The sequence below is a fragment of the Clinocottus analis genome, unplaced genomic scaffold (assembly GCF_023055335.1).
Source record: "Clinocottus analis isolate CAN_PGR_092001 unplaced genomic scaffold, fCliAna1.0.p SCAF_21, whole genome shotgun sequence".
In the NCBI taxonomy this organism is placed as follows: Eukaryota; Metazoa; Chordata; class Actinopteri; order Perciformes; family Cottidae; genus Clinocottus; species Clinocottus analis.
In genome coordinates this window covers 1,991,455-2,106,996 of record NW_027175943.1, presented here as the reverse complement: position 1 = coordinate 2,106,996, position 115,542 = coordinate 1,991,455, and the positions used below count along the sequence as shown (strand labels likewise).

The 115,542-nt window shown below is 42.5% G+C and overlaps 6 protein-coding genes across 19 annotated transcripts; 5 read left to right on the top strand and 1 right to left on the bottom strand.

Annotated features, from left to right (window-relative positions):
- Positions 1 to 6,690: 6,690 nt before the first annotated feature.
- LOC137792369 (programmed cell death 1 ligand 1-like) lies at positions 6,691 to 11,691 on the top strand. Of its 4 annotated transcripts, none has more exons than XM_068588026.1 (5): positions 6,691 to 6,859; positions 7,339 to 7,378; positions 10,660 to 10,675; positions 10,800 to 11,159; positions 11,245 to 11,691. In XM_068588026.1, exons 2-5 carry the CDS (start codon positions 7,346 to 7,348, stop codon positions 11,394 to 11,396), a joined length of 561 nt encoding a protein of 186 aa, XP_068444127.1. In that variant the 5' UTR covers positions 6,691 to 6,859; positions 7,339 to 7,345; the 3' UTR covers positions 11,397 to 11,691. The 4 variants fall into 4 exon arrangements, 2 of the variants coding, with proteins under 2 accessions (XP_068444127.1, XP_068444126.1); XM_068588025.1 differs by having other exon boundaries at positions 10,797 to 11,159; XR_011078096.1 differs by lacking the exons at positions 10,660 to 10,675; positions 10,800 to 11,159; positions 11,245 to 11,691 and adding exons at positions 7,528 to 7,887; positions 7,973 to 8,435 and having other exon boundaries at positions 7,339 to 7,403.
- Positions 11,692 to 16,543: 4,852 nt separating this feature from the next.
- vbp1 (von Hippel-Lindau binding protein 1) lies at positions 16,544 to 20,229 on the top strand. Its single transcript, XM_068587917.1, has 6 exons — positions 16,544 to 16,672; positions 17,615 to 17,739; positions 17,850 to 17,916; positions 18,563 to 18,661; positions 18,768 to 18,906; positions 19,597 to 20,229. The coding sequence occupies exons 1-6, from the start codon at positions 16,592 to 16,594 to the stop codon at positions 19,671 to 19,673; spliced, it is 588 nt and encodes a 195-aa protein (XP_068444018.1). The 5' UTR covers positions 16,544 to 16,591; the 3' UTR covers positions 19,674 to 20,229.
- Positions 20,230 to 21,280: 1,051 nt separating this feature from the next.
- Positions 21,281 to 31,604, bottom strand: rab39bb (RAB39B, member RAS oncogene family b). Of its 2 annotated transcripts, none has more exons than XM_068587412.1 (4): positions 31,132 to 31,604; positions 29,523 to 29,830; positions 27,145 to 27,325; positions 21,281 to 26,454 (listed from the first exon to the last, which is right to left on the bottom strand). In XM_068587412.1, exons 2-4 carry the CDS (start codon positions 29,735 to 29,737, stop codon positions 26,209 to 26,211), a joined length of 642 nt encoding a protein of 213 aa, XP_068443513.1. In that variant the 5' UTR covers positions 29,738 to 29,830; positions 31,132 to 31,604; the 3' UTR covers positions 21,281 to 26,208. The 2 variants fall into 2 exon arrangements, with proteins under 2 accessions (XP_068443513.1, XP_068443514.1); XM_068587413.1 differs by having other exon boundaries at positions 29,523 to 29,826.
- zgc:162171 (uncharacterized protein LOC565931 homolog) lies at positions 30,932 to 37,095 on the top strand. Of its 2 annotated transcripts, none has more exons than XM_068587409.1 (4): positions 30,932 to 31,350; positions 34,425 to 34,555; positions 35,326 to 35,475; positions 36,090 to 37,095. In XM_068587409.1, exons 1-4 carry the CDS (start codon positions 31,146 to 31,148, stop codon positions 36,306 to 36,308), a joined length of 705 nt encoding a protein of 234 aa, XP_068443510.1. In that variant the 5' UTR covers positions 30,932 to 31,145; the 3' UTR covers positions 36,309 to 37,095. The 2 variants fall into 2 exon arrangements, with proteins under 2 accessions (XP_068443510.1, XP_068443511.1); XM_068587410.1 differs by lacking the exon at positions 30,932 to 31,350 and adding an exon at positions 32,481 to 33,284.
- Positions 37,096 to 40,039: 2,944 nt separating this feature from the next.
- Positions 40,040 to 90,915, top strand: si:ch211-200p22.4 (phosphatidylinositol-binding clathrin assembly protein). Of its 9 annotated transcripts, none has more exons than XM_068587402.1 (20): positions 40,040 to 41,417; positions 55,905 to 56,047; positions 68,725 to 68,800; positions 69,089 to 69,191; positions 69,467 to 69,560; positions 70,332 to 70,443; positions 70,530 to 70,636; positions 73,863 to 73,883; positions 75,386 to 75,471; positions 75,593 to 75,716; positions 77,062 to 77,198; positions 77,811 to 77,911; positions 79,249 to 79,362; positions 83,707 to 83,847; positions 84,220 to 84,250; positions 84,923 to 85,070; positions 86,416 to 86,439; positions 88,391 to 88,447; positions 89,105 to 89,281; positions 89,745 to 90,915. In XM_068587402.1, exons 1-20 carry the CDS (start codon positions 41,288 to 41,290, stop codon positions 89,757 to 89,759), a joined length of 1,941 nt encoding a protein of 646 aa, XP_068443503.1. In that variant the 5' UTR covers positions 40,040 to 41,287; the 3' UTR covers positions 89,760 to 90,915. The 9 variants fall into 9 exon arrangements, with proteins under 9 accessions (XP_068443503.1, XP_068443502.1, XP_068443507.1 ...); XM_068587401.1 differs by lacking the exon at positions 73,863 to 73,883 and adding an exon at positions 72,132 to 72,173 and having other exon boundaries at positions 84,938 to 85,070; XM_068587406.1 differs by lacking the exon at positions 73,863 to 73,883 and adding an exon at positions 72,132 to 72,173 and having other exon boundaries at positions 89,105 to 89,221.
- Positions 90,916 to 95,740: 4,825 nt separating this feature from the next.
- On the top strand, positions 95,741 to 101,973 carry zgc:92429 (uncharacterized protein LOC445063 homolog). Its single transcript, XM_068587170.1, has 11 exons — positions 95,741 to 95,955; positions 96,536 to 96,585; positions 96,718 to 96,774; positions 97,091 to 97,245; positions 97,516 to 97,619; positions 99,081 to 99,133; positions 99,810 to 99,880; positions 100,041 to 100,143; positions 100,920 to 101,039; positions 101,115 to 101,177; positions 101,285 to 101,973. The coding sequence occupies exons 1-11, from the start codon at positions 95,892 to 95,894 to the stop codon at positions 101,708 to 101,710; spliced, it is 1,266 nt and encodes a 421-aa protein (XP_068443271.1). The 5' UTR covers positions 95,741 to 95,891; the 3' UTR covers positions 101,711 to 101,973.
- Positions 101,974 to 115,542: the final 13,569 nt, after the last annotated feature.

The window sequence follows — 115,542 nt, the reverse complement described above, 5'->3', positions numbered from 1 at the left end:
GGACGTCCCAGCGGCGACGCTGCTCCAGAAAGTCTCCTGGCTCCCGGTCCGTGAGCGCACAGGGATGAAGATGAACCCTCCTCTTCGCTTCCTCAAAGTGCCCGAGAACTTCTGCCGACATCAGACCGCCGTCCTCCCGTACGGCGAGCCGGAGGAACCAAACGGCCCGCTCCTACTTCCACAATCACGGCATCACGATGAGACAAATGTTGAGTTTGAAAACAAATTTTGTAATAGTTTTTTGTATGTTTACATTCATATATATATTTTTTTCTATATGCACAATGCCCATAAACTGTATGATTGGTACAGCAGTTTAACAAGAATGAACCTACAATGTAATGTGGAAAGAAAAAGAATAAAACTCATGTGAGGAAGGACACACATAAGATGATTGACAGGCTCATGAGACCTTCACTGACCTCCTGAACCCAGTAATTACAACAACTCATAACTCATCTTGAAGAACTTCTTCTTGTGTCCACACTAACAAGACACAGCTATCATCAGTGTCAGAGTCGAGATGTTTTCTCTGTGGTCTGTTACCTGTTAAACAAACTGCATTGAGTATTTATATACTGAGTTGTGTTCAGGGTCCTGCTTAAACGCGGGATCGATTATCATTAATAATTTACGTCGGTATGTTTTTAAATTCTGACTGAGACAGTATATAAAATAACTAGACATGTTGTAAAACGTGTTTCCTCTCGCCAGCTCTCCTACATCATAAAAGTTATTGAGGGAAACAACAGATCAAATCTTTGCAGAAAATAGTTTGAGGTCCGTTTTTCGCTCAGACCTACAATGAATGAACACATATTTTAACCAGATGGTAAATAAGAAAACACTAAAATATATAACTTGAGTTTATTCTGTGATCGTCTTCACTCTGGTATGAAACTCCAGAGATCAGTCCGCTCAGCGTCCAATCAAATAACAGATAAACGCGACGAAGGGGGCGTGGCTTATCTCCGGAAAAAGAGTTCCGGCAATCTGGTGCACTTCCTCCAACCAGAGGATCATGTGGAAAACGTGACGTCTTCTCTCCACATGGACATGAACTGATGAGACTTCAGAGCTTTAGACTTCTGAACCAGGTGAGTTATGCATGTCTTCATAACGTCATTATAGACAGATCGATACTTTATTAATCCACATTATATTATTATTCTATAATATGATGTGAGGATTCGTCTATTAGACACAATGTTTACGGGTAATAACGAGAACGGTTTGTTCAGTAAAGAGACAATTAAACAGGTAAAAGATAAGATTCATTTAAGACTAATAAGATAATGATCCATTAGAAACAGCTTCATTATTTAGTAAAGAGCAACTTTCAACAATAACATGAGGTTGTGTGTTCACTGTGGTGTTAGTTATGAATGCTGGTTTGAAATGTTCATTGTGTTCTTGATTTATGACAATGAGAAACTTTAAGTGTGAGAGGAAGAACAGGTCAGAGGCCTGTCTTACGAAGCTGGATGTCGGTTTGGCGAAGTAATTTCTGGATTAACTTCTGGATTAATTTCTGGATGGTTTCCTGTCTCACGAAGCTGGTTCACTTTTTAGCGGGGTACGTTGCCCCGGTAACTACGGTGAACGCCTAACCTGCTCCGTTGCAGGTTAAGTTCCCGGATAACGTCTCAGCGGGGACGTAAGACGCCTCCTGCTGCTGCAGCAGTGTTGCAGTAACCCCGGATATGTTAACCCAGCTTCGCGAGACAAGCCGAACCATGTTTTCTGTTTAAAGCTCTGGCGCCATCTTGTGACACAAATAAGTTATTTCACCCTAAAGGTTCTGGTGTGTGTGTGTGTGTGTGTGTGTGTGTGTGTGTGTGTGTGACTCTTCTCCTCTGTCTCCTCTCACAGGCACGAGATGACCTGCAGGATGCTGCTGCTCTTCATCTTCTTCATCCTCACCTCCGGTGTCTGTGGTGAGTTCACTTGTGTGTTTGTAAATCCCTGCAGCTCTGAAGCGTCCCTGAACACTCCACAGAGACCTGTAGAGGAGTTTAAAGGCTGCATGTTCCAGTCTCTCCCTCTCTGTCTCCTCAGCGGAACCATTTATAGTGAATGTGACACAGCGCTTCTATCAGGCAAAGGAGAACCACAACATCATGCTGGAATGGAGCTTCCCCATCAACAGTGAATTCTCCATCTACTCCCTGAGTGTCTTCTGTCAGCTGTTAACTCCTGTCAACTCCTTCATCCTGCTTGATTTGCATAAAGGATTCGAGGACCGAGATTCTCAGGATGCACACTTTGCAGGACGAGTCGATTTGGACGAAGACTTCCTCGAAGACGGACGAATCAGACTTTATTTGTACGGACTCAGGGCAACTGACACGGGTCTGTACACGTGTGACGTGCTCACGACTTACGGGACGGACTCTGAGGAATGTCAGCTCTTTGTCTACAGTAGGTTGATCCTGTAGAACTCGTTCAGTCCAGCGAAAGTTGTTTCTCTTCACAGGGTTCGTACAGTCATGAAAAACCTGGAAAAGTCATGGGATTTTAAAATGCTAATTTTTAGGCCTGGAAAAGTCATGGAAACAATAAAATCCCAAAAGTCTTGGAAAAGTCATGGACATTTGTTATATTCATATGTTCATGTTGTTCATTTACGCTGACTTTTAAATAATTTAATATGCTTTTAAAAGAAGATATAAGCAGGCATACACGCTCTCATGCTCGCAGTGAGAATTATTCGCGCTGCGGGTGAACGCACCTTAACACGTGACATGCCGTCCGCTTCCGTGAGCTAACGTTACCTACTGTAGCAACAGTAGCTCTGTTCGTGTGCGTTATAATTCACTATGCCAGGAAAGTGTCGCTTCAACATTGTCTGGCTACATATGGATTAGGGCTGCAACAACGAATCGATAAAATAGAGGTCCAGGAGGTTCTGGTGCGGCCCTGTATCGTCACTGTATAGTCGCGTTGCGTGTACAATAACTTAGCAGCTAGGCTAACCCTTGTCGTTAGCTCGCTAGCTAGTCGTTCATTCCTCGTGTTGAGCCGCGCTGTTGGGTTAGATAACGTCTTCGTTTTAAAATACCGCGGAGGCTTCGAGAGAAGCAACGAGTAAACGTCTCCTCTGAGGTTCAACAGTCCGATATAAAGTGGCTTCATGCAGAGGAAGTGTTGCTGGGATTTGTAGTTCGATATCTAATGAACAACCTTTGTTTAGGTAAAGTGCAGTCTGTAAGTTATCCGTTGTTACATTGAGTGTTTACTTCTGGAATATCCTCTCTTGCTCTCTTGTGCGTGTGTAGAAAACAAGTTCTGACAAATCCTGTTAAGTTTTTATAAATTATTTATTAAGATTTCTTGCACTGTGTGCATTGTCAGTTCTGTTTATGTAATAAAAATTTGCAAATTATTGCTTTAACGTTATTTTTTTATCCGATTAATCGAGAAAATAATCGATCGATTAATAAAATAATCGTTAGTTGCGGTCCTAATATGGATAAATACAAAGCATGCGTTACAACTGACGAAGAGCAAAATGCAGCTTGTGTGGAGGCAAATCGTTTGAAATTTCCAACATGGGGCAGGCGGCATTAACTAGCCATGCAAAGGGGAGCTGCTGACCCCAGTGACCCCTAACCCCGGCCTTTACGGCAACTGCTACGCCGAGCGCGCTGCTTGCTTCGGCCAACAAGCAGACGGCGTTAACCGGTGGCGCTGTGACGAAAAATTATGTTCTCACTGCGTAGGTAATGTGGGCACTGAAGGTTGCCAATTCGCATTTTTCTTTTAAATCATCCGAAGATGCCAGTCTGCTCTTTTGCCGGATGTTCCCCGATAGCCAGATCGCGGCACAATTTGCTTGTGGCGAAAGCAAATGCTCGAATCTCTGCTCGTTCGGGCTCGCACCCCACTTCAAGAGTCTCACGTTGTCCCAACGAGTTGACGCAAAGGGCCTGTGTAATTTTATATGTATGTCTATCATTCATTTGTGTCATTTATGCTAAACTGTATGCTTTGTAATTCTCATTGTTAGTTTAAATACTACATTTTCTCAATTTTTCATGCGTATTTACCAAGATTTCACTATATGTTTGGTCATGAAATTTGGTTTAAAGTCATGGAAAAGTCATGGAAATACATTGCTCAAAATGTGTAAGAACCCTGTCTTACCCTGTTTGGTCTCTCTGCAACAGCGAAGGATCGATCAAAACCTCAGAGGATACCTTCACCGACAAGACGTCCACAGCAGGTTGAGGAATCGATCGTCTCCTACCGTGCACTGAAAGTGATGGTAGCTCTTCTGGCTTTTTCACTATTTACACTGATAACAACATATACTCATAGAAGAAGATAAGAAACCTCATTGGTGCCTGGTAGGTGATGAATTTCCCAGAGAAACAACCCATCAGGACTAACGGTCTCTGTTGAACAAGTCATCACAGCTCTGATAAGACCTCATGAAACAAGACTCTTCAACATCTGGTTTAATGTATGAAATGTATGGAGGAAGAGTCTGGGATGAAGACTCAGCTGCTGATCCAGTTGTTCTGGTGTTAATCTTCTGTCCTCTGCCTACTGACAGATATTGTTACAATGCACTTTTTTAAACTTATTGATTGTGAATAAATCTCTATTTATATGAGAAGTTGTTATGACACTTTTGTTTAGCATAAACATTGCAGTTACTTAATGCTTTGAACTTCTGAACTTCTGCTGTCAATAACTAACAGATTCTACTGAGCGGTCAGGATAGTTGCTGCTCCATCAAAGCTGAACTTGCACTAAAACCCAAAATAATCCAACATCAGGACGGACGAGTGGAGCTTTCGTCTTCATCGGGCAAAAACACCGTAAAGCACATTTTGCGACATGACCAATTATATTTAATCTAGTGTATGTTAAACATGTTTAAAGCTTATATCACATTGTTGCATTAAAGTGGATTAAAAACAAGTGGAATCAATGGATTCATTGAAGTTCATAGAAGCTCTTGCCCAGTAGGAGTCAATCAGCTCCCTGTATGTACGCTATAAAAGGCTAGTACAGTTGTTTCTCCAGGTACTGACAAAAACGTCGCAAAAAAAGATGACGTTTCCTCCTGAACATGCAATCAACTCTTGCAACAATCACCCTTTCAGTTTGGACTTTATGTCATGACAGTATTATAAAAAAAATCTTTAAAACACATTTCCTCTCCGCTCCTACAGTCACACAACACGTTTACATTTACACAAACAAAATAACATTTTCACATAATATCAACAATTGTAATAATTTAATGTTTCAAACTACTTTATGAAATGCTTCAGAGTCAATGCTCCATGATCTAAACTTAGATAAAAGTGTTTAAAAGACACACAGAGGCCAATTTAAATGTTCAGAAACAGTCGAGATTTGAAATGTTAAACGTTCAATTTGATCTTTAATAGAAATAAAAAGTCTTTTCTGGAGCTTCACGCGCTCTTTCATACAGAAACATCAAAGTCAGGTGATCCTCCAAAGAGTTTCATGGCTGACTCCTAATTATTATTCTCTAATCTCATGCGCCTGCTGAACTAATAATAATATTAATAATTCATAAAGCGCTTATAAGACACACAAAGACGCTTGAACTGCTAACTCGTCATGTTTAACTTTCCTCAACAAACAAACAGAAGTGTTCCACAATGAGGAAGTAGATAATACAACGTTAACCTCAACTTCAAGCAAACCGGAGACTTGTCATAAACTAAAGGATGTAAAGGAGGCCGGGCCTGAAATAAAATCACACATACAATTCGCTGAGTCCTGCAAAGTGTTCATTCCCTGCTGCTCTGTGCGAGCAGATGGTATAAAAACTCTGGAAGTTCCTCAAACCACAGAAGCTGCATCAAGAGCATCTTGTGGATGACGTGACGTCATCTCTCTTCAGTTGTTCTCTCCACGTGGACATGAAGACTTTCAGGAGTTTAACTGGTGAGACTTCAGAGCTTTAGACTTCTGAACCAGGTGAGTTTTATAAAGACGCAACAAGGACACGAAGCAAAATTAACTGATAATAAATTAACTGATTAATTGCATGATTTTTCTGTGATTAATCTCATTATGCGTCAAATTCAATAATGAAGTAATAACTATTATATTGCCTCTTTAATTTTAAAGTAATGTTATCAGAACAATATAACAGCACTCTGGAATAACAACAAGTTAACATACATATATAGTTTATAAATCTGTTTTCTTTGTTATTTCTGAACAGGTACTATTCAGCAGTAAGGGTCCCTGTGAGGGACAAACCCCTCATTCTTTTGTCCATGTTCAGTCTGTTGCTTAGCTTAAAGACGTTAACCGCTTATCCTCATTAGGGTCGCGGGGCGCTGGAGCCGATCCCAGCTGTCAAGGGCAGGGTACACCCTGGACCAGTCGCCAGTCCATCACAGGGCAGACATAGAGACAAACAACCATTCACACCTTCGGGCAATTTAGAGTCCAATTAACCTATGCAGCATGTCCTTGGGAGGAAGCCGGAGAACCCGGAGAGAACCCACGCTGCCACGGGGAGAACATGCAAACTCCACACAGAAGGACCTGCCAGACCAGTATCCGAACCCCGCCCCACCCGGGATCCGAACTTAGAAAGGGGAACTCCACCGGCTGGACCAATGGGAAATCAACTGGCTGGACCAATAGGAAGCGAGGGGGGCGTGGCTACTCTGTGTTTCAAATTACAGCGGCATCCTGATACTGCGTGATGCAGGTTGTCGAACTACAAGCAGAAAAACTTCAACAAAGGGATCTTATGGATAACTTAAAGGTCTTTTTCTCTTTAGTTAGTCCTCTCACGCTCCACACGGACATGAGGACTGAGTGAGAAGTCTTCTGAGGTTTAGATTTCTGCGCAAAGGTGAGTTATGAACGTCTTCATGGTGCCGTAATGTTAATATTATTCTACATGTTTATTATGTGAGGATTAGTGTATTATACACGATGTTTACGGGTAAAAATGTGGACGGTTTGTTCAGTTATGAACGTTATAGTTCATAGTGAGCGGCAGTTGGTTGACAGGACACCTTGCGCGCGCAAAGCCGTTTGTGGCCGTTTGTTTTGCGACACTTGTTGACTGTTTCCTGCAGTGTTGAACCTACGCAGCTGTATGGAAACATCTGACTGCAGTTTATACTCATTTAATCTGACTATGAATGAAACGTCTTCAGGAAAAACAAGTTGCTGTGGTTGTAGTTCACGTTGTTGCTGCATCAGCATCAAGGCTTTGTGTTATCAGTTGTGTTGATGAGCAGAATGATGAACACTATCAGGAGGATTGTGAGCGCTGGAGACTGAAGATGTAAACCTCTCCAACACCTCCTCTGTCTCCTCTCACAGGGACGAGATGACCTGCAGGATCCTGCTGCTCTTCATCCTCTTCATCCTCAGCTCCGGTGTCTGTGGTGAGTTCACTTGTGTGTTTGTAAATCCCTGCAGCTCTGAAGCGTCCCTGAACGCTCCACAGAGACCTGTAGAGGAGTTTAAAGGCTGCATGTTCCAGTCTCTCCCTCTCTGTCTCCTCAGCAGGATCCTTTGTAGTGAATGTGACACAGAGCTTCTATCAGGCAAAGGAGAACCAAAGCATCACGCTGGAATGGAGCTTCACCATCAACAGTGAATTCTCCCTCAACTCCCTGCTTGTCTTCTGTGAGAAGTCTACTGGCGTCAAGGCCTTCATCCTGCTTCAAGTGCACCAAGGAGTCGAGGTCCCAGAGTCTCAGGATGAACACTTTGCAGGACGAGTTCAGTTGGACAAAGACGTCCTCGGAGAAGGACGAATCAGACTTCAGGTGTCCAGACTCAGGACCGCTGACTCGGGTCTGTACGTATGTAAAGTGGTCACGAGTTACGGGAAAAACTCTGGGGAATGTCGGCTCCTTGTCTCTGGTAGGTTGATCCAGTAGAACTCGTTCAGTCCAGTGAAAGTTGTTTCTCTTCACTTGAGTGAAACAGATTTGTTTGGTCTCTGCAGGAGCGGGTGATCGACCAGAACCTGAGACGACATCTTCACCGACAGGAAGTCTACAGCCATACAGTCGGGCACGGATCGTCTACTACTATATACTGGGACTGCTGGCTGCAGCTCTTCTGGCTTTTTCACTATTTACACTAATAACAACATATACTCATAGAAGAACATAAGAAACCTCATTGGTTCCTCGTAGGTGATGAATTTCCCAGAGAAACAACCCATCAGGACTAACGGTCTCTGTTGAACAAGTCATCACAGCTCTGATAAGACCTCATGAAACAAGAGACTCTTCAACATCTGGTTTAATGTATGAAATGTATGGAGGAAGAGTCTGGGATGAAGACTCAGCTGCTGATCCAGTTGTTCTGGTGTTAATCTTCTGTCCTCTGCCTACTGACAGATATTGTTACCATGCACTTTTTTAAACTTATTGATTGTGAATAAATCTCTATTTATATGAGAAGTTGTTATGACACTTTTGTTTAGCATAAACATTACAGTTACTTAATGCTTTGATGGGATGCTCTTGCAGCCCTCTATGCAATGATGGACTATAAGAAACTGAGCTTCTGCTGGCAATAACTAACAGATTCTACTGAGCGGTCAGGATAGTTGCTGCTCCATCAAAGCTGAACTTGCACTAAAACCCAAAATAATCCAACATCAGGACGCACGAGAGGAGCTTTCGTCTTCATCGGGCAAAAACAACCTTTGTAGTAAATATATTTAAGTACAACTTGAAGTATGTTAAGTAATTGGAACAACTTGAAGTATACTTGGTACATGTTAAGTATATTACTGTGTATGTGCTAATATACATGCAGATAGCTCACTTAATTGTGTTTTAAGTATATTTTAAATATATTAATAATAATATACTATTAGCACGTTATAAATATAATATTGCAGCTGTACCTGCAGAAAGCGGCAGGTGTGATGCGTTCAAGTGCTGCTCGGATGTTCCCCTTTCCGGAGTTCGGAAGTTGTTTTGTTTCTCCTGCGTGTTCATGAGCTTTAATTCATAATGTGTGAAACAACATGGACGCTACAAAGAAGATGTTTTGGATTGTTCTGCTTTTTGAGTCGTTGTTGTTGTTGTTCCGACTTTAAGGGCCGTTCGATGAACTTTTGCATTTGGGAACTCTTTTTTACGATTATACTGAACACAACATTAACAAGGCGGAGCAACACCGTGAAAAACTCTCAGTTCTCAAACGATAGAAACTACAACGACATCACCACGAGGTGAACTTAACGCCATCTTTCTTCAGTAGTTCCTCCTCGTGGACATGAAGACTTTCAGGAGTTTAACTGGTGAGACTTCAGAGCTTTAGACTTCTGAACCAGGTGAGTTATGAATCTCAGAGTTTTATAAAGACGCAACAAGGACACGCAGAGAAATTGTGTTAAAAATGCAAAATGTTTTATTTGTTGTAAAGATTCTTCCTCCATATAAATGTATTATTATTATCATCGTGTTGCTTGTCCTCTTTGAGGAAGTCAGAGTTTTATATACAACAAGAAAATGCAACATACACTCTTGCATCTACAACTGTGTGGTGTTGCTGTCATGATTATTCTATTGTTATAATAGAATAGAATAATCATTATTGCCACCGTTTCAACACGATCATGAAACCAAGAACCAACGCTTCTCCATGTTTACTGCAGTGAAGACAATGAAATGGAAAATAGCTTCTCTATAAATGATCTTGTTGTGTGAACACAGTCATTCAGGAGGGATGTGATATGCAGCAAAATAGAGACCAGTTTAAACAAGTTCCTCCCTCTTGACAGTGCAGCGTGATCGGAGATCTTGCCGGGGGAAGAGGAGAGTAGGAGGGCAAGACCTCTTAGCCTAACACGGTGGTTACTCCTTTTGACTATTATAACAGTGATCCCGGAAGAAATAACAATCTTCATCCAATATGAGTATAATGTCTTAGGTCTTTTATCTCGCCCCGCGTTAAATCGTTAGGACTTTTGAAATTTCGAGTTAAGTTATAGGTTTTGTTGAGGGTGTTTTACAGCTCTATGCTGTCAGGTCCCCACAGTCTCAACCCGTATAGCGAGTGCGTGCATCGTCTACACCTTCTCTCTGCCTGTTTGACACCATCTCATCATTATACTAACACTGCACAGTTTTCACCCAGAGATACTTACATTAAGTCTCTTCGGTAGATTCAGTCGTCACTTTTGTATCTCACGGTTGGTGGACAGGGAAAGAGGGTTAAATTGTTCTAAAGAACCAGAACTTTGTTTGGTGTCAGTCACTTACCCCATGGTAAGGCTGAGATTTTTTATTTGACCTCAAAGAACCTACAATAATTTCAACTCATTGAAACAGTGGTCAGTGTCTAAAGTAAAAAGAAACAAAATTTAAAAAAAACTAAGTTCAGATCAAAAAAACAAACTCTTTCTCTCTTCTGTGGTCCTGCTCTAAACTGCCAGGCTCTCTTCTCCTGATAGCAGAAGTTTTCTCCAGACTAAAGCTGGGTTCCCTGTCCCAACCCCTAAGGGCTGGGACAGGGTGAGATTTTCCTCCTGTTTTAGTAAAGTTGCATATTAAGTCTAGTTTTCTAAGAATCTGGTGAAAATGTGTGTGTGTGTGTGTGTGTGTGTGTGTGTGTTTTCACAGGGATGAGGTGACCTGCAGGATGCTGCTGCTCTTCATCCTCTTCATCCTCAGCTCCGGTGTCTGTGGTGAGTTCACTTGTGTGTTGGTAAATCCCTGCAGCTCTGAAGCGTCCCTGAACGCTCCACAGAGACCTGTAGAGGAGTTTAAAGGCTGCATGTTCCAGTCTCTCCCTCTCTGTCTCCTCAGCAGGATCCTTTGTAGTGAATGTGACACAGAGCTTCTATCAGGCAAAGGAGAACCACAACATCATGCTGGAATGGAGCTTCACCACCAACACTGGACTCTCCCTCAACTCCCTGAGTGTCTTCTGTCGACTGTTTACTGACGTCAAGGACTTCTTCCTGCTTCATGTGCACCAAGGAGTCGAGGTCCCAGAGTCTCAGGATCAACACTTTGCAGGACGAGTCCAGTTGGACAAAGACGTCCTCGGAGAAGGACGAGTCAGACTTCAGGTGTCCAGACTCAGGACCGCTGACTCGGGTGTGTACGTGTGTGACGTGCTCACGAGTTACGGGACGGACTTTGGGGAATGTCAGCTCCTTGTCTCTGGTAGGTTGATCCAGTAGAACTCGTTCAGTCCAGTGAAAGTTGTTTCTCTTCACTTGAGTGAAACAGATTTGTTTGGTCTCTGCAGCAGCGAGGGATCGACCAGAACCTGAGACGACGAACGGAACAAGTCTGAGAAAAGATTCACAGCCAGAGAGTCGTGGACGGATCGGCCTCCACTGTGCTCTGGGACTCACGACGGCTGCACTGGTTTTGTCTTTATTGGTTTCTGCCTTTTAAATGTAGAGAATCTGCCCCAAAACATGTCGGTGATATTGAGCCTTCAATCAACCGGAGACACTGCAGCATCTGTGTCTGACTCGTGATGATAAACAGCAGCAAGAAGGAAAGAACCAGGACCAGAACCTGAGACAACGAGCGGAACAAGTCTGAGAAAAGATTCTTCAGCGACAGGAAGACCTCAGCCAGAGAGCCGGGGACGGATCATCTTCTACTGTTTACTGACAGCAGCTCTTCTGGCTATTTCACTATTGATATTGATAAAATGTTAGGGCTGGACAAAGTTGCATGATTTTTCTACGATAAATCTCATTATGCACCAAATTTATGAATGAAACTAGTGCATTGCACGATTTTATTTTTAAAGTAATTTTATCATAACAATATAACAGCACTCTGTAGCAACAGCAAGTTAACATAAATATAGTTTATAAATCTGTTTTCTTTCTTTATGAACAGGTACTGTTCAGCAGTAAGGGTCCCTGTGAGGGACAAACCACTCCTTCTTTTGTCCATGTTCAGTCTGTTGCTTAGCTTAAAGATGTTAAAGACCAGCCATTGATTCACTTTATACAAAAGCATTACGTGTTTTTTATATTTTCCTGTTCAGTTTTTAAGCTAAATGTAATGTAAAAGTTCAGTTTGTGTTGGTTTCAACAACTGAAGTGAGGTACAGGTGTGAAGGACAGGTATGTTTGTTGTTACAGTTTTACTGTTGCACAATACACTTGTTTAAAGTTACGGATGTGTTCACTACAAATTGGATTATTTATTTAAAATTGTATTATTTAAAGCTACTGATGTGTTCATATATGAATCCCTATTGACATGAGAACATTTCACAATAAATTTACTGCTCTTATTCTGTGTTTCTGAGCCTCAGATTATTTATAAACTAATGTTTCTGACAGTCTGCTCCTCTCAGTCCTGATCAATAAAACATACCATTGTATCAGCAAATCACACGTTCACCATATGGAAGCAGAGACCATTCAATAAATACATATTTTACAAAATAAAAAATCCTCCTTGCCTACAAATGTTTTGGGCTGGTGTTTATCAACTAATATTAATAAACGAGCTTAATGATTTCAAACCCCTCCAGTGTAAACTAGCAGCAGCTGCAGCGTGTCGCCACTAGGGGGCAGCCGCTCTCTGCTGTTTCTCTACACTACATATTCCACTGCATTAATATTCAAAAAGGTGCCCATAAAACCTGCAATGAAAGGCAACGTGACACATAAATAACAACGTGAAGGAATCAAGAACAAAACCATAACAATAGTAATAATACATTGTAACAGAAATAATGTACACAATAAAATGTATAACAAAAACATGAAGAAATCAAGAACACAAAAACAACAACACAATGATACAGTAATAATGTATTAAAATAAACACAACAACTTACTCGTCCACTTTGCATCCTCGGCAGCCTTTCATCACTTCATACACACGCAGACACACAGACACACACACACAGACACACACACACACACACACACACACACACACACACACACACTGAACAGCTTGATTGGATGTCTGTTGGTACATTTCTTGCACTCGTTCAAAGGTTCATGTTCCGCTGAACTCTGTTTTTGTGACGATGACTTCGTGTTGGCGCGCTGATCAACATTGTGGTGTGGAACAGGAACGTGTTGCAGAGCAAGGAAACACTTTGAGATTAAAGTCTGCATGTGACCAAAGACAAAAGATGTAACTCTCTTACAGCCTCTTGTGTCTTTTCCAATCACTCAGAGCTGCGTCATGTTTTGTGGCTCTGCGTGACGTGACTGATGTCCGGCTGCAGAAACATAAGCTTTGTTGCAACATGCAGCACTCAGTTCTCCTCTTCCCTCTCCTCTCAGGGACGTCTGAGCCTCACGGGGCTCCGAGGTTTCGGCCGAGGAGGGCGGCAACGTCACGGTGGCATTCAACCTGCATCCATATTGCACACTGTTGCACATTTAATTTCCTTAATTTACTGCAGTGTTTTCTATTTATTGTGTACATATATTTTTTAAAATATATATTTCATTTTATTCATATATTTTGTGTGTTTAATTTATTCCATTTGGTGTCTGTAAAGTGTGTGGCGCTGCTACTTTGATGACACATTTTCCCTTGGGGATTAATAAAGTATATATATAATGTAAAGTGAGCAGGTTCTCTCTGACTTTTGGAAGAATATTTCCAGAGACTCCTGATATGCGAAGTCAGAAACTTCTGTTCAAGGAGCTCCAGGCTGCAGCCTGTTGATGTTTGTCTTGACCTGCACATACAAGAACTGTTAAGGTGACTTTGCACCAAACACGTCGAGACGTTTCAAACCAAAAGCAGCGTGACAAAGCGCGCCGCGAAGGGGGCGTGGCTTAACTCCGGGAAAAGAGCGCGGCAGGTATAAAAACTCTGGAAGTTTGTAAAACCCCAGAAACTACATCAAGAGCATCTTGTGGATAACGTGACGTCTTCTCTCTTCAGTTGTTCCTCCACGTGGACATGAAGACTTTCAGGAGTTTAACTGGTGAGACTTCAGAGCTTTAGACTTCTGAACCAGGTGAGTTATGAACGTTTGTTTCAGTTTGTGTAGATTTAGATCATCTATTCAGAATAATTCCTGAAACCACAGAAACTAATTAGCCGCATCTAAATGCGGAAGATAAAGTGCTTTCAAAATAAAATGTTCGATTTGTGTTATGTTGTCTTCCTCCATACTAGTTTATTATTATTATTATTATTATTATTATTATTATTATTATTATTATTATTATTATTATTATTATCATGTTGCTTCTCCTCTCTGAGGAAGAGGAAGTCAGAGTTTATAAGCAACAAGAAAATGCAGCAAATTATACAGATAATCATTTAAATGATTATTCTATAGTTTCTGTGTTTCAACACTGAATACTAAAGTGTTCATGGATCATGAAACCAAGAACCAACACTTCTCCATGGTTACTGCAGTGAAGACAAAGACATGGAAAATAACTTATCTATAAATGATCTTATTGTGTGAACACAGTCATTCAGGCGGGATGTGATATGCAGATAAACAGAGTTCAGTTAAACAAGCTCCTCCCTCTTGATAGTAAAAGAGTAAAACACGGTAATAAACGTTCTTGATCTTGAAAACTCTCTCTGTCTGTCTCTGTCTCTCTCTCTCTCTCTCTCTCTCTCTCTCTCTCTCTCTCTCTCTCTCTCTCTCTCTCTCTCTCTCTCTCTTTCTCTTTCTCTCTCTCTTTCTGTGCAGGACGCTACTGGAGACGTTCAAGGTGACCTGAATATTCATCTTCATGCTCTCATTAGTGAATCATGTTGTTAAAAAGCTTCTGTATTGGTCAATGATTCTTTACGTCTTGATCTCTTTTCTTCAGACTGAGTTTATATTTCCATCTTTTACTGAAACATCATGTTTACAACCAGAAACCCAGTTTTATTCTCTAAAGAGAAAAGAAACTCTCTGAATGAAGCAGATGAACATTGTGTTGTTCCAGAAGCAACGTGAGGAAGTTATGAACCAGACTGTTGCTTCACTGATGCTGTTTGTTGCATGAAATACATATTAAATATATATTTTAGTCGGTTCAGCTGAAGGAGGTCAGCATGTTGCAACACTTTTGTCTATAAGAGTGAAACTGGAGCTTCATAAATATTTGTTGACCTGTTAGGGAGCAGGAGAGAGAAAGTGAATTCATAACTCATGTAGATAGTTTCATCTGCACTGTGGGTCCTTTGATGGGCTGCAGGTTGCTTCTTGATGAGTTGACCTCTGACCTCTGACCAGAGGTCTTGACCAGAGGACCCTGCAGCCCAGAAAAGAAAAGAGTTTCTTCAACAGTGTTTCCTGTTTGTTTCAGAGTTTGAGCTGTGGCGCCATCTAGTGACACAAATGAGTTACTTGAGCCTAAAGGTTCTGATTGTGTGTGTGTGTGTGTGTGTGTGTGTGTGTGTCTCCTCTCACAGGGACGGGATGACCTGCAGGATCCTGCTGCTCTTCATCCTCTTCATCCTCACCTCCGGTGTCTGTGGTGAGTTCACTTGTGTGTTTGTAAATCCCTGCAGCTCTGAAGCGTCCCTGAACGCTCCACAGAGACCTGTAGAGGAGTTTAAAGGCTGCATGTTCCAGTCTCTCCCTCTCTGTCTCCTCAGCGGAACCATTTATAGTGAATGTGACACAGAGCTTCTATCAGGCAAAGGAGAACCAAAGCATCACGCTGGAATGGAGCTTCACCACCATCACTGGACACTCCCTCAACTCCCTGAGTGTCTTCTGTCAGCTGTTAACTGACGTCAAGGCCTTCTTCCTGCTTCATGTGCACCAAGGAGTCGAGGTCCCAGAGTCTCAGGATCAACACTTTGCAGGACGAGTCCAGTTGGACAAAGACGTCCTCGGAGAAGGACGAGTCAGACTTCAGGTGTCCAGACTCAGGACCGCTGACTCGGGTCTGTACACGTGTGACGTGCTCACGAGTTACGGGACGGACTCTGGGGAATGTCGGCTCCTTGTCTCTGGTAGGTTGATCCAGTAGAACTCGTTCAGTCCAGTGAAAGTTGTTTCTCTTCACTTGAGTGAAACAGATTTGTTTGGTCTCTGCAGCAGCGAGGGATCGACCAGAACCTGAGACGACATCTTCAGCGACAGGAAGTCCACAGCCAGGGATTCTGAACGGGATCATCATCTTCTATGTACTGACAGCAGCTTTTTCGGCTCCTTTACTAATTGTGTGGAGCATAAATTGTACTATTCAGAGAGGAAACTACACTCAGAAGAAAAGAATCCTCATTGGTGCCTCGTAGGTGATGAACGGTCTCTGTTGAACAAGTCATCACAGCTCTGATAAGACCTCATGAAACAAGAGACTCTTCAACATCTGGTTTAATGTATGCATGTATCAGCAAATCACACGTTCACCATATGGTAGCAGAGACCATTAAATAAATAAATAAATATTTTTAAATAATCTTTCTTGCCTACAAATGTTTTGGGCTCGTGTTTAACGACTAATATTAATAAAAAAGGAAATAATTATTTCATTTTTTTACTGCCAGCAAGCAGTTACAGCCTTCTGCCACTAGAGGGCGGCGCTGCTCCAGTGACGGTTGACGCACAGGCTTGTACGTAAAGGAACGTAAAAACGTAAGGAACGTAAGACGTAAAGAAGGAAGGAAGGCGTTAGCTTCTCTCCAAGATGGCGGCGACCATAGACACCAGCAATGCCGTACAGGCGACAAAGAGAAAGCACCTCGGGATCCCCGAAGCGGTGTTTGTGGTGCGTAAAGGATAACACTTGTATGTTTTATGCGAACGAGTCTACGATGAGGTTGGACCGTTGAAAACCAACGTCTATGCTACTTGTAGCCGGGTGTGTGTGGGCGCGTCATGCTGGCTACCAGCTAGTTAGCTCAGTTAGCATGAGAGCTAATCCTGCTGTGTGTGCCGGCGGGGCGGCTCCTCGCCTCCATCTATGGACAGAACTGTCTGTGTGAGAGCTGCTTTTATTCTGTGCTGTGTTTCTTCTTTGGGCTTTGAAGCATTTTAGTCGCGTTCAAAGTTAGCATGCTATGCTAATGCGTCTGTTTCAAGAGTAGCTTTAGCTGCCTCCACTATTCTTTACTCACTGTTAATATTAATACAGTAGAAGATACTCAACTTAAATATAAATACTTAACTACTAGTGAAAGTAAAGCCTTGACTAAAAGTACGAAGTTAAGTATATCAGTAAAATGTACAAAAACATTATCTTTTATTCACTTTCATTTAGATCCGGTTATGTTGCTTCCATAAGATGACATCTTTAATACTACAACAAATAATAATAAAAAATAAACATGTCTGTTAATTTGTCTAAATTGCCTATTTGCATACCCGTACATCAGATTTCAGAAAACTTGTAATAAAGAACACATGTCTTTAATTCCTATCTACATTTATAGCTTCATTTAAACACATATGTCTAAAAACATGGCGATTTAAAGAATATGTACAAGTATGGCTATTCACAACATTTCTGATTTACGAGTAAAAACCTTTAACTTTAATGTGTCAACAGCATTTACTTATATCATTTTAATTTTTTTCAGTTCTTTGAAAGCAGATTTTAGGGATTATTATCAAAAGGTATCAAACAAATGAACAATGCTCAGCAGAGATATTGTTATTGAATTTGACTTTGAAGTCTTCGCTCTGCTGATATTTTATTTTCTCCCTCCAGGAGGACGTCGACTCTTTCCTGAAGCAGCCGGGCAACGAGACGGCCGACTCGGCTCTGAGGAAGCTGGACGAACAGTACCAGAAGTATAAATACATGGAGCTCAACCTGTCGCAGAAGAAACTCAGGTAACGCCGACTGAAGCGCTCGCAGTCCTCTAGCGTTAAAGTAAAACTGATTACAGCGGTCGGAGAGTTAGTTACATAGGATCTAATATTGTTTCTTCTCCCGTCTGCAGGTTGAAAAGTCAGATCCCACAAATCACACAGACGCTAGAAATCCTCCGACACATGCAGAAGAAGAAGGTGTGTATCGTAAAGCTCTTATTCAAGCGCGCTTCCTCCTTCAGGATTTATCTTTACTGATGGTATTTTATCTTGTTTTGCATCTTATATTTTGGATTTTTACTCTTTTTGTTGTTTTTCTGACTGCACAGAGCTTTGTTTTGGTGCCATGAGTTTTATATTATATTAAAAACTGCATATTGTCCGTGTGCATCAGCTGAAGTGTGTTCTAGTTAAATCAAGACGGCTCAACTTTTGAAAGCTATGTCACAAAATCAAGTCGTTTGAACACTTTATTGCCGTTTATTAAACATTTAATTTGCACAGAAAAAGCTCGTAATGGGATTCAGATGGAGAAACACATCGAAGTATGAATTCATATCTTCTATCAGCTTGCATAAATATTTAAATTTCAGTCCATAGGGATGAACGTCACAACAAAATCTAATTATATGAATATTTCGAGACTCTTTTTAGCTTAAAAAACTCCAAAGTAGTTCCAAACAAAATCTACTTGAATAGTTGAATTAATCAGATACATGAAAGAAAGCAGTTAGTTATTGACAGTTATCCTTCATTTCTTCAGCTGGAACTGAATATAAAATGTCAGGTTATGTTGTGCTTCGTAAAGATAAAGAATGTGTTGTTGTTGTTGTTGTTTACCCAGGGGACCACGGCGCCCATGGAGACGCACTTCATGCTGGCCGACAACGTTTACTGCAAGGCCTCGGTGCCGCCCACCGACAAGGTCTGCCTCTGGCTGGGGGTGAGTACAGCTCAGACTATCAGCATCGCGGGGGTGTTTGAAGCAGTGGCTTCTGGGTAAAGTCCCCCCCCCCCATCTACATCTCGCTCCTTCCCCCCCCCTGAAGGCGAACGTCATGCTGGAGTACGACATCGACGAGGCCCAGGCGCTGCTGGAGAAGAACCTGTCCACGGCGTCCCGCAACCTGGAGACGCTGGAGGACGACCTGGACTTCCTGCGAGACCAGTTCACCACCACGGAAGTCAGTATCCTTCCTCTGGGGCCGGAGCGCTGCCTGCTGCAGGTTTTATTGTTGTTGTTGTTGTTGTTTGTTCTCCGCGGTGATAGGAAGCTTTGTTGAAGCGCTCCGTCACTGTGAAGACAAGGGAGGATTAAATCTGGAGAGACGTAGAGGCGTCGCTGCAGGAGGTCACATGACTTGTTGCTGGGCGGAACTATTTCTTTGGTCGTTTCTGTCCAACAATAAAAACGGCAGCAAAAATAATATAAAGATTTATTTTTACCACAATGTTTTTATGTTCATGAAGTTACTTTTATGGTAACTTAAAGTAAATATGAACGTTTAGATTTTGCAACTTGAGTGAAGCGGCCACTTTAAAGCAGTAAATATTTAAATATTTTATTTGCATCGTTTAATAATTCTGGATTATTATTCAGAATGGATGGATAGGTGGGTGGGTGGAATTTTTTTTGACAAGTCGCTGCTTTTTCCCACGCTCTGCTAGGACCTTTAACGCACCGTTTTTTCATCTTTTAAAAGCAGTCAAAAGCATTGTTTTTAATGAGTTTTCCTTTTTGCTGCTAAGCCCCGCCTCCTGTGTGGCACAGCCAGTCAGCTTCAAAGTGTTTGCAGCAACTTTGTATACATCTCTGAATGCATTGTTGTGTTGCTGCTCCTCTGTTGTTGTTGTTCCTTCACTCCCCGCTCCCCTCAGACATGGCACGAGTCTACAACTGGGACGTGAAGAGACGGAGCAAAGAGAGCATCCTCAAATTAGCAGACAAGTCTTAATATCAGCAACACACAACACACAACACACACACACACACACACACACACACACACACACACACACACACACACACACCCCTTCCTACTCGCTGTCGTCTCCTTCATCCGATAAAAAACAAACCTGCGTGTTTGACCTGCAGCTCTGCAGGCGCTCGTTGTGATTTAACCCCTCGAGGTGAATGAATCCAACGCGTGAAGTCGAGCTTCACCTCTTTGTTTTTCTGTTAAAAGTATTTTTTCAAGTAAAAAAAGAACAAAAACCTAAAACAACGAGAACGTTTGTTTGTTTTATTCTTATTTCTTTTTTTTTTTAATAAATTCAGTAAGTTGCCGTCGTGAGCGAGCTTTTCTTTCTTCTTCTTACCGGCTGAACTCGTTTGTTCTCAACCACAACGTCCACACACACGAGTCTTCCTCTTCCTCCTCTTCCTCCTCCTCCTCCTCCTCCTCGTCCTCCTCGCTGACCTGTCTGTATTTATTTGTCTCTCACTGTTTTCATTAAACAATGAATGAAGTAAACAAAGAACATTTGGGCAAAGAGACGAGACCTTGACGTGGTGCCGTGTGTTTTATTCTTCTGGTGACGAAAAGTCATTTAATTTAAACATTTTCTTTATTAATAGTGACTGTTGAGGATAAACTACATAATTATTAATTATAATATTTAAAGGAACTACATTTGAAGATGTATGAGGGACTACAAGTGTCATGCAAATAATTAGGAAGCATTAATTACAAAATAGAATATATATATATATATATATATATATATATATATATTCTTATGACAAATTATTCCATAAAAAGTGGAGTAAAAGCCTGACAATTGACTTATTGATTGCTCATAATGTATTCTCTCATTAAACATCAGTTATTACAATACTTTATATTTATTTCTGCTGCCACCTGGTGGCGACGTGAGGAACTGCAGCAAAGACTCCACGTCGCAGTGATGGAAAGAAAACGAGCTTTAAAGGCATTTTGTTGGTGATTATATGTATATATCGGTTTTGGGAACACATTGCTATCTTAAATATGTAATAAGTTCTCTGATTTTTCAACGAAATATGTTCAGTTAAGATCAGAAAAGACATTTTAATTAAAAAAGTTGCACAGAGAACTCTGAACAAGCTGATTAAATTACATAAACATGAAAGCTAAGTGCACGATAACTCATGTAGGGAAGTCTTTTGTCCACGATGGGACCGTGAGGACGCCTCCTGCAGCGGCTTCATGAGACGTGTGATCAAACCAAGAGGAGCAGATCTTTCCAGCAGCGGCTGCAACGTTGATCTGCAAAGACCGGACGAAGGCTCCATCGTCCTCCTGGCTGCTTCCAGGTTGGTCCACGGTCACCTGAGGGAGCTTTCCCTTTCTCTGGGAGTGTCTCTGGTTATATATATATATATATATATATATATATATATATATATATATATATATATATATATATTTAGAGCGTCCGTTTTGGACGTGTCGGTGACGAGTAAAGGTCTTTTACATGCATAGTTTATGTTCAAAATAACACTTTGAGGTTGCAAAGACATTTCTCGGTATATTCTTTCCTCTCGACTTTTTCCCAGCAACGTGTCAAAAAAACTAAACAATGAGAGTGAGAATATGTTTATTTTTCCAGTCACGTTTTGTTTATTTTTTAGTACATTTCAGTTTGTTTAGAGATAACTAGAGCAGAGGGAGAGAGACTGAACCCAGCAGGATTAAAGACGGTGAAACACAGTTTTGTCTGTACAGCTCAGAGGGTTGAAAAGAAGTGAAACGTCGTTGTTGTTGTTGTTGTTGTTGTACCACAGCTCCTGTGAGGGCGGGAAATAACAGATGCATGCTTCTGACGGCTGACACATTGCAGACGTGTTACCGGGTAGAAAACATGGATTACAGGTCAAAATGTCATCCCATAGAAACAATAGTCTGTGTGCAAAATCAAAGATGGAGTCATGAGGTCATTTTCCTTCAATATATTCAAACTGATCATTTCTGTTGTTACTCAATTGGGGCTCCAAATTATTTTTTGGTTATTAGCTTAGCATAAAGACTCGCTAGCTTGTAGCTGTAGTAAGAGTAAAACTACTTTTTTTTGGTTATGTGCTGGATATTTTTGAACTTAAATAGTGAGTTTTAGAGATGCTTGTTAATGGATTTTGTTGTCTTTTGATGGACCAGGCTAGGTGTTTCCCTCTTTTTTCAGTCTTTATGCTAAGCTAAAATAAGCAACGAATGTTGCTGCATATAGCTTATTAGCTTATTTATGGTGCAGATTAGCCCGCGTTTGTCTTTTGTGTGGAAGCAGTGGCGTTATATTCACGCCACAGGGCTTCAAATGCTGAAAAATACTCTTCCATTCTTGAAGATAAACAAAATGTTTATCCTGCTAGCTCGCCCCTGTAGCCATCTAGTGCTGCTGCTAGCTTCCTGCTGTAGCCAGCTAGCACTGCTGCTAGCTGGCTACAGCAAAACAGTAAGTCAAAACATGAGCTGGCGCTCCCTCGTTCGAGTGCGTCCCTTCCTTGATCCCTTCAGGTGACTCTACCAGCCACTTTGAACGTTCACATCTTTTTTGTTTGTTTGCACCAAACCAAAAAAAAACCATCAGGTGGATAAAAGTGTGAAGCAGCTCAGGTCGGACAGAAACGCTGCTGCTTTCAAGTCCAGGAGTGACGTCGTCATGTGACTTACTGGAAGGAAAACAAATCGGCTTTGAGGCTGCAGCGTCCAGCGAGGCCGGAAAAAAACATTAGCAGCCGCTTGCGGATCGTTAGCAGCTGATTGCGGACTTTCAAATGAAGGAGGTCTTTAGCGTTTAATTGCTGGCTGCTTATTCCACACACTGATCCAATTGTGTTTTACTGGACTCACATGACGGGAGCTTCTGGATTAGACCGGACCTTTTGGTCCCTGCTGAATGCAGTCAACACATGACACATTTATGGTCTTTATCATACAATATATTGCCTTTTCTAACCAGAAAACAATACAAATCTGGAATTTTAAGATGTGATCGACACGTTTTTAGATCGGACAATCTTTCTGTTTGTTTCAAGTTAATTATCAAATATAAACATACAATCCTGGACTCTTTTTTTTTGCAGATTTGAGTTAGAAATAAGAAACGGATGAAGAGAAATGTCTCAATCTAGCATTTCTCCACTAAAGCACCATGATGGGATGGTGTTGTTTGAAAATATATTGTGCCTTCCGTAAAAATTTGCCTCGCAGCAATGCTAAAGTTTAATAATTAACACATCTTTTTGTGTTTTATCTTAAACCCCCCGGCCAAAAAATGGTTTAATGTTTAATTAAAAAAAGGTTGTGTCATGCAAACAATATGTAAAATGGTTAATTAGTGAGCTTTAGAGGAACTGGAAGGTGGATTTTTGTTTCCAGTCTTTATGCTAAGCTACGCTAACCAGCTGTAGCAAACAGAGAAAAGGAAACCACTTGTCATCTGAAAGCGTTTCCTCTTATTTCCAAATAAGGAAACAATGCATCTTAAAAACTGAGGAATTGGACTATAACTTGATCAATCTTCCAGTCGTCTCATCTGAATCCCCTTTTTTCCATCAGAGTGTTTCTTTCACTCATTTACACGTTTCTTATAAGACAAATCTCCCCTTTCGCCCCTCTGCTGATACATTCATGTGAAAATAAGACAACACAAGCAGAACTCTTTGGAGACAAAGAAGGCATACCGTGTCGAAAAAATGAAGCACTTGCAGGTTTCTCACTAATTATGGACTGCAGGGTGAAAGGCATCGGATGAATTGATTAAAAAAGAAATATAGCAAGAGATTGCAGCAAGGATTGAGCATTCATGGAGGAGTCTGCATCAGATTAAGGACCCAAAAGTGTTAAAGAATAAAATGCTAATCCAATCGTGTGAAAAGAAAACATTTAGGCAAAACAAAAGGTATAGAAATTCAAATCCACACCAAACCATCCAGGTGCTTAAGGAAGATAAGGTACATTTAATTGCTTACAATGCTAAAAGCCTCAGTTCGTTGTCAGTGTCTAAACTTTAAATGATAATTATGGAGTAATAAAGTACTGCCAAGTCTGTAGGTTGATGTGATCCATAAAGACATGAAACACATGATTATATTTGGTCCAGTGCTAATCTCATGTATGTAATTTGAATGGGAATCTAGATTACTGCTGTCATCAGTACAGCAGATGAATCATCTGCCAACGCACATGAAGTTTGAAGCCTCTTGAACACCTTTCATATCACATTTTTTAACAGTGTGATTCACTGAGTTTCCTTGACATGGAAAGAAACGTCAGCAACTGGCCCGGACACCTCGAGTGAAGAATGTATCGGTAGAATAAAAAAAAACCTACTGAAAAGATGAATTCACAACCACAAAGGACAGAAAAGGGGAGTTTGAAACCTTGATACGGTTTAGTTTGCTCTCAGTCACAAACGTGCATCTCTGAAAGTGTCGCTCGTCTTCGTCTCGTTTAGTTTGGGAGTCGTTTTAATCGAGGAGGTGTTGCTTGGCTGCAGTTTGTGGTGCTGGGCAATGATGTTGCATCACACTGAGAGGTGTTTCTAACGTTGTGTCCAAACCATTTACATCAATGAAGGCAAACTCTGAGACATAAAGGTACCTAGAAACACGAAGGGCACAGAATTACCCCTTTCTGTTGCTTAATGTTGGGTTCAACATCGATCTACCATCTATGAAAGGTTACGAACTTATCAAACTGTAAGCACAACCCTTTTTAAGGGTGCTGTCAAGATTGAGGGTTTTATCTTGAACCCACCCAGGAGGTTATACCCTTTCATATTCCAGATTTAATCTAGAACCCAGGGGATTGTGCCAAGGACACTTTTATCATCTAAGGGTTTTATCTTGAATCCACTACCAGGAACATCTAAAAAGTTCTCATGGGGTTCTACCAAGTTCTCCTCTATAATCAAAGAGCTTCATCCAGATTAAAAAAGGACCGCGGTTGATGCAGTGCAACCCACAACAATCAGGGTTCATAAATCCACAAAAAAAGGGTTCTTAATCGAACCCTTAGTCACACGAAGAACCCTTGAAAACCACTTTCTTTAAGAAAGGCTTCCACCCTAATTTCTCTTTCTAAGAGTATAGAAACAGAAACACCTCACAGTAGGATGTAACACAACTTGAAAGCAACACAAAATACATCTTTAAAGTCATCATACAGTTGAAGCTTTGACTTTGACCTCGTGGACCTAGTAACTCAGAAACTGAGTGTATGTCACTCCAAGACACACATTTACACATATTGGGCGAGGATGAATCCAAAACGGCTTTCCAATTCATATTTTGTTGCGTCTTAGTTACATTTGGCTTTATTTTGTATCAGGAAGCTACCCGATCCATTCAAAATGCGTACTTTTATAGTGGTTTGATGAGATATTGCACACACAAATAAATAAAAGGCATGTAAACCACTTGCTCAGGACACAATTGAACCCCCGTGCCTGTATCTGTGTTGGGTTGGTTTGATTCCTGCCAATTGGACTTTGTTTGCATGATTATATATCGTCCGTGCATTGTGGATAATAATAGTATTAATAGTTCTTTCGTGGAGTCCGTGGTGGTGTGGTCCCTCTTTGTTTGCTTTGCTTTCAAGAACCTCCACTGTGTTTATCTTCAAAAGTCCCAAAATGAGGCTCCACGGTTAAGGTGGACTTGGCTATTAAGGTGCTTTCTGGCTCCAACCCTCCCTGTTAGTCCACCTTAACAAGTCCTCAGGTGAAGGCAGACTGTGAGGTGTTGTTAAGCTAGTCCAACAAGTCCACCTCTGTCAGTTAAGCTGTACACGTTGTCTCTTCCTGCTTAGAGAGTCTATGAGGAACTGGATGAGTGACGATGTTTTGTTATCATGTGGCATCTCGAGGATTTAACCATGTTTGTCAATTTCATTGAAATCTTCCCTCATTAAACTTAAACTTAGGACCTCCAGGACTCCTCCGTTGACCTCTCTTGCTATCGAGGATGCCGACTTAACTTTATGCAAATGGTATGTGCTCGGAAGATGTTGGACGCCAACGTAAAAAGTGATCGTTTTGCTATGTGATCATGTAATTGCATATTGGAGGAGGAGATTGAGAAGTGGTGGGAGGCGAGGTGAAGAAAGACGGATTAGTCTCGAGTTTCATTGTTTTTTGGCAACCCAAAAAAAATGATTGGCGAGAAACCAAAATGGATCGTCTTTCTAAGGCCTTTTTCTGAGACGTCGAGGGAGGGATTTCCAAGCAGGAAGCCAAAAACTATCATGGGAGCCCTCGCAAGTGGACGAGCATCTGTGGCTCTTCCTCTCCAAGAAATAAAACGTGTACAGACGTTGGCACAACCCTTCAGCTCTCAAGGTGTTCTTCCCCCATCTTCTTCCATCAGTGAAAGTCTGCGTGCATACCCTTCTGTATCCAGTCCGAGCAAAGGACAACCGAGGGAGCAGCAGTTTCAATCAGAGGGCCGACACCGGCGGTCCGTCAGCTCCTCGCCTCTGAATCCTTTTCAATCCCAAACCTCTTCCCAGATCAACACAGACAGCGGCGGTCACTCTTGGTCACTTCCTCCGAGGAGTGGACGACGTTGGGGACGAAGCCGCTCTTCACGCCCTCCCAGCCCTCCTGGATGGTGATGTCGCCGGTGCGCACCAGGGCGAAGATGTCCCTGGTCAGCTCGGTGAAGGCGTGCTCCACGTTGATGGCGTCGCGGGCCGACGTCTCCACGTAGCGCATCCCGTAAGCCACCGCCAGCTTCTCCGCCTCCTGGCGGGTCACCTAGGAAGATCAAAAAACGAGATGTGAACTTTCCCGTCGTGGGAGCCGGAAGGTCTAGAGTTCTGTAGATGACATCGGCTTCTCGAGGCAGAACTGGAGGCTGCCGCCGGGTCGGACCTGATTAATTCTCCGCCTCGTGAACCTGAACTTACTCAAACTTGCCGCAAACAAACTGCACCCCGCAATGAATTTGAGACTGAACCAATTTCCCTTTCAGGATCAGAGCAAAGAGGCTAAAGCCTCGGTCAAATACTTATAAGCGAGGACGGTTTGCAAGGGCGTGAGCCGACTTGAAATCATGACGAGGAGACGTTTGGATCTTTCATACTCTGTTTGTTCTTGCAGCAAACCGACTCAAAGCTTTTAAAGATTCACCTTTTTCGACACCCAACGGGCATAATTTCCTGGTTAATTTGATTTGAATCCTGCTCCTACGGCTTTCGGACACACTAGATTCTGCATTTTCGATAGCGATGTTTTTGCTTCCTGTCTGCCGGCTCGCCTCACGAGAATTGAACAAACAGTGACGCCTCGCCTCTGATCCAAGGTGTTCTGATCTAAATGCGAACACAAGGTTATTTTTAAAGCCGCAGACTTTGTTAAGTGAAACCCCACGGCAGCACATTTACACTCGACAAACCCTGATTGTTAACGTTGTTGTGTTCACGTTTTTTCCTCTGCTTTACACACCTGGCGCTGGGCCTCCAGGTCACACTTGTGGCCCACCAGTAGGAAGACGATGCTGTGGGGCTGGACGTGACTGCGAGCCTCCTCCAGCCAGTCGTGGACGTTCTGGAAGGAGCGACGGTTGGTGATGTCGAACAGGAGGAGCCCGCCCACGGAGTTGCGGTAGTAAGCCCTGGTGATGGACCTGCGGAGGGGGAGGTCGTGATCGGACCCAGGTGAAATGAATTCGTCAAGGGAGTAGACCGTTAAACCCTCGCCCCTAATCCAATTATTGTTTGAGTTGTGTTTAGAGGTTGTACATGGGGATTATATATTACTGTAGCCCTGATTTTTACGTTTAATTTGATACCTAACATGTTTTTTTTGTGGGATTTATACCATAAATAATCCCAAATATGAAACAAAACATATCGGCACTAATAACAACACGCCACGTCTTCACTGTGCAAAACAACCAGTGTCATTATCAGCCTTTAAAAGCTAAAACTGTGTTGTTTTGATTTGACAAAACAAATGCTGACTGCAGCCTCAACTGGGAGGAGGACGCTGCGACAGATTGTGACAAAATGTGACACCCTGCGCGCACACAAACGCACACAGACACACACCAGCCGCCCCTTTGATGCGCCTTGTCTTCCCACGGTGTCCTCGCACAGAGACAACGTCAACATGGAGGTACAACGAGGAGGAGAAACATTACAGAAGAGGGGAAGATTAAGATGCAGCGAGAGATGAGGAAGTATCCATTTGATGAGAAACCAACACATGTTTATGTTTGTATTTATGGAAGCAAGGATGACACAGACAAAAATACAATGACTCAGAGGAGATCAGCGTTTCCATCGAGGAAGAGGAGGCGGTTTGAAGGAGCGCAGTCCCAAAATATATGTACAAATGTCAGCACTGGTGGATCTTAAATACTTTCCCAAAATGGCTCCAGAACATGAGTCAAAATGGTTGAATCATGAGAGGTACTGTGTGGGAGATTATCACGACATTAAGATAGAATCCTTGTGTGTGCTTGTGTGGGAGATTTCTATTTTTTTGTCCACAAATCCCACGAAAAAGATCAAAAAAGCTCTTTCTTCTCAATACTTTCCGACTTTGTCTGTAGGCTCATGAATCTTTTTGTTGTGTTGAATTGTAGTTTGATGTATTAAATATTATTTAAGCCCCGTTGTAAAGCTGTCACAGCGGTGGAGCCCACACTGCCACTAACTGCACAAGCGAGAATGAATATTATCTTGTTTTTGGAAAGAAAATGTCACAACGTTTAATCCACTAAACCAGCATGAAAGTGAAGAAAATCTGGAACGATCACATGAGAGTCGACAGCTGTTGGAACCGACGCAGCGCTACGATTGGCCAGTCAGTGTTCGAGGGGCGGGACTTAGAGAAGAGCTTAATCTGTGTTTTTTTCGTAGTTGCTATGGGAAATTGTATGGAAGCCCATTTTTGACGCAAAAAAGAAAATTAGGACCAAAAAAAAATTAGGACAAAAAAAAAAAAAATAATGATTTTTTTCCCCTCTTTTTAAAATTTTTTTTTATTATGAATTTTTTTTTTTGTTTGTTTCCTTGTTTGTAGACTTCTTTTTTTGGACAAAAAAAATGTGGACAAAAAAAATGTCAACAAAACGAAAAATAAAAAAAATAAAAAAACTCAATTCATTTTTTTTTCATTGACTTTTTTTTATCAACAAAAAAAAAAGTCTACAAAAAAAAAAAATATAGTTTTTTGGTCCTAATTTTATTTTATTTTTTGGTCCTAATTTTTTTTTTGTGGCGTAAACGGGCTTCCATAAAATTGAGCATACATTTCCAGACTCCCAACAAATAGTTGAGAGTCGTTTTCCTGTCGGCTCAGTCGACCTCAAACCTCATTTAAATAACCGCTCTGCCTTTTCCTGCAGGCAAACAAGTTAGTCACAGGCAGCAAATCCAGTTGTGAGAGCTTCAGGCTGCGTCGGTAAACTGAAGCGTTTCCCTGACATGAACTACTCATCCTCCTTTTACTGTTATGCCCTGAATTCAGGACAAACAACACAAATATACATTAAAATGTTGAAACAGATAGGCATAAACTTCCATACCTAATAATACATAAACAATAGTAAATGAATAATAATTTGTCTTTATCTTTCTGTAGAAGTGAGACAACACATGACACATGAATGAGTCAGCGGTGGAATGTAACTAAATACTTTGAGGTACTTTTCTTATACTTCATACTTGCAAACCAGAGGAAAATATTGGAGGTCGTGCTCCACTATATTCATAGTCTCATTAAATATGAGACATTTATATGGAATAAACTACCTAACAATGTGTAAACTAGTTTGCTCCCATGACACCTCGTACCTCCAGCATGACGCTGCTCACCTGAAGCGCTCCTGGCCCGCCGTGTCCCAGATCTGCAGCTTGATCCTCTTTCCCGGCTCGATCTCCACCAGCCGGGAGAAGAAGTCCACGCCCACGGTGGGGTCGGACACCTGGGCGAAGCGGCCCTCGGTGAAGCGCCGGATCAGACAGGACTTCCCCACCGTGGAGTCACCGATCACGATGAGCCGGAACTGATACAGCCAGATGGCCTCCATGACCAGGACGGCCCTCACTGTCGCGCTCACCTGTGTGTGTGTGTGTGTGTGTGTGTCTGTGTGTGTGTGTGTGACGCTCTCACGTCTGTCTGACTGTGGAGGCGGGACCGTGCGTATGCATGTGTGTGCATAAGAGAGAAAGAGGGAGGGAGAGAGAGAGAGAAAGGGAGATAAGAGTGAGTCTCTATCTCTAAAGTGTTTGCTGGCATCATGTTTTTAATCCTTGAAGAACTCAAAGTGTCTCTGGAGGAAACACGTTCTCCACAGAACCCTTCAGTTCCACAAAGACCTTTCAAAAGGTTCTGTGTGGAACCTCGGTTCTCCAGGAGAACCTCCTCTGGAGACGTGAATAAAAACCTTTTCTTCATCTTCTGTTTGGATTCTTTATAATAACTTCAACCTCTCTCTCTCTCTCTCTCTCTCTCTCTCTCTCTCTCATGACTTCATTGTCGTGAAACCACGAGTCTGAGAGGAAATCCTCTTACGTTTTCCTCCTCAATAGAAGTTTTAGTTACTCAGCTTTTGGATTATTGTCTTCATTTAAATGTGACCTCACACGTCACCAGACAGCTGGTTGTGTCTTTTTATATGATTTTTATCTATAAATGTTTGACTGAAACGTACTTTTTCTTGACTTGATTGTTAATTTCATCAACAGATCCGTCACTTCATTCCAGAAGGAAGTCGTCACTTTTACTTTTGCTCTATTTACAAAACGTTTCAAATGATTATGACAGAAAATAATGCTTTTGTACTTTTATTTAAAGAAAAAAAGGCTCTAAATATTCCACACAAAGCTCTAAAATAAGTTATCTTTACACCTGAAGGTCAGACAGAGTGAGCAACATTTTTTCCTACTTAATTGGATGAAATGCATAATTTGCAGTGATTATTGCTATGTCATCATAGGATGATGACATGCATGTGTTGCATCACTCCGCACGTGACCAGGCCATCATCCGGGCGTGCAGGGAGCCAGACACATGCACCCGTGGGGGCATCGGGTTGCAGCTCGGTCTGCATAAAGATGCAAAACACGAGTGTCCGAATCCCGTGTCAACAGCAGCCTTGTGTGTGTGTGTGTGTGTGTGTGTGTGTGTGTGTGTGAGAGCGTGTGTGTGTGTGTGTGTGTGTGTGTGTGCATTTAAACACATACACACATCTTACGTGAGGCTTCATGAGCCGTGGCGTTCCTACATGTTTATTTTTAGTTTGCAAATCTGATGCTTGGTCTAAATCAAGATGGACTCCGGAATATTTCGACTTCTAAAACATCTTCTAGATTGTTTTTGCACGCTATTATTAGACCAGAGCACACAGCATGACGGGTAAAAAAAAGGCCCTTTTGGGCTTCGTGACATGATGCATTCTGGTTAAAAAGGAAAGCAGCCTACTTGCAGCAGGAGGAATGGTCGCTCTCGTTTTCACGCTGCGCTCCTCGCGCCGCTCAGGCCCGGGCCGGCGCGGGCTCCATCATGGCCGCTGGCTCGATCCCCCCCGGTGTTCGCCTTCAGGAAGCCCGGAGACGGACGCTGCTGCGCGGCGGGTCCTGCAGTCCGGAAGAGGGAGGAGGGCTGCTGCCAGGGCCCCGAAGCAAAGCGCATCCAGAGCAGGTGCAATCACATGGAAAAGAAACCCGGATCTTGCGCGTTTCCCCCCCTCCCTCCCTCCACAGCCACGACTAGAAAGCACGTCTCGAGTGTGTGTGTGTGTGTGTGTGTGTGTGTGTGTGTGTGTGTGTGTGTGTGTGTGTGTGTGTGTGTGTGCTGTCTTTCTGCGGGCAGGTGGGAGGGGGATCCCGCCACTCGTGTGTTTCGCGGGGTGTTTGGAGGGTTTCGCTGCTAGTGGAATGGCAGCAGCAGCAGCAGCAGCAGCAGCAGCAGCATCACTGACTCATCCCGCATCAGTACCACTGCCGTAAAGCACCGCGGAGAGTCGCAACACTGAGGGAAAACCACCACGTTTACCTCTCGGTGAGATAGTGGAGACAAGAGCAGACATCACTCTAAAGAAATAATAATAATACTTTTATTAATATTAGATTCAGTTGATGGGTTGTTTGTTTGTTTATTCAGAGCGAGAGGAAGCTGCACGTTCACTGCGCCAGTGCGCTGTTCTTGTGCGCACTCGTCACTGCGCAGACACGGAAATGGACGCGCTGCTACACGTGGGAAGTGTAGTTCTGTGCACGCAGCGCTGAACTTTGTGTGTTTGTTGTGTTTTCTACACTCGTGAAGGGACAGACGTCTTAATGCCGAGGAGAACGACTCTCTTACACAGTTTCATTGAACACAACCTTTTTGAAATTCATATTATAGCGTAAGATATACTTAGTTGTTAATTAAACTCATACACGAAACAATAACACACAAAGTTATCCTTTTAGTCACTTGTATCACATTTATGCAATTGTATAATGTTTAAATTAATGAAAGAAAGAAAAAATAAAATAAACTGAGCTAAGAATGATAATATTACACGAATAAATCAATAAAATAAATGTATAGCATTTAATACTCTTTTTTCCAACAAAATATGTATTTGGGATAATAATATTAAACAAATAAATCAATACAATACATATATTACATGTAATACAGTTTATTTTAAAACAAAATAGGTATTTTTGATAATATTATTACCCAAATAAATCAATAACATACATTTATTACATTTAATACAGTATATTTTATAACAAAATAGTGATTTTCGATAATAATATTACACAAATAAATACATAAAATACATGTATTACATGTAATAAAGTTTATTCTAAATCCATCTTCTCCGCTTCTCACGTACACATAACAAAAGACACAAACAAGTTGTAAAACATGTAAACAAAACACAGACACATTCAAAAGCAGGTGTACCTAATAAAGTGGCCGCACGCGCGCACAGCCGGCAGGGGGGCGTGTCCATCAGGCTGATGACGCGTCTCTCCCCGCAGCGTCAAGAGGAGACGTTGTGCACACACACAGCGCCTGCTGAACACACAACAACTCAACAAGTGTCCCTCAACTTGGACACGACGGCGCGTAACATCCCGCAAGTTAGTTTTTTTTATTGTTAGACACTTTTCTTTTGCCGTTGACGCAGACTAAATATCCCATGAACACTTGCGGGGACGGTAACGATGACACAACGACGACCTGAGCTACAACACTTTTACAGGCTTTCCCCCGAAGAGCTGTTCGCAGAGCTTTCTAGTTTATTTAAGTGTCAAATAGGACAAGTACTCGGTGTTTCAGCCTCTTTGCACAAGGACCCAAAGCGGAACCCATAATTGGAGACCTCACCCCGCGCGCGCCACCCCTCCGTGCCGCGCGCGCTCTCGACCCGGAGCGTTCGAAAATGCAGCGCGAGCGGCTGCTCAAAGTCTTGGTCATCGGCGATCTCGGAGTCGGCAAAACGTCCGTGATAAAGCGCTACGTGCACCAGGTCTTCTCCCAGCACTACCGCGCCACCATCGGGGTGGACTTCGCCCTCAAGGTGCTCAACTGGGACCAGAGCACCGTGGTGCGGCTGCAGCTGTGGGACATCGCTGGTGAGTAAAGGACATGAGAATGGACTCCTCTGGTTGTATAGAAGTCTATGCTTCATGTGTTGAAGCTGCATTCTCTCTCCTGACCACCAGGGGGCGACTCCTCTGGTTGTATAGAAGTCTATGCTTCATGTGTTAAAGCTGCATTCTCTCTCCTGACCACCAGGGGGCGACTCCTCTGGTTGTATAGAAGTCTATGCTTCATGTGTTGAAGCTGCATTCTCTCTCCTGACCTCCAGGGGTCGACTCCTCTGGTTGTATAGAAGTCTATGCTTCATGTGTTAAAGATGCATTCTCTCTCCTGACCACCAGGGGGCGACTCCTCTGGTTGTATAGAAGTCTATGCTTCATGTGTTAAAGCTGCATTCTCTCTCCTGACCACCAGGGGGCGACTCCTCTGGTTGTATAGAAGTCTATGCTTCATGTGTTAAAGCTGCATTCTCTCTCCTGACCACCAGGGGTCGACTCCTCTGGTTGTATAGAAGTCTATGCTTCATGTGTTGAAGCTGCATTCTCTCTCCTGACCTCCAGGGGTCGACTCCTCTGGTTGTATAGAAGTCTATGCTTCATGTGTTGAAGCTGCATTCTCTCTCCTGACCTCCAGGGGTCGACTCCTCTGGTTGTATAGAAGTCTATGCTTCATGTGTTGAAGCTGCATTCTCTCCCGTGACCACCAGGGGGCCTCTGGTTGTATATGCTTCATGTGAAATGTTGGTTTCACCCTCCATCGCCTGCCAGATTATGCATTTCAAAAAGAAACGAGTCTGTTGACCTCATGAAACCCTTCATGGCTCTATTGCTGCGTGCAACGCCGATGTTCTCTGGCACAGTCGCTGATAAGAGCCGTCGTTTGCATGGAGTGTTTGCTGCTAGCCCTGCTGCATAGTTCATTAGCTGTGTGTGTGTGTTTGTGTGTGTGTGTGTTCTCACTGCTCGCTTGCTGATTCTCGACTACATGAGGATCATGTGGAGAAAGTTAGCGTCCTAGTAAAGACACTTATTCATTCACACACATGGTCACACACTTGCAATGCACACAGGAGATGCATTCTTCTTCTCCTTCTTCTTCCTCTTCTTCTTCTTCTTCTTCTTCTTCTTCTTCTTCTTCTTCTTCTTCTTCTTCTTCTTCTTCTTCTATAAAAGGGCAGGAGCGCTACGGCAACATGACCCGCGTGTACTACAGGGAGGCGGTGGGGGCGCTGGTGGTCTTCGACATGACCCGGCTGTCCACGTTCCAGGCCGTCCTCAAGTGGAAAGGAGACCTGGACTCCAAGGTGAATGCGATGATGTCAGAGGGCCGTGCGGGTTGAAGGAAGGCCCCGAGGTCAGCGATGTGTGTCTGCCATTGTGTCTAGTTTAACGTCAGGACAACGCACCCTCTGGGATGCTGTGAGACGCCATTCAGCATTCGATAGAGCTCCTGTAGTCGACACAAACGCACTTTGTTTCTGAGAAATGTTGAATTAGTTCTTTTATCAGCACTTCTGCTTCCATCATGACGAGCCACGTTAGCCAGAAAGTCTTTTAATAACCTCGACGGAGTGAGTATTTAAAAGTTGCTTCACTTCAACTCACAAGACTTTATTGTCTCTTTCATAAAATAAACCATCCTCCTAAAAAATGCAACAGGAGAAACGTCCACGACGTAAATAAACGTGTCGAAATAAACAACATAGAACTTATTACTTCATTTAAAAAGTGCAGCTTCACAAAGACCAACGCTGATGGTGCATTCAGGGACTCTGCAAGCAACTCGTCCATAAATACTCTGTTACAGGTAGAAGTAGCAATACTACAGTAAATACATAAGTACTCTGTTTAAAGTAAAAGTAGCAATATCACAATAAATACATAAATACTCTGTTACAGGTTCAAGTAGCAATAACACAGTAAACACATCAACAGTGTGTAGTTACCATGAAGTGTTACATATTATATAAATCAAACTTCCGGTCATTGTGTGTGTGTGTGTGTGTGTGTGTGTGTGTGTGTGTGTGTGTGTGTGTGAGTCAGCATTTGATTGACAGCTGTCCGCCTCTCTCAGGTTGCCCTTAACAACGGGACGCCGGTTCCAGCCGTTCTATTGGCCAACAAGTGCGACCAGCGGAGTCGCGGCTTGTGCCCCAAGCTGCCCAAGCTGGAGAACTTCTCCAGACAGTCCGGCTTCGTGGGCTGGTACGAAACCTCCGCCAAGGTAGGGCGCGGGTGAATCTGAAAACATCTGGCCGCCGTCTGAGCTCTTTTGTGTTCACAGAAATCAGTTGTTGCCGCTACGTTACTGGACCGACGTTATTCGTGCTATATTATTCGCGTCATTGGCGCTAGGTTATTGCTGCTACATCATTCGCGCAACATTATTCGAGTCATTCGTGTTATTTGCGCTACGTTATTCATGCTACATTATTCATGCTACATTATTCGCGCTAGTTTATTAGTGTCATTTTTGGCGCTATGTTATTTGGGCTAGGTTATCAACGTCATTTATGCTACGTTATTAGCGCTACGTTATTTATGCTATGTTATTGGCGCTACGTTATTGGCGCTACGTTATTTACGCTACGTTATTCGCACTATGCTATTTGCGCTACGTTATCCGCATCATTCACGCCGCCCAGTGGAATTTTGCCTTGTCATTCGCGTCTGTGCATTGACTTTGCATGCAATCTATTCGCAGCAAAAGTTTGCAACGCTTTTAGTTGTGAACGCAGCATAACCCTTTACCCTCGCCCTCCTTCCCTCCCTCTCTCTCTCTCTCTCTCTCTCTCTCTCTCTCTCTGTCTCTCTCTCTCTCTCCCTCCCTCGCTCCAGGACGACACCAACATCGATGCCGCCATCACGTGCTTGGTGAAGAGCATCATGACCGCGGAGGACGAGAGAGCCTCGAGCGACGCCGCGTCCTCCGCCGCCGCCAAACCCAAAGCGGACGGCGGTGTTCTGGTCCTGCCGCGCTTCGACTACGGCGCCAAGGAGAAGGGCCCCGCCGGGTGCTCAGGGTGCCCCTCGCTGCAGCGCCGGGACGACGACTGAAGGAGGCGGGACGGGCGGGTCTGGACCAGAAGACCTGCAGGAGCTTATGGAAAGTTATTTGGTATCTTTTACTTCTTCAAAGATGTCTGAGGATAATATTTCAGTTCATGGTTATCCTGAAAAAGTCTTAAAATTATAATGTAGTTATTTCTTCATTTTTTTTTAACAAAAATGGAGTCAAAACATTTTTAACTTAACGTTTTATGCAATTGAAAGAAAACAGAAGATATTTAAACATTTTGTTTCCAGCAATTTCTTTTTCGTTTTTCTTTTGGGGGGTTGTTCATGCTTTTGTGGTACAAAATACATGTTTTTTGTGTTTTTATTTGCTTTATTTAATAAAGCTAAATGAATATATAAATATATATAAATGAAATGCATTACACAGTTCCATCCACAACTGTTTTCAACATGTTTAGTATGTTGTCTATCTGTTTGGCACAGTGCTATTAACACAGCTATGTGATCTGTGGTTTAAACTCACTTATACTGCCCCCTAGTGGCTCCTTTACTCTGCGCCTCATATGCATAATATCATATATGCATATGCAGAGTTAACGCACAGTCACTCTGCAGGTCCTCCTTCCTCATGGAATTACAATAACTTAACAAACTTAAGGCTTAAAGGTACAAATTTAAAATTAACATTTAAAAAACACTTTAATCACTCCAACTGGAGCCATATAAATACTTTTTTAAATACATTGTATTCTGTCTGTATATATATAATACTGCTATTGTGCATTATTTACTGTTTATTTACATGAATATTACTTGTATATTTACATTCTTTGGGACTAATAAAGGAGTGTCATATTAAGTGTAGCTTGGAGGTCAGAGAGACGTCATTGCATCGCTCCCCTCGGCTGCTGTCGGCCTCCATCGATTAGCTGCAGCTAATTTAAAGATCGCGGACAAACGGCGGGCACCCGCGGGTGCTCTTTGTCTTTGACCCTGTGCATTGTGTGGCGATGGATTTATTCCTATATCTCTCCCAGCACATTGGCTTCGGGCAGCGGCCGCTCATCCCGTGATTGACAGCTGCTAATATGACTCCCGTCCAGGTCGAAGGGAGCCTGTTGCCACGGGCTACAGGGATGGAGGGGTACCCCCCGCCAACCCTCCCTCCACACACACACCCTCCCACACCTGCATCCACGCAGTTGCCATGGAAATAGGGGAGTGCTGCCTTTTTTCTGGCCTGCAGGTGGAGACACAGCGCTCCGAGCGGCGAGAGGAGGGATGTGTGGAGGGATCAGTGTTTGGAGCTGATGCCTCGTGAAGAGCAAGATGTCGGTGATGTCACGCCTCGCGCTCACCCAGAGTTCACCGTGGAGCACCTCTGGGTGCCGCACTTCCTCTCAGAGAGTCTGCCAAGACCATCTTCTTCTTTTTTTTGAGGGTGGGAGCGCTGCTGCGTTTCAATTCTTCATGTGCAGCGAAGATTTATCGTTTTGTTGCAAGAGCTGGTCGTGTGTTTTTGTTGGATGATTCCATCATGAGAGTTAACAACATGTGAGACACATAACTGCATTTTTTTTCCTTATTTTTTTGTTTGTTTTGCACGTTGGCGTGCAGCTTCAGCTGTGACACACAGAGAGGAAGCTTTCTGGGAACTGAACTCTCTCATGTGCACGGCCCCATTTACACCCTCTGTGGTTGCATTTCTTGCTTCCTTTTTTTCTGCTGCATGCATGTTTTCTCACACACACACACACACACACACACACACACACACACACACACACACACACACACACACACACACACACTAAAACCTGCATGTGCACATCCCAACACTTAAAAATGAAAAGATGAATAAATGTCAATATGCTGGAGTGCCTCTTGATACATCTTCACACACACACAATTACACGCACACACACGCACACACTCCCCAACGCCCTCACGGCAGGTCGTCATATCCATCCCCGCCGCTAGAGGAGGTCATTGGAGGTCGGAAGAAGCGGTCTAGCTTCCAGGAAGTCTGCTGCTGCTGCTGGAGGCAGTCTGCAGTATTTCTCACCCGGGTGGGAAATACTGCAGACTGCCTGCTCTGAAACTGAGACACACACACACACACACACACACACACACACACACACACACACACACACACACACACACACACACACACACACAGGATGGAGTAAAGCGCCTATATGACACATCTCTTTCTTTCTGTCATAACTCAAACAGCTCTTGTCCTCGCGCACAGCATCAGATGTGACGTGTGGTTTATTGCGTCATCAAAGTAATCAATGCAAAGCGCTTTATCTTCTGTACGGGAGCCGCGGCGTTCTCTCTAATTACGTGTTCATCACCTGCACAGTGTGAAACACACGGTACACACACACACACACACACACACACACACACACACTTGATGTACGGTGCGGCGCGAGCGGTTCCCCCCCCTTTGATGTGTCGGCACACCGTGTTCCATACAGTCTGGAGTCAAACGAGGACACGCCGTCTGAGGAACCCGGGAATACGACCTTAAGTCTGGGTCGGAGCAGCGCGAGAGGCGCTCTCGTGAACGAGAGAAGGCGTAGGAGGGTTTAAACATGACACTTTGATGTTGCGTTTTTTTGTCGTTGTTGTTGCAGAAAACGTTTTTTATGATGTGAAAAAAATGTGAAATTTGAGACGTTTTTTTTCTTTATAAATTCCGCTACTATTTAACCGTGGCACCTTAAAGGCAACACTCACTCCTCAGGTCTCGCCCAATAGACTGAGGAGGCGTTCAGGAGCTGTCAGATATATGGGTATTCAGCAGGAAGACCACATGAACAACGTAAAGAAGTTGTACAAACACTGGATTTGTCGTTTCATTTTGTTCTTTTTGTGTCGAGAGTTCTTAGAGTACTTCTATATTTTGTATTAAGTGTATTAACACATTTTACTTTGACTTTAGCCACCATTTGATATGTTTTATTCATATTGTACACTGCTTTATCCTCTCTTTGGTTACAGTTTTGCTGATAAATCAATTTAACATGCCAGCTGTGGCTGATGCAGGATGATAACAATGTTAACAAGGTTTGCTGATTGTCACATTTTCCAAGTTCATAGAAAACACACAACACACTACTGAGATTATTTTCAATATTTATTACGTTTGTGGAAAATGATAGATCAGCTATTTTCTGTATGACAAGTCAGAAAAATAGTATACAAAGTATTGAAATTTCCCAGAGGACATTGTGTTGTCTTCAAAGTGCTTGTTGTCATTGAACTAACAGCCCAAGACCCAAAAGTATTACATGTTTAAAGCAATGTGTGTGCAGTGTAAATTACCACAATATATATTTACACGTATAGTGGATTTGACTGTTATAGGGTTACTATAGGGGTATTGTCACTGACACCTTGTGATGATGTGTAAAGTTGTGAAATAGCAAAAAGAAAACTACAAAAAGACACAATCAAAAAACAAAAAAAAACATATTTCCAGGGTTGTTATATGGGTTTGCTTTCTGACAGGTGGCGATGTGTTTAATTGCAAAGTTGTTAAATAAAAAATAAGTACCAAAAAATATATAATAACATAAAAAAATTACAAAAAAAAATATGTTAGTTTTTTCCTGACATTGCGTGATAATAAACCCCCCAAAATACATACAAGCAAACAAACAAAAAACCCAGAAGAATCCACGTAGAATTCCAGCAGTCTAGATTCCCAGCCAAGCAGAGCCCCCCTGAACGCAGCACATTTGTGAGATCAGCTGATTTTTTACGCTGCCATTTTGTCCGGCAGAGGAGCAGCAGCCAGTCAGTCCGTAAAGAGAAACCACTGGCGAGACTTTTCAGACAGCAGCACAGGGACAGAAGAAAAAACAACCTTTCTTTAAAAAAACACCCCCTCCCCCTTAAAACGAGCCGGTGAGGTGGACTCGGCAGCCGAAGGACCGTAAAAACGGAAACCAACCGTCCTTTTTTTGGGTTTGTTTGCTTGTTGTTGAACTTAACGGCTCTTCGCCCCGCCGGCTCCGGCGCTCTCTCCGGGGCGCAGACACCCGGGTTAGCTAACCGCCGCTAGCCGCGTCCCCACACCGGGACGGGAGGAGGAAAAGGAGGGCACCTGTCCCCGGCTGTCAGCGATACGGTACCCTACCACCACCCTCCACCCCCACCCCCCGGCTTGTAAGCTCAAGACGATGTGCCGCTCGACCCCGGGGGACTTTTTCACGCCCGAGGGGTGTTTTAACGCAACACTTCGCCGAGCGACCAGCTAACCGAAGCGGGCTCCGAGCGAACAAGTTGACGTGGAGGACGAACTCCAGATTTTTTTCGTCTTCTTCTACTCCTTTTTTTTTGGTTGTTGAGGTTTTTTCCAAACTGTGATTTCACACGGATTACTTTTTTGTTTGTTTGTGTGTGTGTGTCAGCGTGTGTGTATTGCCTCGCACCCTCGTCCCAGGTTACAAAAACCAGCCAGTTAATTATGTTTATTTGCGGCCAAAAAGTAATTCACAGTGTTTACAACTTCCACGGTGTCGGGACTCTTTCCTGGTTCGAGTACTGCGACGGGAACATTAGCTAACACAGACTAGCTCGGATTAGTGTCGTCGTGTTGTGTTCACTTAGCTAGATAGATAGTCGGAATTAACTGTTGCCAAACATTTTTAACAGAGAAAAAACATTGCGAAACAGCTATTGATTGTGGGTTTCAAAGTTAAACCAACCTACATATATACACACACGTATATATAAATATATATATATATATATATATATATACTCCCCCGCTCCTCCACCACCAGTGATCTGACGTTACTGCAGGCTGCACAGGTTTTTCCACGCACCTGAACACACCAGCGGGGTGTCTGATAGCGAACCCTTTTACCTCCACTTGACAGTGAAGTCACGTTGAGTTGTGTTGGTCCATTTGATCGGATCGTTATTGTGCTGTTTAAGCTGATTGTGGGAAAAAGAGAAAAAATAACATATATATAAATAAATAAAAAAACCCAGAGATGTCGGGACAATCCATCACGGATCGGATCGCCGCGGCGCAGCACAGCATGACCGGGTCTGCCATCAGCAAGGCGGTGTGCAAAGCCACCACGCACGAAGTCAGCGGACCCAAGAAAAAACACCTGGACTGTGAGTACATCCTCCTTCCTTTTCTTTTTTTTAAGAGGCTGTCAAATGCAGACAGAGCAGCAGCAACACACTGCACTTGAAACTCTGCCACACACACATGCACACACTATACTAACATACTCTACAGGCTGTGTGTAGTAGAGTAATGAGTTTTAACCTTGAAGTGCATACTGTTATTGTAATGTAAGTAGTGACATGACAGCAGCAGTAGCTGTGATGGTGATGGAGTCCATTTCTTGTGCATGTGTTTGCTCCATCCTTGAGGATTCAAGTGCCCAAAAATGTCTTTGACCAATGTCAATGTCCGGTTTAAAAGTTCCACCTGACGGTTGCCTTTTGTAATCATACTTTAAATAAAATGTTAGGACATTGAATGTTCCAGAGCTGAAGGCCGTAGTCGAAACAAAAAGGCTGCAACGAAACGATTTTTCACTTTTCATTAGCCAATTGAAATAAACGGTTTCATCTATAAGACGTCAGAAATACGCTCAATGTGGCTCCTTCCAATCGCTTTAATTTAAGTGACTTTCAATCCAAAATGCTTGATTTACAATCATATAAATACTGTAGTGAAGGAAAAGTTGGATTATTTGTGGCAAATGGTTTCAGCTCAACTTCAAATCTGCTTATTTTTGCAGGGGAAACTGTCCAAAACCTAAATATTATACTATTTTTAACTTTGTAAGACCGCGAAAAGCAAAATCAGAGGATCTGGGATTCGCAAATGTTGCAAATATTGAACTCTCCTACTTTTTTCCGAATAGTTTTTTGGTCGCCTGAAGTCAGCTCTGTGGTTAGTTTGCTTCTACGATGTGAAATCTGTTGGTACAAACAGGGAAAAAACAAACATCTTGTGTCTCGGTGAGAGAGAGAAGCTCTGGCGGGTTATCGCCGGGCGGACGTCACACGCAGAGAGATAACACCCGTGACAGAAGCAACAGGACGTAGGTTTCATCAGGACAGACTGACTGACGAGGAAACATCATATTTACTCTCCTGGTGGGCGCCATGTTTCTTTGGGAGTAGGCCTCTCTCACATACCGCAAATACCTCTCAGTTGTTGACTTTTTTGTGTTCAAAGACTCCCAGTTTGTGGAGTCACTTGAAGGTGGCGGTTGATGGGAGCGGGGACGAAGAGGAATGAATGAATGAATGAATGCAGGAGAAAGACGTGTATTACACACACGAGTGAGTCATGAGCGCCATGTTTGGAGCTTTGGGGTTTCGACACGATCGCTGCGGCGCAATGTGCTGAAGTTCTGCTTTTTTCCGGGAACCAGCTTGTGTTTGATCGATGCTCAGCTGCCTCGCATCCGTCAACTCCTCCTCCTCCTCCTCCTCCTCCACTCGGCTGCTGACGTTGAGCTAAAGTCATGCATTGTCTCTGCTCCCTTTAGTGAACTTGGCCAGACCGCCGCGTCGAGCTTTAATCATTGTAGGATATTGATTTCTCTGCGGGAGCGACGACCTCTGTGCCGCGGGGGGGTTGAGGATCGGTGGGTGAGCGGCGTGCGCCCGTCCTGCTTGTCATGTTGTTTGTGCGGTTGATGATTTCCCTGTAAAGGTAACATCGGGCTGTCAGGTTCAATGTGCTGCGAGGACGGGGCGGCCGTGGCGGCGGGTTATCGTCGAGGTCGTCATTCACTCGGGCGGCGGGTCAATGCGGGGAGTCGGTGTAGCGAGGCCGGCGGGCGGGAGGTGTGTTTTCCATCATTACTCAGTCGACTGGCCATGGCAGCTGATCAGGTGACCGCCGGCGGCCAGGTGTGTCACTCAGTCGGGGGGGCGGGGCGTGACCGGGCAGGAAGTTGCATCGTTGAGTTATTAGAGACGTGAGCGTCTCGAATCGATCGAGGTTCACGGCGTCAACGATGTCACACACTCAATTTACTGTATTACTGCACATGGTTACTACTTCATTCATGGAGAAGGAGACAGGAGAAGAAGAACAAGGAGACGGGAGAAGAAGAACAAGGAGACGGGAGAAGAAGAACAAGGAGACGGGAGAAGGCAGAAGAAGAACAAGGAGACGGGAGAAGAAGAACAAGGAGACGGGAGAAGAAGAACAAGGAGACAGGAGAAGAAGAACAAGGAGACAGGAGAAGAACGGTGCACACTGAACCAAACAACCTCAGCTAGGTTAGCTTGAGTTGTTGCTAACTCTACCGTTCACACAGTCGGAGACCCCCTCCACTCTTCCTAACACACACACACACACACTTTTTCCTCACCAGCAGCTGTGACCGTCTGACAGCGAGCTGTGAATGATCTCGCCGGCATATTTGCATCTAGACTCGATAACCAAATAACGCCGCAGAACGCCTTTCAGCGCCGCCGGCCAGCGGTTCGTGTATGTATGTGTGTGTGTCTGTGTTCAGTCGTCAGCCGGAGCAGCCGTGACTTTCACGCACCGCTGGCGGGAAATAAACTGTCTCTTTTTAAAGCCGTTTAGTGTCACGACTCGGGACCGTCCGCCTCAATTAACCCCATCGGCTCGTGAGCGGCCGCTAACGACGCACCGCCCCTCCCCCATCAGCTGTTCCTTATTTTTTTTTATCATCATGAACAATGAAGGGGTTCAACTGTGTTGGAATGCGTCCATCAGGTTGTCCAGGTGAGAGTTACAGTTTGTTTAATCCAGGCCTTTTACACTCACACACACTCTCTTTAGGAGGTCACTTCGTTCCACTTTAGCATCATTGAAACGTCGATTGTTTCTCCCTCTTACGGCTGTTCGGGGAGAAGTTGTGGCCTTTAAGCTGAAGTGTAGTTTCCCCCCTTTTGTGGTCGGTCCTCTGTTGTCATGGCAGCAAACCAGCCAACTGGCGGTTGTTAATGGACTTTGGCCGGTGGAGGGAAGCCTGGCGGCGATGGCGGCGCGTGTGTTTTTTTTTTTTTTAACAAGCCTTGTTTACGCCGACTGAGCCGGCCGCTAGCGGAGCTTTTCTTTTGGAGTAATGAAGCTCCAGATAATGAAGCGTCTAATCATCCCAAAGGGGGAGCGTAGCGTGTTCAGAGGGTTAGCGGTTGCTATTTAAAGATGGTAGTACGTCTATCCGAGCAGTCACGCTCTCATCTTCCTGTTTGTTGTCGTCGTGGGGCAATAAAAATGCTCCCAATTTCTCATTTTGGATTTAGCGCCGATAAAGATTTGGGCCCGTCCTCTCGCCGCTAATCTGTTTCTCCTGAAGGACCGGTGGGAGAAACCTCTGAGAGCGTTTCACACCTCGACATCACATGAGAGGCGCTCGCTAGTCATGATGTGAGTCACTGCAGCGCCACAGACACACACTCTTGGTGTGAACAAAGTGATGTGAACGGCTCGTAAAATGATGCTGCAGTTAAACCCCGGCTGTTCAGCGGTGGCTGGCGTCCATTCAGGCAGAACTCTTTGAGTAATTGCCTGTTAATTGTAATGATATTTGCGTCGGATGATGGTTGATGTGTATCAATCTGCCGCTGCGGCGATGAAGACCACACGGCCCTCCTCCTCCTCCTCCTCCACGACCCATCTCCAGTTGAGCCATCCCTGCCCAGCAGCTCACGTCTCTGCGTAGCCGGAATAAAAGCTAGAAACACTTGTTCGTGTCGAGCACCCGGCCTGACCTTCAGCCCCCCGGAGCTTTGGAGCTTTGCAGGAAGTGAGCTAAACGGCGGCGCTACATAGCGAGAGCTTCTTCGGCCTTTTGACCTCGACAGAAGGCAGCGACTGCCCCGGCGACGCACGTTCACTGTCTCTCTCGTGGGTCTCTTTTTAGAAGTGAAATGTTTCGCTGCCAGGAAACGTTTGACATGTTTTTGAACCGTCATCCGCTGCACGCTGAACTCTTTATCCCACTCGCAGCGCTGATCTGATGACAGGCTGTGCAGGACACGGGTAGCGGATGTGCACATGGTTGAGTTTATGCTACGTTAGCCGGCTGCATACCTGCGTTTCCTCACGTGACCAAATGTAATCCATCCAGGAAGTTTGTTTAAAAAGCCCTGTGAAGGATTCGGTGGAAACTCCTGGGATACTTTAGTTTTTCATACTAGAACGGGATCTCTGAAAGCTGCTGATGACTTGCAGTCTGCCAGCCGGAGTCAGAACGAGCATTTGTCTGCCGCCCCGCCCTCGGTCAGGCGGTTTTCTACCAACCTGCATGCTATTCTGAACGGGAACCGCGGCCACAGCTTTAAAGCTCAGCAGTTCGTCGCAGCTAAAACCACCTCGGGTCCGTTTGTCCGGTCCGTGTGGTTCTTTTCGGCCCGTTTGGGCCTTTTTCAGATGTGTTCCCTTCCAATCGGACTCTGGTGTGTTTCTGTTTGTGGCGTGAAAGCAGAGAAAAGCAACCCCCAGGATTTTAAAGCACTCATTTCAAAGCTTACCACGAAAGAAATCCATCTGCCGATCGAGAACTCTGTTCAGGAAAACTCGTAATCATCATCTCGTCTGGCGTGTTTTCCCCTGATTAACAGGTCAAAGGCTGTTTTTAAAAAGTGCTGCGCTTGTATCCGACTTTGTCAGTTCATTAAGTCCATTAAGAAGATCCCGCAGCAATAATAAGCCTTTTGAATGTGCGCAGGACGCCTTCGTAAGCGCGTCTGAGCATCAGGGAGCGAGGGGGCTTCCCCACCGCCCGTCTCCAGCTGCTCGTCATCATTCAAAAGCAACATGCAGTCTCTTACTGCTGATAATGCTTACAATGACTTATTTCTTAATAAACACACATTGGACGCGTTCAGGTGCTGCGTAAGCTTCTTGTCTGTCACCAGGAATTGGGTTACGCTCGCATGACAAAGTGATGCGTTCTGCTGGAGTACTCTGGCCGCCTTGCAGTGGGTCTCTGGGTTAGTTCAGAGGAGACTGAGCTCCCATAATGCCTCACTGCTCTGTGTCAAACTGAGGCTTGTGGCTCTCCTGCGAAGACATACCATACTGTGCAATATTTAACACCATTTTAACAGTAATGCTGAGTTTATACAGTCACCTGTTGGCTTGGATGCAATCAATAGGAAGTAAGAAGCTAATGTTTAGCCTCGTGTTCCCAACCGCCTTCTTTAAGAACACCCAACAGGGTTGTTTTTCCCATGTAAATTATACTTTAAAATCTCTTAAGCTTGTGTTAATCACAGGCTTTACTTTGGGCTTCTAACAAAACCCCTTCGTGGACTGAGAGTCGAGGGAAGTGCGGTGCTGACTGCTTTCAGGACTCTCTCCTGCAGCTGTCTGAGGTTCTGCATGTCCGTCTGGTACTCATCATCGCTGCAGCTGGACCCATGAAGCCATGAAGCTCCACTCTTTCCCTGTAACGTCACATGACACAAACCAGAAATGTCCAAATAAAAAAGAAAAGTCCTGCAGGGAGTCACTGCGAACTAAATGTCAATCGAACAAAAATAAACTACAATTTAAAAAAAAGACGTTTTAGACACTTTCCACAATATTTTCTTTTGAAAAACTGAAAATATAATGTATACATTTTAGTGTCTTTTCTCTTTTCCATCCTGTCCTCTTCATCACACACGAGTAGTTTACTGTCATGCACTAAAAAAACACACACATACACAAACATTCAAGAGGCTCAATGTGATTACAGGACATTAAAGAATACAAATAGTGCTGCTTATTTCCTGCTCTTTGTGCTGCATTGATCCCAGCCCTGATAGGCCGGCAGCAGGGTGTAGCTGGGCGCTAACCCGGCGGGGACGCCCCTGTCTCCAGCGATTGTTGCTGTGGTTGGAGGGGCGTCTAATGCAATCTAAACGGAGCGGGGCAGCCCCTCCCCGGCTGCACAGCGGAGATAGGCCCAGTTTAGACTAGCAGGCAGGAAGAAGGAGAAGAAAGAAAAAAAGCTGACTGTCTGGATCCGTCTGTTTCAAGTGAAGCCCAAGGGATTGCCCCTGAAGTGTGTGTGAGAGACTGTGTGTGTTTGTGCGATGATGGATGAATTACAGCGCCTCCCGGGAGAGAGCGCTTCGCCGTCTCAGAGTGTGTACGGGATCAACCCGCAAAAAACGCGCTACACAAGTCGGCGAATATGTAACGCTTACCGCGATCGATTTGAACGAATACTCACGAGGACGGCGGCGACGCAGAGGAGCCGTTATCCTTCGCTTTGCTTCTGGAGCCGTTTCAAACCACATTGTTGCCCCACTCCCCCAGTATTGAAACCACGTTTCCCCGCATATCTTCTAACTCGTTGATTCAGTTTTCTGGTGCAGAAACTCTCCCGTTGGCTCTCGGTGAAACCTTGAATGAACGCTGCAGGCGTGGATTTATTTTTGCAGTTATTTACTCATAACAACTTCCGCGAAGGTCACAATGAAAGTAAAGGTTGATTTGAATAATATAGTAATCGCCAATATGTCGTCTTTGTAGCCATTTCTCTGAGAAATCCCTAATCATTATATGCGTTACTTTTAATTGGTCGACATTATCCGAATAACAGCGCGAATAAAACAAGCTAGCGCTTCGCTAATTGTGTTGCGTGAATCAACCCAAGCGTCGCTCAGAAGCCAGTGTACCCGTAGGACCGCTTATCATCATCATCATCATCCGCCAGGAGGACCATAAGATCGACCATGGTTGTGAATGAGTGTGCTTCTCTCTGTCCGTCCGCGACTAATCTAAGCTACCGGAGCTAGCAACTACGACGCCGCCACTCGCCCGCTGCTACGCGGGTTAGACGACTTGGTAATTTACAGTGTGTGTGTGTGTGTGTGTGTGTCTACTTGGCTACAATGCCCTGCATACTTCGCCATCTGTTTGTCCGAGGTCTCAAAGTGCAGGAAGCATGAACTCAATTTAAAATGTACGACTACATCCTCATTTTTCATTGAGTACTGGTAGTATTCGGCTTTGTGTGTGTGTGTGTGTGTGTGTGTGTGTGTGTGTGTTTGGGAACATTCAGTACTTCTGTTCCCATTCTGACGTCTGGTTATTTTTAGCCGTGTTCTCTCAGGAGCCTTTGGCTGAGTTCACTGCTTGTTTTCATTCCCATAGTCTACCTGTGTGCCTGTCTCTGTCTGCGTCACTCTCCTCCTCCGCCTCTTTTCATTTTATTTATTTATTTATTCTTCCTGACAGAAACCGATAGACGTTCCCTCGAGACATTTGTGCAGAGATGTACGCGCAGAGATTTCCATCCTATTCATTTGACAAGATCTTCCGAATCCCCCCGTTGAAAACATGGCAGCTGGAGACGAGAGAGTTAGTCTGTCCTCAAATCTCTCTCTCTCTCCCTCTCTCCTTCTCTCCCTCTATATATATATATCTCTCTGTGTGAGAGAGACGTATGAGAATTGCTCTTATTTAAGACCTCAAGGGGAGAATTAAAGCTCGAGTCCATTAGCCGACCAACTTCTTGTGACATTTAATCGTTGCCGCCTCTCCCCGATCGCTAATTTTGTCTTTCACCACGGCTGAAAACACAATCTCTCAGTTGTCGTTTGATGTATTTTGGTTTCTGATATCAAACGACTGCAGGAGAATGAAATAATCATCTGTTTTTTTTGGCTTGTTGAGCTGTGCGGCTGCCCTACTGTCAGTTTTGTTCTCTGGAAGTTGAACATATTGGCAGCGAGGTGCGAAGAGGACTACAAAACAAGAATTATCTTATTCATAACCCCTTACAAAAAAAGCACCATTATTCAGGATTTACCGTGATTGTAGAAGCCGTAAAAGAAAAGATGCCTTTTTCAAATGCAGCAGGCTTACAGTTCTTCATAGCTCTCTGTCCCTCCCTCTCCACCTCCTATCAGAAAGATTTGAGAGGGGGAGAAAGAGGGAGGGAGGGGGAATCCTCTTTAGAGGCGAACCCGGTCTGCGGTCCCGAACACGGAAACAGACAGAGAAGGAGATTACTGGTACACGCCAGACAAGGTGCTGATACTGCGGGGCGTTAATCTTTAACAGATTGGGGCTGCGCTCCCAGCGTCTGGCTTTTCATCTGTGTGGTGTCTCTGCTGGCAGAGCGTCCTCCCGACGCTCAAGGCTCTGAAGTGAAGGTCAGTCGCCTCGCCGGCGGCCACGCGTTCCTCGCCGAGCGACGCTATTAAACCTCCGCGAGCCTCGATTCGATAGGCGGCGAGCGGGTTTGGAGACGCCGTCCTGCAACGTTCAAGCCCTCGCTCTCGTTGGCGAGCGTCCATCCATCGAATCCTTACGAGAGGCCCGTTGACCCCTGACCTCCGTGGAGATGATATCAGCAAAGAACTGAATTGTTTTTTTTTTAGTTCAGTGGAAGAGCTGCGGTCGTGTCGGGATCCTGCAAAGTGCTTTTCAGCTCTGGGAAGGTTGAGTAATAGAACGAAAGAAAGTAAATCAAATGAAATCTGTCCGGTGGCAGTACACCAAATATATGACCTCATATTTCCTGATATAAGCTGTAGAGTTGTTGGACCTGTAGCTAACGGAACCTGTAGCTAACGGGGCCTGTAGCTAACGGAACCTGTAGCTAACGGGGCCCACAGCTGCAGGGCTAACGGGGCCAATAGCTGCAGGGCTAACAGGGCCTACATCTAACGGGGCCTATATCTGCAGGGTTAATGGGACCTGAAGCTAACGGGGCCAATAGCTAAAGGGGACTTTAGCTAACAGACGTTCCCAGTCTGCATAGGCTCTCCACAAATATTCAAATTCAGCCAAGTGTAAAAATATCCTTTTCTAAAACAAACAATAAGCCAGAAATATGTTTTTACTGCTCCAGATGTGGTATTCATTTGCCTAGTTTGATGACTGTGTGAAGTGTGCTCGTCTGAGACTCACTGCAGTGGTATTCTGCGCGGCCGTTAGTGGTGAAATCACCGTTTCTTTTGGGGCAATGCGGTGGTGCAATGGAGAAAGCAACGGGCCGCGTTGGGGCAGCAGGAAGGCCACGAGCTCCAGCGATTGCATCGACAGCGTCCCTTCAAAGTGTGTCGACAGAACTGTGTCAACATACCGTCTTCCCTCCCCGTGAAGAACACGTCTCATTTCAACGCATGAAGTCTTTGAGATTGGACCAGATTATGTCCTTTGGCACAGACCCGTCTCTTTTAGGAATTCCAGCTATGTGAGCCTGAACTTCCTTTGGTGGTCTCTGGAGAGGCCCAAACACAAAGCAAAGCACTGATGCCCCGTCAGGCCCAGACTGTTTTTTTGTGTTTTAAAGATGCCGAGATAGGATTGAGACGCTGATCGCAGGTCTGGTCACAAGGGTTAATCCACCTCAGCCTAAATCCCCCTCTAGGCCCCCCCTAAAGAAGGCCTGTGGAATGGTCCAGATCCCACTTTTCCAAAATCCCGGCGTTGAGACTGAATGTGAAGTTCACCGCAACGTCTGAGTTTATACTTTTTTTGTTACCGATGCCAGCTTTTCAAAAAGGTGTATTAACGCCAGGCCGGTTTCTAGGCTTTTCTTAGGCTTTCTGCTTTGAGAGGGGATTTATTTTGGCACGCAGCGCTTGCCATACGATACCTGGTTTTCCTGGGAAAAAGTCCATCCAGACGTGTGTCTTTTCAAAATAAACTTCCATCTTTACAGGAAACAACCCAGTTAGAGTTTTGGCCACCGGCCCGTCTGGGTTTTTTAGCGGCTTTGCCACTTCCTGCTGTCATGAGCACATATGAGTGTAATGAGTGGGTGTGTCTACGTATTCATTGTCGTAAGTGTAGCTGCGAATCTATGAATTAATATGCAGATTGTGACGAATAATAAGGGTTACCTGATGATATTTTGAACAAGCGTGCAACATTAAAACGGGTCATTCTAGTTTATTTTGTTTCTGGGCTGCAGCATGCAGTTTTTTTTCATGGTGAATAAGCTCTAAATACATTTCGTGACTGGGTTTAGCAGAGCGTTTAGCAGCTCCAGAGACCGATAATCTCCTCGGATGTCGAGAGAGCGACTATCAGACCCACATCTGAGAGGAACACGCCTCTGCTGCGTGGCAACCCATCGCTAACAAGTCATCTGCATTTAAAAGTTCATCATATTGTCGCTGTTAACAGCTTTTTCCCCACGCGGACTCCAAACGGCCATGATGTCAGATATTTAAGGTTTGAATTTAATCAAGTTTCTCAATTGACCGGGAGTCTCGTTGATCAATTAATGAATGAAATGAAACATTTCAAATGAGAAAAAGATGCTTCTATCAAACAATGGATGTGCTTTTCACAATGCAATCCAATTAGTTTCACACATGGTGCAGCTCTTTTCTATTAAAACCTCTTTAATCAGCAGATAATCAGCCGTTCTGATTAGTTTTGTTGCTTTTTGTTAATACTTTTCTTCCACTATGTTTGTTTTGATGCACCCTAGATGACGATTTCAAGGTGAAGTCCTTGTATGTGGAAACCTTTCTAACCTAACCGGCGCATTATTCTGCAAATAGCTGAATCTTTGTAGTTCTGCACCAGATGCAACTTATTTTTGTGGACATAAATTCTACGAGAACAAACATTAAACTACAAATAGAAGTTTAATTAATCCCGATCGCGCCTAATCCAACTGTAGACTCCGTCTGATTGGCTGCACAATGAATATTTAAAGGCGGTGATATTTCTCAGGGACATAAATCAGTTTAGAGGCTGTGAAAACTCATTTTTGTGGATTTTGTCCTGATCTTTGTGGATTCTTTAGTGCTTTTCGGCACCTTTTTTTTTATCATCATCCAGCACGACGGTTGTTCCCATGTGGAGGAAATGTATGAAGCAAAAGAGGAAGGACGTGTGTTTGTGTGTGTGGACACGAGGGATTTAAAGGTGGAGGAAGAGACCAGAGCAGGGCAGGTAGCCAGCTGACAGATGTGATCTTCCTCCTCGTCTTCCTCCTCTGCTTGATCTGACCACCTGCTTTCTCTCTCAAGCCCACTACTCACACAGGAACGAGCAGTTTGACACTACACACCCACACACACACACACACTACACACACACTACTGATCGACTGCTCTGGTTTATTGCATCACACGCTCACTCACTCACACAATCACTCAATCACACACTTTCTCACACTCTCACTGTCTCACCCCCCCACCCCCTCCATCCTGCTCTCCCCTCCTCTCATTGGTTCCCTCAGTACCAGGAAGTCTTTGCTCTCTTGTGGTTCAGAGGTCAACAGATGAGCAGCAACAAAGCAGCTCAGATCAGAAGAACAGAGGAGCTCCTGTTGGGAGTGACATCACATTTACTCAGCAGCCATTCCTACCCACAAGCGTGTGTGTGTGTGTGTGTGTGTGTGTGTGTGTGTGTGTGTGTGTGTGTGTGTGTGTGTGTGTGTGTGTGTGTGTGTGTGTGTGTGTGTGTGTGTGTGTGTGTGAGTGTCAGTGTGTGTGAGTGTCAGTGTGTGTGAGTGTCAGTGTGTGTGTCACGATGCTAATTTCTTGTACCAGGCGACAACAATGGACTCAGATTAACGGATGAGGACAAAGTTGTGTCAGAGAGAGAAAAGGACGACGGATGAAATGTAATTCATTAATTTCTAGATGAATCAATCATGTTGTCTGTAATGTGTCATAAAATAGTGCAAAGGGCCCAAAACCATGTGGCGGATGTAGAAATGCACCAAATGTGAGACGCTGAATCAAGGGGATGGATATCAATAAATCACGCTGCTGTCAAAATTCTGCTTTTTTTATTTAAATTAATTGACATCTTGGCATGAAAACTGGAAGCGCTTTTTACATTTTTATTAAATTTTTTAGAAAACGGAATGAGATAAAAACCTTTTTAATCAGCAGCGCTAAAATAAGAGAATCATCTCGCTCGCGGCAAGAAAAGTAAAAAGTGTTTTTCCTTCATATGAGCTCTGCTGCTAACCATAAACACATTATATTTAAGAACATATGAAATGTGGGGATCATAATCCAGAATGTATGAGCTTTAAAACATAAAAAAAAGAAAGTAAATGATATGCAACGTAGTAATTGCACCTAATAAATAGTATTTTTGGGAGAGTTTATTCACCTGATGTTGTGTTCACAACCACCACACAGCTGATTGTTTCCTTGTTGAGGACCAATTACGTCCTCTCAGCTCCTTGATCGATGAGGACTGGACCTCGTGTGTTCCCCGGTCAGAATAACGTGTCGGGGGTTGTTTTTGTTAACTTGAGAGGGAGAACAGACGCACACTTCCCTCCGACGGGTTTCTGCTGCGATGAAGCGAGACGAGGCCGAGTGGATTCCTGCAAATTGACCCGATGAAGAGGCGCTCATGTCTCTCATGTCTCGTTATCTTTTTTTCTTCTTTCTTTCCCTCTAGTCTTACTCGTCCGGTGGTTTTCTCTCTTTCTCCCCCCTCATTTCGCTCCCCCCCCTTCTTTTGTGTGTGTGTGTGTGTGTGTTTGTGTCATATGTTTGCCTTCGTCGCCTCGCCTTCCTCGTTTTTTCTCCCCCTGGTCTGGGATCAGTGGCATCTAATGCTTTCCACTCTGCCTGATTAAGTCAGCACATGTACCCTCTTTACATTCTCTCACACACACACACACTCGCACACACACACACACACTTGCACAACACCGTCCCCACAGACCTAATCAGTCCTCCTCTTCGTTCGTTCTCTCGCTCCACTTCTCCAGACCTAATGAAAAAACATGAGCTTTGTTTTTTTAAAAAGCCGGCTGGATGGACGGCCGAGGTCGCCGCAGAAATAAAAAGGGACCAGTTGAAAGCGAAGCCGCCGGTCGCTCTGAAAGTCTGTTTCCAGGTGGTTAGCGGTGGGGAGGATCAGATAGTTAGCTAGTCAGCTAATTAGCTGTCCCGCTAACCTTAACGGAGCTTGCATGGAGTTACGTTGTGATGCGTTCAAGTTCTATTTTTTCGTCAATTTGAACACTATCGTGATGTGTTCAAATGCACACAAAAAAGGCCATAAATTTGATATTATAGAAGAAATTATGACCTCACGCGCTACATATTTAATCAAGCATTTAGTCTTATTTGAGGTGTGTGTGTGTGTGTGTGTGTGTGTGTGTGTGTGTGTGTGTGTGTGTGTGTGTGTGTGTGTGTGTGTGGAGGATATTGGCGTTGGGGCTTTTCTCTTGGCGGAAGACGTCCGGAGCGTTTACTGAAAAGACTCGTTCAACATCCTGATGCGTTCATGTTCACACGGCTGGATCGTCTCCACGAAGCCGTGAAATCCTTCCAGTCTGTCGTTCACGCCGCTAAACGCCGCTCAGCGGACGCATTGTGCTGTAATGCTCTTTGTGCATGACACTCATTTGTATTGAATACGTGTGTGTGTGTGTGTGTGTGTGTGTGTGTGTGTGTGTGTGAGTGTGTGTGAGACACTGTAGAAGTCCGCTGTGTGTGTTCTTACTCTGTGTGAGCAAGCGCTCGGGGGAGTCGACGCCTGCGGCGGGTTGAGAGACGTTGTTATTATTGAATGAACGCTCGTGTACGCGCGCCCCTGATGATGATGATGATGATGTTGATGATGATGAAGATTCCAGTAGTCTGATAAGAGGCCTGTTTCTCGAGCCGGTGGCTCACGATGTCCCGTGGTGAGGAACAAAGGATGGGAGTGGAGGTGGGGAAGTAAAGGCGGAGGAATGAAAGGGGGCGGAGGAGAGCGCCGTGGGGAATGAAACAACAACAACAACAACAACCGAGATGTGGTGTGAAGGATCAATTCTAGCCGCGTGTGTCCGTATTGATGCTTCAGAGTGGTGTGTGTGTGTGTGTGTGTGTGTGTCACATGTTGTGCACCAAGACGCTGAATCTTTCTAATAAGCCGGAAGAGCTGAACAGGAATCAGTTCAGATCGATCACCTCAAGATGAACGAGAGCGAGGAGGCGGAGCCAAGCCGTTAGCTTCCTGGTCAGATCGCATCGAGCGAGCTCTCGAGTAAATAAAAATGCATCGATAACATCTCGGGACTCAAACGTCAGTAAATGTGAGGTTTTGTGAACATGGAAATGGAAAAAAGTTTGTATATATTGTACATATATATATACATATAAATGTATATTTTGGTCACTTACACGACATACTAATACTTTAATATACTTTAAACAGGTGCGATATTATCTTTCAGCAGATAATAATATAGAGTAGTAGTTGCCAGAAAGCACTGATGGAAGTTAAAATATATATATTTAAAAAATGTCAGGTCCATTTTGTGATATTTTGTTATATAATATACATTTTGTCAAACGTAGCAGTCATTCAGTTGTCCAAAACGCCTTCACATTTAGTTTTATTATCCTGTACGTCAAAAGAAAACCAGAATCTTCTCACAAACAGACACCTGAACCTGCGCTGACACATTTTCATTTTTTTTAAGAACAAGAAAAGCGAGAGTGCGACTCAGCCGAGGAGCAAAGGAGGTTAGGAAAGGTTCAGCAGCACCTGTCCGTCACACTTTAGGAATTCAGCAGAAGTGCGTCACGTTCCTGCGCCCTTGATCAGCGTTATCAAACCTTTTTATTTGTATATTTCATCTTGTCCTGTTACCGCTGTTGTCTGAGCGTCTTTTATAGTTTGTTACATATATTTAGATGTATTTTTTTTATTCCTCCCAGATCTGATCCACTGCACCAACGAGATGAACGTGAGCATTCCCCAGCTGGCGGACACGCTGTTTGAGCGCACGGCCAACTCCAGCTGGGTGGTGGTGTTCAAGTCCCTGATCACCACCCACCACCTCATGATGTACGGCAACGAGGTAAGAGCACATTTCATTTACATCGTAAGAGCGTGAAATGAAATGCGGGTCGTGAGGGTTACCTACGCAACACAAGCCGCGGGGGTGCATAAGCCGCTGATGCTACTGATGCTACTGCCGCTGCCCGAGTCGGGTGTCTGGTCTGGTCCCGCTACCTTTTGGTGGTTGTCGGGGAGCTAGCTGCCGTAGCTAGCTCTGACGAGAGCTCAAGTAAACGTCTGTGTTGTCAGTGTTAGCTGCCGCAGATAGCTGCAGCAGCTCCCTGCTTGCTAGCTAGCGCTGGCTGGCTGCTGCAGCTAGCACTAGCTAGCTGCTGCTGCTGCTGCTCACGAAGGGGATTTGAGAATATTTCACGTGAATATGTACCGCATGTATCTGCAGCTGCCGCTAAATTTAGAATCGGGAAAATCCACAAATTAGCGACACCGATACTTAAGCCGCACGGGTCAACGTTGAGAAGAAAAAGACTAAAGTAGCGGCTTATAACTTTAATTTTATGGTAGTCAGGTCTATACCAGTCATAAATATCAACGTACATGCTCATTTGGATCATTTAGGACCAACAGGAGTTGGGGGAGTTGGACACAAACGACGTGTGCAGCCACTGAGAACGTACACATTGGACGCCCGGAGTGAATAATAGAAATATCCGTGGAGTGCTCAGAAAATTAATTAGCTCAGTGTGAGCTGGAAGCGAGATGAGGGACGCGGATAAAAGCAAATGAATAATCAAATGAATAAACTTTATTAAAAAAAGAAGAAGAAAAAACCCCACAGTTGAAAGCTGGAAGAATAACACAGTCCCTCCACGGATTCACATACTTTCAGACACAATAATTGGGAATTAAAAATCAACCAATCCCCGCTATGTTTGGGAGAACTTTGAGTTTGTTTTGTTCTTTCTTTCTTTTGTGCTGTTTTTGCACGAAGAGGCCGGATCAAACCCCAAGTCAATAACACGTCTCAATTCATATGCAACAGTGCAGCTTTTGAAAGGGAGAGGAGAGATTAGTTCTACAGCGAGAGTTGTGGTTTTATTCATTTCTAACAAGATAGAAAATGGAGTGTTTTGTTCTTCAAATACACTGTTGTAGCTCACACATGCACTAATCCTCCAGCGGGCAGACTGTTAATAATTCAGAGTTCACTTTGATATTCAGATGGACTGCTGCCCTTTTGGAGCTCCCTACACTGGGGTGTTGTTTAATGTATATTTCATGAAAACAGGAGGCCAAAGTTGCTTTGTTGTGATACATTTCTATTGATCGCAAAATAAAGTGTGTGATCCATAGATAATGTGCTGTCACATACCTACTTTTATGTATTTCCACGTCACTTTTTTGGTCCCTTTTGTTCTCTATTCAATGCCACATTTCTGTTTAAAGCTGTTTTTTTTGCCATTTCTTGTTGAGAAATACTTCAACATTGCGTAACTATTGACGCTTAGCTTAGCAAAAGGTGTCGCTTTTATTTCTGTTTTTGTGCAAAGGTTTTTTTTTACTGCCTTTGCGTAGAGCCAGATTAGTCGTTTTCCCGTCTTTGCGTTAAGCTATCCTATGCTAACTTGCTTCATATTCAGCCTTTTTTCAGTTTGTGCGAAGCATTTTTGGTCGAAAAAAATCTGTAATATACATCTCTTAAATATTCACTAAAGAACTATTTTAAAGGATTTTGAAATATATATATATATATATATATATATATATATATATATATATATATATATATATATATATATATAAACTGCTCTAACCTACTAACTGTTGCTGAAAAATAAGTGTATTTCCCAAAGTGTCCAACTATTCCTTTAAAAAAGAGACTCCTATTCTGCAGACTGTATCCATATTTGATAAACGTCTTTGTAGAACTAAGCTTTTCTGGCCCCCTGTAACCAAAAGGGGGTAATTACGCTGTAATGTGCACGCTATACATATTTAATACTCACATCTTAATGCGCCGTACACCTCGTTGTGCACACGCAGACACACCCTGCACCACATTCCTTTCAGTTTCCAGCCAAACGGGGAAGCGCTGCTTCCTTGTTTAGTGAAGTTACGCAACGCTTCCTTCTGTGGGTCCCGTGTTTATTACATCAATCTAAACTTCCTCTGAAAAGGGGAAGAAGGGAGGTGGGGGTGGGGGGTTAGATCTTTGTGTGTCGCTGCACGAAACCAGTTTCTGAACTCCCAGCAGCCTCGCTGGTTCCCGCCACCGCTGTAAAGGATCTCTCGGGGTCGGCGGCCTCGACGCGAAGCCGAGACCTCGCGCGTTCTCTTTGGCGAGCGGCCGCTAAAATGTTTGCTTAAGATGTGGAAATACCCGCCGCAACGTTTCTTCCAAAATCATAAGTAGGTCACTGCAGAGCAGCAGGAAGTGGTTGAGAGGTATTCCCAAGCTGTCGGCTGATTTATCTCTGAGCTGTCACTTTCATATTGAACCTTTTTGATGTTCACGTCTCAGCACAAACAGTGCGACGCCGTGCTAATCCCTGATGTCTGCACAACACTGTGGCGTCACTCCATTAATCTGATGCTGGTCAACAATAACTAAGTTAAGAGACAGAGGGGACTTCTTTTGAGAATATTAATACAGCTTTATGTTTTCATGTAGTATCGTCTCCAATCCATTGCGAAGCGATATTTGAATAATAAAAAGCATCATTTGGTTGTAGTTCATCTATTTAATCTCCTTCAAACTACTAGATTCATTCAAGCTTCTCACCAAAACCTATATTTTAGGAGATTATATTTGCACACGGTACAATGTCAATGTAATTGACCTTCGTCCACTCTTTCTTATTTTACCAAACAGAGGCTGAACGCACCTTAATGTGGACGCGAGCCGTTAGCGGTGCCGCTAACGTCACTAGCGCGAGAGCTTCTAACGCTACTAGAGCTTCTAAAAGTTACTGGCGCTGCTAACGTTACTAGCTCCTCTAACGTTACTGGCCCTGCTAACATTACTAGCGCCTCTTTAGTTACTAGGGCTGCTAACCTTACTAGCTCCTCTAATGTTGCTCGCGCTCCTGCTGATTTCAACACCCATTTGTTGCTCAGTGAAACATTATCGTGGCTTCACACTGCGTCGTGATCCACAGTTCACGGATCCCAGATCATCTGCGTTCTGTTCCACCACCACCACCATACCTGCAGCACATCACACTGCTGTAGCCCCGCAGGGCGAGGCGCCCAGCTGCAGCCGAACAGACAGAGAGAGAGAGAGTGTGTGTGTGTGTGTGCGTGTGTGTGCGCTCATCAGGCTGCATTCATCAGGCCTGTCAGGCAGCGGTGCTGACGGAGGCTCGGTGGCCAGGTGGCCCCCGCTCCCTCGTGGCCGAGCCGTCCGTTCCCGTCAGCGCCGGGAGGAATCTGGCCGTAAAATTAGAACGCACAGCCCGACAGCATCGGGGTCAACAGACTGTTCGTTCCTCTCCAGATCAACACTCGGCTCGGCCTCGTCCGACAGCGAAGACCGTTCACAGGGAAGAAAAGACGTGTAGAAGGTTGAGAAGGAATAAAAGAGGAAGTGGGAGGAGGAACGAATAGGAAGCATAGATGTGAAGGAGTTGCAGAAGTTAAGGATGAGGTCATCCATCCATCCTGAGGAGAGAGAAATCAAAATGTATAACATATTATTTACTAACACAGAAAGTATTCAAGAAAAAGACGACAAAACGACGACGCAGCATGTTAGACGAGAAGGACTCAAAGAAAGACGAGTCACCGAAGGAAATGAAGCGAGTGAACGGCGTCTGTATGCAGACGACGACAGCTTGTGATCAAAAGCCGAATGGGAGTCCACAGATTATAATATCTCATATTTACGTTGAGTAAATTCGTCTCAGTCGTCGTCTGGATGTCAGAAGCTCATTTCACTGTAATGTATTCAAACCCAGCGAGACGCCGCTCCGCTCAGAGCAAACAGGCCGAGACTTAAGTTTCAATATCTCGACAGGCTTGGGCGGGTGATTAGAGGAATAGTTCTGTGTGTGTGTGTGTGTGTGACGGGACTGTATTGATACGCATTCAATTCTTCACCTCCCAGTTTTCTCTTCTCCTCCTCCTTTCTGCCAAGAAGCAGTCCTGGCTCCCTCCCCCGGCGGCACTCTGAATCTTTTGAGCGATCGGGGAGTCGGTCGATATCTTTGTGATCACGACTTCACTTTTTTTTCGGGGCGCTGGCGCGACGCCACGTCTCCACGTCTCCAAAGAAAACCACCGAACCTCGACTGATGAACAAATGCGTATGAAGTTTCCCATTTGGCAGCGATGTGGCGAGCGCTTTTTATCCCGCCTCGCTCGTGTGTGTGTGTGTGTGTGTGTGTGTGTGTGTGTGTGTGTGTGTCTGTGTGTCGTCGGCCGATACGCACCAGAAACAATCCTACAAGTTATTAGGGGCCCTTTTCGTGGGGGTTCTTGTCGTCAGTTTGTTGGTTCTGGAGAAAAGAACCGGCCGAGCGCTCCTCCCGAATAGACGTTCTTTGAAAGTTTTTTTGAAGAACTCTTTATTGCTTTTGCCGCTCGACCGCAGCAGAAACCCAAACACCCGCGACCGAACGACTGCTGTTTATTTTTTATGATGAATGGTCTTTTTATTCTTTTTAAACAGCCCTCATCGTTTTCCCTCCGTGACTCCGAGGAATGTCACAGCTCAAAGATTGTCCAGAGGTACGATATCTCACAACGCTGCGAGAAAACACCCCCTTTTTTTTTGTTGGGGATTTTGTTTTCAAGGACGTCAAGACCTCAGAAATACCACCAATCATGCTTTAGTCTTCAGGACGAGATGTAGAAGTGTCAGCGGGGAGGAAATTACAGCCTGATTGATTGCACCGAAGTGCATCGGGAGTCAGGACGGAGAGCTGTGACTCTGTACATGAACACCGCATGCAGGCGTAGGATGGAGCGCTTTGAAGGAGGGATGGAAAGGTGGTAGGAAGGAGAGAGGAGACACAGTGTGAGAGTCATTAAGGACACGAGAGGAGACGGGGACGGTCTGCCGAGGACAGCGGTGAAAGTGCTGATGGTGGCAGGACACTGTGTGTGTGTGTGTGTGTGTGTGTGTGTGTGTGTGAGTGTGTGAGAGAGAGAGAGAGAAAGTGAAGGAGGGAGGGTACAGTAAGGTGTGTACGTGAGATGATGTGTATGTGTTTTTTAATTTACAGCAGTGTAACACACACACACACACACACACACACACAGTGACGTCAGCTAAAGCACTCTCATCTCTACGCTCCCTCTGCGAGAGCCAGGACGCAGACAGAAGCAAGAGATTTATGCAAAGATTCGGCTGTGTGAGATGTTATGGACGACAGATTTTGAACCTGGCGAAGGAAGGAAGGAAGCAAGCAAGCAAGGAAGGAAGGATGGATGGAAGACAGTTAGTGGGGGAGGAAAGGAAAAGATGAATAAAAAGGCAAACGGAGAAAAGAGTGTCGAGATCTGCTGACTCAAGCACTGAGTCAAAGGGAGCAGATACAGAGGATGTTATTTGTGTGTGTGAGAGGTCACGCTGACTCTAATAGGGGTCACTTGTGATAATCTGAGGGGTTGGAACACACACACACACACACACACACACACACACACACACACACACACATAGAGACAAACGCACACAGAGACACGCACACAGAGAGACACACACAAGGTCACCACACTCGTGCTTCCCGTCAGCTGCTTGTGGCGGACATAAAGATGATTAGTGTAAAGGCAGATTTCTGTGTGTGTGTGTGTGTGCGTGTGCGTGTGTGTGCGCCAGACGGATCCAAACAACCTATCACTAAAAAGTAGAAAGCCCCCGGGTGACACCCTCACCACATACTTCCTTATGCTGCTTCAGGCAGATAAACAAGTTTCCCCAACTCCAGTAAATTGGCTGCATCTGTGTGATCAATAGATGAAAGTGTGTGTGTTTATTTGTGTGTGTGTGTGTGTTTGTGGCCGTGCTGCCTGGCTCAGTAGACTCAGCCAACCAGAAACCTGCAGGGTAAAACTAGCGCACTGGAGATTCTCCCACTTCACTGATCTAGTTTTTTTTCTTCTTAAATCCAAACTCAGGTTATTGATTTTTATTTTTTTTAGTTTCTGCGAAATGTTATTGATCTGATTCGCACTTAAACCCCTCCTCCAGAGCAGCGATCGTCCAATCGCAGCTCAGCAACCTTCCCTCGGCCACACCAGTGAGAAGACGGGGATCCGACCACCATGGGCGACTCCTGTGGTTGTATAGAAGTCTATGTGCAGCTCCTAATGCTCCATGAAATGGAGGGAAAGCCCTCTCTCTCTCTCTCCAGCCTCGAGTAATACTTCGGCTATTTTCAGTTTTGCCGTCATGAGGTAATCTAGTTTTTCCCTCCTTACCGTCGGCTCAGCAGTAGCACACTTCTCCCTCGAGAGAAGTCTTCCTCCTTCCTTCCACGAGTCGCTCTTCGAGTGCCAAGTTTAATCAGTAGTCCTGTAATTAGCCCCTCCATACAATTGCTTTTTAAAACACTGTAATTAGCTGATTCTCTGCATTTGACCTCCAGTTAAAAGTGGTTTAGTACTCTGAAAGTAATTTATTTCCAGACTACAAAGACAACTAAATACAAAGAAATAAGTAGAGGCAAGAAGAGGCACAGCATAGACTTCTATACAACCAGATGGGTCCCCCCCCCGGTGGTCAGGAGAGAAAATGCAGCTTTAACACGTGAAGCATAGACTTCTATACAACCCGAGGAGTTGCCCCTGGTGGTCAGGAGAGAGAATGCAGCTTTAACACATGAAGCATAGACTTCTATACAACCAGAGGAGTTGCCCCTGGTGGTCAGGAGACTTTTAACACGACTAAATACATATAAATGATGACTAATAGAATAATGTAAAAAAGCACCAAAGTTTCTCCTCTTGTGCGTGTGTGTGTGTGTGTGTGTGTGTGTGTGTGTGTGCGTGTGCGTGTGCGTGTGTTTGCTCGTGGCTCTTTATCAGGTAGCCTTGTGACACGCCCACGTGTGCACAAGACGACGTTCACTCTTCAGGAATGTGCTGTGTGATCGGCCCGAGAGGTAAATATAGACCCGGTGGATTAGAACAAAGCAAACTGGGAGGATCCGGTTACTCCTCGGGTCTGGTTTTTGTTATGTTTACCAGGGTAAGTCACCGCGTCGCTCAACATGGACGCACATTAATAATATCAGAGCTTTATGTTCTGGCCACTCGTTTGATACACACACACACACACACACACACACACACTGCACCGGAGTCGCTGAATTTATGCAAAATTGACTCAATTCAAAAATGTTTTCATGTTTTTTTTAATCATTTCTACAAAATGTTGATCTTGAGCTTTAATGGTTGTAGCCATTAAGTTTAAAAAAAGTTTTGTCTTTTTAACTTTGTAACAAATATAAATACAGTTTCAGAACTTCAGAATAACCAAAATGACTCGTACTTTGCAACTATTTACCTCCTATGGCGTTATGGAACAGCGGTGCATGCACCACCTGACCTGCACGTCGTGTTCCTTTTAATAGTGTACATGTCAGGAGAAAAACTGCTCTAATACCCTGTGTGTGTGTGTGTGTGTGTGTGTGTGTGTGTTTGTGTGTGTGTGTGTATGTGTGTTTGTGCGTGCATTAGTGTTTTAAATGATGACTCATGTTGCTTTAGCAGCCTCATTGACCTCACACTCATCCACCAGCAAGACACAACTGCTCCCGTGAGAGCCGGAGCCCACACACTATCAGCCCTGTCACCTTGTAGGCGAAGACACACACACACACACGCATATATGCACGCACACACGAGCACAAAATGTTTAAACATAGACGTCTCTTTAATGCCGTCACTCTCAGTCACCCACTTAGCTTCTCTTTGTGGCTTTCACACTTAGATTGGATTCCGAGGCTAAATGGTTGATTGCGTAAGAGAGGAGGAGAAATACTTCGCAGGAGGAGGAGAAAGAGGAGGAGGAGGAGAAAGAAGGGTGGCAAAAGAGAAAAGATGAAGGGAGAGAATCCCAGGCGTGTGTGCGTGAACATGTGTGTGTCGGCCCGGTCCTTCCTCCTCTTGCGTAAGAGCCGCTCTCCATTCAACGCGGCTCCATCACGACTCATTCTCCGGGCGTGAGTCATCCCTCGCTGCGGTCGGTTCTGTGCAATGTTCTGCGCGTGTGAAGTGAAGTCGAGATTACCCGTCTGTATTCCCTGTGAACAGTAGTTCGGATACTTTTTTAAAATACACACTTTGAGCTCTTATTTCTCCTCCCCGCCGTGTTTTTTTCATTGGTGCCGAAAGGGAGGAGAGATGAAAAGGATCTGTGAGTCAGTGAGTTCAGCCTCCTCTGGGTGGAGTACGCACTCCTGCGTCGGCCTTGAGTTGCCATTCATTTCCTCCTTTAGCGAGACGAACGAGACGCCTTGGCATTATCGCGTCGCCATTTCTAGTAAATGGCAGTAGCTACGGCAACCGACGGCATCTAACTAGCCAATCAACTGGGATTAGGTTTGTTGCCATCGTGGCTTTTTTTGCAACCAAGTCAACAGAAGTGAGCATATTTGAAACGCACGGTGGTGACTCTGAGGCGCAGTATACGGCTCTGGGAGCGACCTGTCAATCACAGCAAGCCCCGCCCCTAAAGAGCCCCCCGCTCTATGGTCTGTTTGACTCTAAAAGACAATAAGAGATTGAACATAAACTCATGTTTACAATGTTTACTGAGAGAATACATCAATATAGACTTCTATACAACCGGAGGAGTCTCCCCTGGTGGTCAGGAGAGAGAATGCAGCTTCAACACATGAAGCATAGACTTCTATACAACCAGAGGAGTCTCCCCTGGTGGTCAGGAGAGAGAATGCAGCTTCAACACATGAAGCATAGACTTAGACACGTCATATTGGTCATATCATGGAACTTAACCCTATTTTAGTATTTCTGTCCTAATGTAATAAACACACGTCGCCCATTTTAAACGTTTTAGTTTTTGATTTAATCAGATCTTCATCCAGACACAATTTGTCTCACAAATGCAGCGATGCTCCGCAGAGCTCCAACCTTGGCGTCTCCTCAACATAACGTGACTCTGCGATGCAAAAGAAGCAAAGAAAGAAAGAAAAGAAAGAAAAGAAAGAAAAGAAACCCACTTCAGGTCAGCGCTGAGGCCGCGGTGTTCGGTTACTAGGGAAACCACCAACTTGTGTGCACTTTTGAGAGAAAGACGTGGAAGAAGAGAGAGAGAGAGAGGGAGAGAGAGGAGGTGGAGAGACAGCGGGTAAGAGAGGGAGTACGCTATGTATAGCTATGTCGAGGTTGAAAGAGGCCGTGAGTAGCCAGGATCTACATGCATCAATAAAACATGAGGTTGTTCTCCGATATGCTAACATGAATTATTTGACAAGCTGCTTCTCCGTCTCCCCCCTTCCTCCCCTATTCCTGTTCGCTCTCATCTCTATTATTACAACTATTCTCAAAATCTCAGTCCCCCCTCTCCCCCCCGTCAGATCGGCATCTCTTTTCTTTCCTCGGAGTCGTCTTCTCCGGATAATCTGGAGCTCGACGGGTTTCTGAGTCTCCCTCTGTGCCGAGTGCTTTCTGCCCCTTTATAGATTTCCTCCTTTTTAACTATACCCATGCGTTTTGTGTGGGTTCTCTCAGCCGCCGCCTTTGTATCCGAGTGAGGCAGCGACGCAGGCAGACGGGCTTTTGATGAGGAAGAGAGCAGTCGGCACACAAGATGAAGCAGAGAAAGAGCTTATGGAGTCTATGAGCTGCTCTTTTCTCTCTCTCTATCCGTGATCATCTCTAAGTTTCTCCGTCTTAGTCTGGGTTTATTGCTAAAGTCATCACGTAGTTCTCGATCTGTAAAGCTTCCTCTTTTTCACCCTCAAACTTGAACTCTTAGTCATCAAGGCGGCATCTCAACTGACCTCTTGCGCTGTCTGAGTGCCTTTTCATTGAAAGAATCAGGGGAGAAAAAATAGTTCAATGCTGTTCGATGAAGGGCAGGCACACGTGGCAGGCGATTGGACGAACCATCCGTCAATCAAACTCTCGCAGAGGCCGGTTGGTTTTCTGGCCTTCAACCGACCCCCGTCGGTTGTTGGAATGCAACATTCTGAACCTCGTCTTGGATGAAACGGTAAAGTCCTGCACTTGCTGCATGAACTTCTCGTCCTATCGGGTACTGCGACGCGGTGGGAGTGTCGATCAAAATGCCCATTTGTGTGACGCAGCGCCGCGAGTGGTTTCCCCCGTTCAAACCTGGCATTAACGCGCATCTCAGGCGGCTGGATCCCAAGTGGACGTCTATAAATAGAAGTGTAAACAGCCACCAAGAAGCCATTCAGTCACTTGAACAACCTGTCGAGGTGGTTTGGGACGCGTTGGGCCACATTTTTCTGAAGTGTAAATGCGTCCCAGGAAGGACGTAACAGGACTAATGCGTAAGGTGGCTTTGTCCACAACGTCTACATTTTCTTTCCCCCTCCATCTTGCTTTGGTCGTTCATGACGATCCACTTCCCGCGGTCTGGGTTGCCGGTTACGTTATTTGCCGACGCAGCGTGACGTTGGGTGGTCTTTCCACCAAAATTGTTTCTTGGACTTCCCACCGCCGAAAAGCCCAAATGCTTGACGCACCCTCTAATCCATGGGAGCTCGGCCATCTTCTCTGATTTGGTCGTACCGCAGCCTTTTTTTATCACCTGGACCACAACTTTATTAAGACAAAATGTCTTGGTTGTAAAAAGTCTTGCCTTTTTGGGGCATTTCTGTCTACAGATGGGAGGGGGAGTCCCCACATGTGACGACACGGTCAAAGTTTTGTTCCCACAGCGAGAGCATACACACACAGACACACACACACACACATACACACACAAAGGACAAGAACCAAATTAAATTCTTTATGCCTTTTTAAACAGTCCCAGAGCCCTTGGAAACGTGTCAGTGCCGCTGAGTCCAACACACACATGCCCGCAGGCATATTTGTGTTCATAAATGCACACACACACATTCTCAGAAGCTGCAACCAGCCAGCGAGGGCTGGTCCTCTGCCAGATCGCAGCGGGAATTGGCAAACCGGCAAGTCTCAGATCATTTTAAGCCAGTCGGACCGGAGACGGCCTTTAAGGTTAAGATGCTTTTGGGCGGCCTGAGGGCTCGAGTTCCCAAAACTATGACGGTGGTCAAGACTTATTCCACTGCACTGGACACGAGGGACACAAAGCAAGTTTGAGGCTCGTCTTAAGAGAAAGAGACTCGGTTAAAAGTCCTGGTTTGGTTTGGCTTCTGGAAATATTATTTCCTATTCCGTAATTGGTAAGCAAAATGTAGAAAGCCAGTTACACCTCATGGTACTTTCAGGTTTTAAATATATTTCTCTGTCTTGCATTCTTTGCACCTGCAGATGAATATATTAACCATAAAGAAGATATAGTAACTGAAAGAGAATCGAGGCAAGCAAAGATCCAGAGGCCAAACATATTAGCTGGAGTGTGTATGGCTGTAATTACTGCCAGATGCAGAATTACAGTACTGCCACTTACAGATTTAGGATGATACTTAGCTTCTTCCATCTCGATTATATATAACGGCTATTAAATTGGAATTACTAATGGCCAGCATTGTGATAAATATACACAACTCCATTTCCATACGTTGAATGCAGCAAGGGAAAGCAGGGTAGCATCATTTCACTCTGGTTGTATAGAAGTCTATGCTTCATGTGTTGAAGCTGCATTCTCTCTCCTGACCACCAGGGTGCAAGTCCTTCGGTTGTATAGAAGTCTCTACAAAAGGACTCTACTTCTATTTATGAGTGAAGTCTCCTCTGATATCTCCTCGTTGAGCTTCTCTGGAACAAAAGCAGGCAGAAAGTGAAGCCGAGGTGTTGTTGGAAAAAGAGCAACCCTTCCCTGGAAAGTGGGAAGCGGAGAGCGTCCAGCAGCTGCTCGACACGAACAAGCGAGCAGTGTTGAGTTTGTCTGGGGAAGCAAGAGGACAGAGTGGAAAAAACTGTTAAAACATGAAGAAGAGGTGTCAAAAAGTCTGAAGGACAAGACCGACAGCTTCAGATATGATCTCATTAACATTTCCAAAGGCTACGTAATCATTTATTGTATTGTGCCGCCAAAAGGTTAATTAATTTAATTCCTCGCCGCTGCCTTTGGCCGGCTCTGTGCGCTACTCGACAGGGGTCCTAATGAATGACAGGAAAAGGGGGCGGGGCTTAGACGGCCCAGCCTGAGGTGAAGCCGTCTATCGCGGCAGTAGCAGGAGGAAGACGCGGGTTAGCTCTTCCTCTTGACCTCTGACCTCTCCGACGACAAGAGGAGACCTTCTCGGAACCTACATTTATTATTTAATCGTCACCAAAAAAAACGTAAGCGCTTGAGTGGAAGACGTGCGCTGCGTTTTTAATAGACGGCCGTCTCGGTGATGAATCGTATCGTTCCTCCTCGCTATTAGCCGTCGGCTAATGAGCGCGAGCTATTAGCATCCGTCAGAGAGCGCCAGTGTGTTTCAGTTCATCGGTTCCTCGCAATTACCGCCGTGCCATCCGGGACGAGAGGAGACGGACTCAAAAAGTATTTCATGATCCAGAATAAAGGTTTTTTAATTTGGTCGAACTCGATCTGCTCACGTTCATATATTTACTGTCGTTAACGCCTTCCCTTTGTCTTCCTCTCCTCAGCGTCTGATCCAGTACCTGGCCTCCAGAAACACTCTGTTCAACCTCAACAACTTCCTGGATAAGGGAGCGCTGCAAGGTAACGCACACGCACACACATACACACACACACACACACACACACACACACACACACACACACACACACACACACACACACACACACACACACACACACACACTGTGAGCTCCATTAGTGTGTTTTTAATTAGATTTTAATGAAGCTGACGGCCAGCGTTTGCCTTAAAGACTAAACTAAAGGATGGTTTAAAGGACAAATGGAATCTCTTGTTTCACATTACACACTCGCTGTGTTTCCCTCCTCCTCCTCCTCTTCCTCCCCTTCCTCCTCCTCTTCCTTTTCCAGGTTACGACATGTCGACCTTCATCAGACGATACAGCCGCTATCTGAACGAGAAGGCCATGTCCTACAGGCTGGTGGCGGTGGACTTCACCAAGATGAAGAGGGGGTAGGCACACACAGACACGCACGCACACAGATAAACAGACACACATAGAAACAAACACACACACAGACAGACTCACACACAGACACACACATCGCCGGTAGTGGCTGTTTTACATTACTGAGAAAAACGTTCTTCCTTGTCCCGTTTTCCACCCTCATCACTTCATCGCTCCCTTTTTGTTAACGCGTTCGTCCTCATTTGCACAATATTGTCGCTCAACAAGGTGCCCGCTGCAACTGTGTGTGTGCGTTTGTGTTGTTTTTGTGCTCCCCCAGGATTGACGGCGTGATGCGCACCATGAACACGGAGAAGCTGATCAAGACGCTGCCCATCATCCAGAACCAGCTGGATGCGCTGCTGGATTTCCAGGTACTAATTGTGTGTGTGTATGTGTGTGTGTACTTTGCATACTTGTGTGTTTGTGTGCGCTTGTCAAAGTTGTGGTCGATTCACTTTCCAATCAAAATGTAAATTGAAACGGTTGGCAAAGTGTGAAACCTCTTTATTGACGGAGTATAAGAAGCAGATCATGGCGGCACTGTGTGTGTGTGTGTGTGTGTGTGTGTGTGTGTGTGTGTGTGTGTGTGTGTGTGTGTGTGTGTGTGTCAGAAGTTGGTGGGTGCATTGTGGTTTGTGCCAGCGAGCTTCAAAGAGAGATGCAGATGATCGTTTCTCCTCCTAAACTAAATTGACAGCTGCTCTGTGAGAGGAGATGTTGTTCCCTTCATAGCAGAGAAAGAGAAGAAGAAAAAGGGAGGAAGAGAGAGAGAGAGAGAGGTGGTATTCAGGGAGAAAAGATGTCTGAATGTAAAGTTTTCCTTTTTCTAAAATGCTTTAGAGAGAGGGAGGGAGAGAGAGAGAGAGAGAGAGAGAGAGAGAGAGAGATGGTATTCAGGGAGAAAAGATGTCTGAATGCAAAGTTTTTCTGAAATTCTTTAGAAAAATGTGATGGAGACGTCTCTTTGACCTGCTCTGTCTCTGTCTCTCTCTCTCTCTCTCTCTCTCTCTCTCTGTCTCTGTCTCTCTCTCTCTCTGTCTCTGTCTCTGTCTCTGTCTCTGTCTCTGTCTCCTCTCTCTCTCTCTCTCTCTCTCTCTCTCTCTCTCTCTCTCTCTCTCTCTCTCTCTCTCTCTCTCTCTCAGGCTAACCCTAACGAGTTGACCAACGGCGTGATAAACTCGGCCTTCATGCTTCTCTTCAAAGACTCCATCAGGCTGTTTGCTGCTTACAATGAAGGGGTCATCAACCTATTGGGTAACACACACACACACACACACACACACACACACACACACAGAGTAGGTGTTATAAATCTAAACGCCTCTTCTCTGTTCCTGTAGAGAAATACTTTGACATGAAGAAGACTCAGTGTAAAGACGCTCTGGACATCTACAAGAAGTTTCTTTGCAGGATGACGAAGCTGTCAGAGTTCCTCAAAGTGGCAGAGGTACACACACACACACACAGACACACACACACACACACACACATCAGGAATACATATGCCGAGCAGCTCTCGTCCCTTAAACACGTCTCCGTACCCACGACCTCTTCAGAAAGCTGCGTCTCCGCTCTGCTGCAGCTTCAGCACCGTGTGCAGACTTCCCCTCACTGCCCCACATTTTCTGTGCACACACACACACTTACACACACACATACGTGTGTATATGTATACACCCAGAATAACCACAAGATGGAGGATGTGGTTTGGCGCTCCGTTAGCTCTGCTCCTCCGTCTAATCCCCCTCTCCTCCTGACAAAGATGGATCCTCGTGCGGCTCTCCTTCGCCCAGCGCCCACAGATCATCCCTCTCTCTCTCTCTCTCTCCTCTCTCTCCCTCTTTCTTCCCTCCCTCCTTTTGTTTCAGCAGACTTGAAACTGGGGAGAATCAGCTACTGGTCACATACATTGGCGGTTCACATTTTCAAGTAAACGGCCCCAAAAAAACCTCCTTTTTGTCTTGATTAGATTTTTAAAAGGAGCGATTCCCCTCAGACGAAACAATGGAGCTTAATTAAACAAATTGAATAAAATGCACACATTTTTCTAAACGCTTAACTCTGACATGTTTTTTTTTTTGCACAGTGATGCACGTTAACGGGCCGCTGCTCTCGGCCTTTTAGTTTCTCCGCCGCCCACAAGACGCTAGCACGACGCGCCGCACACAGAAGAGTCAAAAGAAACACACAAATGAATGCTCATTGTCTCACAATGTGACACAAATCACCCATTTTGTTTAAATTTAGATGGACCCCGCCCCCTTAAAACCAGCGCGTAGACCATGTGTCATGCTCCAGAGATGCAACACAACAACACCTTGTGGCAGATTTGATTAAACACGTGAATAAAATAGGAAAAAAATACAAAAATATTGCTGCGTCAGCATCATAATGTGCCATAAACGCCGGCTGTCGAGTGCTTCTGTGCTGCGGCAATCGGAAATTTATCAGAATTCTCCGTTGAGCAACTTTGAACCTGTTGCAGCAGCTTTTAACGGCTATGTCGGAGCAGAGCGACGCGCTAACGACACACACCTCAATGTTCTGCATCCGAGAGACACACACACACACACACACACACACGTTACCCGTCTTGAGTTGTTGCCGTCTGTCAAATGAACGTGTGTCCGGTGTCGTCGCCATCGCCCCGCCTCATTGGTCGGACACATTTACCCCCTCGTCCAATCACAATCACCTTCACCATCACCTCCGTCATTCACTGTGAGGATCGGCCGGCCAAAACATTTTCCTTGTTTATTTCTGTTGTCGTTTATGTTGACACTGCCACTGCATGAAGTAACGATTCCCCTGTTTTTTTTTTCTTTTTCTCATCTTTTTGTTATTTTATTTTTTTACAAATGGATCCTGCTCTCCTCCATTTTATCCCACCTACCTTTCTCCCTTTTTATTTTTTGTTGATTTGTTTGTTTTTTTGACGACAGCAAGTTGGAATAGATCAGGGTGACATCCCAGATCTCTCTCAGGTCAGTATACATCTCACCTTCCACTTCCTCTCCACCTCCTGCTTCTGATTCTCCTGTTCTGCCCTTTTTTTTGTTTCTTCTTCTACTTCTTCTTCTACGTGTGGTTTCTCTCACCTTCCGTCAGTCAACCCTACGTATGCGTGTGTTAACAAGTGTTCACTCGCTTCACTCCACACACACACACACACACACACACACACACACACACAAACACACACACACACACTCCATTTGTGATCTCTCGTCGGAGGCGACTGACTCCTCCCCTTTTGGTTTGATTCCTTCTTTCACTTCTCCTCGACGGGCCGAGGCGTGTTAAGTCGGCCTGGTCATGTGGGTTTGAAACAGTGAGACCTTGGATCTACAAAAAAAAAACACACACAAAAATAATGATTGAAACAACAAAGGGGCTGGAATAACAACACCAGGGAATAAACTACAGTTCTGTTTTTAAGCCTCAAGGATAAATTTGCCTTCTTGTGAATTCAAAGGAATCGACTTTCAAAGCTCCGTGTTCCTCCTGATGGAGCGGAGACTCGCTGCAGATTGTATATTTTAATAATCACACGTTTACAATTCAGCTCCTCGCAATACTTCACCCGCAAAATGACAACCTGTGTATCAGCCGCTCTCGTGCTGCTGCCCGGGCTGCTTTGAGGAAACGCCGACACATTGTGTGTGTGAAGCATTACGACGACAACGTGTCTGGTTATGTGTTGTAACTAACGGTTATTAGCATTTCCTCTGGCAAAAAAAACACCTGTAACATGTCAGAAATGCTAAAAAACGTTGCTCACAGTGTCCTGAAGAGAGGCGACAAATAGTTCAGTGCTGAGATATTCAGATTACGATGATTTATAACAGGAAACGCACATTAACGTTCAGACGTTCGGGGTCACCCAGACACATGCTTAATGGGTTTTAGGATTTTTGAAAGGTTTTTAATGTTTTTAAGGGGTTTTCAAGGGTTTTCTACTCATCCTTTAGTCGTCTAAGGCGATCATTAAACACAATGTTCCATCAGAACACTGGAGTGAGAGCTCGATACACCTGTGTAGATATTTCATTAAAAACCAGACGTTTCCACCTGCAATAGTCTTTTACCACATGAACAATGTGCAGAGTGTATTTCTGACTCATTTCATGTTATCTTCATTGAAAATCAGTGCTTTTCTTTTGAGAAATAAGGACTTTTTTAAGTGACCCCAAACTTTTGACCGGTAGTGTACAAACCTCTCATGGTGGAGTGAACGATTTGAGTTGTATGGACCAGATGCAGACTTTTAAAACTGTAGTTAAGCTTCATACAAAGCCGTACATGCAGTTTCTTCATCGTCTCTACTGTTCTTCACTGGAAATTTGGTTAAGTCATAAAATTTGGTTTAAAGTCATGAAAATGTGGACTTCATCCCGAGCGTTTAGAGTTTAGTGTGTAAAGCAAATCATCCTAAAGCGCCGTCCTGGTTTCCTAAACTGCGACCGCTTGTGCACACGCTGTAGCTGTTAGCTGTTAGCCGTAGCGCCGCTCTGCTAAAGGAGTCGCGGCGGCGCTTGAAGCGTGAAGCTAACGGCATGAGGAATGTGGACCGACTGTGTGGAGGCTGAACTCATGACGTAAGACTGCAAAGTTAAACGGACGTTTCTCCTCTTCCTCCTCTTCCTCCTCTTCCTCCCGTCTGCCTGTCGCAGAAAACTAAAGGATCATACCTTGTAGGTGGTGGGTTGCATCCTGTACTGCTCACCCTGCCTCCCTGCATGAACACCCTGTGTGTGTGTGTGTGTGTGTGTGTGTGTGTGTGTGTGTGTGTGTGTGTGTGTGTGTGTGTGCAAACATGCACACGTTTACGCCTCACACACTCGCAGGCATGCGCTTGTTTTGGTGCCGAGGACAATGTGTGTGTGTCGGCCTCAGGTGGTTTGCTTGTCGCACACACACACACACACACACTAACTCTTCTCTCGCACACACACACACACAAGCAAAAGGCTGTGAAACCTCATGAATATAAAAGAGGCTTCCCGTCTCCTCCCGTCCTTCTACACCCGCATGAGAGAATCCCTTCTCTTCTTTTCTTCTCACTCTCTCATTTTGAGTCCCCCCTCCTCCCCGCTCAGGTGTTTTTTGTCTCACGACGTCGTCGTTGCGTCGCTCGTGCACGGAGACGCTTGGACGGAGAGCGTTGAGGAGGGGGCGGGGCTTATCTCTACGTCTCCCTGCTTTAAAACGTCTCCAGCTGAAAGTCCCAATACGTCAAAAGAGAAATGGATGAGGAGACCCTGGTGTGTGTGTGTGTGTGTGTGTGTGTCTGTGTCTGTGTCTGTGTCTGTGTCTCAGGGCTAATATTGACCAAACACACACACGGTCCTCTTCACCCGTTCAGACCTCGCTGAAGGCTTCAGAAGTTTCTTTCTTTCTCTCCTGCGAGTCGCTGTTTCTTTTGCAGCCAGGCAACAGCTGCCGAGGAGCCGCCCTGTAGAAGTGTGTGTGTGTGTGTGTGTGTGTGTGTGTGTGTGTGTGTGTGTGTGTGTGTGTGTGTGTGTGTGTGTGTGTGTGTGTGTGTGTGTGTGTGTGTGTGTGTACACTTCACATTCTTGCGGATGGAGAGCAGACGTGACGTCGTCATATTTTCTCAGCTGAACTATTTCTTCTCCCGCGTCTTTAACTTGTAGAAAAAAAGACTTCATCCCTTCTTCTTCTTCTCTTCCTTCCTTCTCCTCCTCCTTTTTCTTCCTTCTCCTCCTTCTTCCTTCACCTCTAACGAGCACCAGAGTCGTGTTTTTTCCAACGTGAACTCGATCTCCAGGTGAATCTTTGCGGCTCGATTCTCTCGTTCTTTAGCGTTCGTGGTCAACTCGTGAAAACACGGGCGTTTAATGCCGATCCTCTCGAGGACCCAACCGCCGCCGTGTGATGAAGCGCCGCGCAACCGCTCTCCACCTTTTCCCTCCTCGTTTTAGTTTCAACCTCTTTTTGTCCTCTCTCTCTCTCTCTCTCTCTCCTCCTTTGAGTCTCCCGCTAACAGTGAGTGTTTGCTGCATGTTGCCATGGCTATTCCTGGAGCCTGATGCACTCTGTTACCTTCCTGTGAGACCAACTAACTCTGTGTGTGTGTGAAGGTCTTTTCTTTTTGTGCATATGATAAAAGTTATTTAAGGATTCTCCAAAAAGTTTTTTGGTTTCTTCCTCATATTGCCGTCCTGCTTCCCCTCAGGCTCCCAGCAGCCTCCTGGAGGCCCTGGAGCAGCACCTGGCCTCTCTGGAGGGCAAGAAGACCAAGGAGCTGAACGCCGACACCAGGTAGACGCCGCCGCCGCCGCCGGACGCTCGTCCTCAAACGCCTCGCCAGCAAACACTCAGAAAAAGTGTCAAAATGAGATTAAAATGGCCGCCTGAATCCGTCTCCAACTCTTCCCTGCAGAGCGTCCACCTTGTCCAGCGCCGTGTCGTCTCTGTCCACCACCGGCATGTCCTTCAGCCGCATGGACGAGAAGGAGAAGCAGCAAGCGCTGGAGGAGGAGCAGGCGCGGCTGCAGGCGCTGAAGGTAACGCATGCTGACCTCCTCATGACCTCTGACCTCTGGCCTCTGGCCTTTCAGCAGCCTGTAACTGAGTAAGAGCAGAGGTGTGTGTGTGTGTGTGTGTGTGTGTGTGTGTGTGTGTGTGTGTGTGTGTGTGTGTGTGTGTGTGTGTGTGTGTGTGTTAAACGTCCTCACAGGCTAGGCAGAGAAGATGCAGTCTGAGTGCAGCAGCGTTGCGGTGTCTCTCTGAGTTTTGTCGGATCCGTGTGTGTGTGTGTGTCCGCATCTCCAGGCGGACTTGTGTGGCCCCGCCAGTGTGTGTTTGTGTTTGTGTGTGTGTGTGCGGGTTGATTGGATTTTTAGCACGCTGTTTACTCCGTGCCCTTGGTCGCCCCGGTCCACTGATTACTTTTTCGGGGGTTGAGGCTGAACGCAGGAGGACGAGGAGGAGAGATAAAAGTGAGAGTCGAGCGAGGAGTCTCGTTCAGATACTCCAGAGTCCAGCTGTCCATACGAACTACACACACACTTACACACACTCTAAAACACACTCAGCTCCCGTCCAGCTGGGGCCTCGACCCAAACAATAACACCGGCTCACATTTGTTCCCGGCCGCGCTGTCAGAATACAAATGAAGCGCTTAGGTTCTGCTCATTAATCTGCAACCTTTAAACATGCTGTGATGTCACGCTGTGATGTCACGCTGTGATGTCACGGACTCACACCTGCATGAAGCTTTGGGTTTAGAAGTGTGTAAAAGTGGAGCAGCAGCTCCCTCTACACTAAAGACTACACTTTTGTCGCGCTCTAAAAGCTTCATCTCGCCTACATATTGTTGTTTTTACCTCCGTGATGACACACACACACACACACACACACACACACACACACACACACACACACACACACACACACGTATTGGTCCCCGCGGAGACGTTTCTTTACCATCGCGGCAGCAAACGTAATGAGATCCAGCAGGAAATAAAAGCAGTTGGCGCGAAAAGAAAAAAGCATTAAACGCAGCGAGAATCCTCCGACCGATCAATAAAAGCATCAGAAAGTGATGCGGTCGCTTATTAGATTCTACTTTTAAGAAAAAACACGTTTTATAACCTGCATGAAGACACGTATCGGTTACTTATAATGACTATTGTTCACGGTTACACTCGCTTTGTTGTGTGTGTGTGTGTGTGTGTGTGTGTGCTGAATCAGACAACCTTGGCAGAAAGACAAAAAGCTTAAATCTTAATCTTTAAGGGCGTGTTCACTTGTGTATCATATATTAAGTTTTGAGTTTACTGGAAACAAAAGTCATGGTTTTGATGATCACATTGTGTGTGTCTGTGTGTGTGTGTGTGTGTGTTCCAGGACCTGCGTCTGAAGGAGATGGGCATGCAGACTCCTCCCTCTGCTTCGCCCAGCAGCCAATCGATAGGCGGCGGCATCAACAACAACCACATCACACACACCCCGGAGTTGTTCACCTCCACGCTGTCTGCCAACAGGTACACACACAAACACACACACACACCTGTTATGTAATTGACATATTGGATAATAAGCACAGATACCTAAATACGTCCTATAACTGTCACAATAAATCCTCCTTTAGTTTTCTTGCCTCGAGCGTTTCTCAAAGAAGGAAACGACGGTTGTGCAATGAGTTTTTACGCAATCGGCGTTTAGTTTGGTTCCCCAAAAGCGCCGCAGGAGAGGCGTGTCCACCGTGACGCAACACAGGAAGCTCCCAGTAGCTGCTCCCAGTATGACTCTGAGATCCTGCATGGTGATCGGTGCTGCGAGTCCTCGCGCAGCGACGGAGGAGGCGTGGCTTCTCTTTAGACTCCGCCCCCTTCACGCGGAGCCGCCTCCAGCAATGAGACTCTCTGTTCTCCTCCATCAGAGCCCAGTACAAGCTGTACAAGCTCACTGCTGCAAACAGCTTTATTGTTTCATTGTTTTATTGTTTTATTGTTTATTGTTTATTGCCCCTCAGAGAGCGAGCGCTCATCTTAATCTGTGTTTACGCACATTTAGTGGTGACTTTAGCTCTTTAGCTGCTATTGATTAAATATTAATGCCATCTCTCTCTCTCTCTCTCTCTCTCGCTCGCGCAGCGTGCCTAATCTGAACAGCGACCTGTTTGATCTTCAGCCGTCCTTCATCCCCGCTGTGCAGAGCAATCCTTCAATCTCCACCGCCAACAGTGCCTGGGGAGGTACACCACACACACACACACACACACCTGCAGGTGCACACAAATAGGAAACAGACACACACTGATCAATTTAAGTGAGTGTTTTACATTCTGTGTACTTTCTCCCTCCGGCCAGTCATCCCTGTTCCTGCCCGTCCATCTGTGTGTTCATGTAAACATGTAAACATCCATCCTCCCGTCACCATTCCCTCCTTTCCTTTCAGAAGCTAATGTTGCGTGACCCCCCCCCCCCCTCTCTCCAGCCCCTCCCCCTCCTGCTTTTTAATACAAGTTGACATTTCAGCTCGAAATCAGCTCATCAAAAAGTAGCACAAAGATGAGTCTGGAAGCACCGTTAGCGCTGAGTATTATGGGATTTATGACAGAGGATTAAGCTGAAGCCGTTTATATAAAGAGTTTTGGCCCAGACTTCAGAGTCGGAGCTGCTTCTTAGCTCGGATATCCGCCGCTACGCTAGCAGCGGCTGTGACACAGGAGCCGGATAACCATCCCCTCGTGCTTTCCCCCCCGACAACAACACAAAGGAGGCTCGCGCCGGTAAACGCCACCGGCTGTGAGCGACGGGAACGCCGATGTTTTTAAAAGGGAATAAATAAACTGCCGTTTTTGGTGACGGAGGGGAAATATGCTGAATTTGAGGAAACGAGGGGAAGCGGTTAGCCTGAATTCACCTTGCAGCTCTTCAAAAGGTCACGAGCTCCAGATTAACGCCCTACATCCCCCTTGTTATCTACATGTGTATTAACGCCTCAATCAAAAGCAACATGACGTTCACGTGATCCACGTCAACATGGTTACGGTCGTATTGGGCGTTGTGTTATCTGAAAGCTTCCTTGTAACAACGCACCGTCTTTTCTTGTGAGTCTCGTGGTGCATTTTGGTTTTTCGTGGAAACTGCACAAAGACAAACGGCTCTCCGAGGCTTTTCCGAGCCCTTAATCCCCCGACGGAGGGGATGTGTGGACGGAGACAGAAAAAACACAAAAGGTGCATCGCTGGATTTCCTCGTGCACGGGCTTAGCTCCCCCTCCTCCTCCTCCTCTGAAAGCGCCGACATTCCCGACAGCCTACACAGAATCCTCAAGTTACTAAGCAACAACAATGGCAGCACGCCGGAGAGACCCGCGACGTCCACGTTCTTCTTCTTCATCTAATTGGATTAGCGGAGCGGGGAGGTGCTGGAAAGCCACGGTTTTCCAAAAAAAAACACCATCTGATGTTTCTATCTGCAGCTCTTTAAAGTCATCTGCTGCAGCTTAAACACCCAAAAAACAGCTTTTTCTTCTTCTTGTTCTTCTTGTTCTTCTTCACGTCAACGTCTTAACTGCATCCCTCAGGATTGGAGAACCAGCAGCAGACCACCGCATCCATGGCTGCAGATTTCGATGCCGTGTTTGGGAATAAGGCCGCCGCCGCCGCGCCCAGTAACAACGGCCCACAGCCTGCAGCCGGTAAAAAACAGCTCTGAAAAACCTTTCTGACGACCGGCGTGGCGATGAACTAACCCCTCTGACCAGCTAACGACGGCTTCGCTAGCTCTGTCACATCGAGCTCCTACATGCCTCTTAACGCTGCCGTGACGGTCACCCCCCTAACCGAGAGGCGAGGGATCAGTTCACTTTCAGTTCAGCTGAAAAAAAAACACCATTTTGTATCGGCCTTTATTAGCTTATTAGCTAGAAGCTAATCTGCTTCTTCAGGGCAGTGTGAGTGTAATCTGATCAATCATCACAACTGTGACCAGGTTTTGATTTGAGGTCAGAGCCCCGCCCACTTTAGGGCCTTTTTTTTAAATGATTACACATTGAACTAAAAGGTTAACTGATCCCCAAGCTCTTGATTTTTCTCCGTAAATCCATTCTTTTCTTCTAATTGTTCTTACACAGATCTGCAAATTCTACGAATACGGTTTCTTAATCGACAGGAGAATTGATTTAAGCGCCGCTGAGTCTTTTTAAGTCTGGAGTTGTCGTCGGTATCGTCGGTCGGAGCGGAATTCTGAACATATGCAAAGTGATAGTTTCTAGTTATTTCCTGTATATCTTTTTGCCTTGCATCATTGAATCCATTGAAAGCAAATATCATGTAGAAGTGTCGACTGGAATAGATGTGAAGGAACCCTCTTCTCCAGCATCGTAGCGCCTCGGGTTACGTTACGGTAACGGCCGGTCTGGGACTTCTGGCTCCTAGCGCTCTTATCGGCTCACTTTTTTTTCCTTTTAACCTCCCGACATCTCGACACGATCGATGTCCGCACTCGGAAAAGCGCTTCGTCCGAGAGGCCCGGAAACACACCGGTGCCGTCCTTCATCGCCATGAACACGAGGAATTGTTAAAATATATGTATTTTTTTTGGCCATTACAAACATTTTGAATATTGCCAAAATTAGCGCTCAAATTTCAGTGGAAAACTTGATCGGGTTGCAACTTAATTGTCGCTATTTTACAGGCACCTCTCTGCTTCGGCTATTTCCAAAGGGGATGTCTCACTCTGCTCCGTATTCCTGGGATCAAACTCATCCCCGTTGTCTTTATCCAGCCGAGTGTTTTTTTTCTTCTTTTAATTAGCGCCTCTGGCTATTTGCCAGAAGTGATCCGCCAGCTGTTTTCACACACCCAGCGGTCGCCGCACACGTCGCTCACCCTCATTTGTTTGACTTAATCAAAGCGGCTTCATCACACAGAGCGACATCGTTAATTATACAGCTGGAAGATCTTTTTTTTCCCCCGTTTATTTTCTGGCGGAAAGAAAAACATTCGCGGCTCTTCGCGTCGTCGCTCTTTCGAAACATTTCCCAGATTGTTTTTCCGCCCCCAAAAAATCTTTTCCAGGTTTTTAGTGCCGATCTGTTTGTCTGTGATCTCCGACCCGGTCGAGCTCTCCCGCTCTGAAGAGACAGTTGCTTTTGCTTTTTGGGACGGACTAACTTCCTATTAATAGAGTCGCCCGTTGAAGCCGTCGCTAGAAATACCCATCAGCCATCTGGGCAACTGGCAGCATCTCACAAAAGACCGCGTGTGCGTGCATGTGTGTGTGAGGCTCGTTTCCCGCTGCACCGTTCCACACGTGTGTTTGCGTGTCTGTGTGTGCTGCAGCCGTCTGTTCGCGTGTCGTCTGTCACTCTCCTGTGTTTAGCGTTGTTGTCGTTCACACTCGTTTCCCCACCTCACCCTCCCTTCAGTTCTCTCTCCCTCTTCCTCGTCCTCCTCCTCATCATCTCCCCATCGCACTTCACAAAGCAACAATCACCCAGGCAACACCTTTCCGTCTGCTCTCGTCTTCTTCATCTCTCTCTTCCTCGTCTCCTCTGCAGAGCTCCAATCTGAATGTTCCTGCAGCGAGTTGGAGGCGCAGTTGCCTCCTTTTTTTTTTTTTTTGTCTAAACCTTTTTTTCAAGGCAGTGCGACGTCTCCATCATGTTCATCCATATCTGTCGTCGTTGCACCTTCTCCTCTCCTGGAAACTCGTCTTTGCTTCCGTTTCCTGTGTAAAAAGATTGTTTGTGTTTGAGCTAATGAACATCTCCGCCAACGCCTTCATCTCTGAGGTCGCTTCACGTCGCTGTGCGTGTCTGTGCTCATGCAGAGATCCCGTCGTGTGCCACGCCGCGTGTTTTCCCGACTAAACGGTTCGCGAGCAACAGATTTCTGTTCCTCGCGGCGTCGTGGAATTGAACCCTCGACATGGATTTCCTTGCTTCCCCTTTGATCTTCAATTCTATTGACTGTTAAATCCTCTGCTGAAACACGGAAGCTAACGCTGATAGCATTATCCCTTCTCCCCCTCCACCCGACCCCCCACGATCTCTCTCCTCCTCCTGTGTGTGTGTGTGTGTGTGTGTGTGTTCCACCGAGAGCGCTCGTCTCTTTTCTTCTCCTTGCATCTCCTCCCGGTTCAGTTTAATTCAGCTTTACTGACACGGTGGTTTAAGAGAAAGGAGAAAAAAAAGAAATCTCCCACATCGCCAGAGTGTTTCATCAAACAATGGAAGTCAAGAGAATTAAACGGACTCCTTTTTTTTTTAAACTTTCCGTCTGCTTCTCCTCTTCTCCCTCCCTCTTCCTCTCTTCCTGCTAAGCGAGCAGGAAAAGTGTGTTCTGAATCTCTGCGTCAGCAGCGCTGTCAGGCCGCTTCCTCGCCAAATATTATTCCTCCTCCTTTTCTTTTCTTTTTTTCCCGTTCGCGTCTCGTTCTTTCGTTTCATGTCTGCCGCTTTTTTATTTTAACGGGATAAAGAGAGGAAACAAAAACACGTCAAATTACGTAAAAAAATAAATACAAAATCCAATTTCATCTTGTTGGCTTCCAGTCACACACACAGACACACACAATTATACACAGTCAACCAGCAGTAATACTAAGCCATTAGCTGACATGGAGAGTTGTTAACAGGCACTTACACACACACACTTACACAAAAACACGCACACACACACATGCAGGAAATTACTGATTTGTCATTTGCACCTTACGACAAGAGGCTGCAAGTTTACACAGTCCCTCTAACACACACACACGCACACACACGCATGTTCAAAACTAATCACCGATGAGTGTGTGTGTGTGTGTGTGTGTGTGTGAGCGCCGATAAATCAATCACGGAGAACAGAAGCGCCGCGAGCTCCTGAGTCAGGGCTTCTGTGGGCCGGCGCTGATAGAATGAGGCCGAGCCGGGAACAGAAGAGCAGGGCGCTCCTGGTGGAGGTGAGCGCCGGAAATAGAGCGGCGCCAATTCATTAACGGCGACGCTCGCGGTGAGATGTGATGGTTCACATTACAGAGCTCCGGCTCAGCAGGATCCTCACATCAAACCCGGCCGGCGCCGCTTCCTTAATGCGAGGAGGGAGATGGAGGGGGGCAGTTTTTTTTCTGGTGGTAAAATTAAACAGAAAGTTGAATCGGCTCTCGTTTAGATTCAGGATTTTAATCGATTTGCTTCTGTTCTTTTTGAACTTTCTTCACCTCAAAGCGTCACCGTCAAAGCTCACTGTAGCAACGCTCACACTGCAATTTACAGTTGCAGACTCGGCATTGACGATTCCTTAAACAATGACATGTCCCACTAATCTAGAGTACCAGGGATCTGAGGTCTCGAGTGCCGGGGGTCTGAGGTCTTGAGTGCCGGGGGTCTGAGGTCTTGAGTGCCGGGGGTCTGAGGTCTTGAGTGCCAGGGGTGTCAAAGGGACTGTGAAATAACGAACCAAAAATATTTTTTCCATATATGTTCACATTGCGCCACTTTTGACGAGCGCGAAAAAATGACCCCTCTCTCTCAATTTCAGAAACCCGCTGCGTGTTAGCTGTTAAAGCTAAAATTAGCCACACGAGTTGGTTGAACAGAGCTTTTTTGGTGATTTAAAGGGCCAGCGTGTAGAAGACTTAGTTGCATCAACTGTAGCGGCAACCGAAAACTGAAGTTTTTAGTTTCAGGTACATACATGACGCGTTATCCATTACACACTCATGAAAACATAGTTTATGTAGCTAATAAGCTAGCAAATGCGTTTCTTCCAGTTTCATTTTTATTTATTTTTTTAAATTTTTTAAATCGCTGTGAATCTTTCCTCATCGCATCCCTGAATGTTTCTACTCCTACTCATTGCTTTCCTCTCTCTGGCCTGTGTGGTGCTTAACTCCTCCTCTGTCTATATATATATATATATATATATATATATATATATATATATATATATATATATATATATATATATATATATGACGTTATTACCAGCCAATCCTCATTAAATGTGCCTTTGTGTGTTTACCTGCGTGAGTCTGTTTCCCCTCCCGTCAGGTTTCGATGTTCTTGGAGACATGCTGAAGCCCACCATGCCCGCGCACGCCGCTCCTCTTCCTCCTCCGCAAATGCCCGTCCATCACGGAGGGAAGCTGCTCGCCAACGACCTCGACTCCTCTCTGGCCAACCTCGTGGGCAGTGAGTGTGGACACACACACACACACACACACACACACACACACACACACACACACATTTCCACCATATGTGTCGAGGGGAATGAATGGTTGAACATTTATGTAACTGGGCGCTTGAAACCTTGAATGTATTCATACGCACTCGTGTCTCTTGTGTATTGCTTTGCATTGATTGTGCATGCAGATACACAAGGACACACACTCTTATGCAAAGAATACTTATTTCTTTGCCCCATTTTTGAAGGAATTAACTGTCAATCAAAACCTCCCTTTGTGTAGAATTTCAATGGGAACGCATCTGAATGCTTACAAAAGATTGAAGTCTGAGAGAGAGATGAACATTTACTCCCTTTTTCTATCTGTTTTTCCTCAGATCTGCAGTTTGGAGGGACTCCGGCCAAGAAGTAAGTGTCTTTTGCTTTGTGACGATGTCTTTCACTGTCGAGGCCGCGGGATTCAAACAAAGCCGCCTCCCTGTTATCCTGAACCCAGCCTCCTTACCTTCAGTCCTACTGAAAGTCTGAATCTATTGCAAAGTATTGAGTCGCTTTTAAGTCGTTGTTCGTGATGAAGTGCCTCTGGAGAGCGATGAAGGCGAGCGGCCGCTGCACAAAGACTCGTATTTGTGTTTCTGCCGAGTCGTGGTCTTTAAAGATTGAGCCTCGAAGGGGGGGAAAAGTCGTAAAAGTAGATGTGTTATATACATGCTTTTAAAAGAAAGAGGCTCAAAATATAAGCAGGCATCTATATAAATGTTTATTCTTTAAATCAAACTAGTGTCTCTCATTCATTCGTGCTTTGAATCCTCATTGTTAGTAAAAAGTGATCAAATGTAGTATTTAAACTGGTTACACATTGTTTTAAGTCATAAAAATGTGATCAAAAGTCATGGAAATTTGATTTAATGTCATGGAAATTTGGTCAAAAGTCATGAAAATTTGGTTAAAATTGGAAATCCATTAGTCAAACTGTGTGCAGACCCTGTTTTGAGCTGTATGAATTGACTGAGTTGACCGTAGATGTTGTCGGGTGGAGCGCGTGAGGATGACGCCGTGTTTGTTTTTGGTGCCGCGCTGCTCGTCCCTCTTCAGGCCAGAGATGCAGTGGAACCAGCCCGGCGAGAAGAAGCTGACGGGGGGCCACAACTGGCAGACCAAGACCATGTCGACCACCCAGTGGGGCCCGGCGCCCATGGCCCCGCAGCCCATGCCCGTGCAGCACGTGGTAAGATGGCCGCCGCCGAACACCGAGACGCACGACAACAAAGCTTTGTGTCTGAAAGTATCCGTTCATTACAACTTGGATCATAGTTTCATAGTTTTTCCTTCCTGTCAGCGTTGAACGAACCACGTTCATTTCTAAAAACTAGTAAAAAAATTGGCACATTAAGAAACATAAGCAGTCAGACGGGATTTAAAGGGACAGTACGCCCCATAAATCCAGATACTTCCTCTCGCCTGTCCTGCTTTTTTATCAATGTCGGCAGTTTGAGTCTTCTCTCGACTACAAAGCTGCCAAACATTCCCCCAGACTTCCCTCGAGCTAAATTAAAGCTTGAAACTACAAAAACAGGAGCCAAGTTGTAATGGACCAGAGTTCTTCTCAATGAGAATCCGTCACGGCGTCTGTGAGTCCACCGTTTCCTGTCGTCGCTTAGCTTAGCATTAAACGCCTTCCAGACGCTGGACAGGAAGCACGTTGTCCCGACGCCGTGACCTGCTGCACAGAACGGCATGTGTGTGTTTAGAAAACCTGCAGACACTTCGCGACAAAAAGTAAATAAATTAAAGAATCTGAAACGGTGACGGCCCGTGTGCACGTGGATGTTTTGCACGTTTATGTCCCGTGTAGAGAAGGAAGTGTCGCTGTACGTGAGGCCACTGAGTTGGGTGTGTGTAGCTGCTTTTGCATGCTGTGTGTGTGTGTGTGTTTGTGTGTGTGTGTGCTGATCTTGGCAGCTCCTGATTGTCCTCCTGATCTCTGGACAGCCGTTTCTGGCTGACGAGCACAAACTGTCACTAACCCTCCGCTTCCTCTCTCTCTCCCCCCTTTCCTCCATATATCTATTTATTTCTCTCTCTCTCTCTCTCTCTCTCTCTCTCTCTTTCTCTCTCTCTCTCTCTCTCTCTCTCTCTCTCCTGTTGCTCCTTTCCTTCCTCCTTCCCTCCTCACCCCTCCTGTCTCTCCTCCGCTCGTCCTCCTCATACCGGTGTTTTTTTGTTTTTCTGCCCCGTCATCCACTCGTCTTCCTTCCCCTCTTCCCCTCTTCCCTCGCTCTATCGCGTGTCTGTTCTGCGTTGTCATCTCGTCCTGTTTTCTCCACACTGCCTTTGACATCTTGACCCTCTCGTACTTTCAACAAAATAAAAATGTGCTTAACTTGCTTCTGTTGCTCTTTGCTTACGTTGCGCTTCTGATTTCTTTTTTTCTTACCCTCGAACTTCTGTTTTCCTTCCACGCTCCTCTGTCTTTACCCTTTCTTCCTCACCTTTCCTCTTCCCTCTCCTGTCTCTCTCCATCTCCCTCTCCGTCGTCTTCTGTCTCTTTCCCTTGTTGCGTCCTGATGCAGAATGGAATGTTCTATACTAGTTATGTAAGTACTTATCCCTGTCTAGTTCACGACTTCTCAGTGACTCCTCTGATGTGCTTTCATGTCTCCCACCTCTTTCTGTCGCCTCTCTTTCTTCCTGCTGTTCTTTGGAGAAGCGTCTTCTCACCTGTAACCCTCTCTCACCTCTAATACTCTGTTCTAGTATCGGGTCGGGTTTGCCTCTCGCTTTTTTTTCGCTTCCTGAAAAGACAAATCTGATGTTTTCCCTTTTTCTTGTCAACAAATCTCATACTAGACAAAAAAACAACAACAAATGAACAGCAGTACTAAGGTCTCGAGACCCAAATATTACAATACAGACTTCTATACAACCAGAGGAGTCGCCCCTTGGTGGTCAGGAGAGAGAATGTATCTGTATCTTATTCCTCCAAAACATACCGAGATGTGTTTTCCATCTTGTCTGGTACAAGACAAACACCGTCAGCGGTGAGTGAATCCTGCCTCACGAGCAAACAGAAATATAAAATGCACCATGTTCGACTGTGAACAAATACAACTTATAGGGGAGAATATTAATAGAACAGCTCAATAGTGTCACAGAGAGAAAACACAGTCTCTGTAAACACACACGTTCCAGACACGGCAAACATCCAAAAGCCGTAGCGTGATGAATAAGACATGTGTAAGTGATGCATGAGACATGGCAGGTAGCAGGGAAGCCTGTAAGCAGGGTGTCGTGCATGATAAGTGAGACTCTCGCATCTAAAGGTTCTCGCCAGGAGGGCGAAGATGCAACGGTCTGAGCTCGCTTGATGCTTTAAAATGCCAGCCAGAAATCCTGCGTTCTAAATATTTTACCTTCACTCGAACAGGCTGGTCACGAAAGATCAGACGTCTCACTCTGCAGAGAAGTTCACCTCTGAGAAGACGGACTTAAAATGAAAAGAAGACGAGCAGGAAAGCAAGGGAGAGGTTGAGCCCTGCACAGAGAATGCAGCTTCAACACATGAAGCATAGACTTCTATACAACCAGAGGAGTCAGTGGTCAGGAGAGAATGCAGCTTTAATACATGAAGCATAGACTTCTACACAACCAGTTTTTCTTCAGTGCATCACTTGAGCCGTCCTTTTAGCTGCGACTGCAGAGGAAATGTGATTTCGTGCAGCATTTCTTGCTCCAGCTGCAGACACTCAACTGCGGCAGAGAGGAAGTGGTTTAATACCTCTGCAATGATTGAGGTTATGAAGTCATGTCGAGAAGAAATGCCTCACTTGTCTCATTTACAATGATGGATTAGGGTCTTTGAAGGCAGCAGTTTCCACAAGCTGTTTTGTAATGTTCAGTTCTTAGTCGTTTTTAAAGCAGTGCGAGTCTGTGACTTCCGGGTGAGCCTCAGCAGGGAAAACAGTCGCAGCAAAAACTGCGTGATATATATTTATATATATTATATGATTTATATTAAAGGTGTTAGGGGGCCAAATAAACCGCTGGTATAGTGCGGAAAGATCTGCAGATGCTTGCAGGTATTCCCCGCTGAGAAATGCAGATCCTTATTTGTTATATTTTAAAGTTGTCAGCTTTTTCCTCTGCGTTTTGTGAACATGACTGCAGGCGACGTATAAAAAACTCATCTGCCAACTGTTAATATGAATACCCCTCTTCACGCCGTTGCGCAAGAGCAAGAGGCACCTCAAACAACTCTCAGGCGAGTTTATTGAATTTCGTGGAGCAGAAATCGGCGTCTCGTTTTGAGTCAGGAGGCCGCCGTCCTGTTGAGCTCGGCCGCGCCTTCTTAAAGCGACGGTAACGATCGCTCCCAGCGGGACGCCGCTAAGCACCTCTGCTGCTCCCGCTCGCACTTCATCAGCGTCACGTAACAGAGACGCACAACACTTTTTTGTCAAAGTCCTCGTTGTGCCGGAGCAAAAAATGTGTGTTTTCCCGCCGCCGCCGCTTTCTGTTCACTGCTGCGTTCTGCTTTTCCTCGTCCAGGCGCCGGCTCCTTTGGCTTTTCCCATGACCACACCGCAAGTGCCTGTGTATGGAATGGTGAGTGTGCACCCCGTGTTTCTTGGCCTTTATTAGTCATTTGATGTGTAAAATGTCATAAAGTAACGACACAACCTGGTTCTCAGGAGCCAAGCAAACGCTAGAAGCAGCTGATGTTTTATTCAAAGTATTAGTTTAACAAAATAATGTTCTTTCGTTATTCAAGAAATGGCTTCAGCTCATAAGTTACTGCTTTTCTCCTCTAGTTTTTCTGCCTCCTGTTCTCTTCAGGGTCATGGAAAACCTGGAAAAGTCCTTGAAAAACATGAAATCCCCAAAGTGTTGTAAAAGTAGTGTAAATGTGTTATATTCATGTGTTCAGGACCTTCATTTATGCTGAGTTTGAAATAATGAATCTGCTTTGAACAGAAAGAGGCTCAAAATAAAAGCAGCATACATACAGACATCTATATAAACATTTATTCTTTTAATCAAACTATTGTCTCTCATTCATTTGTGTCATTTAGGGTTCACTGTATGCTTTGAATCCTCATTGTCAGTTTAAAAAGACATTGAAATGTGATCAAAAGTCATGAAAATTTGGTTAAAAGTCAAGGACATTTGGTTAAAAGTGGTTGAAATTTGGTAAAAAGTGGTTCCAATGTGGTTTGCAGTCCTGTAAAGTGGTCCCAATGTGCATGCCCCCTCTCTCCCCAGGTCCCCCCCCAGATGGGTCAGATGGGCGGGGTACCGGTGATGGCTCCTCAGCCCATGATGTACAACCAGCCTGTCCTCAGACCCTCCAACCCCTTCGCACCGATGCCCGGAGCCCAGGTCAGCTATCCTGTACTCGTGCATTCATACGCACAGAACGACACCTTTGCAGCTGAAAAGGTGTTTAACAGAACGTGAAGTCTTCACCTGAAACTGTAACGTGTCTCTTTTTGTTTTGTGTCCTCGTCCGAGCAAACTTATGAACGGCCAGGGTTCTTCCCTTATAAGGTCGTGTTGGCTAATTCATGCAATAATACAACGGCCCAAGGGCCTTTTATTCTTATTATTAATGCAACGTCGAATAATAACGGAACTAATAATGTGATGGTTTATTATGGAAAAAAAATGGATGGTGAGTACATAGAAAATAATTATTAGTTCCAAGAATGTCTTGCTTATATAAGCAGATATAAGCATGCATATATATATATATATATATATATATATATATATATATATATATATATATATATATATATATATATATATATATTATTAAAGATGTTTATTTACCTGTTTTTAGTTGGTGTGAGATCACAATAAACAATCTCTATTCTCTCTCTCCACTCTTCTTTCTATTCAGATGCAGTTCATGTAATCCAGTCAGGGGGAAGCAGAGTGCCAAAAGCGCCAAACAAACAAACAAATAAACAAACAAACAAACAAACAAACGGCAGAAGAAAACACGCAAGGGGAGCGATCGGACGGACGGAGGAAGGAATCGATCGAGCTGAAACGACCAAGAGACGACGAGATAACAAACCCACACCAAAAAAAACAACCAGTTGCAAAGAGGAGGAGAAAGATGATGGAGGGATGATGGAGGGGAAGATGTCACCTTGCTGGTTGTTGTCTGAAACAACTCCTTGCGTGAATGTGTGTGTGTGTAGCTTCTTTCTGTTACACTGTCTAATTCTTGTTTTAAATCATATCGATGGAGTGGTGGAGGAAGAGGAGGTGGAGGAGGAGGAGTCTCTGCTGCAGAATTAGCTTTATTTCCTACTGGTGCTATTTTTGTCCTCTCCGGGTTACCGTCCGCCTGCAACGGCAACTAGGGAACACTCGGCAGGGGAGAAGTGTGTGTGTGTGTGTGTGTGTGTGTGGCAGTTGTTTCAGACAACACCTTCACCCCGACCTCCTCTCCATCCCTTCATCGCTGTCTCTGTTCACTAACCGATCAGCGAGACGTTTCCAGGAGACTCTTCTCTCCGTTTCCCTGTAGTTTTTTCCGCCCCGTCGGCGCCATCTTTGTACTTTTCGACCGGTTTTCTTCTGCTCTCTCCTGAATGTAATCGTGGCGAGCTCGTCCAGCGACTCCTGGAAGCATTTGTTCACAACAGCGTTATGTCCTCATGGGTTTTTAAGCATAAGTCTTTGTCATCAATACTGCGTCAATTTCTTCTCCTGGAGCTACAGATGCACACAAAGCTACGAGGGGATCAGCGGCGGCCATTAAATTATCCCCCCAAAAAAGGTCCTGAATCCCGGTCACGCCGTCGTTCTTCTTCAAGTATCGTGGTTTTACAAGCACTGGTTTCTAGTGCTGAGCTTCTCCCTCGACACGTTCTTATTCTCTGAACCGTTTTTAATTTAAATTACCGAGTTATGACCTTTTTAAGTGTCCCAAAACGTCCTTGAACGCACCACAGGTTCAACGCCATGAGGAGACCCTCAGCAGATAAATGAGGGTTTTATACCTCGGAAATCCACCACAACCTGTACGATAACTCTAATAAACACCAGGATGTAACGTACTTCTTCACTGTCAGATACCTTTTTTTAAAACAAAGCTTTAGGTAAGCTCCAGCTATTTATTTTGTGGTGTATGAATAATTTTAATCCGCTGCCTGTTGGCAGACAAATTTGACTTTAAGGGCATTAAAACTTTTTTATTAGGCAATAATGGTTTGTAAATGCTGAAAACCAATATAATATTTTTTTAAATTTTGGTGAAAATCATGACACAAAATGTTGTGTCAAACCAGGACGTCTCGTCACCGTGATTTCTAATATGTTTTTTAAAGCATTTCACAGCGTAGGAGGTGAAGTAAAACTTTCCTCACCGCTAACGAGAGACGCTAGCTGCCTTCATTTGGATTCATTTGGATTCTCCGTGGATTCTCCGCGGCTCGCTAGCGGCTCGCTAGCGGCTCGCTAGCGGCTCGCTAGCGGCTCGCTAGCGGCTCGCTAGCACCTGGCTAACCCGCGTTTATCTGGCTCGCTAGCGGCTCGCTAGCGGCTCGCTAGCGACTCGCTAGCACCTGGCTAACCCGTGTGTATCTGGCCTGCTAGCGGCTCGCTAGCACCTGGCTAACCCGTGTGTATCTGGCCTGCTAGCGGCTCGCTAGCACCTGGCTAACCCGTGTGTATCCGTCCCTCTCGTCCTCATCGGCTCACCAACCAGATTCATTCGTCCCAGGCGTCTACGTTTAGGAGTTTTGTTCTTTTGAATGTGGAGACCGCAGCACTGAGCGAGAGATTTTAAACAATATTCAACTGATTTGACCTCTCGACACTGAACCGTTGGCCCCGCCCCTCGCTCCGTGGCTCCAGGGGAAAGATTTTTTGGGGGGGGGGAGGGGGAGCGAGTCCTCAGCCAAAGCGTCCGTCACCATGAGTTTGACTGTTGGTGTGTGTGTGTGTGTGTGTGTGTGTGTGCGTGTGCGTGCGTAACGCATTTTAAGTGTACGTTTTTTTTAGTTGTCTTTCTTCCATTGAGGGCTATTTTCTGAGGGTCGAATTGTGTCAAATTTCCAGCCAAAATTTGAGCCAGCGAGGTTTGACGTGAACAAAATGTCGCTTTTGTGTTGTTTTTTTTGTTTTTGTACGATTAAAAAAAATACACATTTTTGTTGCAAAATGCACACACGCAAAACTTTGCACTGAAGTGACTAACTATCCTGCCGCTCGTGGAGCTGCTGCCGGGAGGAACAAAGTCGTTTTGAGGGTTTTACAATAACGAGTTCGATCTGATCTACCAGCCGCTTTTGGCCGGCGACCTAAAAAAACATAAAAAAAAACTATTTTTCCTGCCATTCTAACGACTTGAAACCTTTTTGTAGTCCCATCGCCGCCCGAACGCAGCGTCCTCTTCACCTCTTTCTCGAGAACGCTTTTTGTTTTGTTTTGTTTGGCTTCGTTCTGTTCGGTGTGTGTAGATATGTACAAACCCCCCTAAAAAAACAAAAGCACTAATAACCACTTCCTGTCTGCTCCCGCCCATCGCCGTTGGATAGATGTTCTTAGACGCTTGTTGTCGCGGTCTTGTGTTAGCTTAGCATGTCCTCGTAGCCCCTCCTTGGCGTCCCGTCTCGTATCTTTAGCTCTTTTATCTCTCGGTGTCTCTTGTCTTCTCGCTGTCGGCGAGGCTCTTCGGAGGCCTCCAGGTTTGGCTTTCTCTCTTTTCTTCTCGCCGTTAGCTCCGGCGTCGGGTTGACCCTCCTCCGTTTCGTCCCCGACGTCATCGGCCGTCTCCGCTCGCTTCTTCGCGTCACGATGTCAGCGCGCCTGCTCGCTCGTCCGGCCGATCGCAGCGCTCGGATGAATCCAGGTCTTTTTGTGTCGAGCCGACGGGTTTTGTAAAACGCTCGCGGAGAGAAGTTTTGAAATGTAGCAAGGTCGTCGAAAGGTCAGCGGCAACGGAGGCTTTCTTTAGCTTTTAAAGTTTCTTTCAGGTGTTTTTCTGTTGAATTGAACTCCGAAATCTCGCTCTCTTTCCTCGACGCGAGCCTCCGATCTGAAAGCGAGCCGTTACCGTCCAGAAACCTTAAAAGAACAAAACGACCAGTCGCGTCTCAGCAGATGAACCTGATGTTTTGTATCAGGTTTTCTTTCCCTCCTTTTTTTCTGGATACTTGTTTCCTGAAACCTTCCCCGTCTGCATGGACCCCCGCCCGCCTGCTGCCATGACATCGTCTGTCGTCTGAGCGTCTCCGTGGTTTCTAAACCGTCAGAGAGAGGAAGAAGAGGAGGAGGAGGAAGAGGAGGAGGAGGAGGAGTCTCAACGGAACCGGCAGTAACTTCTCATTGTTGTTTTTGGTATTAACCCGGGAGGGAGTTGGCCGAGCATGCGTTCTCTGTCTCTCTCTCTCTCTCTCTCTCTGTGTTGGGAGTTTCACTCTTTTTTTTTTGTATTTCTTACTGCGGTCGCCGACCTGTTGACCCGTTCAGAAGCTGCGTCGCTGTAGCATGAATCAGGTGGAGAAGGATTTTAAAAACCTTGATGTCATATTCATAAACACTCAGAGCCGCTCTCTCTCTCTCTCTCTCTCTCTCTCTCTCTTTTTTCTGGGGTCGGTGAGTTCATGGTTGTATCCCTCCTCCTCTTCCTCCTCCCTCTTCCTCCTCCACCCTAAAAACCGCATGATAGGACCGTGATGGTGATGATGATGATGATGAATCCTCGTCGTTTCCTGTTTCCGTCCACGACAAACGAGCCGCTGTAGCAAAGAAAAAACAGCACCCAACTTCTTGTGTGAATGCGTATATCTGTGTGTGTGTGTGTGTGTGTGTGTGTGTCCAAAGATGTCACACTCACAGATGTCCTCGGTTGAAACAAAAGAGAGAGAGAGAGAGAGGGATAGAACGGATAGAAATCTCTTCATCGGTGTCGAGTCAAAGATCTTTTCTTGTGCACGTTCTGTTTTTTCTACATCTGTGTTTTTTGTGTTTTTTCTCTGTAAGAAACCCTCGGATTGCTGCCTCACTATTGTGTATATAAAACGACAAACGCACCACACTCGCACCACACAAGCTTCAGCACATAAACGACTCTCATAACCGGCAAAAAAAAACGCATTATTTTATCTTTTTATTTCTCTGTAAACGTGACGGACAGCCAGGAATCCTTCAGCGACGCCAAAATGTTTTTATTTTAATTTGTCGAGTGGAGCATCTTCTCGTCACCCCGACCCCCGCCATATCTTTGTACATTTTGTTTTCTATTTATTTAAAGCAGAAATATATGGATTGTATCGAGCATGGAAAGGCAAACAGAAATGTTACAGTTAACGACAAAAAAACAAAAACACACAAAAAAAACTCACAGGCTTTTATTTTCCAGCAGTATATTTGTTTATTCTCGGGATCTGTTTCCTCTCTCCTGTTTTTGGAAGAAATAAAAAGTCATTTTCCATTCCTAAAACTGACCCGTCTCTTCTTCTTTTCATCCGCCATCGTTGGTTCTTTCTGCAGGAACATAAAAAATATATTTCATAAAAGTGATGGAATATGAATTAAGCAAAAATAAAAACTACTATTCCTTTGAGTTTGATAACAATCGGTACATTTACCGTCTCTTTAATTATTAGAGGCAAAGTTTGCTGCTTAGTAATACTTTAAAAATATATAATTCTGTTATTTAATAACCAAAACATTTTGTTTATGTAAAAAGCACAAAATAAAACATAAGCCAGTTATTAATGATATTAGTCACGTTAATGACTACAAAGTGACATAAATGATGCATTCGTGACCCAGAGCTCATCCTGTCGATGCGTCACCGTGAGAGCTGGAGAAGAGTGTGTGTGTGTGTGTGTGTGTGTGTGTGTGTGTGTGTGTGTGTGTGTGTGTGTGTGTGTGTGTGTGTGTGTGTGTGTGTGTGTAAACAGTCATTACACACTGTTGGAGAGGTTTCCCACCGGTGAACTTGTCCTCAGGGTTTAAAGAGTTGTGATTCTTAATAAATCCACGAATCTGTATCGTCTTGGTTCCTCTTGTCAACGGGAACGATGACATCATCGTCAAGGACTCCAAGTCCAGATAATACAAAAGACTTTGAGTAGAATAAAATACATTAGAGCACAATAGATTTTGATAAACGATGACAGTTTTGCAACATAGTTGTGAATTTGTATCAACTCAACTTCGAGGGTTTCAGACAATAGATGCAAAACAAAACCATAATTAACGTTGTGTAAGTCTGTGTGTGGACTTTAGGCTTCGTGTGTACACAACAGTCATGTTTTGGCTTCAAATGACGACAAAGAAAAGGATGAAAACAAAACAACCTCACAACCTCGTGATCGCAGCGCCATGAAGCACAGACTTCTATACAACCAGAGGAGTCGCCCCCTGGTGGTCAGGAGAGAGAATGCAGCTTCAACACATGAAGCATAGACTTCTATACAACCAGAGGAGTCGCCCCCTGGTGGTCAAGAGAGAGAATGCAGCTTCAAAACTTGAAGCATAGACTTCTATACAACCAGAGGAGTAGCCCCCTGGTGGTCAGGAGAGATAATGCGGCTTCAACACATGAAGCATAGACTTCTATACAACCAGAGGAGTCGCCCCCTGGTGGTCAGGAGAGAGAATGCAGCTTCAACACATGAAGCATAGACTTCTATACAACCAGAGGAGTCGCCCCCTGGTGGTCAGGAGAGAGAATGCAGCTTTAACACATGAAGCATAGACTTCTATACTACCAGAGGAGTCGACCTTGTTTTTTCGGGGGTGAAACTGGACTCGTGACAGCCGACGCTCTGCAGCAGGCTGCCGACCCCCCAGATAAGTTCTGACAGCTGTAAATAGAGAGAGGAGGGAACGGCTATTTATAGCCTCCATTCAGAGAGAGAGAGAGAGAGAGAGAGAGAGAGAGAGAGAGAGAGATTCTTTCTCCGTCCAGAAGACCATCTCACTCTTTCTGGATCTTTCCTCCGGCCGGAGAAACTTCTGGAGGTTTTTCAAAGCCTGTAAAGAGCTGAAGCGTGTTGGAGGACGAGGAGACGACGTCATGGCTCTGCTCTGCTACAACAAAGGCTGCGGCCTGAAGTTTGACGCCAACGAGAACCAGAAGGGTGAGAACCGCCGGCTCCTGCATCTTCAATTCAAACCTTCAGCTCCGTGAAGTCTGTTTCCTGTCAGAGAAGTGACTTTGTTCTCGCTTCTGAGCTCAAGAAACGGTTCAAAGCTGTGAGCCGAGAGGAGAACTGCTTCCTCTCAGTAGTGACGTTAGAAACAGGACGTTTCTTCGTTTGTCTGCTTTTATTTTGAAAGGGTGTTCTTTAGGAGCGTGTCTTTAGTGGTGTTCGCCAGACTAAATATACACATTAACGCACAAATGCGTGACAGAAAAAGACCCGAATACACACAGTGTATCGAGTGTTTGAACTTTAAAACATATTTATGGATTTATTTGTTTTTTAATTTGAAAGTAAACAAGCAAACAAAATGTTGAGAAACACGAGTCTCTGGATGAGGAGCCGCTATCGCTCTGGCAACAGGCCTCCTTTTATGGGACTGTGCTGAGCAGCTGGTGTGTGTGTGTGTGTGTGTGTGTGTGTGTGTGTGTGTGTGTGTGTGTGTGTGTGTGTGTGTGTGTGTGTGTGTGTGTGTGTGTGTCTAAATACAGACTCTTTCCTCTCGCCCTCCTCTCAGACTCCTGCGTCTTCCATCCAGGTGTTCCCATCTTCCACGACGCCCTGAAGGTAAAAACTGATCCAGAAAGAAAGTAAACCAGTAAACAACTCTTTGGTTAAGCTGTAAATAAACACACAATGATGTGTGTGTGTGTGTGTGTGTGTGTGTGTGTGTGTGTGTGTGTGTGTGTGTTGCTTCAGGGCTGGTCCTGCTGCAGGAAGAGGACGACGGACTTCTCAGAGTTTCTCTCTATTAAGGTAAAAAAAAAAAGTTTTGTTTTATGAATGCAGTAAAATGTGAATTAAAATATTCAGAGTCCAGTCGGTGCCGTACGGAGCAGCGGGAGGTAAATAAAATACATTTATTATTAAAATGGGACATTTAAAGTTTAACTTAAAGTGCCGTTCACATCAATGTGTCAAAGGATTTTGTGCAAAAATACATTTTAAATAAAAATGAGGACAATAATGAGAAATAACATTAAGAGAAAATAGCTCAACAAAAAATATTTCTTGAACTTTTCATGTCCCATTTAAAAATCAATAACACAACAAATCCCCCCCCCCCCCTCAGGGCTGCACCCGCGGGTGCCACAGCGACGTGAAGCCGCAGGAGCCGCTGCGTCCGGAGGTGTCGTCGGACAAAGACGACGTGAAGCGCATCAACGGAGAGGAGATGATCTACAGAGGACCCAAGTCTGCTGAGACGCTGCAGAAAGAGAGGCCCAGGTGTGTGTGTGTGTGTGTGTGTGTGTGTGTGTGTGTGTGTGTGTATGTGTGTGTGTGTGTGTGTGTGTGTTAGTTAAATTGCAAGAAAAGCTCTTTTTCTGGTTTGCATGAGAGAACTGGATGCTGCTCACATGCAGCTGTTTTTTATTCACAGGTCAACATCCCGGAATAAATCATTTAGTGGATAACTGTGTATCTCTCTTTGTGTGTCTGTGTGTGTTAATATGAACGTGTGTGTGTGTGTGTGTGTGTGTGTGTTCTTATTTGCAGTTCAGAGGAAACCAAGACCAAACTGCCTCACAAAGTGTCGGCGTCGTTGACTCAGGTGCTGCAGAAACTGGACCTCAGCAAGAAGGCTGAGGACGAGAAGAAAGGTGTGTGTCTGTCTGTGTGTGTGTGTCTGTCTGTGTGTGTGTATGTGTGTGTGTTTGTCTGTGTTTGTTTGTGTGTAAATATGTGTTGATCTGATGTAAAATAATTCATATCTTTCATTTCTAAATCGTCCATCAAAGCATTTTTCTTTCTATTTTCCAATTTATTTTGCTGGCCCTGAACACATCGCTGACTTTTACTCAAACAAACTTTTATTAAATGTTTTCTGAATATAAAAGTCAACGAACAATATCCCAAAAGACAAAAAGATGAGAAAATATGAAATAACATTTCAATCATTTTATGATGAATACAGACAAAAAACAGTAATGTGTCAAAACAATACAACTTAAAAGTTACAGTCAAAGTTTAATTAAAGAATATTTTACTCGTTAGCAGTTCATTTGTGCATCCTACGACATTTCTTATTCATAGAACAATCACTTTATTCTATAATTATGTTTAGTTTTTGTTAATCCAGAGAAAAATGTATGAAAAGTGATTATAAGACAGTTAAAGTATATAAATCTATTTTTGACAATTCAGCTCATAATCTTTATTGAACTAAAAGGAGTGAAGATAAATCTGCCGACGCTGCGTAAATATTCACCCCGTCTCCGACACTCATCAACGTTTCTGATGACTTTTCTAATCTGAAAGTTCTGCAGCAGAATCCAGAATAATTCAACGTTGTGTCATTAATACTTGAAGCAAGTTCATTTATATTGGAAACGGCTTTAAATATTCACGACGCGCTCCGATTTCATTTCACGTTTTAAGAGAATTCATCTTTCAAAAACTCGACTGCAGACATAAAAACGACCCGATGTGCGTTTAATCACGTGTTCACAAGTGTGTGTTCTTTTGTGTTTGTGCAGGTTTAAAAAACAGTTCATATTGTTGTAGTAGTTAATTTACCAGAAAAATAAATCACTGTAACATTACGACATTTCTGTATAAGTCCAACACTGATAACTTAACAAAAAGTGAAAAAAAAAATCATATTTATAATCGAAAAAACACTTAAAATATTTCTCAAAACAAACTGATTTCACAGGAAATGCTGCAGACATGTAATATATAATAATAATAATAATAATAATAATAATATAATATCAGTGAACTTGTGTTCTTTAGTGTATCATCACTTCAAAACCTTTAAATTATTGTTCATATTTTATATCTTCCTACGGAGCCGGACTTGTTCCTACGGTAGCCCAGGAGGGACAAACCACGTTTGGTTTGTCCCTCCTGGGCTACCGTAGGAACAAGGGATCACTCTACATTTTTTCCTTTAGCTTTCCGTGTCTTTTCCCGACTCGCTCGAGAAGTTTCAGTCGGTTGCAATCTGCATTCTCACCACCAGGTGTCGCCAGATCTCGACACGCCGCACCTTTAAGAAAACGTCCCGTGGGCTTGATCACGCACTTGTCTCCTCATCTCCTTTCCTTCTCTCCTCACAGAGGGGCAGGCGGTCATGGCCGGGACTCGATGCAAGAACGCAGGATGCAAAACAGTGAGTGTGTCTTTCGTTTGTTTGTTACTCCCGGAGTGTGTGTTTGTGTTTGTGTGTTTGGAGGCGACTTCTGCGACCCAGAACAGTCGACTGTCTGAGATCAGCAAAAGACGACAAATTAATCACACACACACACACACACACACACACACACACACACACACACACACACACACATACACACACACACACACACACACACACGCTGCTTAGTAGCAGTTTTGCTTCACTGTAAAAGTTTGTGAACAGCTCCATCTAGTGGACAACGCAGGTAACAACTGGAGTTTATCACTTTTATAACATTTCTTTTCCTTAAAGTATTCTTATGACTTCAGTAAATAAATAGAGCATCAAATGATATGAATATTATTATCTAACAATAATGTTTTACTCATGCACTTAAATGCAGTTTGGAGATACTTGTACTTGGTTTTATACTTCTATTCCACTACATGCAATATGTTCTGCCATAATCTTATTTAATGTCTATTGTTATTGGATATTTTACATAGAAAACATACATTTTATACTTTATTGAGAACTAAAGTTGAGACAATTATTTTCAAAATGGTTTCAAATCTCTAATTATTTCTGGATAACACTCAATAATATTATGATGTTCATGTATTAGATGCAAGTAAATCAACAAAAATTTGTGGTGTGTGTGTGTCTTCAGGTCTATGAAGGCCCGCAGACGGACGCCGAGGTCTGCACCCACCACCCCGGAGCGCCCGTCTTCCACGAGGGGTGAGAGAGACGTTTCCACTTCTTTTCACTTTGTTTTCTCGACCCGCTCTTCAAACCATCATCACTAAACTAAATCCACGACATTAGTAACGTTGGAAGTAACGTGTTCTGTGGTCCAGATGTTCTAAACCGCGTTTCGGACCCTTTTGTTTTCGAGCAGGTATAAGTACTGGAACTGCTGCTGCATACGGACGATAGACTTCAACGCTTTCCTGGACCAGAAGGGCTGCAACGCGGGGAAGCACCGCTGGATCCCGAAGCAGGTACGTCCAGAAACGCTGGTCGCACAAGAGGGGAGGAGTCAGGGTTAGCGAGGCATTCAGCTGGAAGCTGACAACCCCTAAAAAAAACTGCCTCCACATTTAAAATCACCTTTTTTTTTGAATGAAGATTGGTGTGCGCAGTTGGCTTTTGCCTTCTGGTGTGTTCTTCTTGTTTTTGATTTCTTTAAATAATAAAACAGACAAAAACACACCATGAATAAGGAGGTGACTAAAAACATTTGTGATACAGTCACATGTCCCCAAAGAGTTAAGTTTTATGTAATATCTGCTGCTGTATTTAGGGTTTTTAAGCAGGTAAATGGTCACTTTTGTCAGCAGCATTGATGTTTGTTTACTGAGATTATCTAAATTACGTTTTCCCACTGTTGAAAGAAAGTTAAAAAAAAGAATGAAGTCATAGTATAGTATTTTGACAAATCATAGTGAAGCATTATGAAAAAAGTGTAAAAAATCAAAGTGTTGAAAAAAGTTTTTAAAAAAAGTCATAGCATGTTGAAAAAGTACAAAAAGTATAGCATGTTGAAAAAAGTATAAAAAAGTATAGCGTGTTGAAAAAAAGTATTAAAAAAGTATAAAAGTCATAGTGTAGCATATTAAAAAAAGTATAAAAAACTATAGCATGTTGAAATAGTACAGTATTTCTACAAAAGTCATAGTAAAGCATGTTGAAGAAAAGTATATAAAAAATAGTCAACGGTAGCATTCCAGATGCGACAGTTAAATCAAACCCTTTTCTTCACTGTGTGTGTCTGCAGGACAAGAAGAAGGTGGCGTGTCGCTACGACTGGCACCAGACGGGAAATAATGTTGTCATCACCATTTACGCCAAGAACGCAAACTCACAACTTTCCATCATTGAGGGCAACCGGACGGTGGTGAGTGTCTCACACACACAAATAACACATTTGCTTTGCTCTTCATGCTCATTCTCTTTTCCTCCATTCCCTCAGCTCTCATGTCAAATACAGTTTGAGATCGAGAAGATCTTCAAGCGAGACTTTCACTTCTGGGGCGTGAGTATCTGCTGGTGTCGTCTAAATGCGCCTGCTGACACACCCGATGCTTTTATACGTGAAACCTTTCACACGAGCCACGGCCCTTTGGTCGCACGTTCCTTCAGGTGGTCGACGTGAAGCGGAGCTCGGTCAACATGGTTCCGTCCAAAGTGGAGGTCACCCTGCAGAAGGCCGACCAGGTGGCCTGGGGCAAGCTGGAGGACCCCAACTACAAGCCCGAGCCCGAGCCCGAGCAGGAGTCCTCCCTGGACGCCGCGGAGCCGTACCCGAACGACCGCGACATCGACGACAACGACATCAGCGACTCGGACGAGGAGTGGGCCTACGACACGGCGCAGAACAAACCGCCGGGCGCCGAGGACAGGAAGAAAGAGGAAGTGACGGCGCTCTTGGAGACCAAGGAGGTGGAGGAGGAGGTGAAGAAGGCGTTGGAGGAGAAGAAGAGGGCGGAGGACGAGAGAGCGAAGCTGGAGGAGCAGAGACGGCAGGAGTTGGGAGGAGGGTACGAGGACATGCCGGAGCTGGAGTGAGGAAACGAGGGGAAGGAGACCGGCTCGGTTTTTGAAACGTTATTTTCTAACGATTACTTGTGAAATTATTCATCTTTTGTAGCTACAAATCCAACTGAGATATGAAGTTGCTTCCCTAATTCTGAGGGGAACATTTAAGGGGTTGATTGTCTTCTGAGAAAAAAACACTCACATATTTTATCACTCTATATCCTTATATTTCATTTAATTAGGACAGTCAACTGGATGTAACTTCAATACGAGAAATAAAAACTTTGTCTACATTTTTCTCTGTGTTTGTCCTAAAACAACAATAAGGTATGTTGAAAAAAGTATATGAAAAAGTCATAGTATAGCTTCTTGAAAAAAGTATTTAAAAAAAAGTCATGGTAAAGCATGTTGGAAAAAAGGTTGAAAAAAAGTCATGGTATAGCATGTTGAAAAAAGTATTAAAAAAGTCATAGTATAGCATGTTGAAAAAAGTTTTAAAAAAAAGTCATAGTATAGCATGTTGAAAAAAGTTTAAAATTTTTTTTTTTTTAAAAAGTCATAGTATAGCTTGTTGAAAAAAGTATTAAAAAAAAGTCATGGTAAAGCATGTTGGAAAAAAAGTTGAAAAAAAGTCAAAGTATAGCATGTTGAAAAAAGTATTAAAAAAAGTCATAGTATAGCATGTTGAAAAAAGTTTTTAAAAAAACTTTTAAAAAAAAGCAGTCATAATATAGCTTGTTGAAAAAAGTATAAAAAAAAGTCATCGTAAAGCATGTTGGAAAAAAGGTTGAAAAAAAGTCATAGTATAGCATGTTGAAAAAAAGGTTAAAAAAAAGTTTTAAATTTAAAAAAAAAAAAAGGTCATAGTATAGCTTGTTGAAAAAAGTATTAAAAAAAGTCATGGTAAAGCATGTTGGAAAAAAAGTTGAAAAAAGTCATAGTATAGCATGTTAAAAAAAGTATGAAAAAATTCATAGTAAAGCATGTTGAAAAAAGTATTTAAAAAAAAGTCATAGTATAGCATGTTGAAAAAAAGGTTAAAAAAAAGTCAAAGTATAGCATGTTGAAAAAAGTATTAAAAAAAGTCATAGTATAGCATGTTGAAAAAAGGTTTGAAAAAAAGGTCATGGTAAAGCATATTGAAAAAAGTCTAAAAAAAAGTTATAGTATAGCATGTTAAAAAAGTATTAAAAAAGTCATAGTATAGCATGTTGAAAAAAGTAATAAAAAAAAGTCATGGTAAAAGCATGTTGTAAAAAAGGTTGAAAAAGGTCATAGTATAGCGTGTTGAAAAAAGTAAAAAAAAAAAAAAAGTCATAGTAGAGCATGTTGAAAAAAGTATTAAAAAAAAGTCATGGTAAAGCATGTTGAAAAAAGTATTAAAAAAAGTCATAGTTTTGCATGTTGAAAAAAGGTTAAAAAAAAAAAAGTCAGGCATGTTGAAAAAAGATTTAAAAAAGTCATGGTAAAGCATGTTGGAAAAAAGGTTGAAAAAAAAGTCACAGTAAAGCATGTTGAAAAAAGTATAAAAAAAAGTCATACTATAGCATGTTGAAAAAAGTTTTTAAAAAAAGTCATAGTATAGCATGTTGAAAAAAGGTTAAAAAAAAGTCATGGTAAAGCATGTTGAAAAAAGTATAAAAAAAAGTTTAAAAAAAAAGTCATAGTATAGCATGTTGAAAAAAGTTTAAAAAAAAGTTTTAAAAAAAAAGTCATAGTATAGCTTGTTGAAAAAAGTATTAAAAAAAAGTCATGGTAAAGCATGTTGGAAAAAAAGTTGAAAAAACTCATAGTATAGCATGTTAAAAAAAGTATGAAAAAAATTCATAGTAAAGCATGTTGAAAAAAGTATTTAAAAAAAAGTCATAGTATAGCATGTTGAAAAAAGGTTAAAAAAAAGTCATGGTAAAGCATGTTGAAAAAAGTATAAAAAAAAGTTTAAAAAAAAAGTCATAGTATAGCATGTTGAAAAAAGTTTAAAAAAAAGTTTTAAAAAAAAAGTCATAGTATAGCTTGTTGAAAAAAGTATTTAAAAAAAGTCATGGTAAAGCATGTTGGAAAAAAAGTTGAAAAAAGTCATAGTATAGCATGTTAAAAAAAGTATGAAAAAAATTCATAGTAAAGCATGTTGAAAAAAGTATTTAAAAAAAAGTCATAGTATAGCATGTTGAAAAAAAGGTTAAAAAAAAGTCAAAGTATAGCATGTTGAAAAAAGTATTAAAAAAGTCATAGTATAGCATGTTGAAAAAAGGTTTGAAAAAAAGGTCATGGTAAAGCATATTGAAAAAAGTCTAAAAAAAAGTTATAGTATAGCATGTTAAAAAAGTATTAAAAAAGTCATAGTATAGCATGTTGAAAAAAGTAATAAAAAAAAGTCATGGTAAAAGCATGTTGTAAAAAAGGTTGAAAAAGGTCATAGTATAGCGTGTTGAAAAAAGTAAAAAAAAAAAAAAAAGTCATAGTATAGCATGTTGAAAAAAGTATTAAAAAAAAGTCATGGTAAAGCATGTTGAAAAAAGTATTAAAAAAAAGTCATAGTTTTGCATGTTGAAAAAAGGTTAAAAAAAAAAAAGTCAGGCATGTTGAAAAAAGGTTTTTAAAAAAAGTCATAGTATAGCATGTTGAAAAAAGATTTAAAAAAGTCATGGTAAAACATGTTGAAAAAAGTATGAAAAAAAGTCATGGTAAAGCATGTTGGAAAAAAGGTTGGAAAAAAAGTCATAGTAAAGCATGTTAAAAAAAGTATGAAAAAAGTCATGGTAAAGCATGTTGGAAAAAAGGTTGAAAAAAAAGTCACAGTAAAGCATGTTGAAAAAAGTATAAAAAAAAGTCATACTATAGCATGTTGAAAAAAGTTTAAAAAAAGTCATAGTATAGCATGTTGAAAAAAGGTTAAAAAAAGTCATGGTAAAGCATGTTGAAAAAAGTATAAAAAAAGTCATAGCATAGCATGTTAAAAAAAGTATTAAAAAAGTCATAGTATAGCATGTTGAAAAAAGTAATAAAAAAAAGTCATGGTAAAAGCATGTTGTAAAAAAGGTTGAAAAAGGTCATAGTATAGCGTGTTGAAAAAAGTAAAAAAAAAAAAAAGTCATAGTATAGCATGTTGAAAAAAGTAATTAAAAAAAGTCATAGTATAGCATGTTGAAAAAAGGTTTGAAAAAAAGGTCATGGTAAAGCATGTTGAAAAAAGTCTAAAAAAAAGTCATAGTATAGCATGTTAAAAAAGTATTAAAAAAGTCATAGTATAGCATGTTGAAAAAAGTAATAAAAAAAGTCATGGTAAAAGCATGTTGTAAAAAAGGTTGAAAAAGGTCATAGTATAGCGTGTTGAAAAAAGTAAAAAAAAAAAAAAGTCATAGTATAGCATGTTGAAAAAAGTATTAAAAAAAAGTCATAGTTTTGCATGTTGAAAAAAGGTTAAAAAAAAAAAAGTCAGGCATGTTGAAAAAAGGTTTTTAAAAAAAGTCATAGTATAGCATGTTGAAAAAAGATTTAAAAAAGTCATGGTAAAACATGTTGAAAAAAGTATGAAAAAAAGTCATGGTAAAGCATGTTGGAAAAAAGGTTGGAAAAAAAGTCATAGTAAAGCATGTTAAAAAAAAGTATGGAAAAAAGTCATGGTAAAGCATGTTAAAAAAAGTATGAAAAAAGTCATGGTAAAGCATGTTGGAAAAAGTTTTTAAAAAAAGTCATAGTATAGCATGTTGAAAAAAGGTTAAAAAAAAGTCATGGTAAAGCATGTTGAAAAAAGTATTAAAAAAAAGTCATAGTATAGCATGTTAAAAAAAGTATTAAAAAAGTCATAGTATAGCATGTTGAAAAAAGTAATAAAAAAAAGTCATGGTAAAAGCATGTTGTAAAAAAGGTTGAAAAAGGTCATAGTATAGCTTGTTGAAAAAAAGTAAAAAAAAAAAAAGTCATAGTATAGCATGTTGAAAAAAGTAATTAAAAAAAGTCATAGTATAGCATGTTGAAAAAAGGTTTGAAAAAAAGGTCATGGTAAAGCATGTTGAAAAAAGTCTAAAAAAAAGTTATAGTATAGCATGTTAAAAAAGTATTAAAAAAGTCATAGTATAGCATGTTGAAAAAAGTAATAAAAAAAAGTCATGGTAAAAGCATGTTGTAAAAAAGGTTGAAAAAGGTCATAGTATAGCGTGTTGAAAAAAGTAAAAAAAAAAAAAAAGTCATAGTATAGCATGTTGAAAAAAGTATTAAAAAAAAGTCATGGTAAAGCATGTTGAAAAAAGTATTTAAAAAAAGTCATAGTTTTGCATGTTGAAAAAAGGTTAAAAAAAAAAAAGTCAGGCATGTTGAAAAAAGGTTTTTAAAAAAAGTCATAGTATAGCATGTTGAAAAAAGATTTAAAAAAGTCATGGTAAAACATGTTGAAAAAAGTATGAAAAAAAGTCATGGTAAAGCATGTTGGAAAAAAGGTTGGAAAAAAAGTCATAGTAAAGCATGTTAAAAAAAAGTATGGAAAAAAAGTCATGGTAAAGCATGTTAAAAAAAGTATGAAAAAAGTCATGGTAAAGCATGTTGGAAAAAAGGTTGAAAAAAAAGTCACAGTAAAGCATGTTGAAAAAAGTATAAAAAAAAGTCATACTATAGCATGTTGAAAAAAGTTTTAAAAAAAAGTCATAGTATAGCATGTTGAAAAAAGGTTAAAAAAAAGTCATGGTAAAGCATGTTGAAAAAAGTATTAAAAAAGTCATAGTATAGCATGTTGAAAAAAGTAATAAAAAAAAGTCATGGTAAAAGCATGTTGTAAAAAAGGTTGAAAAAGGTCATAGTATAGCGTGTTGAAAAAAGTAAAAAAAAAAAAAAGTCATGGTATAGCATGTTGAAAAAAGTAATTAAAAAAAGTCATAGTATAGCATGTTGAAAAAAGGTTTGAAAAAAAGGTCATGGTAAAGCATGTTGAAAAAAGTCTAAAAAAAAGTCATAGTATAGCATGTTAAAAAAGTATTAAAAAAGTCATAGTATAGCATGTTGAAAAAAGTAATAAAAAAAGTCATGGTAAAAGCATGTTGTAAAAAAGGTTGAAAAAGGTCATAGTATAGCGTGTTGAAAAAAGTAAAAAAAAAAAAAAAGTCATAGTATAGCATGTTGAAAAAAGTATTAAAAAAAAGTCATAGTTTTGCATGTTGAAAAAGGTTTTAAAAAAAAGTCATCGTAAAGCATGCTGAAAAAAGTATTAAAAAAAGTCATAGTATAGCATGTTAAAAAAAGTATTAAAAAAAGTCAGGCATGTTGAAAAAAGTTTTTAAAAAAAGTCATAATATAGCATGTTGAAAAAAAAGTCAAAGTAGAGCATGTTGAAAAAAGTTTTTAAAAAAAAGTTTTTATTTTTATTTTTTAAAGTCATAGTATAGCTTGTTGAAAAAAGTTTTTAAAAAAAGTTTTAAAAAAAAGTCATATAATAGCTTGTTGAAAAAAGTATAAAAAAAAGTCATGGTAAAGCATGTTGGAAAAAAGGTTGAAAAAAAGTCATAGTATAGCATGTTGAAAAAAGTATAAAAAAAGTCATAGTACAGCATGTTGAAAAAAGTTTTTAAAAAAAGTCATGGTAAAGCATGTTGAAAAAAGTATAAAAAAGTCATAGTTTTGCATGTTGAAAACAGGTTAAAAAAAAAGTCGGGCATGTTGAAAAAAGTTTTTAAAAAAAGTCATAGTATAGCATGTTGAAAAAAGGTTAAAAAAAAGTCATGGTAAAACATGTTGAAAAAAGTATGAAAAAAAAGTCATAGTATAGCATGTTAAAAAAAGTATGAAAAAAATTCATAGTAAAGCATGTTGAAAAAAGTATTTAAAAAAAAGTCATAGTATAGCATGTTGAAAAAAAGTATAAAAAAAAGTCAAAGTATAGCATGTTGAAAAAAGTATAAAAAAAGTCATAGTATAGCATGTTGAAAAAAGTAAAAAAAAAAGTCATGGTAAAGCATGTTGAAAAAAGTATAAAAAAAAGTCAAAGTATAGCATGTTGAAAAAAAGGTTTAAAAAAGTTATAGTATAGCATGTTGAAAAAAGTATAAAAAAGTCATAGTATAGCATGTTGAAAAAAGTATTAAAAAAAGTCATAGTATAGCATGTTGAAAAAAGTATTAAAAAAAGTCAAAGTATAGCATGTTAAAAAAAAGGTTTAAAAAAAGTCATAGTATAGCACGTTGAAAAAAGTATAAAAAAGTCATAGTATAGCATGTTGAAAAAAGTAAAAAAAAAAAGGTAAAGCATGTTGAAAAAAGTATAAAAAAGTCATAGTATAGCATGTTGAAAAAAGTTTTAAAAAAAAGTAAAAAAAAAAAAAAAGAAGTCATAGTATAGCTTGTTGAAAAAAGTATAAAAAAAGTCATGGTAAAGCATGTTGAAAAAAGGTTAAAAAAAAGTCAGGCATGTTGAAAAAAGGTTAAAAAAAAGTCAGGCATGTTGAAAAATGTTTTTAAAAAAGTCATAATATAGCATGTTGAAAAAAAAGTCAAAGTACAGTATGTTGAAAAAAGTTTTTTAAAAAAAGTTTTTTTGTTGTTGTTTTTTTTAAAAGTCATAGTATAGCTTGTTGAAAAAAGTATAAAAAAAAGTCATAGTACAGCATGTTGAAAAAAGTTTTAAAAAAAAGTCATGGTAAAGCATGTTGAAAAAAGTATAAAAAAGTCATAGTTTTGCATGTTGAAAACAGGTTAAAAAAAAGTCGGGCATGTTGAAAAAAGTTTTTAAAAAAAGTCATAGTATAGCATGTTGAAAAAAGGTTAAAAAAAAGTCATGGTAAAACATGTTGAAAAAAGTATGAAAAAAAAGTCATGGTAAAACATGTTGAAAAAAGTATGAAAAAAAAGTCATAGTATAGCATGTTAAAAAAAGTATGAAAAAAATTCATAGTAAAGCATGTTGAAAAAAGTATTTAAAAAAAAGTCATAGTATAGCATGTTGAAAAAAAGTATAAAAAAAAAGTCAAAGTATAGCATGTTGAAAAAAGTATAAAAAAAGTCATAGTATAGCATGTTGAAAAAAGTAAAAAAAAAAAGTCATGGTAAAGCATGTTGAAAAAAGTATAAAAAAAGTCATAATATAGCATGTTGAAAAAAGTATTAAAAAAAGTCATAGTATAGCATGTTGAAAAAAAAGTATAAAAAAGTCATAGTATAGCAGGTTGAAAAAAGTATAAAAAAAGTCAAAGTATAGCATGTTAAAAAAAAGGTTTAAAAAAAGTCATAGTATAGCACGTTGAAAAAATTATAAAAAAAGTCATAGTATAGCATGTTGAAAAAAGTAAAAAAAAAAAAAAGGTAAAGCATGTTGAAAAAAGTTTAAAAAAGTCATAGTATAGCATGTTGAAAAAAGTTTTTAAAAAAAGTAAAAAAAAAAAAAAAAGAAGTCATAGTATAGCTTGTTGAAAAAAGTATTAAAAAAAGTCATGGTAAAGCATGTTGGAAAAAAGGTTGAAAAAAAGTCATGGTAAAGCATGTTGAAAAAAGTATAAAAAAAAGTCATACTATAGCATGTTGAAAAAAGTTTTAAAAAAAAGTCATAGTATAGCATGTTGAAAAAAGGTTAAAAAAAAGTCATGGTAAAGCATGTTGAAAAAAGTATTAAAAAAGTCATAGTATAGCATGTTGAAAAAAGTAATAAAAAAAAGTCATGGTAAAAGCATGTTGTAAAAAAGGTTGAAAAAGGTCATAGTATAGCGTGTTGAAAAAAGTAAAAAAAAAAAAAAGTCATGGTATAGCATGTTGAAAAAAGTAATTAAAAAAAGTCATAGTATAGCATGTTGAAAAAAGGTTTGAAAAAAAGGTCATGGTAAAGCATGTTGAAAAAAGTCTAAAAAAAAGTCATAGTATAGCATGTTAAAAAAGTATTAAAAAAGTCATAGTATAGCATGTTGAAAAAAGTAATAAAAAAAGTCATGGTAAAAGCATGTTGTAAAAAAGGTTGAAAAAGGTCATAGTATAGCGTGTTGAAAAAAGTAAAAAAAAAAAAAAAGTCATAGTATAGCATGTTGAAAAAAGTATTAAAAAAAAGTCATAGTTTTGCATGTTGAAAAAGGTTTTAAAAAAAAGTCATCGTAAAGCATGCTGAAAAAAGTATTAAAAAAAGTCATAGTATAGCATGTTAAAAAAAGTATTAAAAAAAGTCAGGCATGTTGAAAAAAGTTTTTAAAAAAAGTCATAATATAGCATGTTGAAAAAAAAGTCAAAGTAGAGCATGTTGAAAAAAGTTTTTAAAAAAAAGTTTTTATTTTTATTTTTTAAAGTCATAGTATAGCTTGTTGAAAAAAGTTTTTAAAAAAAGTTTTAAAAAAAAGTCATATAATAGCTTGTTGAAAAAAGTATAAAAAAAAGTCATGGTAAAGCATGTTGGAAAAAAGGTTGAAAAAAAGTCATAGTATAGCATGTTGAAAAAAGTATAAAAAAAGTCATAGTACAGCATGTTGAAAAAAGTTTTTAAAAAAAGTCATGGTAAAGCATGTTGAAAAAAGTATAAAAAAGTCATAGTTTTGCATGTTGAAAACAGGTTAAAAAAAAAGTCGGGCATGTTGAAAAAAGTTTTTAAAAAAAGTCATAGTATAGCATGTTGAAAAAAGGTTAAAAAAAAGTCATGGTAAAACATGTTGAAAAAAGTATGAAAAAAAAGTCATAGTATAGCATGTTAAAAAAAGTATGAAAAAAATTCATAGTAAAGCATGTTGAAAAAAGTATTTAAAAAAAAGTCATAGTATAGCATGTTGAAAAAAAGTATAAAAAAAAGTCAAAGTATAGCATGTTGAAAAAAGTATAAAAAAAGTCATAGTATAGCATGTTGAAAAAAGTAAAAAAAAAAGTCATGGTAAAGCATGTTGAAAAAAGTATAAAAAAAAGTCAAAGTATAGCATGTTGAAAAAAAGGTTTAAAAAAGTTATAGTATAGCATGTTGAAAAAAGTATAAAAAAGTCATAGTATAGCATGTTGAAAAAAGTATTAAAAAAAGTCATAGTATAGCATGTTGAAAAAAGTATTAAAAAAAGTCAAAGTATAGCATGTTAAAAAAAAGGTTTAAAAAAAGTCATAGTATAGCACGTTGAAAAAAGTATAAAAAAGTCATAGTATAGCATGTTGAAAAAAGTAAAAAAAAAAAGGTAAAGCATGTTGAAAAAAGTATAAAAAAGTCATAGTATAGCATGTTGAAAAAAGTTTTAAAAAAAAGTAAAAAAAAAAAAAAAGAAGTCATAGTATAGCTTGTTGAAAAAAGTATAAAAAAAGTCATGGTAAAGCATGTTGAAAAAAGGTTAAAAAAAAGTCAGGCATGTTGAAAAAAGGTTAAAAAAAAGTCAGGCATGTTGAAAAATGTTTTTAAAAAAGTCATAATATAGCATGTTGAAAAAAAAGTCAAAGTACAGTATGTTGAAAAAAGTTTTTTAAAAAAAGTTTTTTTGTTGTTGTTTTTTTTAAAAGTCATAGTATAGCTTGTTGAAAAAAGTATAAAAAAAAGTCATAGTACAGCATGTTGAAAAAAGTTTTAAAAAAAAGTCATGGTAAAGCATGTTGAAAAAAGTATAAAAAAGTCATAGTTTTGCATGTTGAAAACAGGTTAAAAAAAAGTCGGGCATGTTGAAAAAAGTTTTTAAAAAAAGTCATAGTATAGCATGTTGAAAAAAGGTTAAAAAAAAGTCATGGTAAAACATGTTGAAAAAAGTATGAAAAAAAAGTCATGGTAAAACATGTTGAAAAAAGTATGAAAAAAAAGTCATAGTATAGCATGTTAAAAAAAGTATGAAAAAAATTCATAGTAAAGCATGTTGAAAAAAGTATTTAAAAAAAAGTCATAGTATAGCATGTTGAAAAAAAGTATAAAAAAAAAGTCAAAGTATAGCATGTTGAAAAAAGTATAAAAAAAGTCATAGTATAGCATGTTGAAAAAAGTAAAAAAAAAAAGTCATGGTAAAGCATGTTGAAAAAAGTATAAAAAAAGTCATAATATAGCATGTTGAAAAAAGTATTAAAAAAAGTCATAGTATAGCATGTTGAAAAAAAAGTATAAAAAAGTCATAGTATAGCAGGTTGAAAAAAGTATAAAAAAAGTCAAAGTATAGCATGTTAAAAAAAAGGTTTAAAAAAAGTCATAGTATAGCACGTTGAAAAAATTATAAAAAAAGTCATAGTATAGCATGTTGAAAAAAGTAAAAAAAAAAAAAAGGTAAAGCATGTTGAAAAAAGTTTAAAAAAGTCATAGTATAGCATGTTGAAAAAAGTTTTTAAAAAAAGTAAAAAAAAAAAAAAAAGAAGTCATAGTATAGCTTGTTGAAAAAAGTATTAAAAAAAGTCATGGTAAAGCATGTTGGAAAAAAGGTTGAAAAAAAGTCATGGTAAAGCATGTTGAAAAAAGTATAAAAAAAGTCATAGTTTTGCATGTTGAAAACAGGTTAAAAAAAAAGTCGGGCATGTTGAAAAAAGTTTTAAAAAAAAGTCATAGTATAGCATGTTGAAAAAAGGTTAAAAAAAAGTCATGGTAAAACATGTTGAAAAAAGTATGAAAAAAAAGTCATAGTATAGCATGTTAAAAAAAGTATGAAAAAAATTCATAGTAAAGCATGTTGAAAAAAGTATTTAAAAAAAGTCATAGTATAGCATGTTGAAAAAAAGTATAAAAAAAAAGTCAAAGTATAGCATGTTGAAAAAAGTATAAAAAAAAGTCATAGTATAGCATGTTGAAAAAAGTAAAAAAAAAAGTCATGGTAAAGCATGTTGAAAAAAGTATAAAAAAAGTCATAATATAGCATGTTGAAAAAAGTATTAAAAAAAGTCATAGTATAGCATGTTGAAAAAAAAGTATAAAAAAGTCATAGTATAGCAGGTTGAAAAAAGTATAAAAAAAGTCAAAGTATAGCATGTTAAAAAAAAGGTTTAAAAAAAGTCATAATATAGCACGTTGAAAAAATTATAAAAAAAGTCATAGTATAGCATGTTGAAAAAAGTAAAAAAAAAAAAAAGGTAAAGCATGTTGAAAAAAGTATAAAAAAGTCATAGTATAGCATGTTGAAAAAAGTTTTTAAAAAAAGTAAAAAAAAAAAAAAAAGAAGTCATAGTATAGCTTGTTGAAAAAAGTATTAAAAAAAGTCATGGCAAAGCATGTTGGAAAAAAGGTTGAAAAAAAGTCATAGTAAAGTGTGTTGAAAAAAGTATTAAAAAAGTCATGGTATAGCATGTTGAAAAAAGTATATTAAAAAAAGTCATAGTATAGCTTGCTGAAAAAAGTATTTAAAAAAAGTCATGGTAAAACATGTTGGAAAAAAGGTTGAAAAAAGTCATAGTATAGCATGTTGAAAAACAGTATTAAAAAAGTCATAATATTGCATGTTGAAAAAAACTTTAAAAAAGTCATAGTATAGCATGTTGGAAAAAAAATTCATAATATAGCATGTTGAAAAAAACTTTAAAAAGGCATAGTTTAAAATGTTAAAAAAAAGGTTGAAAAAAAGTCATATTATAGCATGTTGAAAAAAGGTTAAAAAAAGTCATAATATAGAATGTTGAAAAAAGTATGAAAAAAAGTCATAGGATAGCATGTTGAGAAAAGTATTTAAAAAAGTAATAGTTTAACATGTTGGAAAAAAAAGTCATAATCAAGCATGTTGAAAAAATAATCAAAAAGTTAAAACAAATAGTCTGTTGAAAATGTCTTGGGAAAAAAAGAACAGCGCATCACATATTCATTGTATAGTATGTCATGAAAATGTCTTTCGGTGGGAAATATAAGAGTGTTAGATATTAACTTAGATCTGTGATTATAAATCTATTTCTTTCTCTAAATGTCTTTTCACTCGCGTCCTTCTCAGCATTAAGCAAAATAAACTCGGATAAACCGCTGGTTCAATGCTGAAACGACTCCATTCTCCTACTGTTTGAGCAGAATAATCTAAATGTCACATTTAAGAGTCTAATGAGTCACTTTGTTGTTCTCGTAAACAAAACACTGAGCTTTCAGCTTGTGAGTCATGCCGAACATTTGTATTTCATCACTTTAAGCCTTTTCTTTACGACACCTCTCTGGACGGGTAGAGTGGGGGTAGAGCGAGGTAGAGCGGGTGTCGGGTCGGCAGGTAGAGGACGAAGTGTTTCTTTATGGGTTGAGAGAATTTTCTAAATAAACAAATTACTATGCACCATCAGAGGATGAAAACCGGACTGCTTCTTACAGGATATGTGTGTGTGTGTTTACACACATTAGCAGAAATTCAGTCATAACTTTGCTCTTCACCTGAAAAGACAAATCAAAATTAAAGTGCAGCAGATAAATAAGTACAATTTAAGTGCTAAACACTTGAAATGTAAAAATCATCAGTGACTTAGGAATTATTTTACTTCTGCAAAATTCCATTTTCCTCCTGCAAATGATTGCTCCGTCTATCGTTAAACTTGCCTTAAAGTGAAATCTTCATCATCAACATCAACCATCATCGTCACATTAACAACAAAGAACACGACTGTCACACTTCAATAATTCATTTTAATCTCCAAAGGGTTGCACTGACTTTGTCTTTGTTACACACTGCACACGATAACACAATAAAACACCTCGCGACGCACACGGTCGCACAAGGTCGTACAAGGTCGTGCAACATCGAGTCCGGCTTCCAGCGGTGCGCACACAGTCCCAACAGACCAATATGTATATATATATATATATATATATATATATATATATATATATATATATATATATATATATATATATATATATATATATATATATATATATATATAAATACATACATATATATATAAATACATATATATATAAATACATACATATATATATAAATACATATATATATATATACATATATATATATATATATATATTTGCAATGCTGTTGCACAAACAAGGCGGTGTCGAGACTCCTGGAAGAGTTTCAGTCAGAAATGTTTTGTTTTTTTTGCTGTATGAAAAAAAAGACACAAAAGAATGATGTAAAAAATAAAAGTCCTTGGTTAAAAAGACCATGAAATTATGGCTTCCACATCATTGAGTTTGTTTTTAACGCCGATCAAAGCGTCTCGATAGAATCTCAAAAATCACACAAAGAATTCACCCGAAACGTTGGCTAAGTATGACATCATGTTCATGTAAACGATTCATCAGAGCAGTCTGTAACCGAAACGTAAATCTGACTTAAAGTTGAAATAACCTCGATGCATTTTAAGTGTCCAGAGTAGCGTCTCCGTAGCATTATTACAAAGACATCGCCGATGGCGATGGCACGACATCAATCACGTCAAACGGGAGGACTCAAGCTGCTGAGTCATCGTACGACCACCGATGTAATAAAACATTGTTTTTTTTTTGTATACATCTCTATATATATTTATCATTCTTTTACAGTTGGTTAGATATTACATTGTATCTATACACACTTTTTTCTGCACACATTTATCATAAATAAAAGATTTGTATTCATTAAAAAAAACACTTGTAAACACTCAAAAATCTTAAACACGCGTACGCACCCATGCACACTAATGTCTGCCCCCCCGTTAAGTTTGCTTCTTCGTAAAGTGCAAGGCAAGATACAGTAAACTTTGAAATGTGTGACATACAACAACCTTTGCATCTGAAGCTCTCACACACACACACACACACACACACACACACACACACACACACACACACACACACACACACACACACACACTCACACACACCTTGTATGTCTCATAACCCACTGAACTCAGTACAAACTTGGCACAACACCACTAAAGCCTCTAAGATGGGGAGCATGTAGCCGGCACACTATGGACACACGAGCACGATGCTAGCAGAGCTGTCGGTCACGCCGCCTGACTACGAAGGGGGGTAAAAACAACAACAACAACAACAACAACAAATCCAGA

What these genes read in the sequence shown, in the direction of transcription:
- LOC137792369 (XM_068588025.1), top strand. Translation starts at nt 7,346, where the DNA reads ATGACCTGCAGGATCCTGCTGCTCTTCATCCTC. An exon ending in ATGTCAGCTCCTTGTCTCTG is followed by an intron (nt 11,160 to 11,244) that starts GTAGGTTGATCC and finishes TGGTCTCTGCAG; the next exon opens with CAGCGAGGGATCGACCAGAA.
- rab39bb (XM_068587412.1), bottom strand. Translation starts at nt 29,737, where the DNA reads ATGGAGGCCATCTGGCTGTATCAGTTCCGGCTCATCGTGATCGGTGAC. An exon ending in GCGGGCCAGGAGCGCTTCAG is followed by an intron (nt 27,326 to 29,522) that starts GTGAGCAGCGTC and finishes CCCCCTCCGCAG; the next exon opens with GTCCATCACCAGGGCTTACT. An exon ending in ACCTGGAGGCCCAGCGCCAG is followed by an intron (nt 26,455 to 27,144) that starts GTGTGTAAAGCA and finishes TGATCTTCCTAG; the next exon opens with GTGACCCGCCAGGAGGCGGA.
- si:ch211-200p22.4 (XM_068587399.1), top strand. Translation starts at nt 41,288, where the DNA reads ATGTCGGGACAATCCATCACGGATCGGATCGCCGCGGCGCAGCACAGC. An exon ending in ACATCCCAGATCTCTCTCAG is followed by an intron (nt 72,174 to 75,385) that starts GTCAGTATACAT and finishes GCTTCCCCTCAG; the next exon opens with GCTCCCAGCAGCCTCCTGGA. An exon ending in GAGCTGAACGCCGACACCAG is followed by an intron (nt 75,472 to 75,592) that starts GTAGACGCCGCC and finishes TCTTCCCTGCAG; the next exon opens with AGCGTCCACCTTGTCCAGCG.
- zgc:162171 (XM_068587409.1), top strand. Translation starts at nt 31,146, where the DNA reads ATGGTCGCTCTCGTTTTCACGCTGCGCTCCTCGCGCCGCTCAGGCCCG. An exon ending in GCAAAGCGCATCCAGAGCAG is followed by an intron (nt 31,351 to 34,424) that starts GTGCAATCACAT and finishes CTTCTATAAAAG; the next exon opens with GGCAGGAGCGCTACGGCAAC. An exon ending in GGTACGAAACCTCCGCCAAG is followed by an intron (nt 35,476 to 36,089) that starts GTAGGGCGCGGG and finishes CCCTCGCTCCAG; the next exon opens with GACGACACCAACATCGATGC.
- vbp1 (XM_068587917.1), top strand. Translation starts at nt 16,592, where the DNA reads ATGGCGGCGACCATAGACACCAGCAATGCCGTACAGGCGACAAAGAGA. An exon ending in CTGTCGCAGAAGAAACTCAG is followed by an intron (nt 17,740 to 17,849) that starts GTAACGCCGACT and finishes TCCCGTCTGCAG; the next exon opens with GTTGAAAAGTCAGATCCCAC. An exon ending in GTTCACCACCACGGAAGTCA is followed by an intron (nt 18,907 to 19,596) that starts GTATCCTTCCTC and finishes CGCTCCCCTCAG; the next exon opens with ACATGGCACGAGTCTACAAC.
- zgc:92429 (XM_068587170.1), top strand. Translation starts at nt 95,892, where the DNA reads ATGGCTCTGCTCTGCTACAACAAAGGCTGCGGCCTGAAGTTTGACGCC. An exon ending in ACCGCTGGATCCCGAAGCAG is followed by an intron (nt 100,144 to 100,919) that starts GTACGTCCAGAA and finishes GTGTGTCTGCAG; the next exon opens with GACAAGAAGAAGGTGGCGTG. An exon ending in GAGACTTTCACTTCTGGGGC is followed by an intron (nt 101,178 to 101,284) that starts GTGAGTATCTGC and finishes ACGTTCCTTCAG; the next exon opens with GTGGTCGACGTGAAGCGGAG.